General features: G+C 44.3%; 1 protein-coding gene and 4 pseudogenes across 8 annotated transcripts; 4 read left to right on the forward strand and 1 right to left on the reverse strand.

The window, feature by feature from the left end:
• Positions 1-10,955: 10,955 nt before the first annotated feature.
• LOC132388981 (zinc finger protein 850-like) lies at positions 10,956-80,872 on the forward strand (annotated as a pseudogene).
• LOC132388980 (gastrula zinc finger protein XlCGF26.1-like) lies at positions 15,612-17,160 on the forward strand (annotated as a pseudogene).
• Positions 34,844-73,760, reverse strand: LOC132388978 (zinc finger protein 229-like). Of its 8 annotated transcripts, XR_009510380.1 has the most exons (5): positions 70,075-73,760; positions 68,531-68,681; positions 54,801-54,916; positions 40,235-44,670; positions 34,844-36,039 (listed from the first exon to the last, which is right to left on the reverse strand). XR_009510380.1 is itself a non-coding variant. In XM_059961399.1 (3 exons), the coding sequence occupies exon 3, from the start codon at positions 52,857-52,859 to the stop codon at positions 51,408-51,410; it is 1,452 nt and encodes a 483-aa protein (XP_059817382.1). In that variant the 5' UTR covers positions 52,860-53,259; positions 54,801-54,916; positions 68,531-68,671; the 3' UTR covers positions 49,930-51,407. The 8 variants fall into 8 exon arrangements, 1 of the variants encoding a protein (XP_059817382.1); XR_009510384.1 differs by lacking the exon at positions 40,235-44,670; XR_009510382.1 differs by lacking the exon at positions 34,844-36,039 and having other exon boundaries at positions 39,420-40,370.
• A 21,948-nt stretch (positions 80,873-102,820) lies between the features above and the next one.
• Positions 102,821-113,432, forward strand: LOC132388982 (zinc finger protein 229-like; annotated as a pseudogene).
• A 12,433-nt stretch (positions 113,433-125,865) lies between these two features.
• On the forward strand, positions 125,866-137,023 carry LOC132388983 (gastrula zinc finger protein XlCGF26.1-like; annotated as a pseudogene).
• The last annotated feature ends 7,156 nt before the right edge of the window (positions 137,024-144,179 follow it).

The raw sequence follows: 144,179 nt of genomic DNA on the forward strand, positions 1-144,179 counted from the left end.
GAGTGGAGGCATTTCCTCTCATCTCAGTCCATCCCCTTTTTCAGAGACTGGGCCAGATGGACTGCATCCCAGCTCACTAGGTTTTTTAATCCTCCGTGGAATTAATTTCCATCTTCTGCAGCCCCGTGTTGTCCCAACCACTCACCTTCCACTCATGTCATTATTTCCACCTTCCCACCTCCCCCTCACCTGGATCCACCTCTCACTCCCCAGCTCTTGCCCCATCCCCACCCCTCACCTCTTTTCTCTGACTATTTCCTGTCCACTCTCAGTCCAGAGGGAGGGTCTCGGCCCGAAATGTTGACGGTCCATTTCCCTCCACAGATGCTGCCCGACCCACTGAGTTCCTCCGGCAGTTTGTTCTTTGGTCTGTATAACCCGTGTTAGTATGGGGAGCGGGATTTTACACCATATTCCAGGTACAATCTCAACAAAGTCCAAATAATCGTTAAAGTCATTTTCACTCTTATACCTAATAACTCTTACAATAAATACAATGTCAAGACAAGTCACTTTTATTGTCATTGCGACCATAACTGCTGGTACAGTACATAGTAAAAATGAGACAACGTTTTTCAGGACCATGGTGTTAATTACAAAAACTAGACTGAAGTACGTAAAAAAACAACACATAGCAGAAAAAAAAAACAAACACAACAACGACACCAGACTACAGACCTACACAGGACTGCATAAAGTGCACAAAAACAGTGCAGGCATTACAATAAATAATAAACAGGACAATAGGGCAAGGTGTCAGTCCAGGTGCTGGCTATTGAGGAGTCTGATAGCTTGGGGGAAGAAACTGTTACATAGTCTGGTCATGAGAGCCTGAATGCTTCGGAGCCTTTTCCCACACCTTCTACCCAATGTACCTTCTACCTCCCTCCCTACCCACTGCACCTCAGTCCCTCACCATTAAACACACAGTTTTTGTTTCTCCTACAGAACTGGGTGATCTCACACTGGGCTCCAGCTGACCTGTTGCTCCCACTCACTCCTTTTGCCTCCGTCTGCCTGAAACCTCTCGACAAAAGACACAGAACATTGAACAGTACAGTACCTGAACATGCCCTTCGGCCCAAAATGTTTTGCTCAGCTAATTAAATTAGGAATCAAATGGCCAAATAATCCCTTCTGCTGACATAATGTCCACAGCTTCCTCACATCCAGGTGCTGATTTAAATATCTCTTAATATTGTGTCTGCCAGAACCATCACCCCGGCAGCACATCATAGCAACCCTCCACTCTGTCTGGTAAAAACACTTGTACCTCACATCTCCTTTCAAACTAGCCGCTCTCACATCAAATACATGGCCTTTTGTATTAGACATTTACAACCAGGATAAAAAAATATTGTCTGTCTTCTCTATCTATGCCTCTCATAATTTTATACACCTCCATCATCTCACCCTAGCCTATATCACTCCAGAGAAAACAACCCAAGTTGTTATAGCTCATGCCCTCGAATCCAGGCAATATCCTGGTAAGCCTTTTCTGCACGCTCTCCAGGGACATTGACATCCTCCCTGGAATGAGGCATCCAGAAATGTATGAAATACTCCAGATGTGGCCAAACTCACGTTTCATGAAGCTGCAACATAACTTCCTGAATTTTGAATGCTATATCATGACTAATAAAGGCAAGCATGTCATTTGCCTTCTTAACCAGCCTGTCAATCTGTGTAGCCACTTTCAGGGGGCGATGAACTTGGGACTCCAAGATCCCTCTGTTCATCGACACTGTTAAGGTCTTGTACTTGACACTGTAGTATCTCTATCATTGGCCTAGCGAGCTGCCAAGATGATCATCACTAATCAAATCTCACAGAGATTTCTCAGGTCCTGTTGAATTTATTGCCAAGTGCACAAGTACGGGAAGGTACAGGTACAAAGAGACACCGATTTGTGGCAGCATCACAGGCAAGTACATTCAGATAACACACGGAACACAAATTATACGATTCTCTGTCAGTAACAATCTGTAAATATAAGTTTTATATCATTAACAATATGGAAACAAAAATGTATCAATAATCATAAATATACATTCTCTGTCATTAACATTATACAAATATACATTTTTTCCAAGAGCTGACTTGGAAATGTTTAATTTGGTCCCTCAGCCAAATTGTTGACACAGTTTGGGAACAACTGAGCTCCAAGCACTGGTCGCTAAAACACCAACTGGGACATCCTGTAGGGCCAAGAAGGGTCTGGTTATTCTTTCTCTTTAAACACAGGACCAGGAACAGGCCACTTGGCCCATCATGTCCATCCTGTAATTTAATAATACCCAACACCAGTCCATCCTTGCTCCCATCACCAATCCAATCTACTTTGCCCAGACCATTAGCCCCACTTGCAGGTCAACAGTCTGCCAGCAATTGTCCCCCAAAGTGGTGAATATCTCTGCTCGCCACCACCATGGCCTCAGACATTTCCACAGACGAGCCCCCTTGTCCCTTGTGTCATTGCTTCACACCAATGGGAAGAGAGTAATTCCTCTGTTGACTGTGGGGTGGGGTGGGTGGGTCAGACCATTGTTACCTCAGCCAGTAAAGTTCAACTGTTTCTGCGCCAGTGTGATGTAAGGAATTGCACACGCGATGTCAGATCCCAATGTGGGGAACCCACACATGACATCAGGTATGTGGGGGCGCAGAGTGACAGCACATGTGGGTGAGAACTTGTTTTCAAAAGTTGTTTACTGGACATTTTTAATGATTTCATGGGGATAATGAAGAAAGCATAACAGATGTCATCGCTGAACCCAGTGTTGTGTGAGGAAAAGTCCCCTGCCACATGCCCGGATTTGCCATGTTGTTGACGGAGTGGGCAGCATGGCCATTTTCTTGAATTGGGTCACAAAACCCCAAATGTTTCTGGGGAGGACTTTCCAGGGTGATCTGGTTTGGGTGGTTCAGCCAGTGCAGTAATCTACTGTTTACTATTTTCATAAACAATGGCTTGACTGATGTAAACCGGATTCGGCTGCAGTGTAAACACAGGAGTCTTTGTCTCCTGGTAAACCAAACACCCTGACAATGAGAACCACAGATACCCCTTCCTGTAAGTCAGTGTATCATTCAAACAGCTGTTTGCTGAGAGGAATGGTCATTGAAGTTCTCCCAGATATAGTTGAATAGAGTTGAAGTGGAGTTCAGGGGTGTCACATTAAAAGGACAGGTCAGCCAGACCCTCTGTTTGGTCCATCTGACTAACCTTCCTGAACATTGTGTTTGTGACAGAGCCCCAGAGTCTGGGAACAGCTGAATGGCAGGAAGCAGGGGGTGATGCTGAGGGCAAACACGAGGAAATCTACAGATGCTGGAAATTCAAACACACACAAAAGGCTGGTAGAACACAGCAGGCCAGGCAACATCTATAAGGAGAAGCACTGTGGACGTTTCAGCCCGAGACCCTTCATCTCCTGTCCTGACGAATGGTCTCGGCCTGAAACGTTGACAGTGCTTCTCCTTTTTGATGCTGACTGGCCTGCTGTCTTCCACCAGCATTTTGTGTGTGTTGTTGAGAAAAGCTCAAGCAAGTTTGCAGCAAGTAATTTCAAAGTATTTTTTATTTGGAAAGATATTAAGTATAAACTCTCCCCTTCGTTTCCATCTCCCCACTCAGAAGTGACCAAAAGCTGCTTCACAGGATGGAAGACCTTGAAATGAACAAACACTGAGGGAATGTGAGTGAATTTAAAGAGCTGGGATACTGACAGCACATCACCAGAGCTGGAGTGATTGCAACTGTTCTGACAGAGGCATAACTGGTACTTTTGGGCACATTCGGTCTCACTCCAACTATATCCTACCTTCCTTTGTACAGGTATGTAATGTCTAAAGGACCAGTGTTTGAGTAAAGGAGACTCACCAAACTTTCTCCTGACTGAATTACTGGAGTCTCCGAGTCAGATGGGTTCTCTCCAGTTGATGATCTCCGTCCTCGGGCTGGTTCACTTGTTGCTGTTCCCTCGTCTTCAGTCGTGGTTTGCTTCCAGTTGTGGGCTTTTCTTCCAATAAATCTCTCACCACAGGTCTAACTTTAACATGAAAGATAATGAAGTATGTTAACAATACAAAGGAGGTCAAAACATTTCTGCTCACTGAAATCTAAAGATTGAAGACAAATATAATGATCTGAATGTTCCTAAATAAAAACTCACTGAAAGACATAAGTCACAGGAACCGAATGAGGTGATTTTATCCATCGAGTCTGCTCCACCATTCAACCATGGCTGATTTTATTCCAAAACAATATTCCTGCCTTCCTCCTGTAACCCTGAAGCTCAACTCAAGTCAAGTCATTTTTATTGTCATTTCGACCACAACTGCTGGCACTGTACATAGCAAAAATGAGACAACGTTTTTCCAGAACATGGTGTTACAGGACACAGTACAAAATCTAGATGGAACTACGTAAAAAAACAACACAAAGAGAAAAAAAACACACACAAACAACAACTACACTAGACTACAGACCTACACTGGACTGCGTAAAGTGCAGGCATTATAATAAATAATAAACAGGGCAATAGGGCAGTAAGGTGTCAGTCCAGGCTCTGGGTATTGAGGAGTCTGATAGCTTGGGGGAAGAAACTGTTACATAGTCTGGTCATGAGAGCCCAAATGCTTCGGTGCCCTTTCCCAGATGGCAGGAGGGAGAAGAGTTTGTATGAGGGGTGCGTCGGGTCCGTCATAATGCTGCTTGCTTTGTGGATGCAGCGTATAGTGTAAATGTCCGTTACGGTGGGAAGAGAGACCCCAATGATCTTCTCAGCTGACCTCATTATCCGCTGGAGGGTCTTGCGATCCGAGATGGTGCAATTTCGAACCAGGCAATGATGCAGCTGCTCCAATACTCTCAATACAACCCCTGTAGAATGTGATGAGGATGGGGGGTGGGAGATGGACATTCCTCAGTCTTCACAGAAAGTAGAGACGCTGATGTGTTTTCTTTGCTATGGAGCTGGTGTTGAGGGACCAGGTGAGATTCTCCGCCAGGTGAACACCAAGAAATTTGGTGCTCTTTATGATCTCTACTGAGGAGCTGTTGATGTTCAGTGGAGAGTGGTTGCTCCATGTCCTCCTGAAGTCAACAACCATCTTTTTTGTTTTGTTCGTATTCAGAGACAGGTTGCTGGCTCTGCACCAGTCCGTTAACCGCTGCACCTCCTCTCTGTAAGCTGACTCATCGTTCTTGCTAATGAGACCCACCATGGTCCTGTCACTGGCGAACTTGGTGATGTGGTTCGAGCTGTGTGTTGCAGCACAGTCGTGGGTCAGCAGAGTGAACAGCAGTGGACTGAGAAGGCAACCCTGGGGAGCCCCTGTGCTCAGTGTGCTGGTGTTGTAGATGCTGCTCCCGATCCGGACTGACTGAGGTCTCCCAGTCAGGAAGTCTAGGATCCAGTTGCAGAGGGAGGTGTTCAGACCCAGTAGTCACAGCTTTCCAATCAGTTTCTGGGGGATGATTGTGTTGAATGTTGAACTGAAGTCTATGAACAGCGTCCGAACGCATGTGTCTTTTTTGTCCAGATGGGTTAGGGCCAGGTGGAGGCTGGTTGCAATGGCGTCATCTGTTCAGCAGTTGGTACGGTATGCAAGCTGCAGGGGGTCCAGTGAGGGGGGCAGCAGGGTCTTGATATGCCTCGTGACGAGCCTCTCAAAACACTTCATGATGATGGATGTAAGTGCAACAGGGCGGTAGTAATTTAGTCAGGACGCTGAAGACATCTTCGGCATGGGAACGATGGTGGCGGCCTTGAAGCACGTTGGAACGGTGGCGCCGCTCAGGGAGATGTTGAAGATGTCAGTGAGAACATCTGCTAGCTGGTCTGCACATCCTCTGAGCATTCTCATTCTCTCCTCAGATTATCACTCATTGCCTCCAAAGGAACCCCAAAAACAAACAACTGAGACCAGACCAGAAACACTCTGTCAACACCTGATGAGCCCGAGCAGCCCGATCTCCAGATCCATTTCACCAAGGCCACAATCTGTGATCGGGTCACACAGCTGAACGTGTCACTTACCGACCCCAGAATCCTCACACATCCTCCCCACATCAGGGATTCCCCCACAACCAATGTCCAGCAACCCGAGACTTCTGATTCATTATGGAAGGAGGAACATTCAGCCCCAGCTACAGAAGTACTGACCTGGTCAAATCCCAAATACTGACTATTCCATCTTCCCGGAGTCTACACCCCAGGTATACAGTCCAAACACCAATTTTCAGAGGACTCCCTTACTGCCGGTAACATGTGTCCGCCATTCAGAGTTCAAAGGCTGACACTCCTGCATCAACCGATGGCAGAATGGGAACCTGATAAACCTCTGACTGGGCCAGATATCGGGCTGGAAAACCTGGGCGTGGGTCACCAGCGGGCGCGGGTCACCAGCAGGCAGGGATACGTTTCACATTGTCTCCACCAGCTAAACTGAAAGCATTTTATCATTATCCGATTGTTAAATGAGAATTTGCCCAGTACAATTTGCCGTCGCATTTCCTGTAGGCTAACAGGAACAACAGGCTTTTCATTTCAAATTGAAATTAAATGCTGGAAACTCGGTACATCAGATTGGATGTATGGAAAGAGAAACTGTGGAAGACTCAGTATCAGAATTGACGCTGCCCGATCTGCTGAACGGTTTCAGCATTTTCTCTTTTGACATTAAATGATGCACAACTATTGACTGATTACAAGATGTTTGTGACGGCCTGAACGAAGTTGCACAAATTTAAGTCCCACATTCATTACTTTTCTCTTCATTCCAACACAGGGTTAATACAGTCGACACAGTGAATGTTCACAACATCCTCCGCACCCACTATCAGTCTGTTACATCTGCTCCAGAGGCCACTAACTCTCAATGAGAGGAAGTGACCAGAGAGCGATAAAACTGTGCTCCACTCCCTGCAGATCCTGTGGCTGTTCCTGGCAACAGGGAATTTGCCTCTCCAAACATGACCAAAACAGGAAATATCGGACTCAACTGTAAATACTGGGAGTTTCCGTCTGGCAAAGATTAACACAGCGGCCATTTGATAACTTTGAAACTAAAATTGTAGTGACTGCCTTTATCCTCCCTCATTCTGCATTAAATAAATCCTCTGGCAGTTCCAGGTAACAAACACTGATTTCAGAAATAACTCCGTGAGGCAAAAGACTTCACAATGAAGGCAACGGTAGAAGAGAGATTGTCGATATTTATCATCGAGGTGGTGGGATACAGGCTGGACAGAGGTTGAACAAGATGGGCAGGGATTAAGCAGATGGATCGGGTGGGAGCAGGGATCAAGGACGATCACTGATGGCCCTCCGGCAATACACAGATACAGCATTAACAGTACACACTACTATGTACTAAAATGACAAAGATAGAGCAACAGGAACTTTGGCATTTACCCTTCTCCCTGAACCAACTTTTATCAACACATCGTAGAAAATATCCCCAGGTTCGAGGTGAAGGTCTCACAACCCGGACAGACCCCGGTAGGTTTTGTTCAGGAAGCGGGGTGAGACCGCGAGTTCGGGGAAGTTACTGGGACTCACTGCCCAGCATCGGTCGGGACCGAACTCAATACTCACCGCATGGATCTTGTCGGTCCCGCTCCGCAGAGAATGATCCGACCGGCCCCCCCGGCTCGCCGCCCGAGGGGGCGAGGACCCTCTCCCGATCCGGATCCCGTGGACAACCCGCCGCTCCAGACCCGCTTCAACACAAAGAAAAAAAATCACTGCCCAGCCCGGGAATGTGAGCATGCGCAGTGTGCTTATTGCGTCATCAGAGCGTGGGCGGGGCCTCGGAGACAAATCCACAGATGCTGCCGATTCAAGTCAAGTCACTCTTATTGTCATTTCGACCATAACTGCTGGTACAGTGCACAGTAAAAATGAGACAACGTGTTTTTTTTTTCCAGGACCATGGTGTTACATGACAGAGTACAAAAACTGGACTGAACCACATAAAAAATAACACAGAAAAGAAAAAAAAAACTACACCAGACCACAGACCTACCCAGGACTGCATAAAGTGCACAAAACACTGCAGGCATTTCAATAAATAATAAACAAGACAATAGGGCAGTAAGGTGACTGTCCAGGCTCTGGATATTGAGGAGTCCGATAGCTTGCGGGAAGAAACAGTTACATAGTCTGGTTGTGAGAGCCCGAATGCTTCAGTGCCTTTTCCCAGAGGGAAGGAGGGAGAAGTGATTGTATGCGGGGTGCGTGGGGTCCTTCATAATGTTGCTTGCTTTGCGGATGCCGCGTGTTGGGTAAATGTCCGTGATGGCTGGAAGAGAGGCCCCGATGATCATCTCAGCTGACCTCACTATCTGTTGCAGGGTCTTGCTATCCGAGATGTTGCAATTTCCGAACCAGGCAGTGATGCAGCTGCTCAGGATGCTCTCAATACAACCCCTGTAGAATGTGATGAGGATGGGGGGGGGGGGGTGGGAGATGGACTTTCCACGGCCTTTGCAGAAAGTAAAGACGCTGCTGGGCTTTCTTTGCTGTGGAGCTGGTGTTGAGGGACCAGGTGAGATTCTCCGCCAGGTGAACACCAAGAAATCTGGTGCTCTTAAAGATCTCCAGCGAGGAGCCGTCGATGTTCAGCGGGGAGTGGTCGCTCCGTGTCTTCCTGAAGTCAACAACCATCTCTTTTGTTTTGTTCACATTCAGAGACAGGTTGTTGGCTCTGCACCAGTTCGTTAGCCACTGCACCTCCTCTCTGTAAGCTGACTCGTCGTTCTTGCTGATGAGACACACCACGGTTGTGTCATTGGCGAACTTGATGATGTGGTTCGAGCTGTGAGTTGCAGCACAGTCGTGGGTCAGCAGAGTGAGCAGCAGTGGACTGAGCACGCAACCCTGGGGAGCCCCCGTGCTCAATGTGATGGTGTTGGAGATGCTGATCCCGATCCGGATTGACTTAGGTCTCCCAGTCAGGAAGTCTAGTGGACTGAACCATAAGAGAGAGAGAGAGAGACTGGAAAAGCTGGTCGCTTCAGTTAGTCGCAGCTGAGACTTGGAACTCTCCTATGCCCACAAGATTGTGTTGATCATCGGTACACGGAACCACAACGAATGTGTGTGGCTGTCACTTCGTATAATCCATAGGAGTGGGTTTTGGAATGTCTTGTGTTAACCCTTGCCTGGGTATGTTGTGTGGTAACCCCTGGAAGACGGTATTCCTCTGACAGGTCACTTTCGCTGTAAGCTGGTATGTGGACGGATTCAACGGATAAGAACATCGTCGACGGTTATTTTGATGTAACGGTTTTTTCTATACGTTTCATTCTGGATTACAAATATCTCTCTATTTGTTGTGTGCTAATCCGTCCACATACAAGTTTTTATATATTTTTCAAAATATACCTATCTTTTTAACTAAAAAAATTTCGATCAAATTGACTCACTTATTTCTTCCTTTATTTGGAACAATAAGAGACCAAGAATTAATAAGTATCATTTACAAAAATCTGAAAAAGATGGTGGACTTGCATTTCCTAATTTAAGAGTATTATTGGGCTGTGAATATTAGACAATTATGTACTTGGTTATATTGGCTTGATAAGAACCAAAATCCATTATGGGTTGATTTGGAATTAAAAGCAGTTAAATAATTTCATTTAACTTCAATATTAGGAGCTCCATTACTTTTACATCTCTCTAAAATTCCAAATTTAAATCTTTACCCGGTTATTAAACAATCCCTACGGATTTGGGTTCAGTTTCGTTTCTTTAAAAAATTTAAACAATTTAAGATGACTAGTTTTTTACATCGAAACTTCTTATTTATACCTTCAACAACTGACCCCATTTTTCTCCTATGGAAAAATAAAGGGATCCATTCTTTTACAGATTTATTTTGTGATGGTCCATTATGATCTTTGAAGAGTTCATTAACAAATTTTCTCTCGCTCATACACATTTTTTTGCAATATGTTCAGTTTAGACTTTTTTACAACAATATTTACCTAAGATTCCATGTTTACAAGAATCTGATTTGTTGGATACAATTTTGAAAGTGAATCCCTTCGTGAAAGGTTCCATTGGCAGAATTTATAATTTATTTTTGTTACAAAACGAGAACCTATCACTAAAGATTAAACAAGATTGGGAGAGAGAACTTATTATGACCTTTGTTAATGAAGATTGGCTTCGAGTTTTGAAAAACATAAATTCTTCTTCTATATGTGCCAACCATTGTTTAAGTCAATGTAAAACTAGTCATCGTTATTATTTAACAAAGGAGAGACTATCTAAAATATTTCCTAGTATAGACAATTGCTGAGATAGATGTAGAACTGAAGTAGCTACTTTGTCACATATGTTCTGGTCATGTTCTTCATTAAAATAGTTCTGGAAATCTTTATTTTCTACAAGTTCTACAGCTCAGAAAATAAATTTACAACCTAATAGATTGACTGTTCTATTTGGAATAGTTCCACATCATATTCAGGGTATTTGATCTTCAGATCAACATGTAATTGCATTTGTTACACTACTGACAAGAAGGGCTACTTTATTAAAATGGAAAGATATTTCTTCCCCTACATTAATTGAATCGTTTTCTCAAGGAATGTTATGTCTAAAGCGCCGATGAAATGCGCAGGCGTCAGGCTGAGGCCGTCCCTGAGTTTCACGCATGCGCGCAGTACACAGAAGCCTTTGAAAATGTCGGTTGTAGGTAAGAGTGATTCTCCGTGTTTTTACCTTAAACACCGATTTCGGGATAATTCATCTGAATTTCGGACACCGTGACCAGCAAACCCGGGACAGTCCTGCCCTCTTCCCTCTCTATCAGCCCCACGATCCGTACACGGACCCCGGGGAGCTTCCGGCTGCTGAGTGAATGGGAACCGATGGATCTCTCAGACAGAGCTGAGCTCCAGCTATCTAAATGCAAGGATTAGGAACTCGGAGAAAGGGAACAAAATCTTTTACATGAGCAATTGAGAAAATCGGCATTAGGACTCTTTTCCGTAGATGCTGCCTGGCCTGCTGAGCTCCTCCAGTATTTTGTGTGTGTTGCTTCCTCTACCTCCTCTTGCTCTGGACTTTTCTACCGGTGAGAACATGTTTTGTCCCATTCTCTCTGGGTACGTAATGACATCAAACACCTTTGCCCTGGGCAACAAGTAGCTTTCACATCACAAATGTGCCAGACTCCAGTAAGACAGACTACTGTCCTTCCCTTCATATTCATTAGGATTTCATTCACTGAGTTCACCACCGTCAGTCATTGGGGGAGGGTTCAGGGGGAATATTTATGTAGAATACAGAAACTAGTGATGCCTGTTTGCATTTTGGTGATGCAAAAGTTGCTGGAGAATTTGCAAGTGGGAAGAGGTGGAGTGATATTTGGAAATCTGACTTTTTAAAGTGTAATTTAGCAAGGAAACATATGGACAATGTGCAAAAGCTTTGGTGAGAAAATCCTCCATTTCCTGTTCCAGGCCTGCTACATAGGTTGTGTGAGAGTGCAGATGAACTCGATCAAACCCAGAGGAGATCAAAGTTCCTATTGACAGTGATTTGCTAGATGTTAAAATGAAATCCTCTTTATGTAAAATTCACTGTGCACATCTTGTCACTGGGTAAAAAATGCACAGTGCAAGATATATCTGCACACTGGTTATTACAAATCAGAGGGGAGATTATTACAAATTAGAGGGGTATTGGAGGGAAGGAGGGGAGACGTCCAGTGTCCCTGATGCCCTCACCTACAAGATGTGCATCCAGCTACAGCTTGTAACCCTGCATTTCAATGAGCTGCAACTTGAAATGGGTGAATTCCAGATCATCCAGCAGTTGGAGGGGGTGATAGATATGACATGAAGAGAGCTGAGTTACTCCCAAGGTGCAGGACACAGGAAACTGGGTGAGAATCAGGAAGGGGAATGAGGTTAAATAGGCATCGCAGAGTACTCTAGTGGCCATCCCCCACAACAACAGGGGGAATTACCTGGCAGAGGAAAGTCAAAAGGCTGATGGGGCATTCATTAGTTAGAGGAACAGAACAAGAGGGGACGAATATCCTAGTGGTAAGACTTGCTAGTGGCAGTGAGCAGGGGAGGGGGTGATGTGGTTAAAATAAGTTGTAGGGGGAATGGGAGCCAGAATGACAGATCAGATAGTGGAGAGGGTGAATTGAATTGACTTTATTAAATACCTATTTCATAAACATGAGGAGTAGAAATATTTACCTTACATCATCTAAATGTGCAATGTGTAATTTATAGTCATTTATAATAGATAGTTTGTACATAGGACGGTCAATATAACATCAAAATGCAATTGTATCAGCATGAATTAATCAGTCTGATGGCCTGGTGGAAGATGATGTCCCGGGGCCTGTTGGTCCTTTTGCTGTGGTACCGTTTCCTCGATGGTAGCAGCAGGAACAGCTTGAGGTTGTGATGAATTGGGCCTGTTTGTCCCTGATATTCGTTGGGCCCTTTTTACACACCTGTCTGTGTAGATGTACTGAATCATGGAAAGTAGATTGTGCAATGTATAGTTTCCTTGTTTATATTTAGTGACATTTTTTTGTGTATAAAATGATGAGGGGTATTGAGCGTGTGAGTGGCCAGAGGAGTGTTTTTTTCCCCCAGGGTTGAAATCGTTAATGCCGCTTTTCCACACTCCCATAGACCCTTTGTTCGTCTCCTGAGTAAATAGAGTTTGAAAAATATTTAAGATCTCCCCCATCTGCTTTGGTTCCACACGTGGATTGCCATTCCGGTCTTCCAGAGGACCAACTTTGTGCCTTGCAATCCTTTTGCTCTTAATCTATCACTAGAATCCCTGAGGATTATCCTTCTCCTTTTCTGTGACAGCAAACTCATGCCATCTTTTAGCCATCCTGATTTATTTCTTATGTGTTCTCTTGCATTTCTTATACTCCATAAGAAACTGACTGCCTATCCCTGTTATGCAATTCCATTTTGTGCTTTACCAGGGTCTCAATATCTCTTGCAATCCGAGTTTCCCTACAGTTTCTATCTTTACCTTTTATTCTGACATACCCGCTTACTACTTTCATATCTAACCAGTCTTATAGAGTCTCTCGAGGAAGTTAACAGGGAAGTGGATGAAGGCAAGGCAGTGGATGTTGTCTGCATGGACGTCAGCAAGGCACTTGACAAAGTCTCATATGGGAGGTTGGTCAAGAAGGTTCAGTCACTCAGCATTCAAGATTACACAGTAAATTGGATGAGACACTGTCTTTGGGAGAAGCCAGAGTGTGGTAGCAGATGGTTGCCTCTCTGACTGGAGGCTTGTGTCTCGTGGTTGCCACAGGGATCGGTGTTGGATCTGTTGTTGTTTGTCATCTATATCAGTAATCTGGATGATAGTGTGGTTAACTGGATCAGCAAATTTGTGGATGACAACAAGACTGGGGGTTTAGCGGACTGCGAGAAGACTATCATGGATTGCAGTGTCATCTGGACCAGGTGGGAAAATGGTTTGAGAAAAGGAAAATGGAATTTAATGCAGACCAGTGTGAGTTGTTACACTTTGGTATGACCTACCAAGGGAGGTCTTTCACAGTGACTGGTCGGGCACGGAAGAGTTTTGTAGAAGAAAGGGACCTGGGAATACAAGTCCTTAATTCACTGAAAGTGGTATCACAGGTAGATAGGGATGGAAAGAATGATTTCAGCCCATTGCCCTTCATGAACCAAAGTACTGATAACAATAGATGGATGTTATGTTGACTTCTAGAAGACATTGGTGAGGCCTAATTTGAAGTATTGTGTGCAGTTTTGGTCACCTACCTACAGGAAAGATGTAAAAGAAGTTCAGAGATTTCAGAGAAATTTCACAAGGATGTTGCCATGTCTGGAGGACTTGGGTTATAAGGAAAGATTGAACAAATCAGTACTTCATTCTTTGGAATGCAGAAGATTGAGGGGAGAATTGATTGTGATAGAGGGGCACAGATAGTGATAATGCAAGCTGGCTTTTTCCACGAAGATTGGGTGGGACAACAACCAGAGGCAATGGGTTGAGGGTGAAAGGTGAAATGTTAAGGGGAACATGAGGGGAAACTTCTTCACACAGATGGTCATCCGGCTGTGGAATGAGCAGCCAGCACAAGTGGTGCATGCGAGCTCGATTTCAACATTTAAGAGGTTTGTGTTGGTACCTGGATGGTAGAGGTGTGGGAGTGGGCTGTTTAAATAGTTCAGCACAGACCAGATGGCCCAAAGGGCCTGTTTCTGTGTTGAAATTTTTCATGATTGTGACAAGAACTTGAAATAATACAAAAATTCACTCTAACCCCTTTTGACAGCTGTGTGAACCAACCAGTCATTTCAGCAGGAATTTTTTATATGGCGTTAAAACTTTGGCACTTTAAGTTAATACTACATAAAAGAAGATCCCAGCTGCACGTCAAGAAAAACTATTTGTGTGAGAGTGTTTCAGTTACTGTGGGGCCAGGAACCAATGCAGCTCAGTGGGAACAGGGAATAATACCAATGGAGTGAGTCAAACTGAGCCAAGGCACAGATTGGAGACGGCAGAAATGCCCCATTCTTATACAGACCGGAAGAGCATCAGGGAATTGATGGTCATTCCAGATACCAGCACTCTGCCCAGTCAGGAGATGATTTCTCTGTCCAACTTGGGTTGAACCTCACTGTAACAGTGTGATACCAGATCAAGCTTTGGCAACTCAAGTAATCTCATCTGAAATGTTGTCCTACACCCATTGATGGATTTTGTAAATCTTTTTACAGGTTAAAAATGAGAAGGAATTCGTCTCCAGGAAGCTCAAACACGGCACAACAGTTTTGTTGTCTCTGTCTAGATATTTAATAAGTGGAGCAAGGTATTCAATCGACCATCCTTCCGACTCACACTGTGGGGAGGGATTCACTTGGTCATCTGACCAACTCACAAGCCCGTCACTTTACACAGGAGAAAGGCCTTTCACCTGCACAGACAGTGGGAATGGATTCACTCGGTTATCACAATTGAAGGTACATCAGCAAGTTCACACTGGGCAAGGCCATTCATCTGTTCTGTGTGTGAGAAGGGGTTCAGTCGGTCATCCCACCTGTGGCACACTAGTCAGTTCACACTGGGCAGAGGCTGGACATCTGCTGAATTTCTGGGAAAGGATTCACTCAGTCATCTGACCCAATGGCTCACCAGCGAGTTCACACTGGGGAGAAGCCGTTCACCTGCTCAGACTGTGGGAAAGGATTTACACAGTCATCTACCCTACTGGTACACCAGCGAGTTCACACTGGGGAGAAGCCATTCACCTGCTCAGACTGTGGGAAGAGATTCACTAATTTATCCAACCTACAGAGACATCAGCAAGTTCACACTGGGGAGAAGCCGTTCACCTGCTCAGAATGTGGGAAGAGATACGCTGACTCTTCCACCCTACAGAGTCATCAGCGAGTTCACAGTGGAGAGAGGCCATTCACTTGCTCAGAATGTGGGAAGAGATTCACTAATTTATCCATCCTGCAGAGACACCAGCGAGTTCACACTGGGGAGAAGCCGTTCACCTGCTCAAAATGTGGGAAGAGATTCAATCAGTTATCCCACCTACAGAGTCATCAGCGAGTTCACAGTGGAGAGAGGCCGTTCACCTGCTCAGTCTGTGGGAAGAGATTCACTCATTTATCCAGCCTACAGAGACATCAGCAAGTTCACACTGGGGAGAGGCCGTTCACCTGCTCAGTCTGTAGGAAGAGATTCACTCATTTATCCAGCCTACAGAGACATCAGCGAGTTCACAGTGGAGAGAGGCCATTCACCTGCTCAGTCTGTGGGAAGAGATTCACTAATTTAACCAGCCTACAGAGACATCAGCGAGTTCACAGTGGAGAGAGGCCATTCACCTGCTCAGAATGTGGGAAGGGATTCACTCAGTCATCCACCCTACAGAGTCATCACCGAGTTCACACTGGGGTGAAGCCGTTCACCTGCTCAGTCTGTGGGAAGGGATTCACTCGGTCATCCCACCTACGGAGTCACCAGCGAGTTCACACTGGGGAGAAGCCTTTCACCTGCTCAGTCTGTGAGAAGGGATTCAACCAGTTAGCTAACCTGCAGAATCACCTGCGAGTTCACACTGGGGAGAAGCCGTTCACCTGCTCAGTCTGTGGGAAGGGATTCACTCGGTTAGCTAACCTACAGAATCACCTGCGAGTTCACACTGGGGAGAGGCCATTCACTTGCTCAGTCTGTGGGAAGGAATTCACTCATTTATCCAACCTACAGAGACATCAGCGAGTTCACACTGGGGAGAGGCCGTTCACCTGCTCAGTCTGTGGGAAGGGATTCACTCGGTTAGCTAACCTACAGAATCACCTGCGAGTTCACACTGGGGAGAAGCCGTTCACCTGCTCAGACTGTGGGAAGGAATTCACTCATTTATCCAACCTACAGAGACATCAGCGAGTTCACACTGGGGAGAGGCCGTTCACCTGCTCAGAATGTGGGAGGAGATTCACTGACTCTTCCACCCTGCAGAGTCATCAGCGAGTTCACACTGGAGAGAGGCCGTTCACCTGCTCAGAATGTGGGAAAAGTTTCACTCGGTCATCTACCCTACTGGTACATCAGCGAGTTCACACTGGGGAGAGGCCGTTCTCCTGCTCAGTCTGTGGGAAAGGATTCACTAATTTATCCAGCCGACAGAGACATCAGCGAGTTCACACTGGGGAGAGGCCGTTCACCTGCTGAGAATGTGGGAAATGATTCACTCAGTCATTCACCCTGCAGAGACATCAGCGAGTTCACACTGGGGAGAAGCCGTTCATCTGCTCATCTGGGAAGGGATTCACTCAGTCATTCACCTTACAGAGACATCAGCGAGTTCACACCAGAGAGAGGCCGTTCACCTGCTGAGAATGTGGGAAAGGATTCACACAGTCATCCCACCTACTGGCACACCTGTCAGCTCACAATGAGGAGTGGCCATTGTTATGAATCCCTAGGTTTTGTTTGCTGTGGACTTTCATTTTAAGAGAGAGAGAGGGAGAGATTAAAAAGACAAATCAGTCTGATTTGCAGCTTGTTTACATTGTGTGCAGCTTGTTTAGTTTTAACCGAGGACACAAACACACAGAGACAGACAGAGACAAAGGAGGAAAAATGGAAGCATCGAAACCAGGGCACTAGTAGTCAAGGGTCACTGTTTGTAACTTTACTTTGCCCACAAGGGTGGACAAATTATCGATTCACCGTACATCGAATGTGTGGTTGTCACCTCATTTGATCCATAGGAGTGGATCTGATTTGGGATATCCTGTGGAGACCACTTATGTGTTAACTCTTGCCTGGCTGTGGTGTGGTAGTTCACTTGAAGATGATACCCCTTATGACAAGTCACATCGGGTGATAATTAGTATGTGGATTTGGAAGGATGACATAAAATCTACAGAGACTGTTGGTCTCGTTTTACCACCATGAAACCTGTGGAATATGACATAATCGCCTTCTCTCAACATTTATCCTGGATTACAAATATCTCTCTCTCATCACCTATTCTGTAGTTGAACTGAACTTTCATACTTTACCATCTCAAGACTCCAAGCCTTGATCCCCCGAGCTCAATAGTTTGGGAGTTTATTTCTACAGATTTATACACATAATACTCATGAGGAAATCTGCAGATGCTGGAAATTCAAACAACACACACAAAATGCTGGTGGAACCCAGCAGGCCAGGCAATATCTATAAGGAGAAGAAATGTTGACGTTGCAGGCTGAGACCCTTCGTCAGGACTAACTGAAAGGAAAGATACAAAGAGATTTGAAAGTAGTGGGGGGAGGGTGAAATGCAAAATGATAGGAGAAGACTGGAGGTGATGGGATGAAGCTAAGAGCTGGAAAGGTGATTGGCGAAAGTGATACAGAGCTGGAGATGGGAAAGGATCATTGGACAGGAGGCCTCAGGAGAAAGAAAGGTGCGGGGGAAGCACCAGAGAGACATGGAAAACATGCAAACAATGAAATATGTCAGTGATGGGGTAAGAAGTGGAAGAGGGGCATTAACGGAAGTTAGAGAAGTCAATGTTCATCCCATCAGGTTGGAGGCTACCCAGCCGGTATATAAGGTGTTGTTCCTCCAACCTGAGTTTGGATTAATTTTGACAGTAGAGGAGGCCATGGATAGACATATCAGAATGGGAATGGGACGTGGAATTAAAATGTGTGGCTACTGGGAGTAGTCTGTTGCCTCTGGTTCGTTTCTAAAGTGTTATGGTTTATAACAAAATGGGGCCTGCATCTGGGATATGAACAAATTTAAGGATTGATTTAATATCGATTTCATTGGATAAATCCCTTTTGATTTATTTCTGTGTGGAAAATCAGCAGCAATGGATGTTGATAGATATCTGGAAGTGTGAACCTCTCAAGCATTAGAGGACACCAGAAGGATTGAGTTATTGAGTATTGCTAAAATGTTAATACTTGCTAAGGTGAAATTGACAATCAGGAGGGCGCAGATGCAGAGGATAATAGCTGAACATTATGTATCTGAGGGTGTGTTTAAAGTGGAGGAGTTTCCTGAAAGTAAACCTCGTGAGCTTGAGCTCCAGTACAAGTTAGAAAAATTGAAGATGGAGGCTCCGGAAAGGCAGAGGCAATTTCAGGCTGGAGAGGCAGAAAAGCAGAAAGAAGATTCTCTTACAAAGTCTAATTAAGGGAAAGGCTTAGCAAGCCTATTCTGCTTTGACAGTTGCTGAAGCAGCTTATTATTTACTTATTTATGCTGACCCAATCATCGCCACTGGGCTATAAATGTGCAGGAGCAGTGTGTGGTTCAGTGCTTTGCTCAAGGACACACAAGCTGCCTCGGCTGAGGCTCAAACTCATGACCTTCAGATCGCTAGTTCACCACCTTAACCACATGGTCACGCACCACACATTATGACCCAGTGAAACAGGCTGTGCTCAGAGCTTACGAGTTAGTCCCAGAAGCAGACAGGCAAAAGTTTAGAAATTTGAGGAAATCTGTGAACCAGACATGTGGAATTTGCTTATGAGAAATTTGTGTGCATTGACCGCTGGTGCACATCTGAACATGTAAATGATGATTTTAACAGCTTGAAAGAGTTGGTTTTAATTGAAGAATTCAGAAGGTGTGTCCCTGATGACATAAAGACGTATTTAGATGGAAATGATGCTGCCACTATGCAGGAATCTGCTGGATTAGCAGATCGGTTTGCTTTAACTCATAAAGTTATGTTTACACTGAATAAGAGTTTCCAAAAGGCACTTGTCAAGTTGTGGGTAAACCTAATGAGCTCGCCCCAGTGGCCTATACCTGCATTCGGTGAACCCTTTTCCAAAGTTGTAGTGGATTGTGTTGGCCCATTGCCAAAGACTAAAGCTGGCCATCAGTATCTGCTAACTATTATGTGTACTGCATCCAGATTCCCAGAGGCAATGCCTCTCAGAAATATTAAAGCTAAAACTGTGGCGAAGGCTCTTACCAAGATTTTCAGTTTATTCGATTTGCCTAAAGAAATCCAGTCTGATCAAGGATGTAATTTTACATCTGGACTATTCCAGCAGGTAGTTTCTGAACTGGGAGCAAAACTAATTGCATCATCTGCGTACCATACAAGGGGCTTTAGATAGATTTCATTCTACCCTCAAAACAATGATTAAGACATATTGTGTTGAAAATGGAATAGACTGGGATGAAGGAATACTTTTGCTTTTGTCCAGATGAAGGAATACATTTGATTTTGTCCACAGAAAGAGAGTCAGTACAGGAATCACTGGGCTTTACTCCATTTGAACTTGTATTTGGTCGCAGAGTGACCTTTGACCTTGTTAAAAGGAACCGTGGATTGCTGGGATGTACATGTTAACTCGTTAGACTATGTTTTGAAGTTCAAAAATAAACTACACCAAGCCTGTAGTCTAGCGAGACGAAAAATAAAGATTTCTCAAAACAAAATGAAGTGTTGGCTTGATAACAGGGCTCGCGAAAGAAAATACCAGGTGGGAGGTAAGGTGCTTGCCTTATCTTGACGATTCCACTTCAGGTGAAATTCAATAGACCGTATGAAATAGTCTCTCAAATTAATAATGTGAATTATGTTATTAAAACACCCAACTAACACAGGTGGTACACATAAATATGATAAAGCCTCTTTTGACAAGCAGGTACCATCTGTGTGTGTCATTGTCAAAACAAATGAAACTGGCAACCCTGAGAATGAACCAATTGACTCATCTGAGACCTTTCACGAGCCAAACATGGTCCCAGTTAGGCTAATGAACTCGGTTGTTCCAGAAAACATTGATAACAAGTTGTCTCATCTGCAGCCAAAGCAACAACAACAGCTGAAGGAATTAATTCTGAAGTTTAAAGATTTATTTCCCTATGTTCCCAAGCAAACCACGGTCGCAGTACATGATGTAGATGTTGGTCAAGCCAATCTGATTAAACAACACCCACTTCGCATGGACGTAGAAAAGTGTAAATTGGCTGACCAGGGAATTGAGTATATGCTGGAGAATGGTATTATTAGGCCTTCAAAATGAGATTGGCGTCACCCTGCATTTTTGTGCCCAAACATAATGGTAGTGTTAGATTTTGCACTGATTGTAGAAAGGTAAATGCAGTAACAAAAACTGATGTCTATCCTGTCGCTAGAGTGGATGATTGCATCGATAAGGTTGGAAAAGCTAATTTCTTACAAAAATTGATCTGTTGAAAGGGTATTGGTGTGTTCCATTGACGGACAGAGGTAGAGAAATTTCTGCCTTTGTGACACCATCTGGGTTGTATGAATACAATGTTTTGCCTTTTGAAAGGAAAAATGCTCCAGGAACATCCCAGAGAATGATGGATTTTGTAATTCGAGGGTTAGAACACACAGATGCCTATATTGATGACTTAGTTACAGGGAGTGGCACTTGGGAAGAGCATATCTCTGCAGTAGAAAAGCTGTTTGACAGGCTTTCCTAGGACAACCTTACAGTTAACTTGGCTAAGAGTGAATTTGGCCATGACATTGTGACCTGTCTTGGCTATGTTGTAGGTCAAAGGAAGTTGGCTCCTGTTCGGGCAAAAGTCCAGGCACTTTCTCAAGTTCCTATTCTGACTGCTAAGAAGGCTCTTAGAAGGTTTCTGGGATTGGATGAATATTATCGCAAGTTCTCTAAGAACTTTGCTGCTATCGCATTTCCTCTGACCAATCTCCTGAAGAAGGGTGAAAAGTTTGTTTGGACCGAGCCTTGTCAGAAGGCATTTGATTGATTGTTATCAGTATTTCAGATTAGGCCAATCAATGTAGTGCTGTCAGCAAATTTAAATAGCAGATTGGAGCTGTGGGTGGCAACACAAGTCATGGGTGCACAGAGAGTAAAGGAGTGGGCCAAAATGACAACCTTGTGGGTTATTTGTGCTGAGGGTCAGAGAGACAAAGGAGATGGAGCCGACTCTTACTACCTGCTGGGGATCTGACAGGAAGTCCAGGATCCAGCGACACAAGGCAAGGTGAAGGCCGAGGTCTCTGAGCTCCATGTCGATACTTCACGCCTTGGTATGGCTACTGCTCTGCCCATGACTGCAAGGAACTGCAGAGAACTTTGGAGAGCAGAGAACATCAGAGAAACAAGCCTCCACTCCATGGACTCTCCCTACACTTCCCCTCCCTTGGAAAAGCAGGCCATGTACTCAAAGATCCTCACAACCTGGGCATTCTTGCTGCAAAACCCGCTCTCCCATCGGGGGAGAGATACAAAAGCCTTAAAGTGCGTAACACCAGGCTGAAGGATGGCTTCCTGTCTGCAGCTGTAAGCCAAATGAATGATAAAATGGACTCAACCTCAAAATGTAACTCGACGTGACCCTGCACCATATGTCTATCTGCACTGCATTTTCTCTGCAGCCACAATGCTTTGCTACAGTGATTATTTTGTTGTATGTCAGCTCAATGTACTGTTGGAATGTATCCATCTGTGTGGATGGTACATCAGGCAAGATTTTCACTGTAGCTCAGTACATGATGATAATAAACAAATTTCCCATTTTAATTGGGTGGAAATATTAGACAGACTGAGCTTCTGCTCTAGAACCTCAGAAGGAAACTGAACTGTTGTCATTTCTGTGGAAAGCAAATATATGGAAAATGCTTCAATCTCACATTACGATCTGCAGTAACTGGGAACAGGTGACTGGTGATGGGTCTCCCATATCAATATCAGAATCAGGTTTAATAGCACCGGCATATGACATGAAATTTGTTGTCGCTGTGGTAGTAGTAGAAACTAATTCATAACAATAGTTTTTAACAATTGTGATTTAAAATAAGAATATACATATATATAGTACAAAAATAGAAAAAAAATGTAATAAGCTATCTTAATTGTGTGGAGCAATTTGACTGACTGGGTGTTGCTTTGGAAATTCTGAAGTGAAGCTGAACTAAACTTTACACATTTATGAGAAGCGCAGATAAATACAAAAGGCTAAATTTTCACATAAACGGGTCAGACACCCAGAAACATCGGCAGCCCTTCAGCACCTCAAAACAGCGGAATGAAACAACAGAAAATATTGCAGAGAAAAAAATATTGTCCACCCACAAAGAGAGGACGTGACAGATCCGGATCTCACTGCCTTGTCTGAACGGGTGTAAGATGAAGCTACGCGTACATGTAGAGCAGTGACCCGCAGATGCTGCCGATCTGCAGAAAAACATGAACGGGAAACGGGATCAGGTGTCGGGTGGAGGGTCTCCCTCCTGAACCGGTGAATCCCCTCCTCACCCCTCACACGCTGCCAAACCCATCCACCGCATTCCCCACATTATTTCATATTTACCCCAGATACATGATTATTTTTCCACACCATATCTTCCCCGATCCCTTTTCCTCCACCTCCAGTTCACAGAGTCACCGGCTCAATTCCCATCCAGGTCCAAAACATAATTCAGACCCAAACAGGAAATGTTCACGTTTCATTTAAATCAGATCTGTGTTTATAAACACTAATTTTTATTCACATTCCTCCGGAGCCTTGCTGGACAGGAACACTGCAACATCAAGTGAGAAACAGCAGGAGGCCATTCAGCCCCTCTAACCATCAGCAAGATGGCGGCTGCTGTCCCATCTCAGCCACATGTTTCTGCCCGATCCTCATTTCCTCGATCCCTTCGGTCTCCACACATCTGAGCGGTCTCCTCCTACCTCTCAGCGACATATAAGACTCCGGCCGCAGGAGACGCTTCACAAACGCCCCAACTTCATTCGGAGGGAAATCGAAATAAATCAGAAAGTGGACATTTACTTTGAGGTTTTCTCCGCTCTGAGGAGGCGGTCGGCGCTTGAGCGGGGTAACGCCCACTCGGCTTGTCCACCTCCGCGACTGATTGTAAGCAGTGATTGACATCGCTTCGCACCAATGGGATAGCGCAGCGCCTGAATCCCCTGTTGACAGCGGTGGGGGAGTGGCTGGTCACGTGATTATTAGCCCAGCCGTTCAACCGATAAAGCTCGAGCACAGCAGTGCGTGGGTGACGTAAGACACCGCGCACGTGAGGGCAGATCCCGGTGTGGGGAGTCCATGTGTGACGTCAGACGAGTGGGGGGGAAGCTGTGTGACGTCACCTGTAGGGGAGCGCTCGTATTTAAACGCACCAAAATGGGTGTTTCTTATTATTTCGGTGGGACAACAACATTAATCACGGGTTTCATCACTGAATCCAGTGTTGTGGGATGTAAAGTCCCCTGTTATGTGTCTGGCTGTGCCGTGTTGTTGGTGGAGTGGGCAGCGTGGTGTTTGTCTCGATTCGGGTCACAACACCAGAATTGCCAGTGGGGTCCACACACAGTGTATTAGTCAACAGAAAACCTCTCGTCCCTGCAGTCTTTGTCTCCTGGTAAACTCAACACCCTGACAGTGTGGACCCTAAAGCATTCCCAGAATCAGGGAATCATTCAGACAGCTGATCGCTGAGAGGAATTATATTTATTGGTCATTAAAGTTCGCCCAGATTCGTTTGGACGGATTTGATGTGGAGTTCGGGGTGTCACAGTGAAAGGGCCGGACGGCCGAACTCTCTCCGTTGTACAAACATCCTTCCAGGTGAGGCGACACTTCACCTGTGAATCTTCCGGGATCCCCTGTTGTGTCTGCTGCTCCCGGTGCGGCCGCCTCGACACTGGTGACACCGGCTCCTCCGCAGTTGTGCGGGGTACGAGTGTTTTTTTTTATCGGGGGTCGATATTATTGTTCACTTTTGTGCGGAGGGTTGGGTTTTGGGGTTTGATTATTGGGATCCCGCACTTCTTGATCCGGGGGGGGGGGGATGGGGTGGAAGTTTGATTTTTCTCTGTGAACGACTTTCTTGCTCTTTTTTTGTTTCGTGGTTCTCTGGAGAAGAAAAAAATTCAAGAGTTGTTTATGGACGCCTGCTCTGATAATAAATTAAGCTTTGAACTATCCGCTCCGAGCGGGAGTTCCCCGTGTCCAAACATTTTCATTCCGATTTCCATTCCCGTTGCTACCCGGCCTACTGTGTTCGGCCAGCATTTTGTTTGTGTTGCTTTGGATTTCCAGGATCTGCAGACTTTGTCGCGTTTGTGATTTACCTCTCCGTTGTCCGTCCGTCCTCCGGCCACTGGTGGCGCTGTATAGATCTCCAGCCGCTGGTTGCGCTGTGCCGATCTCCGGCCTTCGGCGACGATCGCCACCCGTGGCGCTGCGGAGAAACGCCTGCTGAACGCATGCGCGGTGCCGACTGCCGCTGTTGTTGGCGGTTCTCCGATTCGAGCAGGAGTGAGTAGGGAATGATCCCGGTGTTGTGTAACTCGGGGGCCGGTTGCATTGGGAAAGGGCCTGGCCCGAGCTCTGCCGGACGGCTGGTGCAGGGGTGCAGTGGTAATGTTTTAGCTGCTGGAGCTGTGGGGGTGGGGGGTGCGGGAGTTTGCTTGATTGATAAGTTCGTGGCCTAAGTTGGAAGGCCTGAAGTTATACAGCTCTCGGTACCTGCATCTGTAGTTCAACTCTTTGAGTGATTATGCAGAAAGTTTGAAGTTAATAACTTTTGTGGTATTTCTGTTTCAGATAATTGAAAATTGCTAAGTTTTGTAAAATTGAATCCTTCCACCTTAGGCCACGAACTTATTAATCACCCCTAGTTTGTGATATCCAATTTGTGTACCTGCTCATTTCATTTACTGGGCAACTTCCTTGCCCCATTCGTGTAATGAGTAGGTACACAAATTGGGTGTGACATATACAGGGCTTCTTGTAATGTCAAGCAATAAACCAGATGAAAGGAATATATGAATTTCAGAGCTCCACAGAAATATAGTGATAGCTAAGACATTAACAAAATTACAGCTTCTCACTACATTTCAGTGTATAACTGGTACAATTAAACATATAATACTTAATTTAATAATATGACAAAATATTACACAGTTGCACAACTGATTATCATAGAATACAATTATCAAGCAAGTAAAATAACTTTGATTGCTTAGAAGTCAAAGGGTTGTAAGTGAGAAAAATGTCCTTTAGGATTGGCGAGTAATCCATGGACCACCACAGATGTAGCCTTATTAATACGACTGAGTCAGAGCAGACGGCCGCAGCACTTAGCAGTGTTCCTCAGAGGTATAAAAATAACAAAAATAAAGCAATTCATTTTTTACACTTTTAGCCCCTAAATTGGAACCAAGTAATCAAGTATGAAAAAAGAACATCTGATAAACTATTGCTAAAGCCATGAATATTTCTGAATATTAGTCTCAAAAGCAACTCTGCCTCCTACCGTTCGCAACTCTGCCTCGTACTGTTTCTCTCAGAGAAATGGTTGGACAGGAAGTGTACCTGTGAGTGTCGATACTCACAATATCCTCACATGACGGGTGTTACATGGTTTGACCTTTACAGGCACTGTTTAGTCTTTAAGTATATAAAAAGTTAAACAAGCTTAAATCTTTATTATTATCACATCTATACGAATAGAAAAGATTGTCATACGAATAGAAAGTCATAAATGTTAACAGGGGAGGAGAGCAACCATTTGGGAGGTTTGGAAATGTGTTTTGTCTCATTCATTACCTCACTAAATTATTCTTCTTCCTTTCATCACAATGAGAAAAAGAGCCTCTTTCCAATCAGCTGCAAGGCCAAGGGGTTGATCTGCTATTAATGATATAATAGTTGAAATGATGTAAAACTAGCTTAAAGCCTAGAAATGTCTTTTTTTTCCCATTTGGCTTGGAAAACAAAACTAAATTTATCCAGGTGTAGAAGAGGATTTTGGATGATTAGCTTGTGTATTTGATCAAAGTCAGACCGAAGATAAGCAAGCAGTGAATTTTTCTTTCATTGTTTTCAACTTTTAAACTTAGGTTTCCATGTTCATTCCTTGCTGAATATAGCTCCTTCCTGGTATCCAATGGTACCCATTGGAAAGAGCGGAAGAATGCTCACATTTGTGTACTGGGATTTCCCAGCTTCCTAGGCCAATGGGTCGAGGGAGAAGGAATTTCACAAATACCTAAATAAAAAGCAGTCACAGCTCCAGGATTTCACAAAAAACGATCAAATATCTTAATGTTATTAGTGGTATTTTTCCCCACCAGCCAACATTTTCCAACCCCCGCTTCCGTAAAATTCCCTCTATTTAATATCCGGGGTTGTTAAATTCCGTACTTGCTTATTTTGACTTTTTTCCAGAGGTGTCGGAGCTCCGGTGAGCTCTGGTAGCACTGCACCCCTGAATGAATGAGACAGTTCACTGTATAATGCAAAACCCCGAACAATGTCGATGATCAGAGGGATCTTAGACTCCAAGTTCATCGCTCCCTGAAAGAGACTGCATAGATTGATCGGGCGGTTAAGAAGGCAAATGGCATGGTTGTCTTTATTAGATGAAGCATTGAGTTCAAAAGTCGGGAAGTTGTGTTGCAGCTTTGTAAAACTTGTTAGACCACAACTGGAGTGTTTCATACAGTTCTGGTCACCCCCATTCTCGGAAGGATGTCGGGGCTTTGGAGAGGGCACAGAAGAGGGTTACCAGGACCCTGCCTGGATTAGAGGGCATGAGCTATAACGAGAGGCTGGACAAACTTGTGTTGTTTTCTCCAGAGCGGTGCAGACTGCGGTGAGACTGGATGGACGTTTATAAGATTACGAGAGGAATAGATAGAGTGGACAGAGGGTATGTTTTTTCCTGGGGGTTAGAAATGTCTGATACATTTAAGGTGAGAGGAGATGTGAGGGGTGTCTGTTTATTTTCACAGAATGCTGGGAAGCTGGAGTCTATGCCTGGGGTGCTAGACCCCACTGGTCACGTGATCCCATTTGCCCCTCCCATTTAACCATAGATGTAACGATCTCTTTGTGCATGTTCACAATCTCCAGGTGGGTGGTCACGCATCCTCCATGTTGTGTTGGGGAAATCTGATGTTGGCCACTGAGTCCCGTTAACTTGCCCGAACTGGCCTCGCTTCCTGAGGCTCCTCACATTTGTCCTGGAGCTTTATGGCTGTTGGGTCTTCTCCCAGACTGGGGTGGGTGATAAAGGAGAACGTCCCAGGTTGTGGCGATCTTTGATTTCACTGCCTGCTTTACCGAGGGACTGGGAAGTCTAGTGTGAGAATGGTTTCTGTGAAGTGCTGATCTGGGTCCAAAGGTCTCTGCCGTTCCTCGCAGTCACGGGCGGAGCAGTTACCATGGAAAGCGTGAGGTGTCCGGATGGGAAACTTTCTATGCTGTGTTGATAAAAATTTGGTGAGGGTCAAAGTATATCTGGCAAAGTTCTTGTTATTTTTGCTAATTCTGTCATTTTAGAATCATTTGTACAATAGTATGTACTATTCATTCAGTACCTATGTGTTGCTGGAGGACAATCAGTGATTGTCCTTGATCCCATCTCCCACCTGGTTCCATCTGTTCATCTTGTTCAACCTCTGCCCAGTCTCCTCACAACACCCAACTCCGCTTAAGTGATATACATCAACCATCTGGGTCATCCTCAGTCCGCCTTGTATCCCACCTCCTCAATGTTATATATCAGCAAACTTTTTCTAACCCTTGTCTTCATCAGAGGGTCATCAGGTCCCAGTTCTGTTGTGCATTGGTGTGGAGGTGCTAGTTTATGAACAGTGATGGGTTGACACACTGCAGCATTTTACTGGCAGCAAAGCGTACTGGGAGAGTTGGTGCTTGGGCTCTAATCCTGTGATCGGCTCTCCAGGCAAATGGAACTGCTGGTGTTTTGGCTTTGACTTTGTTTTGAGCTTCTGCAGATGGGGCTGGATGATCGTCCTGCAATGAAGCAGAAATTTTGAGCAGCTGGACATTGGTTGTGGGGAAATCCCGGATTGCACTACCCAGTGTGAGATGTAGGGATAATGTGTGAGACTCTCAGGGTCGGTGAGTGGCAGATTCAGCTGTGTGACTCTGTGAGTTTGGTCCTGGAATATCATAGTTTTCGATCCAGGTAAAATGGACCCGGGGAACGAGCTGTTTGGGCTTGGGAAGTGTTGAGTGAGTATTTCTGGTCTGGGATCAGATGTTTGTTTCTGGAGTTCCTTTGGAAGCAATGACTGACAATCTGAGGAGAGGATGAGTTCCCATTCCATCCTCACAGGGAGAGGCTGTGAGTAAATGGGCTGTTCTGTGTTTACAACAGTAGAAATAGACCCTGAGTTTGGAAATCCCCCCTCACTGTTACTCAGTGGAACTCAGGCAGCTGTGCTGGAGATCTGCACTAAAAACTGAAAATTTTTGAAGTCATTCTGATGAAATGTTATTAATTGAATTGTATTGTAAGCTGTTCCTTACCTGCAGAGTGTTTCTGGTAATTCCAGTTTCTTTTTATTTCTTGTTTATATTTCATGAAATGGACCTGTTTTAACCTGGAAATGAAAATGGCTGTGATACTTTATAGGCCTCCGTTAGAGTCTCTGCAGGTCTCCCCTCCGCCAGTGATATTGTCCAAGGGAAGGGCATTAGGACCCATACAGCTTGGCACCGGTGTCGTCGCTCAAGAACACACACGCAGCCTCTGCCAAGGCTGGAACTAGCAACCTTCAGATCACTAGACCAACGCATTAACCACTTGGCCACGCGCCAGCACATGTGATAGTAGAACTGTAAAGAAAGCACAACGTTTCCCTTTAAATTATCCTAGTACCAATTTGTCTGTTATTCCTGGAAATGTGTTCAGTACAGTTGTTGCTAACAAGGTTTACATAAGTAATCTCAGGAATGATCGGTGGAGCATTTGATAGGTCTGAACCTGTGCTCAATGGAGTTCAGAGGGACGGTGGGGGTGGTGGAGGGATGTATGGTTAATAAACCTACCGAATGCTGAAAAGCCTGGATACTGTGGACATGGAGAGGATGTTTCCATTAGACACAGAGTCTGTGATCTGACAGCACTGTCTCAGAATAAAGATGCTTCCTGTTAAAATTCAGTTGTGAATTTTTTTTTGCCAAAAGATGTCTGATCTATGGAATTTGTTGCCACAGAGTCTGATTGAGGCTGCCATTTGGGAATATTTATGACAGAGATTAATATACTCATGATTGCTAAGTAGATTCAGGGTTACAGGAGGAAGACAGGAATATGGTGTTGGAATGAAAATCAGCCATGGTTGAGTGGTGGGCAGATCAGATGGATTGAATCACCTGTTTCTGTTCCTGTGTTGTATGTCTTACCATGACTGAATGATGGCTCCTTCTTATCCCATATCGTTCTGTGACATGTGAGGGACAACTGAGATAAGTATATTTGCCTTCAACGTTTAAATTTCAGTGAGTGTTGCTCCTAGTACATTAAGTAGAAACGTTTGGTCCTTCTTTGTATTGTTAATGTGCTTCATTATCTTTCATGTTAAAGTTAGTCCTGCGGTGAGAGATTTATTGGAAGAAAAACCACGACTGAAGACGAGGGAACAGCAACAAGTGAACCAGCCCAAGGATTGAGAGCACTGATTGGAGAGAAACCAATCTGACTCGGAGATTCCAGTGATTCAATCAGGAGAAAGTTTGGTGAGTCTCGCTTACTCAAACACTGGTCCTTTAGACATTACGCACCTGCACAAAGGAAGGTAGGAAATAGTTGGGAGTGAGACAGAATGAGCCCAGAAGAACCAGTTATGCCTCTGTCAGAACAAGTTGTGAAGAAGCCTTCCCAATGTTCCCTTTAAACTTTTTGCCCTTCACTCTTAACCCGTGTCCTCTGGTTTTTTTTCTCCCCTGCCTCAGTGGATAAAGCCTGCTTGCATTCACTGTATTTATACCCATCATAATTTTATATACCTCTATGAAGTCTCCGCTCATTCTTCTATGCTCCAATCAATGAAGTCCTAAACTATTCAACCTTTCTCTGTAACTCAGTTTCTCAAGTCCTGGCAACATCCTTGTAAACCTTTTCTGTACTCTTTCAGCCTTATTAGTATCCTTACTGTAATTCAGTGACCAGAGCTGCACACGATACTCCAAATTTGGCATCATGAATGCCTTATACATCCTCACCATAACATTCCAATTCTTATACTCAATACTTTGATTCATAAAGGCCAATGTACCAAAAGCTCTCTTTACTACCCTATCTACCCGTGATGCCACTTTTAGGGAATTTTGTATCATTATTCCTAGATCCCTCTGTTCTACTGCACTCCTCAGTGCCCACCATTTACCTTATCTGTTCTACATTGTTTTTTCCTTCCGAAGTGCAATACCTCACACTTGTCTGTATTAAATTCCATTTGCCATTTTTCAGCCCATTTTTCTAGCTGGTCCAGATCCCTTTGCAAGCTTTGAAAACCTTCCTCACTGTCCACTACACCTCCAATCTTTGTATCATTAGCAAATTTGCTGATCCAATTTACCAAATTATTATCCAGATCATTGATATGGATGACAAATAACAATGGACCCAACGCTGATCCCTGTGGCACACCATTAGTCACAGGCTGCCACTCAGAGAAGCAATCCTCCACTACCACTCTCTGACTTCTCCCATTGAGCCAATGTCTAATCCAATTTATTACCTAACCTCCCATGCGGGACCTTGTTAAAGGCCTTACTGAAGTCCATGTAGACAACATCCACTGCCTTCCCTTCATCCACTTTCCTTGTGACCTCCTCAAAAGACTCTAATAGATTTCTTACACATGACCTACCACACACAAAGCCATATTGACTCTCCCTAATAAGACCCTGTTTATCTAAATAATTGTCGATCCTATATCTTAGTACTCCTCCAATAATTTACCCACTGCCGAAATCAAACTTACAGGCCTATAATTTCGAGAATTACTTTTAGAGCCTTTTTTAAGCAACGGAACAACATGAGCTATTCTCCAAATCTCTGGCACCTCACCCATAGATAACGACATTTAAATATATCTGCCAGAGCCCCTGCAATTTCAACACTAGTCTCCTTCAAGATCTGAGGGAATACCCTGTCAGGTCCTGGATATTTATCTACTCACCTCAAGATAGCAAGCACCTCCTCCTCTTCTATCAGTATAGGTTCCATGACCTCAATACTTGTTTGCCTTATTTCTATTGACTCCATGCCAGTTTCCTTAGTAAATGCAGACGCAAAAAAAAAGTTAAGATCTCCCCCATTTCTTTTGGTTCCATACATAGCCGACCACTCTGATCTTCAAGAGGACCAATTTTATCCCTTACTATCCTTTTGCTCTTAACATACCTGATGTAGCTCTTTGGATTATCCTTCACCCTGACTGCCAAAGCAACCTCATGTCTTCTTTTAGCCCTCCTGATTTCTTTCTTAAGTATTTTCTTACTCTTTTTATACTTATCCAGTACCTTATTTGCTCCCTGTTTCTTATACATGTCATACATCTCTCTTTTTCTTTATCAGAGTTCCCTCGAGAACCAAGGTTCCTTATTCTTATTCATTTAGCCTTTAATCCTGAGACTTTGTTCCCAGGGTGTCCTCGTGGGCCGTCCGTAAATGATTTCAGCTGGTGACAACCCTGTTTTCCCCTGTGGGGTAACCCTCATGTGGAATCGGGCGACTGGTCGGACCTTCAACTAAGTGAGTCCAATCTCCGCTGTTAGTCTGGCCACTTTACTCTTCAGAGTGCCATTGGCTCTTTCCACTCTGCCAGTGGCCCGTGGGTGGTATACACAGTGGAATTGTTGCTTGATAGCTAATTTGTTACATACTCCTTCGTTGGCTTTCACCACAAATTGTGGGCCATTGTCAGAGCTCAGCATCTCTGGCAGGCCATACCTGGGAATTATTTCCCGTAATAAAACCTTCACATCACAGCAGTATTAATGGTAGTTGCAATAGCTTCAGCCCATCTACTAAACACATCTATAATAACTAAGCAGTATCTATAGCAATGTACTCGAGGCAATTCAATGAAATCAACTTGTAGACACGAAAAAGTTTCACCTGTCAAGGGAGTCGTACCCGATGTGCAGGGTACAGGTTACCAACCATTCCCTCCTTTTCCAAGTGTGTACAGTTATTTACATAATTGACCAATGTTGGTAAAAACTGTGTAGGAACACAAACCTGTCCCACTGGGGTGATACAAAAACCTAGATCGGGGTCTTTCTGGAACCCCATCTGGGACCACAGTTTGCGCTCCTCCTCAGAGGCGTCCCCCTGAAAAGTACGCACCTCCCTCATGTCTGGCAAACCCGTTCTGCTTGAGTCACGGAGGATTGCTTGACGGGAACCCGAGCGGACTACAACTACCGAGGATTGTGCCGCACTTTTCACTGTCTAACCTGCTAAAGCATTGCCTGTAGTGACCAGGTTACACATGCGGGCGTGGGCTGCGCATTTAATAATAGCCAAAACTCGAGGTAGCTGTAGAATGGTGAGTAAGTTGTTTACAAAGGTGACATTACTAATGGGGTGGCCAGAGGAAGTCAGGAATCCCCATGTTCCCAGTGAGCCCCGTAGTGATGTGCAATTCCAAATGCCTAACGGGAGTCTGTGTAAACGTTCCCACTGTTGTCTGTCCCTGGGATACAGGCACGAGTCAAAGCAAACAGCTCAGCCTTCTGGGTAGAGGCAGCTGCTTCAAAAGAGGCTTGTTCAGTTACTTCACTGTCCGTCACTATCGCATCGTTTCCCTGCTGGATCCACAGAAGAGATTCCATCCTCGTAAAAAGTTGCCTCAGGCTTGAGGGGGTATTGCAGAATGGATGGGAGAGTCTGTCCTTCTTTCACTGTGATCCAGACAGGGGGCAGTTGGTGCAGCCGACTTCATGGCCTGAAATTGCCCAGAGATGTGGTACAACATCTTGGGTTTTGTCAATATTAAAAGAGAGTTTTACTAGATGTCCCGTCTTCACTTCCGACTCCTTCAAGTATCGGAGATGGCCCACAGCAAATCTTGCCAGTCTCCTTTCGTGCTGGAGGCTTGTTTTGTCAGGGTGTAGTCAGGGAACCCAGGGCAAACCCTGATGCTGGTATGGGCAGCCACCAGTCCTGTCTGTCGCAAAAGGAAATCCAGAACTTCAGACAGTAATGAGCTGCCCTCTCTTCCTTTAACCTGTCCAAGCACCGTGAAAGGGAACTTCTGTCCCTCGAGGGGTGCATAAATATGTCTTTCCTCAGATGAGCACCCCCTAGTGTCAAAGCATAGAATCACATGAGGGTCGGCCGCTGGCAGGTGGGGTTCAAACTCAGTGGAGTCCAGATTAAGTGCCCACTACTGGGGGGTGGGTTCAGAAATTGGGGAAGCTGTCGGTTGTTTGCTAGTTGCAGGGTGATACCATTGTCTGTGCATAGGCTCTCGACTTCCAACAGACAGAGCGTCTTTCCCTACGAGATGACACCCCCGACTGGTGGTGACTGTGAATGAAACCTCACACTGGTTCCCCTGGAATTCCACCTGCAGAGGCTGGTTATGTGAACACGTACATGCTATGCCTTCAAAGCCAGACAGAGTGATTGTAGCGTCTGATAGCTGGAATCCCTTTTCTGTTACTGTTTCCTGATCGAGAGTGGTTGTGGTTGCCCCCATATCAATCATAAATGGAACTGGAATTCCAGCAACTTGCAATATTACATTGGGCTCTTCCTGAGGGGTGGAAATCACAGTAGGAAGCATCTTTGCTTGTCCATTTCTAAGCGGGTTGTTTGCCCCACCTGTCCCGTGGTAGCTTTCATTTCTTCTGATCCCCAGATATAGCCCACTCGCATCCTTCTTTCCACTGAACACCTTTAATATTAGTTCTCTTCAAGGTTGATCGGGATTCGAAAGTCGGGTCGCAATGATATGTCAAAGCTCGTCGCATTCGATTTCGGTCATTGCCAGGCCAATCCATATTATTTTTAATCGTGTTGGCTATCTATATTGGTAAGCGATAGAACAGTAGGGCATTAAACTGGGGGGACAGATTCCCATTATTAAAGGCTTGGTCTCCTGTGAAAGTGCCATAGCAGGCCACAAATCATTCCCAATAGTCTGGTCCCGATTCCGCAGGGGTAGGTTTGCATTCAAGTACTTTACTAATGTTTACAGGTTGCTGGAGAGCCCTTTCCAAGGCTTGAATGATCTGGTCTGTCTGTTCATTCTCATTATGGTTTCCCGCCTGTAACTCCTGATAGGTTTGGTATCTCAATTCTGCCTTACATTTCCTCCCCTCAGCAGCTGAGAGAATCATGCAGCAGAGACTGAATAAATCTTGTGGAGTCGCATTAAACATTTTTGTATTGCGGACACACTGCGCTGGAATCTGGGGCCTGATTCATGATCATTATCATTTCTTGAGGCTTCCAGGGTGCATACACAGGTATCACTGAGGGCTGTACCTCCTCCTGCTCGTGGATTGGGCAGCATTCGGGTGGGAATTGTCTTTGTGGAGCCATTAACTCTGGGGTTTTATTGGATTCTTCCCTCCCTGTCTCGGAATAAACCTCTGTATTCCCTTTCAGGATCTCATGGTAAAGTGGCACCCCCACCCCCCCCCCACTTCCCTGTCCTGCTGTTTTACCCGAGCGGCCATCGTTGGGGTTTGGGGGCAGTGGGTGCACTTGGCCCCTGGTAAGGTAGGAGAGGTACGGGGGGGTTCCCACTCCTCATCACGGTCACTGTCCTCAAGCAGGGTCGGTATGACAGACATGGGTTTGGGATCCCTTGTTTCCCTATCAGAATGTAACGAAACCTAATTTCCCTCGGGGTCAATAAAGTACGTTTGTCTGTCTGTCTGTCTGACGTTCCTGCCCTTCTCTCCTATCTGGGCCGGCATTGGTTTGCTTACGTTGTTTTTCCTGCTCTCGTTTTCGGTGCACATCCACCCATTCACACTTCACTTTTAGTGTCTCCCAATCTTTGCAGTACATACCTCTATCTCATTGTCACATGCATTCTTACTCCAACTTGCTAATAATATACTGTTCCACTTCATATCTGCTTTTCCTTTCACTCCCTTTCAACAATTTCCACTTCTTTCCACAGTTCTTTTTCCATATCAAATTGACTGTTTGTTCTCATGATGTAATATCCCAGTTTCCCTTCCCCCCCGTGGCCACATTTTGTTCCCCAATTTCTTATTCAGCGCTGCACTCAACATTTGAAAATCTTTTTCCTTGCCTGGAAAACTCTCAGACATATTGTGTAGGGCTGCTCCTGGCCCACTCGCATCAATCGACTGCAATTGACCCATGTCCTCTAAGTAATCTACCCGGCACAAAGCCTCCTGCTCAATTATCGATCAGGTAACTTTACCCGGCTGGCACCTCCTGCTCAATTAATGAAATTATCTGGCATGTCTGCCTCCTGCCCACTTAGTAAAATTTACCTGGTACTGCCACATGCCCACTTAGCAAAATTTTGCCTTCCTTATACGAGCCTCTCGACAGATTCTTTCCCAATCCCGTCAAGCTAAGCAATCAGCCTTGGGTGAGGGACCGTACCTCCAAATGAAGTAACGGAGAGTGACAAAAGGTAAAATACCTATTGGGCACCCGGTCAGTCTCCGCAGTCCCCAGAGTGGTCCAGCCGCTTACTCAGCCCGTCTGCTTGGCACTCCCTGTATTGGGATCCTGTTCGTGATGACAAATGTTAAAAGTTGAGTCCAATTAAAACTCGGGAGTCCAGTTTCTTATCATCACCACAGTTTGTTGTGCATTCTTCTGCAGGAGATTGAGACCCAGTTGTCAAAGGGTAGGCACGTAAGCACTGCCACTGTCTACAAGTGGACTGACTTAGTCAGGTTACAGCCTGTACATAGTACATAGTAAGCCCATACATTACTATTGCAATATGTTGTTCGAACTGGTACACCCAAGTCTGTTGGTGCAAAACTTAATTACTTAGAATTGAGAGTTTACTAAATCAAGGTTTTAATTACAGATGGATGTACAGTCTCGTCCTTGTCAGTTATTCCCTTTGCAAGGCCCTGATTTAATAACAAACAAGTTCATTCCTGTCCTTATCAGGGAGTCCTCCTCCACTTACTCAAACATGAGTACAATGTATAATGCTATCAGCTCTCAGTGTGTCTCTCTGCAAGCCTCAGAGAACTGGTAATGAGCCTGTCTTAGCTAAATGCTGAAAACTGAGTTCACATCAGTTCAAAATTCCTATTCAGTCCCAATTATTCTTCTGGCCAGAGGTTTCATAGGTTCAAAATGATTTTGTTTATATATCCTCAATTCCTCAGGAGGGTTCAGGGGAAATATTTATGTCCAATATAGAAACTGGTGTTACCTGTGTGTATTGTGGCGATGCAAAAGTTGCTGGAGAATTTGCAAGTGGGAAGAAGTGGAGTGATGTTTGCAAATCTGACTTTTTGAAGCATAGTTTAGCAAGCAAACCACATATGGACAATGTACAAAAGCTCTGGTGAGAAAATCCTTCATTACCCATTACAGGCCTGCTACACAGATTGTGTGAGAGTGCAGATTAACTCGATTACGTATAATGTGTAAAATGTCCTTTTTTGTTGGTTAAGAGCTTTTTTAGGTGTATAAGATGATGAGGGGCATTGATCGTGTGCATAGCCAGAGGTTATTTTCCCAGGGCTGAAATGGCTAACACAAGAGAGCAGAGTTTTAAACTGCTTGAAAATTGATACCGAGGGGATGTCAGGAGTAACTTTTTTTTTACACAGAGAGTGGTGGGTGCATGGAATGCACTGCTGGCTTTTTGTGTGAGAGTGTTTCAGTTACTGTGGGAACAGGAAACCATGCAGCTCAGTGGGAACAGTGAATAATACCATTGGAGAGAGTCAAACTGAGCCAGGTCACAGATTGGAGATGGCAGAAATGCCCCATTCTTATAGACACAGGAAGAGCATCAGAGAGTTTGATGGTCATTCCAGGTACCAGCACTCTGCCCAGTCAGAAGATGATTTCTCTCTGCAACTTGGGTTGAACTTCATTGTAAGAGTGTGTTGCCAGATCACACCATGACAACTCAAGTGATCTCATCTGAAATGTTGTCCTACACCCATTGATTGATTCTGTAAATCTTTTTACAGGTTAAAAATGACAAGGAATTTGTCTACGGGAATCTCGAACACTACACGCCAGTTTTGCTGTCTCTGTCCAGATATTTAAGAAGTGGAGCAAGGGATTCACTCGACCATCCTTCCTGCTCAGACTGTGGGGAGGGATCCACTCGATCATCCTTCCTGCTCAGACTGTGGGGAGGGATTCACTCGATCATCCTTCCTGCTCAGACAGTGGGGAGGGATTCACTCGATCATCCTTCCTGCTCAGACTGTGGGGAGGGATTCACTCGATCATCCTTCCTGCTCAGACTGTGGGGAGGGATTCACTCTATCATCCTTCCTGCTCAGACTGTGGGGAGGGATTCACTCGGTCATCCTTCCTGCTCAGACTGTGGGGAGGGATTCACTCGATCATCCTTCCCGCTCAGACTGTGGGGAGGGATTCACTCGATCATCCTTCCTGCTCACACTGTGGGGAGGGATTCACTCTATTATCAGACTGACTGCCATGCCTGCCATTTTAAACGGGGGTGGTGGGGGGGGAACCTGTTCATCTGCTCAGACAGTGGGAATGGATTCAGTTGGACATTTCAACTGAAGGGACATCAGCAAGTTTATACTGGGGCAAGGCCATTCACCTGTTCTGTGTGTGAGAAGGGGTTCAGTCGGTCTTCCCACCAGTGGACACACCAATTAGTTCACACCACACCGGGCAGAGGCTGGTCAACTGCTGAATTTCTGGGAAAGGATTCACTCAGTCATCTGACCTAATGGCTCACCAGCGAGTTCACGCTCGGGAGCAGCCGTTCACCTGCTCAGACGGTGGGAAAGGATTCACTTGGTCATCTAACCTGAAGAAACATCAGCGAGTTCACACTGGAGAGAGGCCATACACCTGCTCAGAATGTGGGAAAGGATTCACTTCCTCAGATAAACTGAAGATTCATCAGCGGGTTCACACTGGGGAGAGGCCGTTCACCTGCTCAAACTGTGGGAAGGGATTCACTCAGTCATCTAAACTGAAGGAACATCAGCGAGTTCACACTGGTGAGAGGCCATTCACATGCTCAGACTGTGGGAAGGGATTCACTCGGTCATCCAACCTGCTGGCACACAAGTCAGTTCACACTGGGGAGAGGCCTTTCACCTGTTCAGACTGTGGGAAGGGATTCTCTTTGTCATCCCAACTGAAGGGACATCACCGAGCTCACACTGGGGTTTGGCCATTCATCTGCTCAGACTGTGGGAAAGGATTCACTCAGTTATCAAAACTGGAGGTACATCAGCGAGTTCACACTGGAGAGAGGCCATTCACCTGCTCAGACTGTGGGAAGGGATTCACTCAGTCATCTATTCTGAAGTTACATCAGCGAGTTCACACTGGGGAGCAGCCGTTCACCTGCTCAGACTGTGGGAGGGGATTCACTTGCTTATCTAATCTGAAAGGACATCAGAGAGTTCACACTGGTGAGAGGCCATTCACATGCTCAGACTGTGGGAAGGGATTCATTCTGTCACACGAACTACTGGTACACAAGTCAGTTCACACTGGGGAGTGGCCGTTCACTTGCTCAGACTGTGGTAAGGGATTCTCTCAGTCATCCCAACTGAAGGTACATCAGCGAGTTCACACTGGAGAGAGGCCGTTCACCTGCTCAGACTGTGGGAAAGGATTCACTCAGTCATCCAAGCTGAAGGTACACCAGCGAGTTCACACCGGAGAGAGGCCGTTCACCTGCTCAGACTGTGGTAAGGGATTCACTTGCTCATCTGAACTGAAGGTACATCAGCGAGTTCACACTGGGGAGAGGCCGTTCACCTGCTTAGACTGTGGGAAGGGATTCACTTGTTCATCCCAACTGAAGGTACATCAGCGAATTCACACTGGGGAGAGGCCGTTCACCTGCTTGGAAGGGATTCACTCGGTCACCTCAACGACAGAGACACCAGCGAGTTCACACTGAGTAGAGGCCGATCAACTGGTCAGTCTTTGGGAAAAGTTTCTCTCAGCCAAATCAACCAAAATGTGCATCAGCAAGTTCACACTGCGGAGTGGCCGTTCACCTGCGGTGAATGTGGGAAGTGATTCACTAAGTAATCTAAGCTTATGTAACTCTCACTTTAGCTAGCAGCTTAATTTGCCCCCGGCCCCAGCCCGGCCAAACTAAAAAAAATCTCATTTGGGTGGATGCTGCATGATGCATCCCCTGTTACAAATCAGTACTGTACCCCGAAATAACAAACGGTACACAATATGTGATTAAACAATTGAGATTTATAATTCTTACTTTGACTATAGTGTTAGTAAAGAAAACAAAAAAAAAGAAACAGAGCCCACTCTCTCCATTCGCATCGTCTCATCTCTCCCCAGCAAAAGACCATGAAAATCTCTCTTCCAGACTCACAAGAAGGAACATTTCTCTCATTGGACAGACCCGCACTCCAAATCCCTGTTTTCTATAGTCGTAACCTAAACATTGTTATACTTGTGACAGACTAACGGGTTCACACCAGGGAGAAAGTTTCAATAAGCTGCATGCTGGATATTTTTCCATCACCGTTGCTGAATGCGATTTCGAGACTGACTGTCGGTGCTGAACTCTGCAATTATTGCTGCTGCTCACCACACCCAGTTCTGCACCCTGGTCACTGGGCATGGGAGGAGTTTCTTCTGCTGCACATTCACCTTTAATGGGACTGGAGTTTAATATTCTGGTTCTGAGACAAATAAGTCAGTTCTATTTTAAACTCTGTCTCCGGTACGTAATGAATTTATAACACACCTTGTGCACAGTGGAGGGTCAACTCAGGCCGGCTGGACACTGCCTGTGATTCTGTTCCAGGACAGTCCTTTTAAGTCCTCCCCTGTTGTTCACCTCTTGCTCTCCCTGTGGTGATGGGTTCCAAACAGTCACCATCCTGTGGGTGAAGAGGTTTCCCTGAATTTTCTGCAGACTGAAGAAATTGAGCTGACTGCAGTTCTGTCTGAGATGTTCTTTACCCCTGAAATCTCTGAGCTGAGGAAGAATGAATTTGGGAGTTAACCTCCTTATTCATGGCTCATTTCCACATTATGGGTCATTTCCCCTGCTACTAAAGTGTTGTTGAAAACACACTGTCCTCTAAAGACTGAAAGCAGAATGCGAAACCATTGTTTGGATGTTCAACGGAGCAGGGTCAGAAACCAGAGGCGGGTCTGCACAAGGCAGAGTTTGGGGCTCTGGACGACGGTCGGGGTAAGAACATATGATAAGGAGAAGGGAATCAGCAGCGGAGCGTGTCAACGAATGACAGAGTAGCAACATTTGGAAGCTGATTGATAGAGAAAATCTTTCGGTTGTCTGACTGATGACACAAACAATGCCTGTGGTGAGGTGCTCCACTGGTTGAGGAATGTATGTGTTTGGAATGGTTTTATCTATTGGAGGAGTTGTTCCTGCTTATTAATCCTGTAATATTATATTCGAATGGTTCGTACGGATTGTCCTATCTGAAATAATGTATTGATTATAAAACATAGAATAGTACATCACATTACAGGCCCTTCGGCCCACAATGTTGTGGTGACCCTCAAACCCTGCCTCCCATATAGCCTCCCACAAATTCCTCCATATACCTGTCTAGTAGTCTCTTAAATTTCACTAGTGTATCTGCCTCCACCACTGACTCGGGCAGTGCATTCCACGCACCAACCACTCTCTGAGTGAAAAACCTTCCTCTAATATCCCCCTTGAACTTCCCTCCCCTTGCCATGTCCTCTTGTACTGAGCAGTGGTGCCCTGGGGTAGAGGCGCTGGCTGCCCACTCTGTCTATTCCTCTTAATATCTTGTACTTCTCTATCATGTCTCCTCTCATCCTCCTTCTTTCAAAGAGTAAAGCCCAAGCTCCCTTAATCTCTGATCATAATCCATACTCCTTAAACCAGGCAGCAACCTGGTAAATCTCCTCTGTACCCATTCCAATGCTTCCACATCCTTCCTATAGTGAGGCGACCAGAACTGGACACAGTACTCGAAGTGTGGCCGAACTGGAGTTTTATAGAGCTGCATCATTACCTCGCGACACTTCAACTCTATTCCTCCACTTATGAAGGCTAATACCCCATAAGTATCATGTATTACCTACATATCTCTATGCACTTTGGGCTTAAGCGCAATTGAAACATACTAAAAAAAACAAGACTACATTGAATAAAGTAAACTACGTTTTCCGTCATTGTCAGGCAGCAAAGATGGAATACATAGATGAGCTACCCGCAATATTAAAGAGGATACCAAATTTTTCTTCAGGTACATATATTGTAAGAGAGAGGCTGAAGTGGATATCGGACCACTGAAAAATGATGCTGGAGAGGTAGAAACGGGGTGGGGCTGCAAGGTGATGGCAGATGAACTGAATAAATCTTGTACATCACTCTTATCTCTCGAAGACACTGGCAGGAATATGGAAGTCCCAGATGTCAGTGGTCAGAATGTGTAAAGTTACGTTACACGGGAGAATGTTCTTTGGGAAACAGAGATGGTCTGAAGGTAAATAGGTCACCTGGACCAGATGGTGTACACCTCTGAGATCCGAAAGAGGTGGCTGAAGTGATGTGGAGGCATTAGCATTGATCTTTCGAGAATCGTTAAGGAAATAAAATCCAAAGAAGATTTTTCCTTCACTGCTCCCCGTCTCCCAGTGTCACCCATCACCTACCACGTCTTCCACCCCTTCACCCCCACACTGCTTCCTCTGATGTCTCATCTTCTTTGTTCCCAGTCCTGATGAAGGGTCTCGGCCCGAAACGTCGACTGTTTGCTATTTCCCATATATGCTGCCTGGCATCCCAGGTTCCTCCAGCATTTTGTGTCTGTGTTGCTTGGATTCCCAGCATCCACAGATTTTCTCCTGTTTTTGATAAAAGCAAAAGCGGGATCACGTAATATGGCAAGAAAACAGTGGGAAGTGAGAGGATTGGAAATCTTTTACATACCCAACAGGAGACAACAAAAACACACACACACACACACACACAGGAGAGACATGATGAAAAATTACGGTAATTGAGCCAATAATATCAGGTATCAAAAGTTGTTTAGATATATAAAGGGTAAAAGAGAGGGAAGAGTTGATATTGTACCACTGGAAGATGATGATGGCGTGTTAGTAATAGGGCAAAGAAATCGCGGCCGAATGTAATAAGTATTTTGTGTCAATCTTCACTGTGTAAGACACTCGCATTATAAGACTATCAGACATAGGAGCAGAATTAGGCCAGTCAGACCCATTGAGTCTGCTCCGCCGTTCTATCATGGCTGATCCCGGTTCTCACTCAACCCCATGCACCTGTCTCCTCGGCATATCCTGTAATGCCTCGACTGATCCATAAACTATTAGCTTTTGCCTGAAATGTACACACAGAGTTGGCCCCCACCGCCATCTGTGTCAGAGAATTCCACAGATTCACTGCTGTCTGACTAAATAAAATCCTCCTTAACTGCTCTAAAAGGTTGCTCCTCCGCTTTCAGGCTGTGCCCTCTGTTATGGCTACCCCCACCATAGGAAAAGGCCTCTCCTCATCCACCCTATCTGGACTTTTCCACATTCGGTGGGTTTCAGTGAGATTCAGGATTCAGGATGAGGTTTATTACAACAGGCATTTGGCTTGAAATTTGTTGACAGCAGCAGCAGTTCAATGCAATTCATATTCTGGCATAGATAATAATAAATGAATTAAAACAATAATCAAACAGCAGTTCAATGCAATTCATATTCTGGCATAGATAATAATAAACTAATTAAAACAGTAATCAACAAGTAAATCAATTATGTGTGATGAATAGTTTATTAAAATGTGTAAAAACAGAAATACTGTATATTGAAGAGTGTCCAAAGCTTTCAAAGTCCATTCAGGAATCGGATGGCAGAGGGGAAGCTTTTCCTGAATCACTGAGTGTGCGCCTTCAGGCTTCTGTATCTCCTACCTGATGGTAACAGTGAGGAAAGGGCATGTCCTGGGTGCTGAAGGTCCTTTATAATGGACGCTGCCTTTCTGTGATACCGCTTCCTAAAGATGTCCTGGATGCTTTGTAGTCTCGTACCCAAGATGGAGGTGACGAGATTTACAGCCTTCTGCAGCTTCTGAACACCCTCCACCCACATTTACTAAACATAAGTCAGTGCAGGAGTACAGGCCCAAAGCTGGCAAACGCTTCTCATACTTAACCCCTTCATTCCCGGAATCATCTTCTTGAAGATCCTCTGGACTCTCTCCAATGACAACGCACATTTTCTAAGATAGAAGTCCCACATACTCTAACTCTAACAGAATATTACCCTTCATTGGTAGAGGGATTGAATTCAAGAGCAGGGAGGTAATGCTGCCACTATACAGAGTACCGGTGAGGCCGCACCTCGAGTACTGTGTGCAGTTCTGGTCTCCGTACACGAGGAAGGATAGACAGTACTGGCTTTGGAGGCAATGCAGAGAAGGTGAACCAGTTTGATTCCAGGGATGAGGGGGTTAACCTATGAGGAGAGATTGAGTCGCCTGGGACTTTTCTCTCTGGGGTTCAGAAGAATGAGAGGGAATCTTATAGAAATACCCAGAATTTTGAAAGGGATAGATAAGATAGAAGTAGGAAAGTTGTTTCCATTGGTAGATGAGACTAGAACTTGGGGACATTGCCTCAAGATTCAGGAGAGAAGAGTTAGGGCGGAGATGAGGAGAAACTGTTTTTCCCAGAGAGTGCTGAATCTGTGGAATTCTCTGTCCAGGGAAGCAGTTGAGGTTTCCTCACGAAGTATATTTAAGATACAGTTAGATAGGTTTTTGCAGAATAAGGTAATTAATGGTTATAGGGAAAAGGCTGGTAGATGGAGCTGAGTTCAGCCATGATTTTATTGAATGGCGGGGCAGGCTCAATGGGCCAATGGCCGACTCCTGCTCCCATTTCTTATGTTCTGACGTGTGGCCTGAGTAGTCTCTTATAAAGTAACAGCATTATCTCCTTGCTAGTATATTCTACTTCACTTTAAATAAAGCCAGCATTGCAGTTGCCTTCGTTACCATAGACTCAACCCGTAAACTAATCTTCTGGGAGTCTTGCCCAAGGTCCTGGTGGCGTAGTGACGTCAGCGCCGGACTTCGTAACGGAGGTCCATGGGTTCGAATACAGTCGCTCCCTTGTACGCTTTCCATCCGTGCCGGATTGAGTGTTGAGCTCGCAATTCGACCTCATCAAATAAAGAAAGATACTGTGAAATGTCTGTGTGAGGAGTAGCGCCCCACACAACCTTCCGATCCGCGCCTTGTAAGGCACGAAAATGCCCGACGCTGCCCTGAGTCAGTCCTGAGTCGACGACGTCATCATCATCATCATCATCATCACATTTCCTTCTGTACATCTGTGGTTTGAACCTTCTCCCCAATCAGATGATAGTTCACCATTGTTCCTTTTGCCAAAATGCTTTGTTGTACATTTCCCAGTTTTGTATTCCATTTGCCCGTTCTTCAAACTTGTGTCCTGCTGCAATCGTATTGCACCCTCAGCACCACCATCGCCTCCACCTATCTTTGTATCATCCGCAAACCTTGTCACAAAGCCATCAGTTCCATTATCCAAGTCATTGACAAACAATGTGAAAAGTAGCGGTCCGAATACTGACCCCTGAAGACCACTAATCACTGCTGGCCAACCAGAAAAGGCCGCTTTTATTCCCACTCGCTGCCTCTTGGCTGACAGCCATTCCTCTATCCATGCCAGTATTACTTCTGACATTTATCCTGTTAAGCAGTCTCATGTGTGACACCTTATCGGAAGCTTTCTGAAAATCCAAGTAAATGACATCCACTGCCTCTCGTTTGTCCATCCTGCTTATGACTTCCTCGAAGATCTGTAACAGACTTGTCAGGCAAGATTTCCCTGTAAAGAACCAAGCTGGCTTTGACATTATATCATTAGTCTCCTAGTACACCAAAACCTCAACTGTTATCATGACTCCACACTTTCCCAGCCACTGAGATTAGGCTAACTGGACTATAATTTGCTTTACTTTGCCTTCCTCCCTTCTCAAAGAGTGGATTGGCATTTGCAATCTTCCTGTCCTCCGGGACCATGCCAGAATCAAGGGATTCTTGACGTGTCATGACCAATGCATCTGTTATCTCTCCAGCAACCTCTCTCAGGACTCTGGGATGAAGTCCATCTGGTCCAGGTGACTTATCCACTTCAAGAACCTGTGTTTGCCTCAAACGTTTTCCTTTGTAATAGCATTGGCACTCACTCCTGTTCCCTGACACTCATGGATCTCTGGCACACTGGTGGTGTCTTCCACAGACAAGACGGATGCAAAGTACCTATCAAGTTCATCTACCATCTCTTCCCCATTTGTACCCCATGAGCATCATTTTCCAGTGGTCCAATATCAACTCTCGCCTCCCTTTCGTATATTTTATAACTGGTTTATATTATTGTATAGTTTGCTGTCATATTTCACCTTTCCCCTTACAGCTTTTATTTTTAACTTGCCTGTTGTTGGATGTTAAAAGCTACCCAATTATCCAACCTACTACTCATTTTTGCTACCTTATATGCTTTTATACAGTCCTTAACTTCCTTTGTCAGCCACGATAGCCCAGCCCCGCTGTTTGAGAACTACGTCTGTGGAATATATCTATCCTGCACATTATGAACTATTCCCAGAAACGTCAGCCATTTCTGCTCTGGCATCATCCTTTTCCAATCCACCTGGGGAATCACCTTTCTCATGCCTCTGTAATTCACTTTCATTCCATTGAGATATTACACATGTGACCTGTGCTTCTCCCTCACAAATTGCAGTAGGACTTCAATCATATTATGATCACTGCCTTCTAATGGTTCCTTTACATTAACCTGCCTAATAAGATCTGGGTTAATACACAATACCCAATGTAAGATAGCAGTTCCCCGAGTAGGCTCAACCATCAGCTGCTCTAAAAAGCCATTTCGTTTGCATTCAATACACCCCCTCTTTTGCGATCTCACGCCAATCTGACTTTCCCGATCCTCCTGCAGATTGAAGTCACCCACTACAGTTGTGTCATTAAATTTATTACGTAAATGCCAAACATTCAGCAGTACCTGGGGCAGAAGTGAGGATACATGCTTTTACCAAGGAGAGGAGGTGTTTTTGAAGCTGAAAGGCCTGAAGGTAGATAAGACACCGCAGAGTTCAGAAAGAGGTAGCTGAAGAGATTGTGAAGGCATTAGAGTCATAAAACACTACAACACAGGAAAATGCCATTCGGCCAGTCTAGTCCGTGCTAAAGCATTAATCTTCCGAGTTCCAACAACTTCCACCTGGACCATCGCCCTCCATATGCTTCTCATCCAGTGACCTAAGCAAACTTCTCTTAAAGATTACAATCGTCCCTGCCACTTGCTCAGCAGCTCGGTGCACACTCTCCCCGCCTCTGAATGAAGAAGTTCCCCCTTAGTTTTCTCTTCAAGTGATGAGTAATGATCTATCACAAATCACTAGATTTTGGAACGGTTCTGGTGGACCAGAAATTTGCAAATGTCACTCCACAATTTAAGAGGAAAATTATTGGACAGTTATTATTGTTGGACAGTTATTATTATTGGGCAGTTAGTCTGACCTTAGTGGTCAGGAAGATGTTAGAGTGTACTAAGAGTGTGTTTTTTGGGTACTGTAATTGGGGAAACATGATGAAGTAGGCCAAAGTCAGCCGGATTCCTTCAAGGAAATCTTGACTGACAAATCTCTTGAAATACTTTGCGGAAATAACAGGCAAGGTAGATAAAGCAGAGGCAGTGTATGTTGTTTGCTTGGATTTTCAGATGATCTTCAACAAGGTACCCCATGCAAGGCTTATTGAGAAAGTAAGGAGGCATGGGATCCAAGGGCACATTGCTTTGTGCATCCAGAACTGGCTTGCTCACAGAAGACAAAGAGTGGTTGTATACTGGTCATATTCTGCATGGAGGTCGGTGACCAGTGGTCTGCCTCAGGGATCGGTTCTGGGACCCCTACCCTTCGTGACTTTAATAAATGACCTGGATGAGGAAGTGGAGGTACGGGTTAGTAAATTTGCTGATGACACAAAGGTTGGGTTAGGTTGCAGGGGGATATTGATAGTCTGCAAACCTGGGCTGAGAAGCGGCAAATGGACTTCAACCCAAAGAAGTGTGATGTGGTTCATTTGCTTCGGTCAAATATGATAGAATATAGTAATAATTGTAAGCCTCTTGGCAGTGTGGAGGAACAGAGGGATCTTGGGGACGGAGTCCACAGGACACTCAAAGCTGCTATGTAGGTTGACTCTGTGGTTAAGAAGCCATACTGTGCGTTGGTCTTAATCATCCGCAGGCTTGAGTTTAAAAGCCGAGATGTAATGTTGCAGCTATATAGGACTTTGGTCAGACCCCACTTGGAGTACTGTGCTCAGTCCTGGTCGCCAAACTACAGGAAGGATGTGGAAGCCATAGAAAGGGTGCTGAGGAGATTTACGAGGATGTTGTTTGGATAGGGATAAGTTGAGTGAACTCAGTCTTTTCTCCTTGGAGTGATGGAGGATAAGAGGTGTCCTGATAAAGGTGTCCATGAAAATGAGAGACATTGATCGTGTGGATAGTTAGAGGCTTTTTCCCAGGGCTGAAAGTGCTAGCACGAGAGGGCATAGTTTGAAGATGCTTGGAAGTAGGTACGGAGGAGATGTCAGGGGTATGTTTTTTTTACATAGAGAGTGGTGAGTGGTTGGAATGGGCTGCCGGCAATGGTGGTGGAGGCGGCCATGATAGGGTCTTTTAAGAGACTCCTGGATAGGTACACGGAGCTTAGAAAAATAGAGAACTGCAGGTAACCCTTGGCATTTCTAGAGCAAGGACATGTTCGGCATCGCTTTGTGAGCCAAAGGGCCTGTAACGTGCGGCAGGTTTTCTATGTTTCTAAGGTGCTGCACGTGAGGCTGCTTAACAGGATCACAGCTCATGGAATTACAGGGAAGAAACTTGTACTGACAAGGGAGAAAGAGTCAGAATAATGTGGGCAATTCTGTTTTGCTGTCGGTAACTAATGCTGCTCTGTAGGGGTCAGTATTGAGACCGCATCGTTTCATGTTAAATCTGAATGATATGGATGACGGAATTGATACCTTGGTGACGAACATTGCAGTTGATACAAAGATAGGTACGGGACAGGTAGTTTAGAGCAAAGCGGGAGTCTGCAGAAGGACTTCGATAGGTCTGGAGAATACCAGCAAAGTAGCAGTTGAAATACAGTGTATGCAAGTCATGTACATTTGGTAGAAGTAATTGGGCGTAGAAAAAAAAAATAAATGGGAGAAACTTGAAAAAATTAGAGGTGCATAAGTGCTTGTGAGTCCTTGAGTAAGAGGCCCTAAAGATTTGCTTGCAAATTGAGTTGATTAAAGATGACAACTGCAATGTTAGCATTAGAAGAGCAGGGATGCGATACTATTGCTTTATAACTCATTGGGCAGATCACTGTTGGTGTATTGTGAGCAGATTCCGACCTGTATTTACGACTTATTATCTGAGCAAAAGATGTGTTCGTATTGGAGTGGGTCCGGAGAAGTTTCAAAGAATGATTCCAGGACGACCAAGAGTGGATGACCTGGATGAGGAAGTACGTGGGAAGGGATTCACTCAGTCATCCAACCTACAGAAATTTATCAATATCCACTGCTGCTGATTTCCACACACAAATAAATCAAAAGGGATATGCCCAATCAAATAGATAATTAATCAATCAATAGCCCCCAAAACAACACGGCCCAGCCAGACACATAACAAGTGACTTTACATCTCACAACAGTGGATTCTGTAATGAAACCCATGATTAATGTTGTTGTCCCTCTGAAATCATAAGAAACGCACATTAAGGTGCATTTAAATGCGAGCGCATCCCCACAGGTGACGTCGCACAGACCCCCCTCGCGCCTGACGTCACGCATGGGCTTCCCACACCGGGATCTGCCCTTACGTGCACAGCGTCTTACGTCATCCATGCGCTGGTGAGCTCGGGCTTTATCAGTTTAATAGCTGGGCTAATAATCACGTGACCAGCCCTCCCCCACCGCTATCAACAGAGGATTCAGGGGCTGCACTATTCCCATTGGTGCAAAGCGATGTCAATCACTTGTTACCGCCAGTCGCAGAGTTGGACAAGTCCAGAGGGCGTTACCGCTGCTGAGTTCGCCTCCCGCTCCGGCCTCAAACTCCACATCACAGTGGAGTAAATGTCCGTTTTTTGATTTATTTCCATTTCCCTCCAAGGGAAGTTGGGGCGTTTGTGAAGCGTCTCCTGCGGCCGGAGTCTGATGTGTCACCGAGAGGTAGGAGGAGACCGCTCGGCCCGTCGGTTTGATGCCAGCTCCCTGGGGAAGGAGAGGAGGGATTTTATTGAAAGGAAATAGATGGTGTGAGAGGGGGCGGACAAGATGTTTGTCCCGGTGGAAATCTGTGAAAATGTCTGAGCCCACGGTGGTGGCGAGCAGAGGGATTCATTTTGGGGGGGAAACACTGGCAGACTGTTGACCTGCAAGTGGGGCCAATGACAGGGTTGGGAGCTGAATGGTTGGGGCAACACGGGGCTGCAGAAGATGGACAGTTTTTGCACAGAGGATTAACAAAGTGGTTAGAGAGTATTTGTTATAGAGAGTGCAATGAAGTTTCAACAGACTGATCCCTGAAATGGTTAGGTCATCATATGAAGAAAGATCAAATGTGATAACAATTTCATTTGGAGAATCGAGGACTGGGAGGTGAGCACATTGAAATGCACGTCATTACCGGTTGAACCAGGGATCCCAGTCTCTGAAAAATGGGGTGGATGCCTATATTTTATAATAAATCCCCTATTGTTTTACCTTTACCTCCTCTCCCAATTTTATGCTTGCCCTGGTCCTTCACACCCCCTTACCTGCTTAAGATTCAGCCCATTAGCATCAGTCAGCAATTCATTCTTTTTGGCTTTTCCTAATGCCTCAGGGGTTGGCGCTTCCAGAAATTTATAAATGTCCATTGCTGCTGATTTCCACAACAAATAAATCAAAAGGGATTTCCCCAATCAAATGATAATTCTTCGATCAATAGCTCGCAAATTTGTTCATATCCCAGACGCAGGCCCCAAATTTGTTACGAACCATAATGCTTTAGAAACAAGCCAGCAGCAATAGATTACATCTGGAGTCTGGTTTTGATGTTAAATCTGTCTTTATTGGAATCTACTTGTAATATTGCAACTTAAACAAGATAAACAGAAGTTAACAGTGTTAAGTTTATAAATGTGTAAAAGTATAACTCCCAAACTATTGAGCTCAGGGGAAACAAGGCTTGCAGTCTTGAGATGCTAAAGTATGAAAGTTCAGTTCAACCACAGAATAGGCGATGAGGGAGAGAGATTTGTAATCCAGGGTAAATGGTGAGAGAAGGCAAATATGTCAAATTCCTCAGGTTCCACGGTGGTAAAACAAGAGAACAGTCGCTGTAGATTTTATCCGTCATCGCTCCAAATCCACATACAAATTATCACCGAAAGTGACTTGTCACAAGGTGTATCATCTTCAAGTGAACTACCACATCACAGCCAGGCAAGGGTTAACACATAAGTGGTTTCCACAGGACATCCCAAATCAGATCCACTCCTATGGATCAAACAAGGTGACAAACACACATTCAATGTACATGGATCAATAATTAACCCGTCCTTGTGGGCATAGGAAACTTTTAAACAGTGACTCTTGGCCACTAGTTCCCTGGTTTCGATCCTTCCATTTTCCCTCCTTCGTCTCCGTCTGACTCTGAGTGTCTGTGTTCTCGGTTAAAACTAAACAAGCTGCGAGCGATGTAAACAAGCTGCAAGTCAGACTGATTCACCTTCTTAATCGCTCTCTCTCTTTAAATGACAGTCCACAGCAAAGGAAACCCAGGGATTCATAACAATGGCTACTTCCCATTGTGAACTGACTGGTGTGCCAGTAGGTTTGATGACCGAGTGAATCCGACTGAGCAGGTGAATGGCTTTTCCCCAGTGTGAACTCTCTGATGACACTGTAGGTTGGATGACTGAGCGAATCCCTTCCCACAGACTGAGAAGGTGAATGGCTTCTCCCCGGTGTGAACTCTCTGATGTATCTTCAGTTTAGCTGAGCTAGTGAATCCCTTCCCGCACGGTGAGCAGGTGAATGGCTTCTCCCCAGTGTGAACTCGCTGGTGGACCAGTAGGTTGGATGACTGAGTGAATCCCTTCCCACAGTCCGAGCAGGTGAATGGCTTCTCCCCAGTGTGAACTCGCTGGTGGACCAGTAGGTTGGATGACTGAGTGAATCCCTTCCCACAGACTGAACAGGTATATGGCTTCTCCCCAGTGTGAAATTGCTGGTGTGCCAGTAGTTGGGATGACCGAGTGAAACTCTTCCCACAGTCTGAGCAGGTGAACGGCTTCTCCCCAGTGTGAACTCTCTGATGACTCTGTAGGTTGGATGGATCAGTGAATCTCTTCCCACAGACTGGGCAGGTGAACGGCTTCTCTCCAGTGTGAACTCGCTGATGACTCTGTAGGTTGGATGACTGAGCGAATCCCTTCCCACAGACTGGGCAGGTGAATGGCTTCTCCCCAGTGTGAACTCTCTGATGACTCTGTAGGTTGGATGACTGAGAGAATCCCTTTCCACAGTCTGAGCAGGTGAACGGCTTTTCCTCAGTGTGAGCTGACTGGTGTACCAGTAATTGGGATGACCGAGTGAATCCTTTCCCACATTCTGAGCAGGTGAACGGCCTCTCTCCAGTGTGAACTCGCTGATGACTCTGTAGATTGGATAACAGAGTGAATCCCTTCCCACAGACTGAGAAGGTGAATGGCTTCTCCCCAGTGTGAACTTTCTGATGACTCTGTAGGTTGGATGACCGAGTGAATCCCTTCCCACAGACTGAGCAGGTGAATGGCTTTTGCCCAGTGTGAACTCTCTGATGACACTGTAGGTTGGATGACTGAGTGAATCCCTTCCCACAGACTGAGCAGGTGAACGGCTTCTCCCCAGTGTGAACTCGCTGATGTACCAGTAGGTTGGATGACTGAGTAAATCCTTTCCCACAGTCTGAGCAGGTGAACGGCTTCTCCCCAGTGTGAACTGACTGGTGTACCAGTAGGGTAGATGACCGAGTGAAACTCTTCCCACAGTCAGAGCAGGTGAATGGCTTCTCCCCAGTGTGAACTCTCTGATGACTCTGTAGGTTGGATGACCGAGTGAATCCCTTTCCACAGACTGAGCAGGTGAACAGCTTCTCCCCAGTGTGAACTCGCTGATGTCTCTGTAGTTTGGATGACTGAGTGAATCCCTTCCTGCAGACTGTGCAGGTGAATGACCGCCCCCTGGTGTGAACACGCTGGTGTGCCATTAGGACAGATGACCGAGAGAATCCCTTCCCTTAAATTCAGCAGATGACCAGCCTCTGCCCAGTGTGATCTGACTGGTGTGTCCACAGGTGGGATGCCCGACAGAATCCTTTCTCACACACACAACAGATGAATGGCCTTGCCCTGTGTGAACTTGCTGATATACCTTCAGTTGAAATGACTGAGTGAATCCATTCCTAAGCAGGTGAATGGCCTTTCTCCTGTGTAAAATGACGGGCTTGCTGGTTGGTCAGATGACCGAGTGAATCCCTTCGCACAGTCTGAGCAGGAAGGATGGTCGATTGAATCCCTTGCTCCACTTCTTAAATATCTAGAAAGAGACAACAAAACTGGCGTGTCGTGTGTGAGATTCCTGGAGACAAATTCCTTCCCGTTTTTAACCTGTAAAAGATTTACAAAATCCATCAATGGGTGTAGGACAACATTTCAGATGAGATTACTTGAGTTGCCAAGATTTGATTTGGTATCACACTGTTACAGTAACGTTCAACCCAAGTTGAACAGAGTAATCATGTCCTGACTGGGCAGAGTGCTGGTATCTGGAATGTCCATCAATTTCCATATGTAGTTCAAGTTCCAACTCCTTGAAGTGCAGGGTTACAAGCTGCAGCTGGATGCACATCTTGTAAGTGAGGGCATCAGGGACACTACAGGTCTCCCCATCTTCAATACCCCCTTTAATTTGTAATAACCAGCGTGTACATAAATCTTGCACTGTGCATTTTTTATAGAGAGGTATTCATTTTCACAGCTAGCAAATCACGGTCAATAGGAACTTTGATCTCCTCTGGGTTCAATCCAGTTCATCTGCACTCTCACACAACCTGTGTAGCAGGCCTGTAATGGGAATTGAAGGATTTTCTCACCAAAGTTTTGGCATATTGTCCATATGTGGTTTGCTTGCTAAGTTACGCTTTAAAAAGGCAGATTTCCAAATATCACTCCACTTCTTCCCACTTGCAAATTTTCCAGCAACTTTTGCAACACCAGAATACACACAAGTATCACCAGTTTCTGTATTCGACATAAATATTTCCCCTGAACCCTCCCCCCCAGTGACTGACACGGGTGAACTCAGTTTCTATATGCCCCTGAAGCCTCCCCCAATTTTCCCGCAACATTTGCATCGCCACAATTCTCCAGCAACATTTGCATCGCCACAATTCTCCAGCAACGTTTGCATCGCCACAATTCTCCAGCAACGTTTGCATCGCCACAATTCTCCAGCAACGTTTGCATCGCCACAATTCTCCAGCAACGTTTGCATTGCCACAATACACACATCAGACAGAGACTGACAGTGGTGAACTCATTGGCAATGAAGGGAAGGGCAGTAGTCTTTCTGTCTCACTGGAGTCTGGCACATTTGTGATGTGAAAGCTACTTGTTGCCCAAGCCAAAGGTGTTTGATATCATTACGTACCCAGAGAGAATGGGACAAAACATGTTCTCACAGGTAGAAAACTCCAGAGCAAGAGGAGGTAAAGGAAGCAGCACACAGAAAATACTGGAGGAGCTCAGCAGGCCAGGCAGCATCTACGGAAAAGAGTCCTAATGCTGAGTTCCTCCAGCACTTTGTGTGTGTTGCTTGGATTTCCAGCATCTGCAGGTTTTCTCTTGTTAGTGATTGGAGGTAGAACAAAGGTGATTTTCTCAACTGGTGATGTATAAGATTTTGTTCCCTTTCTCTGAGTTCCTAATCCTTGCATTTAGATAGCTGGAGCTCAGCTCTGTCTGAGAGATCCATCAGTTCCCATTCACTTAGCAGCCGGAAGCGCCCCGGGGCCCGTGTACGGATTGTGGTGCTGAGAGAGAGGGACAAGAGCAGGACAGCCCTGGGATTGTTGGCCACGGTCTCTGGATTTCACAGGAATTGTCCCGAAGTCGGTGTTTAAGTTAAAAACACAGAGAATCGCTCTTACCTGCACCCGACATTTTCAAGGCCTTCTGTGTACTGCGCGCATCGGGGACGTCCTCAGCCTGACGCCTGCGCATTTCATTGGCGCTTCAGCGCTGGCAAAATTCTTAACGCATGGCCCTATGGGTAATCACGGTGCAATTAACCATTTCTGCAAGCACCGGTTCAATGTCCATACCTCATTTTTTTTATTATCATGTGTATAGAAAAATTCTGCAGCTGTTTTAACGCAGAAAGCGGCTCCCATAAACAATATACTCAATATCAACGTGTATCTAATGCCAAAGTAAAATGCAGTTATAAAACACAGGAGATTCTGCAGTTGCTGGAAATACAGAGATGCACACACACAAAACACTCGAGGAACTCTGCAATTCAGAGAGGAACTAAGCAGCGGAGTACACAGGCTTGGCATGTGGAAGGGGCTCTCCCTAAACGATGTCTTTTTATTCCTCTCCACATTTGCTGCCTGAAATTAACCACCTTTTTTTCGGCCAACCAGTTTCCAAATGTTTCTGATTTTTCTTTTGTAGCCACATTTTGCTGGTCTGATTCCTGCTCCTCCTGGTAAACTCTAGACCCCATCTCTCTCTGGAGCCCCAAAGCCCTGATTCAGGCTGGCAACTCTTCGGTTGCTGTCTCTGCACCATCAAAGATTCACTCGCTAGTCTGCTATCAGACTTTAGAGGTGCATTGTGTTACGAGACCGCAGGTTCGCTTACTGTGAGTGTCGCTTTAAGAGCCTGAGTGAGTTGGGACTGTGATGTCAGAGGAGAGGGAGGGGGAGGGGGAGAGGGAGAGAGAGACACAAAACCACAGTGAGCTCATCATCTTATTCACCCTGGAGAAAATCATGCAGGTGTAAAAGATGATGAGAGGCATTGGTCGTGTGGATAGCTAGAGGCTTTTCCCCCAGGGCTGAAACAGCTAACATGAGGGGGAATAGGTTTAAGCTGCTTGATGTCAGAGCTAAGTTTTTTTAAGCAAAGAGTGGCGTGTGTGTGGAATGCACCGCCAGCGACAGCGGTAGAGGCGGATGCAATAGGGTCTTTTAAGAGACTCTCAGATAGTTACATGGAGCTTAGGAAAATAGGTGGCTGTGTGGCAGGGTAATTCTAAGCAGTTTCTAGAGTAAGGTACATGGTTGGCACAACAATGTGGGACAAAGCATCTGTAATGAGTTGTGCATTTATATGTTTCCATGAAATTCACGGGAAATCTCCTATCCCACGGGGTGGCGACTAGTTGCAACCTGTCATCTCAGGGAGAGTGAGAGGGGAACAACAGGGAGAGATTTTGTTATACAGATACCGAACAGAAACATGGGCAGGAACCAGATGGGCTGAGTGGCCTTTCTAGTGTACATTGTGAGTGTCTCTGGACAGTAAATACCTGAGACACGGGATTTGATACAGAACTGATTTATCTTTCACAGATCCACAATATTAAACATCAGTCTAGATTAAGCCTAACATCAGCAGAACAGACTCCTCCAATGCTCACTGACCAGAGTTCAGTCCTGGGTGCGATGAGCAGCCGCAAGAACTGCAGAATCTGATGGTAACAGTCCCTCATGAACCTGCAGTCACTATGATGGCTAAACTTTTAACACGGAGCTGATTTGAACTTCCTCCCTGATGTAGGAGCGCTCAGACCGAAGATGTAGGGGAGAAGGAAAAAAAAGAGATAATAAAGTTGTTTGCACCATTAGTGATAAACAGAGAGGACGAGGTGGAAAGTTTCTTGAATGCATCTGTTTTAATGCTTGGAGCATTGTAAGAAAGGTGGATGAGCTTAGAGTATGGATTGATAACTGGAAATATGATGTTGTATCTATTAGTGAAACATGGTTGCAGGAGGGGTGTGACTGGCAACTAAGTATTCCTGGATTTCGTTGCTTCTGGTGTGATAGAATCAGAAGGGCAAGAGGGGGAGGTATTGCAATGCTTGTCTGAGAAAATATTACAGCAGTGCTTTGACAGGATAGATTACAGGGCTCATTTAGGGAGCCTATTTGGCTGGAATTGAGGAATGGGAAAGGTATTATAAACCACCTAATTGGGAGCGAGAATTGGAAGAGCAAATTTGTAAGGAGATAGCAGATATTTGTAGTGAGCATAAGGTTGCGATTGTGGGAGATTTTAATTTTCCACACATAGAAACAAAGAACATAGGTGCAGGAGTAGGCCATTAGGCCCTTCGATCCTGCACTGTCATTCAGAATGATCATGCATCATCCAACTCAGAACCCTGTACCTGCTTTCTCTCTATACCCCTGATCCCTTTAGCCACAAGGGCCATATCTAACTCCCTCTTAAATATAGCCAATGAACTGGCCTCAACTGTTTCCTGTGGCAGAGAATTCCACAGATTCTCCACAGTCTGTGTGAAGAAGTTTTTCCTCATCTCGGTCCTAAAAGTCTTCCCCTTTATCCTTAAACTGTGACCCCTCGTTCTGGACTCGCCCAACATCAGAAACAATCTTCCTGCATCTAGCCTGTCCAATCCCTTTAGAATTTTACACGTTTCAAAAAGATCCCCCCTCAATCTTCTAAATTCCAGTGAGTATAAGCCTAGTCGACCCAGTCTTTCTTCATATGAAAGTCCTGCCACCCCAGGAATCAATCTGGTGATTGTACTCCCTCTGTGGCAAGAATGTCTTCCCTCAGATTAGGGAACCAAAACTGCATACAGTACTCCAGCTGTGGCCTCACCAGGGCCTTGTACAACAGCAGTAGAACCTCCCTGCTCCTGTACTCGAATCCTCTTGCTACGAATGCCAACAGACCATTTGCCTTTTTCACCGCCTGATGTACCTGCATGCCCACCTTCAATGACTGGTGTACAATGACACCCAGGTCTTGTTGCACCTCCGCTTTTCTTAATCAGTCATTCAGATAATAATCTGTTTTCCTGTTCTTGCAACCAAAGTAAATAACCACACATTTATCCACATGAAATTGCATCTGACATGAATTTGCCTACTCACCTAACCTATCCAAGTCACCCTGCATTCTCTTTGCATCCTCACAGCTAACACTGCCGCCCAGCTTCGTGTCATCCGCAAACTTGCTGCATTTAATTCCCTCGTCTAAATCATTAATATATATTGTAAACAACTGGGGTCCCAGCACTGAGCCTTGCAGTACCCCACTAGTGACTGCCTGCCATTATGAAAAGGTCCCGTATATTCCCACTCTTTGCTTCCTGTTTGCCAACCAATTCTCTATCCACATCAATAACATACCACCAATACTGTGTGCTTTAAGTTTGCACACTAATCTCCTGTGTGGGACCTTGTCAAAAGCCTTTTGAAAATCCAAATATACCAAATCCACTTTTTCTCCCCTATTCATTCTACTAGTTACATCCTCAAAAAATTCTATAAGATTCGCCAGACATGATTTTCCTTTCACAAATCCATGCTGACATTGTCCGATTATTTCACCTCTTTCCAAATGTGCTGTTATCACATCTTTCACAACCAACTCTAGCATTTTCCCCATCACTGATGTCAGGCTAACTGATCTATAATTCCCCGGATTCTCTCTCCCTCATTTTCAAAAAAAAGTGAGGTCACATTAGCCACCCTCCAATCCTCAGGAACTAATCCAGAATATAAGGAGTTTTGAAAAATTATCACTAATGCATCCACTATTTCTTGGGCTACTCTGGGATGCAGACCATCTGGCCCTGGGGATTTATCTGCCTTTAATCCCTTCAATTTACCTAACACCATTTCCCTACTAACATGTATTTCCCTCAGTTCCTCCATCTCACTAGACCCTCGGTCCTCTACTATTTCCGGAAGATTATTTATGTCCTCCTTAGTGAAGACAGAACGAAAGTAGTGATTGAATTGGTCTGCCATGTCCTTGTTCCATATGACCAATTCACCTGTTTCTAACTGTAAGGGACCTACATTTGTCTTAACCAATTTTTTTTCTTTTCACTTATCTATAAAAGCTTTTACAGTCAGTTTTTATGTTCCCTGCCAGCTTTCTCTCATAATCTTTCTTCCCTTTCCTAATTAATCCAATTGTCTTCCTCTGCTGGATTCTGAATTTCTCCCAGTCCTCAGGTGTGCCACTTTTTCTGGCTAATTTGTATGTTTCTTCTTTGGACTTGATACTATCCCTAATTTCCCCTGTCAGCCACGGGTGCACTACCTTCCCTGGTTTATTCTTTTGCAAAACTGGGATGAACACTTGTTGTAGTTCATCCATGCAATCTTTAAATGCTTGCCATTGCATATGAATGTTGAGGAACCAACTAGAGAGCAGGCCATTCTACATTGGGTATTGAGCAATGAGGAAGGGTTAGTTAGCAATCTTGTTGTGCGAGGCCCCTTGGGTAAGAGTGACCATAATATGGTGGAATTCTTCATTAAGATGGAGAGTGACATAGTTAATTCAGAAGCAAAGGCTCTAAACTTAAAGAAGGGTAACTTTGAAGGTATGAGACGTGAATTAGCTAAGATAGACTGGCAAATGATACAAAGGGTTGACAGTGGATATGCAATGGCAAGCATTTAAAGATTGCATGGATGAACTACAACAATTGATCATCACAGTTTGGCAAAAGAATAAACCAGGGAAGGTAGTGCACCCGTGGCTGACAAGGGAAATTAGGGATAGTATCAAGTCCAAAGAAGAAACATATAAATTAGCCAGAAAAAGCGGCATACCTGAGGACTGGGAGAAATTCAGAGACCAGCAGAGGAGGACAAAGGGCTTAATTAGGAAAGGGAAAAAAGATTATGAGAGAAAGCTGGCAGGGAACATAAAAACTGATTGTAAAAGCTTTTACAGATATGTGAAAAGAAAAAAGATTGGTCAAGACAAATGTAAGGACCTTTACAGTCAGAAACAGGTGAATTGATCATAGGGAACAAAGACATGGCACACCATTTGAATAACTACCTTGGTTCTGTCTTCACTAAGGAGGACATAAATAACCCTCCGGAAATAGTAAGGGACCAAGGGTCTAGTGAGATGGAGGAACTGAGGGAAATACATGTTAGAAGGGAAGTAGTGTTAAGTAAATTGAAGTGATTAAAGGCAGATAAATCCCCAGGGCCAGATGGTCTGCATCCCAGAGTAGCCCAAGAAATAGTGGATGCATTAGTGATAATATTTCAAAACTCCTTAGATTCTGGATTAGTTCCTGAGGATTGGAGGGTGGCTAATGTGACCCCACTTTTTAAAAAAGGAGGGAGAGAAAAACCAGGGAATTACAGACTGGTTAGTCTGATGTCGGTGGTGGGGAGAATGCTAGAGTCAGTTATCAAAGATGTGATAACAACACATTTGGAAAGAGGTGAAATCATCGGACAAAGTCAGCATGGAGTTGTGATAGGAAAGTAATGTGTGACGAATCTTATAGAATTTTTTGAGGATGTAACTAGTAGAGAGGATAGGGGAGAGCCAGTAGCTGTGGTATATTTCGATTTTCAAAAGGCTTTTGACAAGGTCCCACACAGGAGATTAGTGTGTAAACTTAAAGCACACGTTATTGGGGGTATGGTATTGATGTGGATAGAGAATTGGTTGGCAGACAGGAAGCAAAGAGTGGGAGTAAACGGGACCTTTTCAGAATGACAGGCAGTGACTTGTGGGGTACCGCAAGGCTCAGTGCTGGGACCCCAGTTCTTTACAATATATTCGAATGATTTAGATGAGTGAATTAAATGCAGCCTCTCCAAGTTTGTGGATTACACGAGGCTGGGCATTGGTGTCAGCTGTGAGGATGCTAAGAGGATGCAGGGTGACTTGGATAGGTTAGGTCAGTGGGCAAATTCATGGCAGATGCAATTTAATGTGGATAAATATGAGGTTATCCATTTTGGTTGCAAGAACGGGAAAACAGATTATTATCTGAACGGTGGCTGATTAGTAAAAGGGGAGGTGCAATGAGACCTGGGTGTCTTTGTACACCAGTCATTGAAGGGAGGCATGCAGGTACAGCAGGCGGTGAAAAAGTTGAAAGGTATGCTGGCATTCATAGCAAAAGGATTTGAGTACAGGAGCAGGGAGGTGCTACTACAGTTGTACAAGGCCTTGGTGAGACCTCACCTAGAGTATTGTGTGCAGGTTTGGTCCCCTAATCTGAGGAAAGACATTCTTGCCATAGAGGGAGTACAAAGAAGGTTCACCAGATTGATTCCTGGGATGGCAAGACTTTCATATGAAGAAAGACAGGATCGACTAGGCTTATACTCACTGGAATTTAGAAGATTGATGGAGGATCTTATTGAAACATATAAAATACTAAAGGGATTGGACAGGCTAGATGCAGGAAGATTGTTTCCGATGTTGGAGAAGTCCAGAACGAGGGGTCACAGTTTAAGGATAAAGGGGAAGACTTTTAGGACCGAGATGAGGAAAAACTTCTTCACACAGACTGTGGAGAATCTGTGGAATTCTCTGCCACAGGAAACAGTTGAGGCCAGTTCATTGGCTATATTTAAGAGGGAGTTAGATATGGCCCTTGTGGCTAAAGCGATTGGGGGTATGGACAGAAAGCAGTTACAGGGTTTTGAGTTGGATGATCAGCCATGATCATACTGAATGGCGGTGCAGGCTCGAACAGCCGAATGGCCTACTCCTGCACCTATTTTCTATGTTTCTATCCACTGTCAACCCTTTAAATATCATTTAAATATCAATCTTAGCCAATTCACGTCTACTTTCTTCAAAATTGCCCTTCTATAAGTTCAGAACATTTGGTTCTGAATTAACTATGTCACTCTCCATCTTACTGAAGAATTCCACCATATTATGGTCACTCTTAACCAAGGGGCCTCGTATGACAAGATTGCTAATTAACACTTCCTCATTGCTCAATACCCAGTCTAGAATGGCCTGCTCTCTAGTTGGTTCCTCGACATGTTGGTTCAGAAAACCATCCCGCACACATTCTAAGAAATCCTCTTCCTCAGCACCCTTACCAATTTGGTTCACCCAATCTATATGTAGAGTGAAGTCACCCATTATAACTGCTGTTCCTTTTTTGCACGCATTTCTAATTTCCTGTTTAATGCCATCCCCAACTTCACTACTACTGTTAGGTGGCCTGTACACAAATCCCACCAGCATTTTATGCCCCTTAGTGTTATGCAGCTCTACACATATCAATTCCACATCCTCCAGGCTAATGTCCTTCCTTTCTATTGTGTTAATCTGTTCACTAACCAGCAACGCTATCCCACCTCCTTTTCTTTCCTGTCTATCCCTCCTAAATACTGAATATCCCTGGATGTTGAGCTCCTATCCTTGGTCACCCTGGAGCCATGTCTCTGTGATTCCAACCATATCATATTCGTTAATAACTATCTGCACATTCAATTCATCCACCTTGTTACGAATGCTCCTCACATTGACACACAAAGCCTTCAGGCTTGTTTTTACAACACTCTTAGCCCTTATACAATTATGTTGAAAAGTGGCCCTTTTTGATTTTTGCCCTGGATTTGACTGCCTGCCACTTTTACTTTTCACCTTACTACTTTTTGCTTCTACTCTCATTTTGCACGCCTCTGTCTCTCTGCACTTGTTCCTATCCCCCTGCCACATTAGTTTAAATCCCCCGAACAGCAGTAGCAAACGCTCCCCCTAGGGTTAGGAGGAGGGACAGCCCTCAGTGAATCCTGTGTATGCTCCCTGGAAGCCTCAAGAAATGATAATGATCATGAATCTGGCCCCAGATAGAAAAGAAAAACAAGCACAGTTTGCTCAGTGTGTCCACAGTACTACACAAATGTTTAATGCAACTCCGCAAGATTTATTTGGTCTCTGCTGCATGATACTCTCAGCTGATGAAGGGCAGAAATGGAAGGCAGAATTGAAATACCAAACCTATCAGGAGTTACAGGTGGGAAACCATAACGAGAATGAACAGACAGACCAGATCATTCAAGCCTTGGAAAGGGCTCTCCAGCAATCTGTCAACATCACCAAAGTACCTAAATGCAAACATAAGGCTGGGGAATCTGGACCAGACTATTGAGAGCGATTTGTGGCCTGCTACGGCAGCTTCGCAGGAGACCAAGCAAATCTGTCCACCCAGTTCAATGCCCTACTGCTCCAATGCTTACCAACTAAGTTAGCCAACATGATTAAAACAAATAATATGGATTGGCCTGACAATGACCGAAATCGAATGCGATGAGCTTTGACATATCATTAGGACCCAACTTTCGAATCCCGATCAACCCCGAAGGGAACTAATATTAAAGGTGAATATGCTCAGCGGGAAGAAGGATGCGAGCGGGCTATATCTGAGGAACAGAAATGGGAACAAAAACTGGCCAAGTGACAGGTGGGGACAACAACCCGTTTAGAAATTGACAAGAAAATGCTTCCAACCATGAGTGCCAACCCTCAGGAAGAGCCCACTGTAATATTGCAAGTTGCTGGAACTCCAGTTCCGTTTATAATTGATATGAGGGCAACCACAACCACTCTCGATCAGGAAATAGTATCGGAAAAGGGATTCCAGCTATCAGACGCTACAATCACTCTGTCTGGGTTCAGAGGCACGGAACGTACGTATTCACGTACCCAGCCACTGCAGCTGGAATTCCAGGGGAACCAGTGTGAGGTTTCATTTACAGTCACCACCAGACAGGGGTGTAATCTCGTAGGGAGAGACTTGCTCTGTCTGTTGAAAGTCGAGATTCCATGCACGGACAAGGATATCATGCCAGAACTGCGAACAACTGACAGCTTCCTCAGTTTCTGACCACCCAATTGTGGGCACATTATCTGGACTCCAGTACATTTGAACCCCTTCTGCCAGCGGCCAGCTCTCATGTGACTCTGTGTTATGACCCTACGGGGTGCACACTGAGGACAGCTAATATTATGCACCCCTCGAGGAACAGAAATTCCCAGTCACGGTGATTGGAGAGGTTGAAGGAAGAGACGGCACTGCATTTCTGGCCGAAGTTCCAAATTTCATTTGGCGACAGACAGGACTGGTGGTTCCCAATACGACTGTCAGGGTTTGCCCTGGGTTCAAGCCAAAGAGCCTAGGGCTCCTTGCCCACACCTTGATGAAACAGGCATCCAGCACCGAGGGAGACTGGCAAGACTTGGGCAAGGGGCAGCTCCGATACTGGAAGAAATCTGAGGTGAAGACGGGACATCTGGTAAGACATTCTTTCAATAGTGAACGAACCCAAGATGTTGTACCCCATCTCTGGGCAATTTCAGTCCATGAAGTCAGACCTCCTGTCCGGATCACAGTGAAAGAAGGACAGACTCCCATCCATTCTGCAATGCCCCCTCTAGCTCATCCGGATCACTGTGAAAGAAGGACAGACTCTCCCATCCATTCTGCAATACCCCCTCTAGCCTGTCCGGATCACTGTGAAAGAAGGACAGACTCTCACATCCATTCTGCAATACACCCTCTAGCCCATCCGGATCACAGTGAAAGAAGGACAGACTCTCCCATCCATTCTGCAATACCCCCTCTAGCCCGTCCGGATCACTGTGAAAGAAGGACAGACTCTCCCATCCATTCTGCAATTCCCCCTCTGGCCCGTCCGGATCACTGTGAAAGAAGGACAGACTCTCCCATCCATTCTGCAATACCCCCTCTAGCCCGTCCGGATCACTATGAAAGAAGGACAGACTCTCCCATCCATTCTGCAATACCCCTCTAGCCTGTCTGGATCACAGTGAAAGAAGGGCAGACTCTCCCATCCATTCTGCAATACCCCCTCTAGCCTGAGGAAACTTTTTATGAGGATGGAAGCTCTTTTGTGGATCCAGCAGGGAAACGATGCGATAGTGACGGACAGTGAATTAATTGAACAGGCCTCTTTTGAAGCAGCTGTCTCCGCCCAGAAGGCTGAGCTGTTTGCTCTGACTCGTGCCTGTATCCCAGCAACAGACTAAAGTTGGAACGTTTAGACAAACTCCCGTTATGCATTTGGAATTGTACATGACTACGGGGCTCTCTGGGAACGTGGGGATTCCTGACCTCCTCTGGCCACCCCATAAGTAATGCCACCTTTGTAAACAACTTACTCACCGTTCTACAGCTACCTCGAGTTTTGTTCTTCTGAGGGGGCTGCCTCTGAGGAGGAGTGAAAACTGTGGTCCCAGATGGGGTGCCAGAAAGTCCCCGACCTGGGTTTTTGGATCACCCAGTGGGACAGGTCTGAGTTCCTACACAGTTTTTACCAATATTGGTCGATTATATACATAATTGTACACACCTGGGAAAGGAGGGAATGGTTGGTAACCTGTACCCGGCACACCGGGTACGACTTCCTTGACAGGTGGATCTTTCTCGTGTCTACAAGTTGATTTTATTGAATTGCCTAGAGGACATTGCTATAGATAGTGCTTAGTTATTATAGATGTTACTGACTGTTGCGAAGGTATTATTAAGGGAAATAATTCCCTGAGTTCAACAATGGCCCACACTTTATGGTGAAAGTAAATGAAGGAGTATGTAACAAACTAGCTATCAAGCAACAATTCCACTGTGTACACCACCCACGGGCCGCTGGCCAAGTGGAAAGAGCCAATGACACTCTGAAGAGTAAACTGGCCAGACTAACAGCGGAGACTGGACTCACTTGGTTGAAGGTCCGACCATTAGCCCGATTCCACATGACGGTTACCCCACAGAGGAAAACAGGGTTGTCACCAGCTTAAATCATTTCCGGATGGCCCATGAGGACACCCTGGGAACAAAGTCTCAGGATTAAAGGCAAGGTGAATAAGAATAAGGAACCTTGGTTCTTCAGGGATATTGGAACTCTGATAAAGAAGAGAGAGATGTATGGCATATATGAGAAACAGGGAGCAAAGAAGGTACTTGAGGAGTATAAAAAGTACAAAAAAATACTTAAGGAAGAAATCAGGAGGGCTGAAAGAAGACATGAGGTAGAGTTGGCATTCAAGGTGAAGGATAGTAAGAGCTTCTGCAGGTATATTAATAGCAAAAGGATAGTTAAGGGATAAAATTGGTCATCTTGAAGGTCAGAGTGGTCGACTATGCATGGAACCAAAAGAAATTGGGGAGATGTTAAATGGTTTTTTGTGTCTGAATTTACTAAGAAAACTGGCATGGAGTCAATGGAAATAAGGCAAACAAGTATTGAGGTCATGGAACCTATACAGATAGAAGAGGAGGAGGTGCTTGCTACCTTGAGGCAAGAGGATAAATCTCCAGGACCTGACAGGGTATTCCCTCGGACCCTGAAGGAGACTAGTGTTGAAATTGCTGGTACCCTGGCAGATATATTTAAATGTCGTTATCTACGGGTGAGGTGCCAGAGATTTGGAGGATAGCTCATGTTCTTCCGTTGTTTAAAGCAGGCTCTAAAAGTAATCCAGGAAATCATAGGCTGGTAAGTTTGATGTCGGTCATGGGTAAATTATTGAAAGGAGTACTAAGAAATCAGATCGACAATTATTTAGATTGACAGGGACATATTAGGGAGAGTCAACACGGCTTTGTGCATGGTAGGTCATGTTTATCAAATATATTAGAGATTTTCGAGGCGGTTACAAGGACAGTGGATGAAGGCAAGGCAGTGGATGTTGTCTACATGGACTTCAGTATGGCCTTTGACAAGGTCCCGCATGGGAGGTTAGTTAGGAAGATTCAGTCACTAGGTATACATGGTGAGGTAGTAAATTTGATTGGGAATTGAGAATGGGAGAAGTCAAAGAATGGTAGAGGAGGATTGCTACTTGAGTGGAGGCCTGTGACTAGTGGTGTGCCACAGGGATCAGTGCTGGGTCCATTGTTATTTGTCATCTATATCAATGATCTGGATAACAATTTGGTAAATAGGGTCAGCAAATATGTTGATGATACAAAGATTGGAGGTGTATGCACAGTGAAGAAGGTTTTCAAAGCTTGCAGAGAGATCTGGACCAGCTGGAAAAATGGCAGATGGAGTTTAATACAGACAAGTGTGAGGTATCACACTTTGGAAGGTCAAACCGAGGTAGAACATACAAGGTAAATGGCAGGGCACTGAGGAGTGCACTAGAACAGAGGGATCTAGGAATACTGATACAAAATTCCCAGAAGTGGCATCACATGTCGATAGGGCAGTCAAGAGAGCTTTTAGTACCATATAACCATATAACAATCACTGCACGGAAACAGGCCATCTCGGCCCTCCTAGTCCATGCCGAACTCTTAATCTCACCTAGTCCCACCTACCCGCACTTAGCCCATAACCCTCCACTCCATTCCTGTCCATATACCTACCCAATTTTACCATAAATGACACAACTGAACTGGCCTCTACTACATCTGCAGGAAGCTCATTCCACACAGCTATCACTCTCTGAGTAAAGAAATACCCCCTCGTGTTTCCCTTAAACTTCTGCCCCCTAACTCTCAAATCATGTCCTCTCGTTTGAATCTCCCCTACTCTCAATGGAAACAGCCTATTCACATCAACTCTATCTATCCCTCTCAAATTTTTAAATACCTCGATCAAATCCCCCTCAACCTTCTATGCTCCAATGAATAGAGACCTAACTTGTTCAACCTTTCTCTGTAACTTAACTGCTGAAACCCAGGTAACATCCTAGTAAATTGTCTCTGCACTCTCTCTAATTTATTGATATCTTTCCTATAATTCGGTGACCAGAACTACACACAATATTCTAAATTTGGCCTTACCAATGCCTTGTACAATTTTAACATTACATCCCGACTTCTGTACTCAATGCTTTGATTTATAAAGGCCAGCGTTCCAAAAGCCTTCTTCACCACCCTATCTACATGAGACTCCACCTTCAGGGAACTATGCACTGTTATTCCTAGATGTCTCTGTTCCTCTGCATTCCTCAATGCCCTACCATTTACCCTGTATGTTCTATTTGAATTATTCCTGCCAAAATGTAGAACCTCACACTTCTCAGCATTAAACTCCATCTGCCAACGTTCAGCCCATTCTTCTAACTGGCATAAGTCTCCCTGCAAGCTTTGAAAACCCACCTCATTATCCACAACACCTCCTACCTTAGTATCATCGGCATACGTACTAATCCAATTTACCACCCCATCATCCAGATCATTTATGTATATCACAAACAACATTGGGCCCAAAACATATCCCTGAGGCACCCCGCTAGTCACTGGCATCCATCCCGATAAACAATTATCCACCACTACTCTCTGGCATCTCCCATCTCGCCACTGTTGAATCCATTGGTCTTTATAAATCCAAGTATTGAGTATAAGAGTTGGAATGTTATGGTGAGGTCGTATAAGGTATTAGTGAGGCTGAATTTGCAGTATTGTATGCAGTTTTGGTCACCGAATTACAGGAAGCATATTAATAAGGTTGGAAGTGTGCAGAGAAGGTTTACAAGGATGTTGCCAGGACTTGAGAAACTGTGTTACAGAGAAAGGTTGAATAGGTAAGGATTTCATTCTTAGGAGTGTAGAAGAATGAGGGGAGACTTGATAGAGGTGTATAAAATTAGGATGGGTATAGAGAGAGTGAATGCAAGCAGGGTTTATCCACTGAGGCTAGGGGAGAAAAAAAAAACAGAGGACATGGGTTAAGGATGAAGGGCAAAAAGTTTAAAGGGAATATAAGGGGGGGCTTCTTCACAACTGGGTCTGACAGAGGCATAACTGGTCCTTCTGGGCATATTCAGTCTCACTCCCAACTATTTCCTACCTTCCTTTGTGCAGGTATGTAATGTCTAAAGGACCAGTGTTTGAGTAAATGAGACTCACCAAACTTTCTCCGGACTGAATCAATGGAATCTCCGAGTCATATGGGTCCTCTCCAGTCGGTGCTCTCAGTCCTCGGGCTGGTTCACTTGTTGCTGTTCCCTCGTCTTCAGTCGTGGTTTTTCTTCCACTAAATCTCTCACTGCAGGTCTACCTTAAACATGAAAGATAATGAAGCACGTTAACAATACAAAGGAGGACCAAACATTTCTGCTTAATGTTACTAGGAATAAAACTCACTGAAATTTAACCATTGAAGGCAAATATAATGATCTCAGTGAACAATCTTTTATTGTCCCTCACATGACACAGACGATATGGGATAAGAAGGAGCCATCATTCAGTCATGGTAAGACATATGACACAGGAACAGAATTAGGTGATTCAATCCATCTGGTCTGTCCACCATTCAACCAGGGCTGATTTTTATTCCAACACCATATTCCTGCCTTCCTCCTGTAACCCTGAAGCTACTCAGCAATCATCAATATATTAATCTGTCACAAATATACCCAAATGGCATCCTCAAACAAATTCACAAATTCCAAATATCAGACATCTTTTGGCCAAAATAATTTTCTCATCTCAGTTTTAAAGGGAAGCAAGTTTATTCTGAGACTGTGCTGTCAGATCACAGACTTTCTGTCTAATGGAAACATCCTCTCCATGTCCACTGTATCCAGGCTTTTCAGCATTCGGTAGGTTTATTAACCATACATCCCTCCACCACCCCCCGTTCCTCTGAACTCCATCGAGCACAGGTCCAGAACCATCAAATGCTCCTCACACATAAATCCGATCATTCCAGAGATTATTCTTGTAAGCCTTGTTAGCAACAACTGCACCGGACACATTTCCGGGAATAACAGTCAAATCGGTTCCAGGATAATTTACAAGGTCAAGTTGTGTTTCCTTTACTGTTATACTATCACTCCACTTCCAGGTTAAAACAGGTCCATTTCAGGAAATTTGTATTACAGATCCTGTCTTGTCTGTACTTGACCGACCGCCGTCGCTGGGCTATAAAGGTGCAGGAGTAATGTGTGGCTCAGCTCTACTGCGTGGAGCTGAGGCTGAAACCATTCTCCCCCTTGGCTTCCCAGTCCCTGGGTAAAGCAGGCAGTGAAATCAAAGATCCCCACAACCTGGGACGTTCTCCTTTCTCACCCACCCCAGCCCGGGAGAAGACACAACAGCCAAAAACCTCCAGGACAAATGCAAGGAGCCTCAGGAAGCGAGACGAGTTCGGGGAAGTTAATGAAACACATTGGCCAAAATCACACCACGTGATCTTGCGTCACAAAGCGGAGGGCGGGGCGAATCTGTGGCACACAGCCTCACGTGACCTTTCCGGCGGGACTTCCATTTCAATTCTGCGGAAACAGACAGCCTGGGCTCCTGGTTTGGATCGTTCAATGCAGATTAAGTGAAGTCGACACATTTCTGCCGAGCCCAGATAGTTGGGAAACAAATGAGTTCCTGGCCCTCAGTTCGGGGCTCACGGCCAACATCGGATCTCCCCGCTCGGGATCGGTCTCAATACTCACCGATGGGAAAGTGATATCTTCGGCCCGCAGACAGTGATCCCGACGCAAGAGACGAAAGTCTTTCGCGAACACACAGCCGACCCACTTCAGCTCTGAGCGGAGAGGATAACACCGTCCACCTGGAGACTGTGAACATGCGCGAACAGATTGTTACATCATCGGGAGGCGGGGCCTCGGAAACAGACGCGCAGGTGCTACCCATCTGCGGTTACATGGGAGGGGCAAACGGGATCACGTGCAGGATTGGTGACAACTCCCCCCCCCCCTCCCCCAGGCAGAGACTCCAGCTACTCATTAGTCTGTGAAAAGAAGCAAATTTGCCGCTCACATCTCCTCTCACCTTAAATGTATTAGACATTTCAACCCCCAGGAAAAATATATCGTCTGTCCACTCTATCTATTCCTCTTGTCATCTTATAAACGTCCATCCAGTCTCACCCCTGCCTGCGCCGCTCTGGAGAAAACAACACAAGTTTGTCCAGCCTCTCGTTATAGCTCATGCCCTCTAATCCAGGCAGTGTCCTGGTAAACCTCTTCTGCGCCCTCTCCAAAGCCCCGACATCCTTCCGAGAATGGGGGCGACCAGAACTGTATGAAACACTCCAGATGTGGTATAACCTGTTTTGTAAAGCCTTGTTACGAACTGTAAAGTTTTAGAAACGAACCAGCAGCAATAGAGTTCACACTGGAGTCTGATTTTGATGTTAAAACCATTACCTTTATTAGTATATAGTAACAGGCTCGTAACAGCCGAAAAACAACTTCCCGACTTTTGAACTCAATGCTTCAACTAATAAAGACAACCATGTCATTTGCCTTCTTAACCACCCGATCAATCTGTGCAGTCTCTTTCAGGGAGCGATGAACTGGGAGTCCATGTTCCCTCTGATCATCGACACTGTTCAGTGTTTTGCATTTAACAGTGTACTGTCTCATACATTCGACCTACCGAGCTGACAAGATGATCATCACTAATCAAATCTCACTGAGATTTCTCAGGTCCTGTTGAATTTATTGCCAACTGCACAAGTGTGGGAAGGTACAGGTACAGAGAAAGACTGACTTGTGGCAACATCACAGGTAAGTACATTCATATAACACACAGAACACAAATTATACGGTTCTCTGTCAGTAACGATTTGTAAATATGTTTCATATCATTAACGTTATATAAAATACACTGTGTCATGATCAATATTAAAATGTGCATTTTGTCTCAAGAACAGACAGGGAAATGTTGAAGTTGGTCCCTGTCTCCATTCATCCTGTAATCCACAACCAGCTCCTTTGTTTTTGTCACAATGAGGGAGAGGTTGTTTTCTTGACACCACTGTGTCGGGGTGATGACTTCTTCTCTGTCGGCTGCCTCGTTATTATTTGAGATTAGGCCAGTCAGAGTAGTGTCGTCAGTAAATTTAATTAGCAGATTGGAGCTGTGGGTGGCGACACGTCATGGGAATACAGACAGTAAAGGAGGGTGCAAGGAGACACCCCTGTGGGATATGTCTGCTGAGGGTCAGCGAGACCCTGGTGAGGGAGCCCACTCTTACCACCTGCCGGCGATCTGACAGGAAGTCCAGGATCCAGCTACACAAGGCAGGGTGAAGACCGAGGTCTCTGAGCTTCTTGTCGATACTTCACGCCTTCGTATGGCTACTGCTCTGCCCATGACTGCAAGGAACTGCAGAGAACTTTGGAGAGCAGAGAACATCGGGGAAACAAGCCTCCCCTCCATGGACTCTTCCTTCACTTCCCCTGCCTCGGAAAAGCAGGCCATGTACTCAAAGACCCTCACAACCTGGACATTCTCGCTGCAAACCCGCTCCCCCATCGGGGCGAGATACAAAAGCCTTAAAGCGCGAACCACCCGGCTCAAGGACGGCTTCCTGTCTGTGGTCATAATCCAAAAGAATGATGAAATGGACTCGGCCTCACAATGTAACTCGCCGTGACCTCTGCAGCTATAATGCTTTGTTACATTGTTGTTTTGTCATTTTCATTTTTCATTTTTATAATCTTTTTTACCAGTACATAATCTTCTACAGCTATAGAATGAAACAAGACCAATGGATTAATATGTATAAAATTAATAAAGCTGAAGAAAAAAAGTAATCGCTAAATATAAAAATGGAAAATATATATAGGAAAAAGAAGGTAATAAAGAACCCCATCTAACTAGGGGGGAACCCACTAACTACAAAAAAGGGAAAAAACCCATTAGAAATCAACCCCCCCGGAGCAATACGTTTAGCCATCATCTAAATATAAAAATAGTATCATTGTAACGTTCTCGTTCGGGTGTAACAAATAACGCCGAATTAAACGTCGAGATAAACCACAGTCAATGAAAACCAGATCGCAGTAAGATTAACCATTTACTGTTCACTCTTCACATTAACATATGGTGAAAACTGTTGATAAAACAATACAAGATTGATACAGTATTTGTTCCTTTCTTAATATCACATTTCAATTGTAAGTACTTGTAAAAGTGACTATAACTACATTACATTAAGGTGCAGTATACAGGCAGAGTTTACCTACGCCATTGAGTACTTTAAATACACTTCAATGCAAACTATCCGCAACTCTTTAACTAACGAAAACATAAACATTATCGACCGTCGTTACTTTTAACAGGATCGGCGTTAACATCTTAGTTCAATATATCGATTATCTATTAACTTACAGCGTTGCTCCCAGTGTGATTTCTAATGCTTGCAAAACAACTTCTGCTCAGGTGTGCCTCGTGGTGAGCCCCCCACCCTCGCGTTAATCTCAAACCGGTATTTTCACACAAGACGCGGTGAAACCGGATGTGACGTCATCGCATGCCGATATTTTTTACAGGCAATGAATATACTTTAAACACTTCTAATTCTAACTAGAAAATACTAACAAATGAATTACTAAGCGAAAATATTATAAACTAAATAACTGTCAGAAAGAAAACACAATCATCAACCGCCATTTCATATTTATAAAAAAATAAAATTGGAAGGAAACCACATAGCATAATTCAAATTAAATGATAATATTTGGCAAAGAACCCCATCTTCTCTCAAAATCGAATCGAGGATCAAAAGTTCTCCTATTTTTTTTCAAACTAAGACATAAGATTCCTTGAGAAAACCAATCAATTAATGCAAGGGAAGAAGTATCTTTGTATTTTAATAAAATGGCCCTTCTTGTCAATAGTGTAACAAATGCAATTACAACTAGATCTGAAGATGAAATACCCTGAATATGATGTGGAACTATACCAAATAGAACAGTCAATCTATTAGGTTGTAAATTCATTTTCAGAGCTTCAGAACTTGTTGGAAATAAAGATTTCCAAAACGATTTCAATGATGAACATGCCGGAAATTATGTGACAAAGTAGCTACTTCAGTTTTACATCTATCACAGCATTTGTCTATACTACGAAATATTTTAGATAGTCTCTCCTTTGTTAAATAACAACAGTGAACAGTTTTAAATTGAATTAAACAATGGTTGGCACATATAGAAGAAGAATTTCCGTTTTTCAAAACTCGAAGCCAATCTTCATTAACAAAGGTCATAGTAAGTTCTCTCTCCCAATCTTGTTTAATCTTTAGTGATATGTTCTCTTTTTGTAACAAAAATAAGTTATACATTCTGCCAATGGAAACTTTCTCTAAGGGATTCAATTTCAAAATGGTATCTACCAAATCAGATTATTGTAAATATGGTAACTTAAGTAAGCATTGTTGTCAAAAATGTCGAAACTGAACATATTCCAAAAAATATGTATGAGCGAGAGAAAATTTGTTAATTAAATCTTCAAAGGTCATCAATCGACCATCACAAAATGAATCTGTAAAAGAATGGATCCCTTTATTGTTCCATAGGAGAAAAATAGGGTCAGTTGTTGAAGGTTTAAATGAAAAGTTTCGATATAAAAATCTAGACAACTGAATTGTTTCAAATTTAAAAAATTATGTAACTGAACCCAAATCCGTTGGAATAGTTTAAGAACCGGGTAAAGATTTAAATTTGGAATTTTAGAGAGCTATAAAGCTAATGGAGCTCCTAACATTGAAGTTAAATGAAATTGTTTATCAGCTTTTAATTCCAAATCAACCCATAATGGTTTTTGTTTCTTATTAAGCCAATATAACCAAAAACATAATTGTCTAATATTCACAGCCCAATAATATAGTCTTAAATTAGGAAGAGCAAGTCCACCATCTATTTTAGATTTTTGTAAATTATACTTATTAATTCTTGGTCTCTTATTATTCCAAATAAAGGAAGAAATAAGAGAGTCAATTTGATCGAAATTTTTTTTAGTTAAAAAGATAGCTATACCAACCAAGTCAGTAAGGGGATTTGGGTCAAATTGGACCCTAAAAAGTTGTGAAAAGGTATGGAATACTTCCCGCCAAATCTTTTCAATTGTAGGGCAAAACCAAAACATATGCATTAAAGAGGCATCAGCAGAGTTGCATTTATTACAAAGTGGAGAAACATTCGGGTAAAAACTGGAGAGCTTCTGTTCAGAATCGTAAGCTCTATGAACCACTCTAACTTGTAGAAGAGAATGACGAGCACAGAAAGATGATTTATTAACCCGTTTAAGAATTCTATTCCATCTATCATCAGAAATCTGACAGTTTAGGTCATCCTCCCAAGCTCTTTTTATTTTATCAAAGAAGTCTTGTCTGGAATCAATCAACAAGTTATAGATACCGGTAAAAGAACCATTTACAAAAGCGTCCTGGTAAACCTCTTCTGCGCCCTCTCCAAAGCCCCGACATCCTTCCGAGAATGGGGGCGGCCAGAACTGTATGAAACACTCCAGACTAACTAGTTTTATAAAACTGTGTTACGAACTGAAACGTTTTAGAAACGAACCAGCAGCAATAGAGTTCACACTGGAGTCTGGTTTTGATGTTAAAACCATTCTCTCTATTAGCATCTAATTACAATATAGTAACTTAATGAAATAAAGGACAGTTAACAGTTTTATCTGTATATATGTGTAAATATAATTCCCAGACTATCGAGCCTGAGGGAACAAAGCTCAGAGTCTTGAGATGGTAAAGTAGGAAAGTTCAGTAATCCCGGAATAAATGACGGGAGAGAAATATTTGTAATCCAGGGTGAAACGTAGAGAAAAGGCCGTTACATCAAAATAACCGTCGACGAAGTTCTTATCCGTTGAATCCGTCCACATACGAGTTATCAGCGAAAGTGACCTGTCACAGGAATACCGTCCTCCAGGGGTTGCTATACATCATCCCCAGGCAAGGGTTAACACAAGATATTCCACAATCCACTCCTATGGATTATACGAAGTGACAGCCACAAACATTCGTTGTGGTTCCGTGTACCGATGATCAAACCACTCTTGTGGGCCGAGGAGACTTTCAACCCTCAGCTGCGACTAACTGAAGCGATCAGCGTGTTTCTCTCTCTCTCTCTCTCTCTCTCTCTCTCTCTCTCTCTCTCATCGTTCAGTCCACAGTCAGCGCTGTCAGCCTGTGACTGACGTCATAGTCCCGCCTCCTCACGCCGGCGCTCTTAAAAAAACAGTCACAGTACGACCGCAGGCTCGTAACAGCCGCAACACAACTTCCCGACTTTTGAACTCAGTGCTTCAACTAATTGGAGAGTTAGAACACACAGATGCCTATATTGATGACTTAGTCACAGGGAGTGACACTTGGGAAGAGCATATCTGTGCAGTGGAGAAGCTGTTTGACAGGCTTTCCCAGGCCAGTCTTATGGTTAACTTAGCTAAGAGTGAATATGGCCATGCCACTGTAACCTGTCTTGGCTATGTTGTAGGTCAAGGCAAGTTGGCTCCTGTTCAGGCAAAACTCCAGGCAATTTCACAAGTTCCTATTCTGACTGCTAAGAAGGCTGTTAGAAGGTTTCTGGGAATGGATGGATATTACCGTAAGTTCTGTAAAAACTGCTGCTATCGCTCTTCCTCTGACTAATCTCCTGAAGAAGGGTGAACAGTTTGTTTGAACCGAGCCTCGTCAGGAGGCATTTGGTCGATTTTAAATTATTATGTGAGATTAGGCCAATGAATGTAGTGCTGTCGGTAAATTTAAATAGCAGATTGGAGCTGTGGGTGGCAGCACAAGTCATGGGTGCACAGAGAGTAAAGGAGAGGGACAACCCTCTGGGGTATTTGTGTAGGTACCTGGATGGTAGGGGTATGGGAGTGGGCAATTTAAATAGTTTAGCACAAACTAGATGGCCCAAATGGCCTGTTTCTGTGTTGTACCTTTCTACAAGAACCTGAAATATTACAAAAAATCACTCTAAGATCTTTTAACAGCTGTGTAGACCAACCATTCATTTCTGCAGGATTTTTTTATATGGCTTTAAAATTGTGGTTAATAATACATAAAAGAAGATCCCAGCTGCATGTCAAGAAAGACTGTTTGTGTGAGACTGTTTCAGTTACTGTGGGGTCAGGGACCCATGCTGCTCAGCAGGAACAGGGAATAATACCAATGGAGAGAGTCAGACTGAACCAGGTCACAGATTGGAGATGGCAGAAATGCTCCATTCTTATAGAGACAGGAAGAGCATCAGGGAATTGATGGTCATTCCAGACACCAGCACTCTGTGCGCAGTCAGGAGACGATTTCTCCGTCCAACTTGGGTAGAACCTCACTGTAACAGTGTGATACAAATTAAACAAATAATCTCATCTGTAATGTTGTCCTAAACCCATTGATGGATTTTGTAAATCGTTTTACAGGTTAAAAATGAGAAGGAATTTGTCTGCAGGCAGCTCAAACACGACACGCCCGTTTTGTTGTCTCTGTCCCGATATTTAAGAAGTGGAGCAAGGGATTGAATCGACCATTCCTCATTTGACCAACCGTCATTTTGCACAGGAGAAAGGCCGTTCACCTGCTCAGACAGTGGGAGTGGATTCACTCAGTTATCACAATTGAAGGTACATCAACAAGTTCACATTGGCCAAGGCCATTCATCTGTTCTGCGTGTGTGAGAAAGGATTCATTTGGTCTTTCCACCTGTGGACACGCCAGTCAGTTCACACCACACTGGGCAGAGGCTGGTCATCTGTTGAACTTCTGGGAAAGGATTCACTCAGTCATCTGACCTAATGGCTCACCAGCGAGTTCACACTGGGGAGAAGCCATTCACCTGCTCAGAATGTGGGAAGGGATTCACTGAGTCGTCCACCCTACTGGTACATCAGCGAGTTCACACTGGGGAGAAACCGTTCTCCTGCTCAGAATGTGGGAAGAGTTTCACTCAGTTATCCACCCTACAGAGTCACCAGCGAGTTCACACTGGGGAGAAACCGTTCCCGTGCTCAGAGTGTGGGAAGAGATTCACTCAGTCATCCACCCTACAGAGACACCAGCGAGTTCACACTGGGGAGAAGCCATTCACCTGCTCAGTCTGTGGGAAAAGATTCACTGATTCATCCACCCTACAGAGACACCAGCAAATTCACACTGGGGAGAAGCCGTTCACCTGCTCAGTGTGTGGGGAGAGATTCACTCAGTCATCCACCCTACAGAATCACCAGCGAGTTCACACTGGGGAGAGGCCGTTCATCTGCTTAGACTGTAGGAAGAGATTCACTCATTTATCCAGCCTACAGAGACATCTGCAAATTCACACTGGGGAGAAGCCGTTCAGCTGCTCAGTCTGTGGGAAGGGATTCACTCAGTCGTCCACCCTACTGAGTCACCAGCGAGTTCACACTAGGGAGAAGCCGTTCACCTGCTTAGACTGTGGGAAGGGATTCATTTATTTATCCAGCCTACAGAGACATCAGCAAGTTCTCACTGGGGAGAAGCCATTCACCTGCTCAGTATGTGGGAAGAGATTCACTCAGTTATCCACCCTACAGAGTCACCAGCGAGTTCACACTGGGGAGAAACCGTTCCCGTGCTCAGAGTGTGGGAAGAGATTCACTCAATCATCCACCCTACAGAGACACCAGCGAGTTCACACTGGGGAGAAGCCGTTCACCTGCTTAGACTGTGGGAAGGGATTCATTTATTTATCCAGCCTACAGAGACATCAGCGCGTTCACACTGAGGAGAAGCTGTTCACCTGCTCAGAATGTGGGATAGCATTCACTCAGTCATCCCAACTACTGGCACACCAGTCAGTTCACAATGGGGAGTGGCCGTTGTTATGAATCCCTAGGTTTCGTTTGCTGTAGGCTATTTTAAGAGAGGCTATTCAGTCTGACTTGCAGCTTGTTTAGTTTTAACCAAGGACACAGACACCCAGAGTCAGACGGAGATGAAGGAGGTAAAATGGAAGAATCGAAACCAGGGAACTAATGGCCAAGGGTCACAGTTTGGAACTTTCCTATGCCCACAAGGGTGGGCTAATCATCGATTCACCGTACATCGAAAGTGTGGTGGTCACCTTGTTGAATCCATAGGAGTGGATCTGATTTGGGGATCCTGTGAAGACTGCTGATGTGTTAACCCTTGCCTGGGTGTGGTGTGGTAATTCACTTGAAGATGATACCCCTTGTGACAAGTCACTTTGGGTGATAATTAGTATGTGAGATTTTGGAATGACGACAGATAAAATCTTCAGCAACTGTTCTCTCATTTTACCACCGTGGAACCTGAGAAATTTGACATAATTGCATTCTCTCAATATTTACCCTGGATTACAAATATCTCTCTCATCACCTATTCTGTGAATGAACTGAAGTTTCCTACTTTACCATCTCAAGATTCTAAGCCTTGATTCCCCCGAGCTCAATAGTTTGGGCAACACACAAAATGCCGGTGGAACACAGCAGGCCAGGCAGCATCTATAGAGAGAAGCACTCTCGACGTTTCGGGCCGAGTCCCTTCGTCAGGACTAACTGAAAGGAAAGATAGTAAGAGATTTGAAAGTTGGAGGGTGAGGGGGAAATGTGAAAGATAGAACACCGGAGGGGGTGGGGTGAAGCTGAGAGCTGGAAATGTGATTGGCAAAAGGGATACAAAACTGGAGAAGGGACAGCATCATGGGACGGGAGGCTTCGGGAGAAAGAAAGGGGGAGGGGAACGCCAGAGGGAGTTGGAGAACAGGCAGAGTGATGGTTAGAGAAAGAGGGAACAAAAAATCTAAATATATCACGGATGGGGTGAGAAGGTGAGGAGTGGTGTTAACGGAAGTTAGAAAAGTCAATGTTCATGCCATCAGGTTGGAGGCTACCCAGCCGGTAGATAGGGTGTTGTTCCTCCAAACTGAGTGTGGCTTCATCTTGACAGTAGAGGAGGCCATGGCCTATTCTGCTTTGATAGTTGATGAAGCAGCTGATTACGACATAGTGAAACAGGCTGTGCTCAAAGCTTACGATTTGGTCCCAGAATCATACAGGACAAAATTTGGAAATTGGAGGAAATTTGTGAATCAGACTTATCTGGCATTTGCTTCTCAGAAGTCTGTGTGTTTTGACCACTGGTGCACGTATAAAAATATAAGTGATGATTTTATAGAGAGAAGGAGTTGGTTTTAATTGAAGAATTCGACAGGTGCGTCCCTGATGACATAAAGAGATATTTAGATGAAAAGGATGCTGCCACATTGCAGGAGTCTGCTAGATTAGCAGATGAGTTTGCTTTAACTCATAAGGTTAAGTTTACCCCGAATAAGAGCTTCCAAAAGAATAGCAAGAATCACCAGGGCAAAGCAGAAATTAAAGTTTGGACTAGTGATAAGAGTAAGGATGAAGGGAAGCAGTTGAAGGAGAAATATTCTGGTCTTACTTGTTACTGTTGTAAGAAAGCTGGTTATGTGATGGATAATTGTTCTGTCCTGAAGAATAAAAAGGTAAAGGAGGCAGTCCCAAATGCCTGTGTTGAAGCTTCTATAAACCCAGAGGGTTCTGAACATTCTGTTGAGGCTCAGTTAAGGTCTGAGAGGTCTGACAGAGTTAAGAAGGGTTCGAACATTTTATGTCAGATGGGATTGTATTAGTAAATGAATCGGTACCAGTGAAAATTCTGAAAAGAGGATGCTATCCAAGTTACTGGGGCTTCTCAGTCACTCATTCTAGGAGGCTGTGGTGGCCAGTGCTATAATATTTGCTGTTGTGTACTGGGGCAGCAGGCTAGGGTAGCAGACACCAACAGAATCAACAAACTCATTCGTAAGGCCAGTGATGTTATGGGGGTGGAACTGGACTCTCTGACGGTGGTGTCTGAAAAGAGGATGCTGTCCAAGTTGCATGCCATCTTGGACAATGACTCCCATCCACATCCATAATGTACTGGTTAGGCACAGGAGTACATTCAGCCAGAGACTCATTCCACCAAGATGTAACACAGTGTCATAGGAAGTCATTCTTACCTGTGGCCATCAAACTTTACAACTCCTCCCTCGGAGTGTCAGACACCCAGAGCCAATAGGCTGGTCCTGGACTTATTTCCACTTGCATGATTAACTTATTATTATTTAATTATTTATGGTTTTATATTGCTATATTTCTTCACTATTCTTGTTGGTGTGGCTGTAACCAAACCCAATTTCCCTTGGGATCAATAAAGTATGTCTGTCTGTCTGTACGTTAGACAGCGTTCTAAAGTTTGGTGATGAGACTGACTCTGCTGAGGTAAATCTTATTAAAGACATTCGCGGCAGCATAATTTCTGTGCCATTGCACAAGGTAACTTTACTGTCAGGGTTGGTTTCGGGACCTGTTGAGATCGGATTATGCTCCAGTTTACCGGTGGAAGATGTTACTTTGCTGTTAGGGAATGACCTGGCAGATAGTAAAGTTGTTCCTGCAGTGCTGTTGACAACTAAGCCAACCACTGACGACCCACAGATGGATTTTAACATTTATCCTTCCTGCGCAGTAACTCGAAGTATGGCTAAAATGTCTGCCGACGCAGACAGTTCTGTGCAGCATGATTCTGATATCCATGATAGCCAAAATCTGGATTCCGGTTATGATGACTTGTCAGGGACTTCTCTGCCTTCATTGTTTCAACAGGGTTCAGGTAGTAAGTCTGATGAGAAAGATTTATCCCTGTCTAGGAAGGAGATTATAGCAGAACAGAACCGAGACCCTGAGATTGAAGCTTTAAAAGAAACAGCTCTCTCAGATGATGAGATTAAAAAAGTGCCAGTTGGATTTTATCTCAAGGATGGAGAGTTAATGAGGAAGTGGAGGCCACCTGCTATACCAGCGAGTGAGGAATGGGCAATTGTTCACCAAATTGTAGTTCCTGAGGTTTATAGGACTGAAAATTTAACTTTGGTCCACACTATACCCTTACGTCGGCATTTTGGAGTGAATAAAACTAAACAGGATTATCAAAAAATGTTACCGGCCTAATTTGAGGACAGATGTTGTGACCTTTCGCAGAAGCTGTCACTCTTGTCAACTTGTGGGTAAACCTAATCAGGTCACCCCAGTGGCCCCACTGCAGCCTAAACCTGCATTCAGTGACTCCTCTTCAAAATTTATAGTGGATTGTGCTGGCCCTTTGCCAAAGACTAAAGCTGGCCATCAGTATCTGCTAACTATTATGTGTACTGCATTCAGATTCCCAGAGGCAATACCTCTCAGGAATATTAAAGCTAAAACTGTGGCAAAGGCTGTTACCAAATTTTTTACTTTTTCTGGTTTGCCTAAAGAAATCCAGTCTGAACAAGGAAGTAATTTTACATCTGGATTATTCCAGCAGGGAGTTTATGAACAGGGAACTAAACAAATTACATCATCTGCATACCATCCAGAATCACAAGGGGCTTTTGAAAGATTTCATTCTGCCCTCAAAACCATGATTAAGACATATTGTGTTGAAAATGGAAAAGACTGGAATGAAGGAATACATTTGCTTTTGTTTGCAGTAAGAGAGTCAGTACAGGAATCACTGGGATTTACTCCATTTGAGCTTGTATTTGGTTGTAGAGTGAGGGAACCTTTGACCTTGTTAAAGAACATAGGATTAATGGGGATGTACATATTAAGTTGTTAGACTATGTTTTGAAGATCAAAGATAAACTACTCCACACCTGAGGTCTAGCGAGACAAAACTTAAAGATTTCTCAGAACAAAATGAAGTGTTGGTTTGATAGGAGGGCTTGGGAAAGAAAATACCAGGTGGGGGATAAGGTGCTTACCTTATGTTGAAGAATGTTGACAAATCCACCTCAGGCGAATCTCAATGGACCGTATGAAATGGTCTCTCAAATTAATGATCTGAGTTGTGTTATTAAAACACCCGACCAATGTAAACTAACACAAGTGGTACATATAAATATGATACAGACTTATTTTGAAAAGCAGGCACCATCTGTGAGTGTTGTTGTCAAATCATATGAATCTGGCAACCCTGAGAATGAAACAGTTGACTCGTCTGAGACTTTTCACAAGCCAAACGTGGTCCTAGTTAGGCTAATGAACTCGGTTGTTCTGGAAAACATTGATAACAAGTTGGCTCATCTGCAGCCAAAGCAACAACAATAGCTGAAGGAATTAATTCTGGGGTTTAAAAATGTATTTCCCGTTGTTCCCAAGCAACCCACGGTCGCAGTACATAACGTAGATAATGGTCAAGCCAAACCGCTTAAACAACACCCATATTGCATGAATGCAGAAAAGTGTAAATTGCCTGAGCAGGGAATTGAATATATACTGGAAAATGGTATTATTAGTCCTTTAGCAGCAGATTGCTCACCCTGTGTTATTGTGCTCAAACCTGATCATAGTGTTAGATTTTGCACTGATTATAGGAAGGTAAATGCAGTAACAAAAGCAGATGCCCATCCTATCCCTAGGGTGGATGATTGCATCGATAAGGTTGGAAAAGCTAAATTTCTTACAACGATTGATCTGTTGAAAAGGTATTGGTGTGTTCCATTGATGGACAGAGGTACAGAAATTTCTGCATTTGTGACACCATCTGGTTTGTGTGAATACAATGTTTTACCTTTTGGAAGGAAAAATGCTCCAGGAACATTCCAGAGAATGAATGATCCTGTAATTCGAGGATTAGAACACACAGATGCCTATATTGATGACTTAGTTACAGGGAGTGGCACTTGGGAAGAGCATATCTCTGCAGTAGAAAAGCTGTTTGACAGGCTTTCCTAGGACAACCTTACAGTTAACTTGGCTAAGAGTGAATTTGGCAATGCCACTGTGACCTGTCTTGGCTATGTTGTAGGTCTAAGCAAGTTGGCTCCTGTTCGGTCAAAAGTCCAGGCAATTTCATAAGTTCCTATTCTGTCTGCTGAGAAGGTTCTTACAAGGTTTCTGGGAATGGATGGATATTATCGTAAGTTCTGTAAGAACTTTGCTGCTATCGCTCTTCCTCTGACTAATCTCCTGAAGAAGGTTGAAAAGTTTGTTTGGACCGAGCCTTGTCAGGAGGCATTTGATTGATTGAAAGTTATTATTTGAATTTAGGCCAATCAATGTAGTGTTGTCATCACATTTAATTAGCAGATTGGAGCTGTAGGTGACAGCACAAGTCATGGGTGCACAGAAAGTAAAGGACAGGGCCAAAGAGACAACCCTGTGGGTTATGCGTCCTGAGGGTCAGAGAGACAGGAGATGGAGCCCACTCTTACTACCTGCCGGCGATCTGACAGGAAGTCCAGGATCCAGCTACACAAGGCAGGGTGAAGGCCGATGTCTCTGAGCTTCTTGTCGATACTTCACGCCTTCGTATGGCTACTGCTCTGCCCATGACTGCAAGGAACTGCAGAGAACTTTGGAGAGCAGAGACCATCAGAGAAACAAGCCACCACTCCATGGACTCTTCCTACATTCCCCTGCCTCACACACACACACACACACACACACACACACACACACACACACACACACACACACACACACACACACACACACACACACACACAATCATTGCTAACCTGTTTGATATATCTGCATTTATATTGCTGTATAGCGTAGTTACTAATAAAGGGAATGTAGAGAGAAGGCAATTACGAAGAATTCCACACACATTCCACGCTGGGTGAACGAAATAACAGTCGCCAAAGATCTTATCCGTCGATTAGTTCCGAAATCCACTTAGAAATATCACCAGGTGACAGTCACAGGAATATCGTCTTCAAGTGATTACCACAGAACACCCCGATTCCAGGTAAGGGCCAACAGAAGTGATACCACTGGATACTCCAGCAAATCCACACATATGGATGATACGAACTGACAGTCACACATCCGTTGTGCACTGCGTGCCGATGATGAGATCAACCGTACCTTTTGGGCATGGAAGAGTTGCAGCCTATAGCAGTCACACGCTGAAGTTCCAACAGCTTGTCTCCCTCTCCCTCTCCCGCTCCCGCTCCCTCAGGCTGCCGCAGCTTGAGTCTGACGTCACAGACCCGCCTCACTCAGGCACTTAAAGCGACACTCACAGTAAACGAACCTGCGGTCTCGTTACACAACGCACCTCTAAAGTCTGACAGCAGACTAGCGAGTGAATCTTCGATGGTGCAGGGTCACAAACAAAAGAGTTGCCAGCTTGAATCAGGGGCTCCAGAGAGAAATGGGGTCCAGAGGAGGAGGACGAATAAGACCAGCAGGATGTGGTTAAAAGTGAAAGATGTGACAGCAACCTCATGCCATCTTTTAGCCATCCTGATTGATTTCTTATGTGTTCTCTTGCATTTCTTATACTCCATAAGAAACTGACTGCCTATCCCTGATATGCAATTCCATTTTGTGCTTTACCAGGGTCTTGCAGGGATTGCAATCTCTTGCAATCCAAGTTTCCCTACAGTTTCTATCTTTACCTTTTATTCTGACATACCCGCTTACTACTTTCAAAATTTCACTTTGAAGGCCTCCCATTTACCAAGCACACCTTTGCCATAAAGCAGCCTGTCCCAGTCCACAGATGCCAGATCCTAGTGTTGATTCTAGGTGTTGATCCATGCCCTGAACACATCCACCTTTCCTACGCTGCTCCTTGTATTGAAATATACAGGGCTCAGCATATTCACTGCACCATGCTCAACGTTTTCATTCCAGACTTTGTCTGAGGCCTGAACAACATCTGTCTCCACAACCTCTCCAATACCCGTTCTGTTATTCAGGCTCCCATTCCCCCTGCAACTTTAGTTTAACCCCTCCCCCCACCCCCAACCACTCCAACCTCCCAGCATTGAGCTCTATCACACCTTTGGCTTTCCTCTCCCAGACCAATAAAAAGGAGGTGCATACCAGGTACAGGCAGATAGGAACAAATGAGGTACTTATGAAATACAGGAAATTCAAGTGAACACTTATGGAAGAAATAAAGGCATGAGGTTTCCCCAGCAGACAAGGTCAAGGAGAATCCTCAGGGATTCTGCAGATATGTTAAGAGCAAAAAGATTGCAAGGGAAAAAATTAATTCTCTGGAAGATCAGAATGGTAATCCATATGAAGGGATAACATAGACTTGGGGAGATTTTTTTTTTTTTGCATCCGTATTTACTCAAGAGATGAACACCGAGTCTATAGAAGTGAGGCAAAGCCGCATCAACTTCATGGACCCTGTACAGATTACAGAGGTGGAGGGGTTTGAGGCAAATTAGTGTGGATCAATCCCCAGGGCCTGACAATTTGTTCACTAGGACCCTGCGGAAGACAAGTGTAGAAGTTATTGGTGCCTTAGCACAGATATTTAAATCATCCCTAGTGACAGGTGAGGTACTGGAGGATTAGAGGACAGACAATATTGTTCTGCTGTTCAAGAAAGGCTGTAAAAATGAACTAGGAAATTATACGTGGGTGGGCTTGACATCAGAACTGGGAAAGTTATTGGAATGTGGGTCCAGGAACCAGGTATATACTGTAAGTATTTGGATAGGTGTGGACTGATAAAGTATAGACAGCATGGCTGTCGCCAATCTTATAAGGCCTCTCGAGGAAGTTATCAGGGAAGTGGATGAAGGCAAGGCAGTGGATGTTGTCTACATGGACTTCAGCAAGGCACTTGACAAAGTCTCATATGGGAGGTTGGTCAAGAAGGTTCAGTCACTCAGCATTCACGATGAGACAGTAAATTGGATGAGACACTGTCTTTGGGAGAAGTCAGAGTGTGGTAGCAGATGGTTGCCCCTCTGACCGGAGGCCTGTGGCTAGTGGTTACCACAGGGATCAGTACTGGAACTGTTGTTGTTTGTCATCTATATCAGTAATCTGGATGATAGTGTGGTTAACTGAATCAGCAAATTTGTGGATGACAACAAGACTGGGGGTTCAGCGGAGTGCAAGAAGACTATCATGGCTTGCAGTGCGATCTGGACCAGGTGGGAAAATGGTTTTAGAAATGGAAAATGGAATTTAATGCAGTCCAGTGTGAGTTGTTGTACTACCAAGGGAGATCTTTCAGAGTGAATGGTCGGGCACGGAGGAGTGTTGTAGAAGAAAGGGACCTGGGAATACAAGTCGTTAATTCACTGGAAGTGGTATCACAGGTAGATAGGGATGGAAAGAATGATTTCAGCCCATTGCCCTTCATGAACCAAAGTACTGATAACAATAGATGGATGTTCGGTTGACTTCTAGAAGACATTGGTGAGGCCTAATTTGGAGTATTGTGTACAGTTTTGGTCACCTACCTACAGGAAAGTTGTAAAAGAAGTTCAGAGATTTCAGAGAAAATTCACAAGGATGTTGCCATGTCTGGAGGATTTGGGTTAAAGAAAATATTGAACAAATCCGGACTTTATTCCTTGGAATGCAGATGATTGAGGGGAGATTTGATTGTGATAGAGAGGCACAGATAGTGTTAATGCAAGCTGGCTTGTTCCATGAAGATTGGGTGGGACAACAACCAGAGGCCATGGGTTCAGGGTGAAAGGTGAAATGTTAAGGGGAACATGAGGGGAATCTTCTTCACATAGACGGTCATCCGGGTGTGGAATGAGCAGCCAGCACAAGTGGTGCATGCGAGCTCGACTTCAACATTTAAGAGGTTTGTGTTGGTACCTGGATGGCAGAGGTGTGGGAGTGGGCTGTTTAAATAGTTCAGCACAAACTAGATGGCCCAAAGGGCCTGTTTCTATGTTGAAATTTTCTATGATTGTGACAAGAACCTGAAATAATACAAAAATTCACTCTAACCCCTTTTGACAGCTGTGTGAACCAACCAGTCATTTCAACAGGAATTTTTATGTGGCGTTAAAACTTGCACTTTAAGTTAATAATACATAAAAGAAGATCCCAGCTGCAAGTCAAGAAAAACTATTTGTGTGAGAGTGTTTCAGTTACTGTGGGGCCAGGAACCCATGCAGCTCAGTGGGAACAGGGAATAATACCAATGGAGAGAGTCAAACTGAGCCAGGACACAGATTGGAGACGGCAGAAATGCCCCATTCTTATAGAGACAGGAAGAGTATCAGGGAATTAATGGTCATTCCAGATACCAAGACTCTGCCCAGTCAGGAGTTGATTTCTCTGTCCAGCTTGGGTAGAACCTCACTGTATCAGTGTGATACCAGATCAAACCTTGGCAACTCAAGTAATCTCATCTGAAATGTTGTCCTACACCCATTGATGGAGTTTGTAAATCTTTTTACAGGTTAAAAATGAGAAGGAATTCGTCTTCAGGAAGCTCAAACACGGCACAACAGTTTTGTTGTCTCTGCCTAGATATTTAAGAAGTGGAGCAAGGGATCCAATTGACCACCCTTCCTGCTCAGACTGTGGGGAGGGATTCACTCGGTCATTTGACCAACTTGCACGCCTGAAATTTACACAGGAGAAAGGCCTTTCACCTGCTCAGACAGTGGGAATGGATTCACCCGGTCATCACAACTGAAGGTACATCAGCAAGTTCACACTGGGACAAGGCCATTCACCTGTTCTGTGTGTGAGAAATGGTTCAGTCGGTCTTCCCACCTGTGAACACACCAATCAGTTCACACCACACCGGGCAGAGGCTGGTCAACTGCTGAATTTCTGGGAAAAGGATTCACTCAGTCATCTGACCTGATGGCTCACCAGCGAGTTCACACTGGGGAGAAGCCGTTCACCTGCTCAGAGTGTGGGAAAGGATTTACACAGTCATCTACCCTACTGGTACATCAGCGAGTTCAAACTGGAGAGAAGCCGTTCACCTGCTCAGTCTGTGAGAAGGGATTCACTCAGTTAGTTACCCTACAGAGACACCAGCGAGTTCACACTGGGGAGAAGCTGTTCACCTGCTCAGAGTGTGGGAAAGGATTTACACAGTCATCTACCCTACTGGTACATCAGCGAGTTCACACTGGGGAGAAGCTGTTCACCTGTTCAGTCTGTGAGAAGGGATTCACTCAGTTAGCTACCCTACTGAAACACCAGCGAGTTCACACTGGGGAGAGGCCGTTCAGCTGCTCCGAATGTGGGAAGGGATTCACTCAGTCATCCCACCTACGGAGTCACCAGCGAGTTCACTCCGAGGCGAAGCCATTCACCTGCTCAATTTGTGGAAAGGGATTCACTCAGTCATCTACCCTGCTGGTACATCAGCAAGTTCACACTGGGGAGAAGCCGTTCACCTGCTCAGTCTGAGGGAAGGGATTCACTCAGACATTCACCCTACAGAGACATCAACGAGTTCACACTAGAGAAAGGCCATTCACCTGCTGAGAATGTGGGAAAGGATTCACTCAATCATCCCACCTACTGGCACACCTGTCAACTCACAATGGGGAGTGGCCATTGTTATGAATCTCTAGGTTTTGTTTGCTGTGGAGAGAGAGAGAGAGAGAGAGAGAGAGATGAAGAAGGCAAATGTGTCTGACTTGCAGCTTGTTTACATCGCGAGCAGCTTGTTTAGTTTTAACCGAGGACACAGACAATCAGAGACAGACGGAGACGAAGGAGGAAAAATGGAAGAATTGAAACCAGGGTCACTGTTTGTAACTTTCCTTTGCCCACAAGGGTGGACAAATTATCGATTCACCGTACATCGAATGTGTGGTTATCACCTCATTTGATCCATAGCAGAGGATTCTGATTTGGGGTATCCTGTGGAGACCACTTATGTGTTAACCCTTGCCTGGCTGTGGTGTGGTAGTTCACTTGAAGATGATACCCCTTATGACAAGTCACTTCGGGTGATAATTAGTATGTGGATTTGGAAGGATGACAGATAAAATCTACAGCGACTATTGGTCTCGTTTTACCACCATGGAACCTGCGGAATACGACATAATGGCCTTCTCTCAACATTTACCCTGGATTACAAATATCTGTCTCTCATCACTTATTCTGTTGTTGAACTGAACTTTCATACTTTACCATCTCAAGACTCCAAGCCTTGTTTCCCCCGAGCTCAATAGTTTGGGAGTTTTATTTCTACAGATTTATACACATAACTCTCATGAGGAAATCTGTAGATGCTGGAAATTCAAACAACACACACAAAATGCTGGTGGAACCCAGCAGGCCAGGCAGTATCTATAAGGAGAAGAAATGTCGATGTTTCAGGCTGAGACCCTTCGTCAGGATTAACTGAAAGGAAAGATACAAAGAGATTTGAAAGTAGTGGGGGGAGGGTGAAATGCGAAATGATAGGAGAAGACTGGAGGTGATGGGATGAAGCTAAGAGCTGGAAAGGTGATTGGTGAAAGTGATACAGAGCTGGAGATGGGAAAGAATCATTGGACAGGAGGCCTCAGGAGAAAGTAAGGTGCGGGGGAAGCACCAGAAAGACATGGAAAACAGGCAAACAATTAAATATGTCAGTGATGAGCTAAGAAGTGGAAGAGGGGCGTTAACGAAAGTTAGAGAAGTCAATATTCATCCCATCAGGTTGGAGGCTACCCAGCCGGTATATAAGGTGTTGTTCCTCCAACCTGAGTTTGGATTAATTTTGACAGTAGAGGAGGCCATGGATAGACATATCAGAATGGGAATGGGATGTGGAAATAAAATGTGTGGCCATTGGGAGTAGTCTGTTGCTGCTGGTTCTTTTTTAAAGCGTTGTGGTTTGTAACAAAGTGGGGCCTGCGTCTGGGATATGAACAAATTTAAGGATTGATATAATATCGATTTCATTGGATAAATCCCTTTTGATTTATTTGTGCGTGGAAAATCAGCAGCAATGGATGTTGATAGATATCTGGAAATGTGAACCTCTCAGGCATTAGAAGACACCAGAAGGATTGAGTTATTGAGTATTGCTGAAGTGTTAATGCTTGCTAAGGTGAAATTCACAATGAGGAGGGCACAGATGCAGAGGATAATAGCTGAACATTATGTATCTGAGGGGGTGTTTAAAGTGGAGGAGTTGGAGGTGTTTCCTGAACGTAAACCTAGTGAGCTTGAACTCCAGTACAAGTGAGAAAAATTAAAGATGGAGGCAGAGGCAATTTCAGGCTGGAGAGACAGAAAAGCAGTAAGAAAATACTCTTACTAAGTGTAATTAAGGGGAAGGCTGAGCAAGCCTATTCTGCTTTGACAGCGCTGAAGCAGCTTATTATTTATTTATTTATGCTTCCCCAATCATCGCCACTGGGCTATAAATGTGCAGGAGCTGTGTGTGGTTCAGTGCTTTGCTCAAGGACACACAAGCTGCCTTGGCTGACGCTCAAACTCATGACTTTCAGATCGCTAGTTCACCACCTTAACCACATGGTCACGCACCACACATTATGACCTAGTGAAACAGGCTGTGCTCAAAGCTTATGAGTTGGTCCCAGAAGCAGACAGGCAAAAGTTTAGAAATTTGAAGAAATCTGTGAACCAGACATACAGAATTTGCTTATGAGAAATTTGTGTGTTTTGACCGCTGGTGCACATCTGAACATGTAAATGATGATTTTAACAGCTTGAAAGAGTTGGTTTTAATTGAAGAATTCAGAAGGTGTGTCCCTGATGACAGAAAGATGTATTTAGATGGAAATGATGCTGCCACTATGGAGGAATCTGCTGGATTAGCAGATCAGTTTGCCTTAACTCATAAAGTTATGTTTACCCTGAATAAGAGTTTCCAAAAGGTACTTGTCAAGTTGTGGGTAAACCTAATGAGCTCACCCCAGTGGCCTGTACCTGCATTCGCTGAACCCTTTTCCAAAGTTATAGTGGATTGTGTTGGCCCATTGCCAAAGACCAAAGCTGGCCATCAGTATCTGCTAACTATTCTGTGTACCACATCCAGATTCCCAGAGGCAATACCTCTCAGAAATATTAAAGCTAAAACTGTGGCGAAGGCTCTCACCAAGATTTTCACATTATTCGATTTGCCTAAAGAAATCCAGTCTGATCAAGGATGTAATTTTACATTTGGATTATTCCAGCAGGTAGAACTGGGAGCAAAACAAATTGCATCACCTGCATACCATACAGAATCACAAGGGGCTTTAGAAAGATTTCATTCTACCCTCAAAACAATGATTAAGACATACTGTGTTGAAAATGGAAAAGACTGGGATGAAAGAATACATTTGCTTTTGTCCACAGAAAGAGAGTCAGTACAGGAATCACTGGGCTTTACTCCATTTGAACTTGTATTTGGTCGCAGAGTGACCTTTGACCTTGTTAAAAGAAACAGTGGATTGATGTTAACTCGTTAGACTATATTTTGAAGTTCAAAAATAAACTACACTAAACCTGTAATCCAGTGAGACAAAACTTAAAGATTTCTCAAAACAAAATGAAGTGTTGGTTTGATAACAGGGCTCGCGAAAGAAAATACCAGGTGGGAGATAAGGTACTTGCCTTATGTTGACGAATCCACTTCAGGCGAAATTCAATAGACCATATGAAATAGTCTCCCAAATTAATGATGTGAATTATGTAGTTAAAACACCCAACTGACTTGAACTAACGCAGGTGGTACACATAAAAATGATAAAGCCTTTTTTGACAAGCAGGTACCATCTGTGAGTGTTGTTGTCAAAACAAATGAAACTGCCAACCCTGAGAATGAAACAATTGACTTGTCTGAGACTTTTTACAAGCCAAACATGGTCCCAGTTAGGCTAATGAACTCGGTTGTTCCAGAAAACATTGCTAACAGGTTGTCTCATCTGCAGCCAAAGAAACAACAACTTGCTTGTCCGAGAAAATCTTATGGCGGTGCTTTGGAAGGATAGATTAGAGAGCTCTTCTAGGGAGGCCATTTGGGTGGAATTGAAGAATGGGAAAGGTGCAGTAACACTGATAGGAGTGTATTATAGGCCACCTAATGGGGCGCGTGAGTTGGAAGAGCAAATGTGTAAGGAGATAGCAGATATTTGTAGTAAACACAAGGTGGTGATTGTGGAAGATTTTAATTTTCCACACGTAGACTGGGAAGCTCATTCTGTAAAAGGGCTGGATGGTTTAGAGTTTGTGAAATGTGTGCAGGATAGTTTTTTGCAACAATACATAGAAGTACCGACTAGAGATGGGGCAGTGTTGGATCTCCTGTTAGGGAATGCGATAGGTCAGCTGACAGATGTATGTGTTGGGGAGCACTTCGGGTCCATTGATCAGAATAGCATTAGCTTCAATATAATTATGGAGAAGGACAGGACTGGACCTAGAGTTGAGATTTTTGATTGGAGAAAGGCTAACTTTGAGGGATGCGAAGGGATTTAGAGAGAGTGGATTGGGTCAAGTTGTTTTATGGGAAGGATGTAATAGAGAAATGGAGGTCATTTAAGGGTGAAATTATGAGGGTACAGAATCTTTATGTTCCTGTTAGGGTGAAAGGAAAGGTTAAAGGTTTGAGAGCACCATGGTTTTCAAGGGATATTAGAAATTTGGTTCAGAAAAAGAGGGATGTCTACAATAGATATAGGCAGCATGGAGTAAAGGAATTGCTCGAGGAATATAAAGAATGTAAAAGGAATCTTAAGAAAGAGATTAGAAAAGCTAAAAGAAGATACGAGGTTGGTTTGGCAAATAAGGTGAAAGTAAATCCGAAAGGTTTCTACAGTTATATTAAAAGCAAGAGGATAGTGAGGGATAAAATTGGCCCCTTAGAGAATCAGAGTGGTCAGCTATGTGTGGAACCGAAGGAGATGGGAGAGATTTTGAATGATTTATTCTCTTCGGTATTCACTAAGGAGAAGGATATTGAATTGTCTAAGGTGTGGGAAACAAGTAAGGAAGATATGGAACCTATGACAATTAAAGAGGTGGAGGTACCGGCGCTTTTAAGAAATTTAAAAGTGGATAAATCTCCGGGTCCTGACAGGATATTCCCCAGGACCTAGAGGGAATTTTGTGTAGAAATAGCAGGAGCTCTGACGGAGATCTTTAATATGTCATTAGAAACGGGGATTGTGCCGGAGGATTGGCGTATTGCTCATGTGGTTCCATTGTTTAAAAAGGGTTCTAGAAGGAAGCCTAGCAATTATAGACCTGTCAGTTTGACATCAGTGGTGGGTAAATTAATGGAAAGTATTCTTAGAGATAGTATTTATAATTATCTGGATAGACGGGATCTGATTAGAAGTAGCCAGCATGGATTTGTGCGTGGAAGGTCATGTTTGACAAACCTTATTGAATTTTTTGAAGAAGTTACGAGGGTAAGGCAGTGGATGTAGTCTATATGGACTTCAGCAAAGCCTTTGACAAAGTTCCACATGGAAGGTTAGTTAAGAAGGTTCAGTCGTTAGGTATTAATGCTGGAGTAATAAAATGGATTCAACAGTGGCTAGATGGGAGATGCCAGAGAGTAGTGGTGGATAATTGTTTATCAGGATGGAGGCCGGTGACTAGCGGGGTGCCTCAGGGATCTGTTTTGGGCCCAATGTTGTTTGTAATATACATAAATGATCTGGATGATGGTGTGGTAAATTGGATTAGTAAGTATGCCGATGATACTAAGGCAGGAGGTGTTGTGGATAATGAGGTGGATTTTCAAAGCTTGCAGGGAGATTTATGCCGGTTAGAAGAATGGGCTGAACGTTGGCAGATGGAGTTTAATGCTGAGAAGTGTGAGATTCTACATTTTGGCAGGAATAATCCAAATAGAACATACAGAGTAAATGGTAGGGCATTGAGGAATGCAGAGGAACAGGGAGATCTAGGAATAACTGTGCATAGTTCCCTGAAGGTGGAGTCTCATGTAGATAGGGTGGTGAAGAGGGCTTTTGGAACGCGGGCCTTTATAAATCAAAGCGTTGAGTACAGAAGTTGGGATGTAATGTTAAAATTGTACAAGGCATTGGTAAGGCCAAATTTGGAATATTGTGTACAGTTCTGGTCACCGAATTATAGGAAAGATATCAATAAATTAGACAGAGTGCAGAGACGATTTACTAGGATGTTACCTGGGTTTCAGCAATTAAGTTACAGAGAAAGGTTGAACAAGTTAGGTCTCTATTCATTGGAGCGTAGAAGGTTGAGGGGGGATTTGATCGAGGTATTTAAAATTTTGAGAGGGATAGATAGAGTTGACGTGAACAGGCTGTTTCCATTGAGAGTAGGGGAGATTCAAACTTGAGTACATGATTTGAGAGTTAGGGGGCAGAAGTTTAAGGGAAACACAAGGGGGTATTTCTTTACTCAAAGAGTGATAGCTGTGTGGAATGAGCTTCCTGTAGAAGTAGTAGAGGCCAGTTCAGTTGTGTCATTTAAGGTAAAATTGGATAGGTATATGGACAGGAAATGAGTGGAGGGTTATGGGCTGAGTGCGGGTAGGTGGGACTAGGTGAGTTTAAGGGTTCGGCACGGACTAGGAGGGCCAAGATGGCCTGTTTCCGTGCTGTGATTGTTATATGGTTATATGGTTTATATGGTTAACAGCTGAAGGAATTATTTCTGAAATTTAAGGATTTATTTCCCTTTGTTCCCAAGCAAACCACGGTCGTAGTACATGATGTAGATGTTGGTCAAGCTAAACTGATTAAACAACACCCAAATTGCATGAACGTAGAAAAGTGTAAATTGGCTGACCAGGGAATTGGGTATATGCTGGAGAATGGTATTATTAGGCCTTCAAAATGAGATTGGAGTCACCCTGCATTATTGTGCCCATACCTGATGGTAGTGTTAGATTTTGCACTGATTATAGAAAGGTAAATACAGTAACAAAAACAGATGCCTATCCTATCCCTAGAGTGGATGATTGCATCGATAAGGCTGGAAAAGCTAATTTCCTACAACGATTGATCTGTTGAAAGGGTATTGGTGTGTTCCATTGATGGACAGAGGTAGAGAAATTTCTGCATTTGTGACACCATCTGGATTGTATGAATACAATGTTTTGCCTTTTGGAAGGAAAAATGCTCCAGGAACATCCCAGAGAAAGACTGATTTTGTAATTCGAGGGTTAGAACACACAGATACCTATATTGATGACTTAGTTACAGGGAGTGGCACTTGGGAAGAGCATATCTCTGCAGTAGAAAAGCTATTTGATAGGCTTTCCTAGGGCAACCTTACAGTTAACTTGGCTAAGAGTGAATTTGGCCATGCCAGTATGACCTATCTTGGCTATGTTGTCGGTCAAAGCAAGTTGGCTCCTGTTCGGGCAAAAGTCCAGACAATTTCTCAAGTTCCTATTCTGACTGCTAAGAAGGCTCTTAGAAGGTTTCTGGGAATGGATGGATATTATCGTAAGAACTCTGCTGCGATTGCTCTTCCTCTGACCAATCTCCTGAAGAAGCGTGAAAAGTTTGTTTGGACCGACCCTTGTCAGAATGCATTTGATTGATTGATATCAGTATTTGAGATTAGGCCAATCAATGTAGTGCTGTCAGCAAAATTTAATTAGCAGATTGGAGCTGTGAGTGGCAACACAAGTCATGGGTGCACAGAGAGTAAAGGAGGGGTCCAAAGTGCCAACCCTGTGGGGTATGTGTGCTGAGGGTCAGAGAGACAAAGGAGATGGAGCCCACTCTTACTACCTGCCGGCGATCTGACAGGAAGTCCAGGATCCAGCTACACAAGGCAGGGTGAAGGCCGAGGTCTCTGAGCTCCTTGTCGATACTTCACACCTTTTTATGGCTACTGCTCCGCCCAAGACTGCAAGGAACGGCAGAGAACTTTGGAGAGCAGAGAACATCAGAGAAACAAGCCTCCACTCCATGGACTCTTCCTACACTTCCACTCCCTCGGAAAAGCAGGCCATGTAGTCAAAGTACCTCATAACCTGGACATTCTTGCTGCAAGCCCTCTCCCCCATCGGGGAAGAGATACAAAACCCTTAAAGTGCGTAACACCAAGCTGAAGGATGGCTTCCTGTCTGCAGCTATAAGCCAAATGAATGATAAAATGGACTCGACCTCACAATTTAACTGGACGTGACCCTGCACCATTTGCCTATCTGCACTACACTTTCTCTGCAGCCACAATGCTTTGTTACAGTGATTATTTTGTTGTATATCAGCTCAATGTACTGTTGGAATGTATCCATCTGTGTGGATGGTACATCAGGCAAGATTTTCACTGTAGCTCAGTACATGATGATAATAAACAAATTTCCCATTTCAATTGTGTGGAAATATTAAACAGACTGAGCTTCTGCTCTGGAAGCTCAGAAGGAAACTGAACTGTTGTCATTTCTGAGGAATGCAAATATATGGAAAATGCTTCAATCTCACATTACGATCTGTGGTACCTGGGATCAGGGTGGTGGGTCTCCCATCAGAATCCGGTTTAATAGCACCGGCATGTGTCATGAAATTCGTTGTCCCTGCGGCAGCAGAAGAACCTAATTCAGAACAATAGATTTTAACAATTGTGATTTAAAATATGAATCTACATATATATAGTACAAAAATGGAAAAAATGCAATAAGCTATTTTAATTGTGTGGAGCAATTTGACTGACCGGGTGTTGCTTTGGAATTTCTGAAGTGAAGCTGAACTAAATTTTACACATTTATGAGAAGCGCAGATAAATACAAATGGCTAAATTCTCACATAAACGGGTCAGACACCCAGAAACATTGGCTGCACTTCAGCACCACAAAACAGTGGAATGAAACAACAGAAAGTGTTGCAGAGAAATAAACATTGTCCACCCACGACGAGAGGATGTGACAGATCCAGATCTCACTGACTTGTCTGAACGGGGAAAGGTGAAGCTACACGGACACATAGAGCAGTGACCCGCAGATGCTGCAGATCTGCGGAACAACATGAACAGGAAACGGGATCAGGTGACGGGTGGAGGGACTCCCTCCTGAACTGTTGACTCTGCTCCTCGCCCCTCACACACTGCCCGACCCATCCACCGCATTCCCCACATTATTCCATATTTACCCCAGATACATGATTATTTTTCCACACCATATCTTCCCCGATCCTTTTCCCTCCACCTCCAGGTCACAGAGTCACCGGCTCAATTCCCAACCAGGTCCAAAACATAATTCAGACCCAAACAGGAAATGTTCACGTTTCATTTAAATCAGTTCTGTGTTCATAAACTCTAATTTCTATTTACATTCCTCCAGAGCCTTGCTGGACAGGAACTCTGAAACATCAAGTGAGAAACAGCAGGAAGAGGCCATTCAGCCCCTCTAACCATCAGCATGGAGGCGGCTGCTCTCCCATCTCAGCCACACGTTCCTGCCCGATCCTCATTTCCTCCATCCCTACGGTCTCCACACAACTGCCGGCCTCTGTTTTACATGGGGACGATCACTGAGTCTTCACCGCCCTCTGTGGTGGGGATTTACAGACATTCACCACCCTCGGAGTGGAGACATTTCCCCTCATCTCAGTCCCAGACAGACCACTCCTCTTTTCAGACACTGGGATCCCTGGTTCAACTGGTAATGATGTTGTGCATTTCAATGTTCACCTCTCAGTCCTCGATTCTCTAAATGAAAGGGTTATCACATTTCATTTTTCTTCATATGATGACCCACCACTCCAGGGATCAGTCTGGTGAATCTTCATTGCACTCTCTATAACAAATACTCTCTAACCACTTTGTTAATCCTCTATGGAATTAATTTCCATCTTCTGCAGCCTCGTGTTGCCCCAACCACTCACCTCCCACCCCTGTCACTATTTCCACCTTCCCACCTCCCCCTCACCTGGATCCACCTCTCACTCCCCAGCTCTTGCCCCATCCCCACCCCTCACCTCTTTTCTCTGACTATTTCCCGTCCACTCTCAGTCCAGAGGGAGGGTCTCGGCCCGAAATGTTGACGGTCCATTTCCCTCCACAGATGGTATCCGACCCACTGAGTTCCTCCGGCAGTTTGTTCTTTGGTCTGTTCAACCCGTGTTAGTTTGGGGAGCGGGATTTTACACCATATTCCAGGCACAATCTCAACAAAACACAAATAATTGTCACTTTGCCCGGACCATTGGCCCCGCTTGCAGGGCAACAGTCTGCCGGTGTTTGCCCCCAATGTGGTGAATCCCTCTGCTCGACACCACCGTGGGCTCAGACATTTCCACAGATGAGCCCCTCCTGCCCCCACCGGGACAAACATCCTGTCCGCCCCCTCCCTCACCATCTTCATCCTTTCAATAAAATCCTCCCCGGGAAACCGGCATCGAACCGACGGGCCGAGCGGTCTCCTCCGACCTCTCAGCGATACATCAGACTCCCGTCGCGGGAGACGCTTCACAAACGCCCCAACTTCCCTCGGAGGGAAATGGAAATAAATCAGAAAGCGGACATTTACTTTGAGGTTTTCTCCGCTCTGAGGAGGCGGTCGGCGCCTGAGCGGGGTAACGCCCACTCGGCTTGTCCGCCTCCGCGACTGGTTGTAACCAGTGATTGACATCGCTTAGCACCAATAGGAATAGCGTAGCTCCTGAATCCTCTGTTGACAGCGGTGGGGGAGGGGCTGGTCACGTGATTATTAGCCCAGCCGTTAAACCGATAAAGCTCGAGCACAGCAGCGCGTGGGTGACGTAAGACACCGTGCACGTGAGGGCAGATCCCGGTGTGGGGAGCCCATGTGTGACGTCAGGCGCGTGGGAACTGTGTCTGACGTCACCTGTGGGCGAGCGCTGGCATTTAAAAGCACCTTAAAGGACTTTTCAGTGGGACAACAACATTAATCACGGGTTTCATCACTGAATCCAGTGTTGTGGGATGTAAAGTCCCCTGTTATGTGTCCGGCTGTGCCGTGTTGTTGGTGGAGTGGGCAGCGTGGTGTTTGTCTCGATTCGGGTCACAACACCAGCATTGCCAGCGGGGTCCACACACGGTGTATTAGTCAACAGAAAACACTGTGTGTATTCTCAAGTGAGGAGTCTGTGTGGAGATGCAGCTTCCCTGGAGGTGGACGAAAGAGGACACACCAACAGGAGGAACCAGCTGCGGGAAGACATGATTTTTCAGGTCTGATGACGTGCTGAATGTACCATAACCTTCAGACTGAATCAGAAAACCATTCTGAGGGTATTTGAAATGTCAGAAGCAGAGGAGATGTGATCCCATGTCTCCATCAGACCCTCAGTGAGATGGTTCCAGTTATAACGTGCAGGGATGAAAGCACAGTGTTTGGGGTCTGATTTAATCACTGATTCTGACACAGTGAGAGGGTTAGTTTTGCTGTAAGGAAGCAACATTAATGCAAGAAGACACAGGAACTTCATCAGTTGCCAGTTGTTTAGCAGAAGTGACCAATCTCTATGCTACTTTGACAGAAACAGATATTCCCAGAGGTGAGAAAGGGGTGCAGTCTGGTTTATTTCAGGTTGGAGAGGGGTGTGGAGTTTTGAAATCAATTCCTTGTGGTGCCACCATCGTTAATTTACCATGTCCGGAGTGGTGGATCACACAGCACGGAAACAGGCCTTTGGTCGGCCATAACTGTTCTGACCATCCACTCACTGTCTACATTGGTCTCATTTATCAGCACTTGGTTCACAGCCGACTGTATCTCGGCAGTTTCAATGCTCATCCTCTTCGTAAATGCTGTGAATGGACCTGCCTCCACCACCACCTCGGGCAGTGAGTTCTAGATTTCAGCTACCCTGGTGACACCGGCTCCTCCGCTGTTGTGCGGGGTAGGGTTGTTTCCTTTGGGGGGGGGGCTCGATGTTATTGTTCCCTTTTGTCCAGAGGGGTGGGGTTTGTAGATTGGTGATCGGGATGCCGTTCTTTTTTTAAGCTGGGGTTGGGGTGGGAGTTTGATTTTTCTCTCTGAACGACTTTCATGCTGGGACTCACAAACACAACAGCTCGTTAGTTCCGCTGTATCTGTCAGTTCACCAGCGCTTGAATGTCGCCGATCCTTGAATGTGGAGACGGAGATGTTGGAGAAGACAGCGCCCCACTCGCGACAAGTAGAGCCTGAACACGTGTCCATCTCCGTGATCTGATTGGATACATCGCCATGACGTTCAGAGCACTGTGACGTCATTTCCTGGATCTCATTTTGGAAGGGATTCAGTCGGCCATCGCAGATTCACCAACAGCTTCGCTCTGGGAAGCGGCCGTTCACCTGCTCCATGTGTGCGAAGAGACTTATTCAGTGAACCCACCTTGTGATGTTCCGGTGAGTTCACAATAAATAGAGGCCACATTTCTGTCCGGAGTGAGCAAAGAGTTTTACTCAATCATCCCAGCTGCTGCAACACCAGCAACTTCACATCAGGGAGGAAGTTCAAATCAGCTCCGTGTTAAATGTTTAACCATCACGGTGACTGAAGGGAGCTGCAGGTTCATGAGGGACTGATACTGTCAGATTCTGCAGTTCTTGCGGCTGCTCATCGCAGCCAGGACTGAACCCTGGTCACTGAGCATTGGAGGAGTCTGTTCTGCTGATGTTAGACTTAAACTAGTCTGGTGTTTAATATTGTGGAGCTGTGAAAGATAAATCAGTTTGTATCAAATCCCGTGTCTCAGGTTCTTATCGTCTCTAACACACTCACAATGTACACTAGAGTGGCCACTCTGTCCATCTGGTCCCTGCCCATGTTTCTGTTCCATATCAGTATATTAAAATCTACCCCTGCCGTTCCCCCTCTCACTCTCCCTGTGATGACAGGTTACAACTAGTCACCGCTCCGTGGGATAGGAGATTTCTCTTGAATTTCAGAGAATCATAGAAATCTAAAACACATTACAGACGCTTTGGCCCACAATGTTGCGCCGACCATGTAACTTACACTAGAAACTGCTTTAAAATTACCCTACCGCATAGCCACCTATTTTCCTAAGCTCCGTGTACCTATCTAAGAGACTCTTAAAATACTCTATTGTATTCGCTTCTGCCACCATCGCTGGCAATGCATTCCACACAAACACCACTCTTTGCTTCAAAACCTTAGCTCTGACATCTCCTCTGTACCTACGTCCAAGCAGCTTAAACCTATTCCCCCTCGTGTTAGCCGTTTCTGCCCTGGGAAAAAGCCTCTGACTATCCACACGACCAATGCCTCTCATCATCTTATACACCTGCATGAATTTCCTGCATGATTTTCTCCGGGCTGAACAAGACGATGAGCTCACTGTGGTTGTGACGTTGTTCAGGGCTCCGGACGAAGTTGGTTAAACTCCTTCTTCTCCGCTCTTTTCAATGTTTTGTGTCATTTTCACCTATTTTAAAGGACTGTGCCTCAGACAGCTGGGTTGTTGCAATTTTTACGTACCAGCAGCAATAGATCACTAACGGAGTCTGGTTTCGATGTTAAAACCATTCTCTTCATTAGTATCTACTCCAAATCTAAAAGATTGAACGAAATAAACAGCAATTAACGGTGTTGTACGTATTCCAAACTATCAAACTTGGGAAACAATGCTTAAAGTCTTAAGATGGTAAAGTGGAAAAGTTCAGTAATCTACGGAACAAGCGAGTGAGAGGAGAGATTTGTAAATCCTCACGAACACGTAGAGAGAAGGCAATTACGAAGAATTCCACACACATTCCACGCTGGGTAAACGAAATAACAGTCGCCGAAGATCTTATCCGTCGATTAGTTCCGAATTCCACTTAGAAATATCACCAGGTGACAGTCACAGGAATATCGTCTTCAAGTGGTTACCACAGAACACCACGATTCCGGGTAAGGGAAATCCACACATATGGATTATACGAAGTGACAGTCACACATCCGTTGTGCACTGCGTGCCGATGATCAACCCAATCTTTTGGGCATAGCAATGACAAGCTGAAGTCTCTCTCACTCTTCCTCTCTTCCTCTCCCTCTATCTCTCTCTCTCCCCTCCCTCTCCTCCCCCCTCTGTCTCTCTGTCTCTGCTGCAGCGCCTGTGTGACGTCACAGACCCGCCTCACTCTGGCACTCAAAGCGACACTCACAGTAAACGTATCTGCGGTCTCGTAACACAATGCACCTCTAAAGTCTGACAGCAGACTGGCGAGTGAAACTTCGATGGTGCAGAGTCAGAAACCGAAGAGTTGCCAGCCTGAATCAGAGCTTTGCGGCTCCAGAGAGAGAATGGGTCTGGAGTTTACGAGGAAGAGGAGAGGGAAGAAACAGACCAACAGGATATGGCTACAAAAGGAAAATCAGAAAAATTTGGAAAAAAGATTGTTAGTTTCTGCAAAATACTGGTGGAAATCAAAAGATTAGGCAGCAATTGTGGAGAGAAATAAATAAACAACTTTTAGAACGAGCCTCTTCAGCATGCCTAGACTGTGGACTCCGCTGCTTAGTTACTACCTGAACTGCAGAGCTCCTCCAGCATTTTGTGTGTGTGCGTCTCTGTATGTCCAGCCACTGCAGAATCTCCTGTGTTTTATACTTGCATTTTACATTGGCATTAGATACACGTGGATATTGAATACATTGTTTATGTGAGCCGCTTCCTGCGGTAAAAAAGCTTCAGATTTTTTCTATATACCCGAAAAAAAATGAGATATGGACATTGAATCGGTGCTTCAAGAACTGTTTAATGGCACCGGTATTACCCAAAAGGCCTTGAAAATGTCGGTTGCAGGTAAGAGCGATTCTCCGTGTTTTTATCATAAACACCGACTTCGGGATAATTCCTCTGAATTTCGGACACCGTGACCAGCAACCCCGGGACAGTCCTGCCCTCTTCCCTCTCTCTCAGCCCCACGATCCGTACACGGGCCCCGGGGAGCTCCCGGCTGATGAGGGAATGGGAACCGATGGATCTCTCAGACAGAGCTGAGCTCCATCTATCTAAATGCAAGGATTAGGAACTCGGAGAAAGGGAACAAAACCCGTCTGTGGACACTCTCTGGAGGTCCAAGATTCGTATGTTACACGACCGCTGGACTAAGTGTGTAAATGTAGGAGCGGACTATGCTGAAAAATAGATGTGCTAGATTTTCTAAAATTGACTCGTTCTACCTTAGGCCACAACCTTATCTGTCATTCCTTATTTATTTATCTATCTATCTATCTATCTTATATATGGAAAAGCAGTATAACATTAGATGATCATCAGCATAAGATGAAAGTTTAAACCTTAGCCTTTGTTTTAAATTAGTACTTAGTCTTTTCTGTGATTAGAAAATCGGAATCTTGGTTAAATTACTGGACATAAAGTATGGTGAGGTGCAGTGCTAGCATTGTAGATTAGCAAAGATTCTACTTTGGATTGGACTTCCAGAGCACAGTTACTGGATATCCACAGGACAGTACTGTCGAAGAATAAGACAGTACTTTCAAATAGAATTGGAAAGGAAACGAGAGTGAATTTTTGCAGTGATGCAGGGCAAGAGAAAAGGATTGGAGTTGAAAGGATAGTTCTGGTTGATGATCTCCTTTTATGCCAACAATAATTTTATAATAATTATTCTGTGATTCTGTGTGAAGCTTTCCCTGGTCATTTGCCACCTCTTCTTGTGATTCTGCTCCTAAATGTGAAAACTTGGGGAAGTGAGTTTAAAATTATGCCATTGAACTGGTTGTAAGAATGGACCACACCTATTGGTCCTCATTTGCTTTATTCAGAGCCTTGTCAATAGCATAAATAACTGAATAAACATTTCATTAGAATGGGGTGGATTAAACTGAATATATAGGATCTTTAAATTATACCCCTTCCCACTTATTATTTTCACTGGAAAAGAGATGTTGAAATTCTAAGTAATCCTGACTAAAGTGTAATATGGTTTTAAAAAAAAGCTCAAGGTCAAATAAGTGTGAAACATCTGTCGAGCATTTTATAGGAAGGGACATTAAAGACATTCATCATTCATGCTGATTTTTCCTCCCAGCACTGCCGCAAATACACAAACCACCCCACCTCCCTTCAGACCTTCCCCATGCTGTGCCTGATGAACCAGCCAAGATTAGCAGTTCACCATCTGTGGGAAAAATTGAGTACAAATACCTAATAAGGTTGGGATGTGTACATTTGTCTCCCAATTTATGATGTAGGAGCATTGATATTATGCTGCTTTGTGCGTAAAATATACAATCCTCTTTGTTCAATTCTTTATTAGCTAGTGAACTTACAAGTTTGCTTCAGGGAGTTAAGCAATTTAATTTTAAACAAAAGCATGAATTGATAAATGTTACCAATTTTAAATAGCAAAAAGTTTATAGTATTTTTTTCCTGGGAAAAAATAAAAGGGGGAAAAATAAGACTTTTGGTCAGAAGTTTGAATAGTATTATGATGTGACTGCATTTTTCGAAAGAAAAGAACAAAAATTGTAGATATCCAAATGCAGAATGGTTAATTCTATGTTAAACTTGTGAATTAGGATTAAGAGATGCAAGATAATGTTAATTTAATAAAATAATTTAAATCCAATTAATGCTTTAAATCTGCAGTATACGTTCAAGAATGCATTTTAGGTAGCTCAACACCTCATGTAGGTCAGTCAGGTATCTCTGCTCCCTTTAAACTTGCACGTTTCTGTTTCCCAGATGACTTTGAAACTTACTTTGACCTTATTTTCACATCATTCTAGAATGTGATGTCTAAAAACAGTGATTTGGAAGTGAGGTATGATGTATTAATAAGAGAACATCTAATAATACAGAAAATCTGCTAGTCCGACACCCAAGACCCAACCATGGCAGGTTCACTAAGTTTTACTGTGGTTCGTCACATGTTTGGAGGGCTGTCGCCTGAAAGTAATGATCATTAATCACCATCAATGTTACATAGTTCACACTGAAAATAAAAGCACAAGGGAGAAATCGGCCTCTGCCGCACCTTTTTTTGTAGAGTGCTCAGTGGTTCATTTGAAATCAGGTACAGAATTTTCCTGCACTTCTGATGGGAAATCTGTTGGATGTGTTTCTGACAAACATAAACCCAAAAAATGTAATGAGTCAATGCACCAAGTGGATTGAACGCCAGCACTTTTGAACATTGTGTTTCAGCCTATTCTGTTTCAATCTTTATGAAATGTGAAATAATATGAAAGGTCTAGAACTTGATAGAGGGCTAAAAGATTACGAGAGGCATAGACAGGGTGGATAGTCAGTACCCGTTTCCCAGGGCACCAACAGCAAACACCAGAGGGCATATGTATAAAATTAAGTGAGGGATGTTTAGGGGAGACTTCAGGGGTAAGTTTTTTTTTTACACAGAGGGTTGTGAGTGCCTGGAATGACTTGCCAGGGGTGGTGGTGGAGGCTAAAACATTAGGGGTATTTAACAACCTCTTGGACAGGCACATGGATGAAAGAAAAATGGAGGGTTACGAGGTAGTGTGGGTTTAGTTCTTTTTTTAAGGTTTATATGGGTTGGCACAACATGGAGGGCTGAAGGGCCTGTACTGTGCTGTAGTGTTCTATTCTATGGCTCTAAAATCTTTTACATCACCAGTTGAGAAAATCATCTTTGTTCTACCTCCAATCACAAAGAGGAAATCTGCAGATGCTGGAAATCCAAGCTACACACACAAATTGCTGGAGGAATTCAGCATTAGTACTCTTTTCCATAGATGTTGCCTGGCCTGCTGAGTTCCTCCAGTATTTTGTGTGTGTTGCTTCCTCTACGTCCTCTTGCTCTGGACTTTTCTACTGGTGAGAACATGTTTTGTCCAATTCTCTCAGGGTTCGTAATGATATCAAACACATTTGCCCTGGGCAACAAGTAGCTTTCGCATCACAAATGTGCCAGACTCCAGTGAGACAGACTACTGCCCTTCCCTTCATATTCATTGGGATTTCATTCACTGAGTTCACCACCGTCAGTCATTGGGGACGGGTTCAGGGGGAATATATATGTAGAACACAGAAACTAGTGATGCCTGTTTGCATTTTGGTGATGCAAAAGTTGCTGGAGAATTTGCAAGTGGGAAGAAGTGGAGTGATATTTGGAAATCTGACTTCTTAAAGCGTAATTTAGCAAGCAAACCACATATGGACAATGTGCAAAAGCATTGGTGAGAAACTCCTGCATTTCCTGTTACAGGCCTGCTACACAGGTTGTGTGAGAGTGCAGATGAACTCGATCAAACCCAGAGGAGATCAAAGTTCCTATTGACAGTGCTTTGCTAGCCGTGAAAATGAATACCTCTCTATATAAAATTCATTGTGCACATCTTGTCACTGGGTAAAAAATACACAGTACAAGATTTATCTGCACACTGGTTATTACAAATTAGAGGGTTAATCGAGGGAAGGAGGGGAGACCTGCAGTGTCCCTGATGCCCTCCCCTACAAGATGTGCATCCAGCTGCAACTTGTAACCCTGCACTTCAATGAGCTGCTTGAAATGGGTGAATTCCATATCATCCAGCACTTGGAGGGGGTGATAGATATGACATGAAGAGAGGTGAGTTACACCCAAGGTGCAGGACACAGGAAACTGGGTGAGGGTCAGGAAGGGGAATGAGGTTAAATAGGCATCGCAGAGTACTCTTGTGGCCATTTCACACAACAACAAGTGGACCACTTCAGAAGCTGTGGGGGGAATTACCTGGCAGAGGAAAGTCAAAAGACTGATAGGGGATTTGTTAGTTAGAGGAACAGAACAAGAGGGGATGAATATCCTAGTGGTAAGAGTTGCTAGTGGTAGTGAGCAGGGGAGGGGGTGATGTGGTTAAAATATGTTGTAGGGGGAATGGGAGCCAGAATGACAGAACAGATAGTGGAGAGGGTGAATTGAATTGACTTTATTAGTTACATATTTCATAAACATGAGGAGTAGAAATATTTACCTTACATCATCTAAATGGGCAATGTGTAATTTATAGTAATTTATAATAGATAGTTTGCACATAGGACAGTCAATATAACATCGAAATGCAATTGTATCAGCATGAATTAATCAGTCTGATGGCCTGGTGGAAGATGCTGTCCCAGAGCCTGTTGGTCCTTTTGCTGTGGTACCGTTTCCTGGATGGTAGCAGCAGGAACAGTTTGTGGTTCTGGTGAATTAGGCCTATTTGTCCCTGGTATTCGTTGGGACCTTTTTACACACCTGTCTGTGTAAATGTACTGAATTGTGGAAAGTAGATTGTGCAATGTATAATTTCCTTGTTTATATTTAGAGACATTTTTTGGTGTATAAAATGATGAGGGGTATTGAGCGTGTGAGTGGCCAGAGGAGTGTTTTTTTCCCCAGGGTTGAAATGGTTAATGCCGCTTTTCCACACACCCATGGACCCTTTGTCCATCTCTTGAGTAAATAGAGATGGAAAAATATTTAAGATCTCCCCCATCTGCTTTGGTTCCACACATGGATTGCCATTCCAGTCTTCCAGAGGACCAACTTTGTGCCTTGCAATCCTTTTGCTCTTAATCTATCACTAGAATCCCTGAGGATTATCCTTCACCTTTTCTGTGACAGCAACCTCATGCCATCTTTTAGCCATCCTGATTGATTTCTTATGTGTTCTCTTGCATTTCTTATACTCCATAAGAAACTGACTGCCTATCCCTGATATGCAATTCCATTTTGTGCTTTACCAGGGTCTTGCAGGGATTGCAATCTCTTGCAATCCAAGTTTTCCTACAGTTTCTATCTTTACCTTTTATTCTGACATACCCGCTTACTACTTTCAAAATTTCACTTTGAAGGCCTCCCATTTACCAAGCACACCTTTGCCATAAAGCAGCCTGTCCCAGTCCACAGTTGCCAGATCCTAGTGTTGATTCTAGGTGTTGATCCATGCCCTGAACACATCCACCTTTCCTACTCTGCTCCTTGTATTGAAATATACAGGGCTCAGCATATTCACTGCACCATGCTCAACTTTTTCATTCCAGACTTTGTCTGAGGCCTGAACAACATCTGTCTCCACAACCTCTCCAATACCCATTCTGTTATTCAGGCTCCCATTCCCCCTGCAACTTTAGTTTAACCCCTCCCCCCACCCCCAACCACTCCAACCTCCCAGCATTGAGCTCTATCACACCTTTGGCTTTCCTCTCCCAGACCAATAAAAAGGAGGTGCATACCAGGTACAGGCAGATAGGAACAAATGAGGTACTTATGAAATACAGGAAATTCAAGTGAACACTTATGGAAGAAATAAAGGCATGAGGTTTCCCCAGCAGACAAGGTCAAGGAGAATCCTCAGGGATTCTGCAGATATGTTAAGAGCAAAAAGATTGCAAGGGAAAAAAATAATTCTCTGGAAGATCAGAATGGTAATCCATATGAAAGGATAACATAGACTTGGGGAGATTTTTTTTTGCATCCGTATTTACTCAAGAGATGTACACCGAGTCTATAGAAGTGAGGCAAAGCCGCATCAACTTCATGGACCCTGTACAGATTACAGAGGCCGAGGTGTTTGAGGCAAATTAGTGTGGATCAATCCCCAGGGCCTGACAAGTTGTTTACTAGGACCCTGCGGAAGACAAGTGCAGAAGTTATTGGTGCCTTAGCACAGATATTTAAATCATCCCTAGTGACAGGTGAGGTACTGGAGGATTAGAGGACAGACAATGTTGTTCTGCTGTTCAAGACAGGCTGTAAAAATGAACTAGGAAATTATACGTGGGTGGGCTTGACATCAGAACTGGGAAAGTTATTGGAATGTGGGTCCAGGAACCAGGTATATACTGTAAGTATTTGGATAGGTGTGGACTGATAAAGTATAGACAGCATGGCTGTCGCCAATCTTATAAGGCCTCTCGAGGAAGTTATCAGGGAAGTGGATGAAGGCAAGGCAGTGGATGTTGTCTACATGGACTTCAGCAAGGCACTTGACAAAGTCTCATATGGGAGGTTGGTCAAGAAGGTTCAGTCACTCAGCATTCAAGATGAGACAGTAAATTGGATGAGACACTGTCTTTGGGAGAAGTCAGAGTGTGGTAGCAGATGGTTGCCTCTCTGACTGGAGGCCTGTGACTAGTGGTGTGCCACAGGGATCAGTGCTGGAACTGTTGTTGTTTGTCATCTATATCAGTAATCTGGATGATAGTGTGGTTAACTGAATCAGCAAATTTGTGGATGACAACAAGACTGGGGGTTCAGCGGAGTGCAAGAAGACTATCATGGCTTGCAGTGCGATCTGGACCAGGTGGGAAAATGGTTTTAGAAATGGAAAATGGAATTTAATGCAGTCCAGTGTGAGTTGTTGCACTACCAAGGGAGATCTTTCAGAGTGAATGGTCGGGCACGGAGGAGTGTTGTAGAAGAAAGGAACCTGGGAATACAAGTCCTTAATTCACTGAAAGTGGTATCACAGGTAGGTAGGGATGGAAAGAATGATTTCAGCCCATTGCCCTTCATGAACCAAAGTACTGATAACAATAGATGGATGTTCGGTTGACTTCTAGAAGACATTGGTGAGGCCTAATTTGGAGTATTGTGTACAATTTTGGTCACCTACCTACAGGAAAGTTGTAAAAGAAGTTCAGAGATTTCAGAGAAAATTCACAAGGATGTTGCCATGTCTGGAGGATTTGGGTTAAAGAAAATATTGAACAAATCCGGACTTTATTCCTTGGAATGCAGATGATTGAGGGGAGATTTGATTGTGATAGAGAGGCACAGATAGTGTTAATGCAAGCTGGCTTGTTCCATGAAGATTGGGTGGGACAACAACCAGAGGCCATGGGTTCAGGGTGAAAGGTGAAATGTTAAGGGGAACATGAGGGGAAACTTCTTCACATAGACGGTTATCCGGCTGTGGAATGAGCAGCCAGCACAAGTGGTGCATGCGAGCTCGATTTCAACATTTAAGAGGTTTGTGTTGGTACCTGGATGGTAGAGGTGTGGGAGTGGGCTGTTTAAATAGTTCAGCACAAACTAGATGGCCCAAAGGGCCTGTTTCCATGTTGAAATTTTCTATGATTGTGACAAGAACCTGAAATAATACAAAAATTCACTCTAACCCCTTTTGACAGCTGTGTGAACCAACCAGTCATTTCAGCAGGAATTTTTATGTGGCGTTAAAACTGTGACACTTTAAGTTAATAATACATAAAAGCAGATCCCAGCTGCAAGTCAAGAAAAACTATTTGCGTGCGAGTGTTTCAGTTACTGAGGGGCCAGGAACCCATGCAGCTCAGTGGGAACAGGGAATAATACCAACGGAGATAGTCAAACTGAGCCAGGGCACAGATTGGAGACGGCAGAAATGCCCCATTCTTATAGAGACAGGAAGAGCATCAGAGAATTGATGGTCATTCCAGATACCAGCACTCTGCCCAGTCAGGAGATGATTTCTCTGTCCAGCTTGGGTAGAACCTCACTGTAACAGTGTGATACCAGATCAAGCCTTGGCAACTCAAGTAATCTCATCAGAAATGTTGTCCTACACCCATTGATGGAGTTTGTAAATCTTTTTACAGGTTAAAAATGAGAAGGAATTCGTCTTCAGGAAGCTCAAACACGGCACAACAGTTTTGTTGTCTCTGCCTAGATATTTAAGAAGTGGAGCAAGGGATCCAATTGACCACCTTCCTGCTCAGACTGTGGGGAGGGATCCTCTCGGTCATTTGACCAACTGGCACGCCTGTAATTTACACAGGAGAAAGGCCTTTCATCTGCTCAGACAGTGGGAATGGATTCACCCGGCCATCGCAACTGAAGGTACATCAGCAAGTTCACACTGGACAAGGCCATTCACCTGTTCTGTGTGTGAGAAGGGATTCAGTCGGTCTTCCCACCTGTGGACACACCAATCAGTTCACACCACACCGGGCAGAGGCTGGTCAACTGCTGAATTTCTGGGAAAAGGATTCACTCAGTCATCTGACCTGATGGCTCACCAGCGAGTTCACACTGGGGAGAAGCCGTTCACCTGCTCAGAGTGTGGGAAAGGATTTACACAGTCATCTACCCTACTGGTACATCAGCGAGTTCACACTGGAGAGAAGCCGTTCACCTGCTCAGTCTGTGAGAAGGGATTCACTCATTTAGCTACCCTACAGAGACACCAGCGAGTTCGCCCGGCGGAGAAGCCATTCACCTGTTCAGAATGTGGGAAGAGATTTACTCAGTCATCCCACCTACAGAGTCATCAGCGAGTTCACACTGGGGAGAAGCCGTTCACCTGCTCAGTCTGTGAGAAGGGATTCACTCAGTTAGCTACCCTACAGAGACACCAGCGAGTTCACACTGGGGAGAAGCTGTTCACCTGCTCAGTCTGTGAGAAGGGATTCACTCAGTTAGCTACCCTACAGAGTCACCAGCGAGTTCACACTGGGGAGAAGCCGTTCACCTGTTCAGAATGTGGGAAGAGATTTAATCAGTCATCTAACCTACTGGTACACCAGCGAGTTCACACTGGGGAGAAGCCGTTCACCTGCTCAGAGTGTGGGAAAGGATTTACACAGTCATCTGCCCTACTGGTACATCAGCGAGTTCACACTGGGGAGAAGCCGTTCACCTGTTCAGACTGTGAGAAGGGATTCACTCAGTTAGCTACCCTACTGAAACACCAGCGAGTTCACACTGGGGAGAAGCCGTTCACCTGCTCAGTCTGTGGGAAGGGATTCTCTGACTCTTCCACCCTTCTGATTCATCAGCGAGTTCACACTGGGGAGAGGCCGTTCAGCTGCTCCGAATGTGGGAAGGGATTCACTCAGTCATCCCACCTACGGAGTCACCAGCGAGTTCACTCCGAGGCGAAGCCATTCACCTGCTCAATTTGTGGAAAGGGATTCACTCAGTCATCTACCCTGCTGGTACATCAGCAAGTTCACACTGGGGAGAAGCCGTTCACCTGCTCAGTCTGAGGGAAGGGATTCACTCAGACATTCACCCTACAGAGACATCAACGAGTTCACACTAGAGAAAGGCCATTCACCTGCTGAGAATGTGGGAACGGATTCACTCAGTCATCCCACCTACTGGCACACCATCAGTTCACAATGGGGAGTGGCCATTGTTATGAATCTCTAGGTTTTGTTTGCTGTGGAGAGAGAGAGAGAGAGAGAGAGATTAAGAAGGCAAATGTGTCTGACTTGCAGCTTGTTTACATCGCGTGCAGCTTGTTTAGTTTTAACTGAGGACACAGACACTCAGAGACAGATAGAGACAAAGGAGGAAAAATGGAAGAATTGAAACCAGGGAACTAGTGGCCAAGGGTCACTGTTTGGAACCTTCCTTCGCCCACAAGGGTGGACAAATTATCGATTCACCATACATCGAATGTGTGGTTGTCACCTCATTTGATCCATAGCAGAGGATCTGATTTGGGGTATCCTGTGGAGACCACTTATGTGTTAACCCTTGCCTGGCTGTGGTGTGGTAGTTCACTTGAAGATGATACCCCTTATGACAAGTCACTTCGGGTGATAATTAGTATGTGGATTTGGAAGGATGACAGATAAAATCTACAGCGACTGTCGGTCTCGTTTTACCACCATGGAACCTGTGGAATATGACATAATGGCCTTCTCTCAACATTTACCCTGGATTACAAATATCTCTCTCTCATCACTTATTCTGTAGTTGAACTGAACTTTCATACTTTACCATCTCAAGAGTCCAAGCCTTGTTTCCCCCGAGCTCAATAGTTTGGGAGTTTTATTTCTACAGATTTATACACATAACACTCATGAGGAAATCTGTAGATGCTGGAAATTCAAACAACACACACAAAATGCTGGTGGAACCCAGCAAGCGAGGCAGTATCTATAAGGAGAAGAAATGTCGATGTTTCAGGCTGAGACCCTTCGTCAGGATTAACTGAAAGGAAAGATACAAAGAGATTTGAAAGTAGTGGGGGGAGGGTGAAATGCGAAATGATAGGAGACAGGAGTTGGTGGGATGAAGCTAAGAACTGGAAAGGTGATTGGCGAACGTGATACAGAGCTGGAGATGGGAAAGAATCATTGGACAGGAGGCCTCAGGAGAAAGTAAGGGGCGGGGGAAGCACCAGAGAGACATGGAAAACAGGCAAACAATTAAATATGTCAGTGATGGGGTAAGAAGTGGAAGAGGGGCATTAACGGAAGTTAGAGAAGTCAATGTTCATCCCATCAGGTTGGAGGCTACCCAGCCGGTATATAAGGTGTTGTTCCTCCAACCTGTGTTTGGATTAATTTTGACAGTAGAGGAGGCCATGGATAGACATATCAGAATGGGAATGGGATGTGGAAATAAAATGTATGGCCACTGGGAGTAGTCTGTTGCTGCTGGTTCTTTTTTAAAGCGTTATGGTTTGTAACAAAATGGGGCCTGCGTCTGGGATATGAACAAATTTAAGGATTGATTTAATATCGATTTCGTTGGATAAATCCCTTTTGATTTATTTGTGTGTGGAAAATCTGCAGCAATGGATGTTGATAGATATCTGGAAGTGTCAGGCATTAGAAGACACCAGAAGGATTGAGTTATTGAGTATTGCTAAAGTGTTAATATTTGCTAAGGTGAAATTGACAATGAGGAGGGCACAGATGCAGAGGATAATAGCTGAACATTATGTATCTGAGGGTGTGTTTAAAGTGGAGGAGTTGGAGGTGTTTCCTGAACGTAAACCTAGTGAGCTTGAGCTCCAGTACAAGTGAGAAAAATTAAAGATGGAGGCAGAGGCAATTTCAGGCTGGAGAGACAGAAAAGCAGTAAGAAAATACTCTTACTAAGTGTAATTAAGGGGAAGGCTGAGCAAGCCTATTCTGCTTTGACAGCGCTGAAGCAGCTTATTATTTATTTATTTATGCTTCCCCAATCATCGCCACTGGGCTATAAATGTGCAGGAGCTGTGTGTGGTTCAGTGCTTTGCTCAAGGACACACACGCTGCCTTGGCTGAGGCTCAAACTCATGACTTTCAGATTGCTAGTTCAACACCTTAACCACATGGTCACGCACCACATATTATGACATAGTGAAACAGGCTGTGCTCAAAGCTTATGAGCTGGTCCCAGAAGCAGACAGGCAAAAGTTTAGAAATTTGAAGAAAACTGTGAACCAGACATACAGAATTTGCTTACGAGAAATTTGTGTGTTTTGACCGCTGGTGCACATCTGAACATGTAAATGATGATTTTAGCAGCTTGAAAGAGTTGGTTTTAATTGAAGAATTCAGAAGGTGTGTCCCTGATGACAGAAAGATGTATTTAGATGGAAATGATGCTGCCACTATGGAGGAATCTGCTGGATTATCAGATCAGTTTGCTTTAACTCATAAAGTTATGTTTACCCTGAATAAGAGTTTCCAAAAGGTACTTGTCAAGTTGTGGGTAAACCTAATGAGCTCACCCCAGTGGCCTGTACCTGCATTCAGTGAACCCTTTTTCCAAAGTTATAGTGGATTGTGTTGGCCCATTGCCAAAGACCAAAGCTGGCCATCAGTATCTGCTAACTATTTTGTGTACCACATCCAGATTCCCAGAGGCAATACCTCTCATACATATTAAAGCTAAAACTGTGGCGAAGGCTCTCACCAAGATTTTCACATTATTCGATTTGCCTAAAGAAATCCAGTCTGATCAAGGATGTAATTTTACATTTGGATTATTCCAGCAGGTAGAACTGGGAGCAAAACAAATTGCATCACCTGCATACCATACAGAATCACAAGGGGCTTTAGAAAGATTTCATTCTACCCTCAAAACAATGATTAAGACATATTGTGTTGAAAATGGAAAAGACTGGGATGAAAGAATACATTTGCTTTTGTCCACAGAAAGAGAGTCAGTACAGGAATCACTGGGCTTTACTCCATTTGAACTTGTATTTGGTCGCAGAGTGACCTTTGACCTTGTTAAAAGAAACAGTGGATTGATGTTAACTCGTTAGACTATATTTTGAAGTTCAAAAATAAACTACAGCAAACCTGTAATCCAGTGAGACAAAACTTAAAGATTTCTCAAAACAAAATGAAGTGTTGGTTTGATAACAGGGCTCGCGAAAGAAAATACCAGGTGGGAGATAAGGTACTTGCCTTATGTTGACGAATCCACTTCAGGCGAAATTCAATAGACCATATGAAATAGTCTCCCAAATTAATGATGTGAATTATGTTATTAAAACACCCAACTGACGGTGAACTAACACAGGTGGTACACATAAATATGATAAAACCTTTTTTGAACAAGTAGGTACCATCTGTGTGTGTTGTTGTCAAAACAAATGAAACTGGCAACCCTGAGAATGAAACAATTGACTTGTCTGAGACTTTTTACAAGCCAAACATGGTCCCAGTTAGGCTAATGAACTCGGTTGTTCCAGAAAACATTGCTAACAGGTTGTCTCATCTGCAGCCAAAGCAACAACAACTTGCTTGTCCGAGAAAATCTTATGGCGGTGCTTTGGAAGGATAGATTAGAGAGCTCTTCTAGGGAGGCCATTCGGGTGGAATTGAAGAATGGGAAGGGTGTAGTAACACTGATAGGAGTGTATTATAGGCCACCTAATGGGGCGCGTGAATTGGAAGAGCAAATGTGTAAGGAGATAGCAGATATTTGTAGTAAACACAAGGTGGTGATTGTGGAAGATTGTAATTTTCCACACGTAGACTGGGAAGCTCATTCTGTAAAAGGGCTGGATGGTTTAGAGTTTGTGAAATGTGTGCAGGATAGTTTTTTGCAACAATACATAGAAGTACCGACTAGAGATGGGGCAGTGTTGGATCTCCTGTTAGGGAATGCGATAGGTCAGCTGACAGATGTATGTGTTGGGGAGCACTTCGGGTCCATTGATCACAATAGCATTAGCTTCAATATAATTATGGAGAAGGACAGAACTGGACCTAGAGTTGAGATTTTTGATTGGAGAAAGCCTAACTTTGAGGGGATGCGAAGGGATTTAGAGAGAGTGGATTGGGTCAAGTTGTTTTATGGGAAGGATGTAATAGAGAAATGGAGGTCATTTAAGGGTGAAATTATGAGGGTACAGAATCTTTATGTTCCTGTTAGGGTGAAAGGAAAGGTTAAAGGTTTGAGAGCACCATGGTTTTCAAGGGATATTAGAAATTTGGTTCAGAAAAAGAAGGATGTCTACAATAGATATAGGCAGCATGGAGTAAAGGAATTGCTCGAGGAATATAAAGAATGTAAAAGGAATCTTAAGAAAGAGATTAGAAAAGCTAAAAGAAGATACGAGGTTGGTTTGGCAAATAAGGTGAAAGTAAATCTGAAAGGTTTCTACAGTTATATTAAAAGCAAGAGGATAGTGAGGGATAAAATTGACCCCTTAGAGAATCAGAGTGGTCAGCTATGTGTGGAACAGAAGGAGATGGGAGAGATTTTGAATGATTTCTTCTCTTCGGTATTCACTAAGGAGAAGGATATTGAATTGTCTAAGGTGTGGGAAACAAGTAAGGAAGTTATGGAACCTATTACAATTAAAGAGGTGGAGGTACCGGCGCTTTTAAGAAATTTAAAAGTGGATAGATCTCCGGGTCCTGACAGGATATTCCCCAGGACCTAGAGGGAAGTTTGTGTAGAAATAGCAGGAGCTCTGACGGAGATCTTTAATATGTCATTAGAAACGGGGATTGTGCCGGAGGATTGGCGTATTGCTCATGTGGTTCCATTGTTTAAAAAGGGTTCTAGAAGGAAGCCTAGCAATTATAGACCTGTCAGTTTGACATCAGTGGTGGGTAAATTAATGGAAAGTATTCTTAGAGATAGTATTTATAATTATCTGGATAGACGGGATCTGATTAGAAGTAGCCAGCATGGATTTGTGCGTGGAAGGTCATGTTTGACAAACCTTATTGAATTTTTTGAAGAAGTTACGAGGGTAAGGCAGTGGATGTAGTCTATATGGACTTCAGCAAAGCCTTTGACAAAGTTCCACATGGAAGGTTAGTTAAGAATGTTCAGTCGTTAGGTATTAATGCTGGAGTAATAAAATGGATTCAACAGTGGCTAGATGGGAGATGCCAGAGAGTAGTGGTGGATAATTGTTTATCGGGATGGAGGCCGGTGACTAGCGGGGTGCCTCAGGGATCTGTTTTGGGCCCAATGTTGTTTGTGATATACATAAATGATCTGGATGATGGGGTGGTAAATTGGATTAGTAAGTATGCCGATGATACTAAGGTAGGAGGTGTTGTGGATAATGAGGTGGATTTTCAAAGCTTGCAGGGAGATTTATGCCGGTTAGAAGAATGGGCTGAACGTTGGCAGATGGAGTTTAATGCTGAGAAGTGAGAGATTCTACATTTTGGCAGGAATAATCCAAATAGAACATACAGAGTAAATGGTAGGACATTGAGGAATGCAGAGGAACAGGGAGATCTAGGAATAACTGTGCATAGTTCCCTGAAAGTGGAGTCTCATGTAGATAGGGTGGTGAAGAGGGCTTTTGGAACGCGGGCCTTTATAAATCAAAGCATTGAGTACAGAAGTTGGGATGTAATGTTAAAATTGTACAAGGCATTGGTAAGGCCAAATTTGGAATATTGTGTACAGTTCTGGTCACCGAATTATAGGAAAGATATCAATAAATTAGAGAGAGTGCAGAGACGATTTACTAGGATGTTACCTGGGTTTCAGCAATTAAGTTACAGAGAAAGGTTGAACAAGTTAGGTCTCCATTCATTGGAGCGTAGAAGGTTGAGGGGGGATTTGATCGAGGTATTTAAAATTTTGAGAGGGATAGATAGAGTTGACGTGAACAGGCTGTTTCCATTGAGAGTAGGGGAGATTCAAACTAGAGGACATGATTTGAGAGTTAGGGGGCAGAAGTTTAAGGGAAACACCAGGGGGTATTTCTTTACTCAAAGAGTGATAGCTGTGTGGAATGAGCTTCCTGTAGGAGTAGTAGAGGCCAGTTCAGTTGTGTCATTTAAGGTAAAATTGGATAGGTATATGGACAGGAAAGGAGTGGAGCGTTATGGGCTGAGTGCGGGTAGGTGGGACTAGGTGAGATTAAGGGTTCGGCACGGACTAGGAGGGCCAAGGTGGCCTGTTTCCGTGCTGTGATTGTTATATGGTTTATATGGTTAACAGCTGAAGGAATTATTTCTGAAGTTTAAAGATTTATTTCCCTTTGTTCCCAAGTAAACCATGGTCGTAGTACATGACGTAGATGTTGGTCAAGCTAAACTGATTAAACAACACCCAAATTGCATGAACGTAGAAAAGTGTAAATTGGCTGACCAGGGAATTGAGTATATGCTGGAGAATGGTATTATTAGGCCTTCAAAATGAGATTGGAGTCACCCTGCATTATTGTGCCCATACCTGATGGTAGTGTTAGATTTTGCACTGATTATAGAAAGGTAAATACAGTAACAAAAACAGATGCCTATCCTATCCCTAGAGTGGATGATTGCATCGATAAGGCTGGAAAAGCTAATTTCTTACAACGATTGATCTGTTGAAAGGGTATTGGTGTGTTCCATTGATGGACAGAGGTAGAGAAATTTCTGCATTTGTGACACCATCTGGGTTGTATGAATACAATGTTTTGCCTTTTGGAAGGAAAAATGCTCCAGGAACATCCCAGAGAATGACTGATTTTGTAATTCGAGGGTTAGAACACACAGATACCTATATTGATGACTTAGTTACAGGGAGTGGCACTTGGGAAGAGCATATCTCTGCAGTAGAAAAGCTATTTGACAGGCTTTCCTAGGACAACCTTACAGTTAACTTGGCTAAGAGTGAATTTGGCAATGCCAGTGTGACCTGTCTTGGCTTTGTTGTCGGTCAAAGCAAGTTGGCTCCTGTTCGGGCAAAAGTCCAGACAATTTCTCCAGTTCCTATTCTGACTGCTGAGAAGGCTCTTAGAAGGTTTCTGGGAATGGATAGATATTATCGTAAGAACTCTGCTGCGATTGCTCTTCCTCTGACCAATCTCCTGAAGAAGCGTGAAAAGTTTGTTTGGACCGACCCTTGTCAGAAGGCATTTGATTGATTGTTATCAGTATTTGAGATGAGGCCAATCAATGTACTGTTGTCAGCAAAATTGAATTAGCAGATTGGAGCTGTGGGTGGCAACACAAGTCATGGGTGCACAAAGAGTAAAGGAGGGGTCCAAAGTGACAACCCTGTGGGGTATGTGTCCTGAGGGTCAGAGAGACAGAGGAGATGGAGCCCACTCTTACTACCTGCCGGCGATCTGACAGGAAGTCCAGGATCCAGCTACACAAGGCAGGGTGAAGGTCTCTGAGCTCCTTGTCGATACTTCGCGCCTTCGTATGGCTACTGCTCTGCCCATGACTGCAAGGAACGGCAGAGAACTTTGGAGAGCAGAGAACATCAGAGAAACAAGCCTCCACTCCATGGACTCTTCCTACATTTCCACTCCCTCGGAAAAGCAGGCCATGTACTCAAAGAACCTCATAACCTGGACTTTCTTGCTGCAAGCCCGCTCCCCCATCGGGGAAGAGATACAAAACCCTTAAAGTGCGTAACACCAGGCTGAAGTATGGCTTCCTGTCTACAGCTATAAGCCAAATGAATGATAAAATGGACTCAACCTCACAATGTAACTGGACGTGACCCTGCACCATTTGTCTATCTGCACTGCACTTTCTCTGCAGCCATAATGCTTTGTTACAGTGATTATTTTGTTGTATATCAGCTCAATGTACTGTTGGAATGTATCCATCTGTGTGGATGGTACGTCAGGCAAGATTTTCACTGTAGCTCAGTACATGATGATAATAAACAAATTTCCCATTTTAATTGTGTGGAAATATTAAACAGACTGAGCTTCTGCTCTGAAAGCTCAGAAGGAAACTGAACTGTTGTCATTTCTGAGGAATGCAAATATATGGAAAATGCTTCAATCTCACATCACGATCTGTGGTACCTGGGATCAGGGTGGTGGGTCTCCCATCAGAATCCGGTTTAATAGCACCGGCATGTGTCATGAAATTCGTTGTCCCTGCGGCAGCAGTAGAAAATAATTCAGAACAATAGATTTTAACAATTGTGATTTAAAATATGAATGTACATATATATAGTACAAAAATAGAGAAAAAAGTAATAAGCTATTTTAATTGTGTGGAGCAATTTGACTGACTGGGTGTTGCTTTGGAAATTCTGAAGTGAAGCTGAACTAAACTTTACACATTTATGAGAAGCTCAGATAAATACAAATGGCTAAATTCTCACATAAACGGGTCAGACACCCAGAAACATTGGCTGCACTTCAGCACCACAAAACAGTGGAATGAAACAACAGAAAGTGTTGCAGAGAAATAAACATTGTCCACCCACAACGAGAGGACGTGACAGATCCGGATCTCACTGACTTGTCTGAACGGGGAAAGGTGAAGCTACACGGACACGTAGAGCAGTGACCCGCAGATGCTGCAGATCTGCGGAACAACATGAACAGGAAACGGGATTAGTTGACGGGTGGAGGGACTCCCTCCTGAACCGGTGACTCTGCTCCTCGCCCCTCACACGCTGCCAAACCCATCCACCGCATTCCCCACATTATTCCATATTTACCCCAGATACATGATTATTTTTCCACACCATATCTTCCCCGATCCTTTTCCCTCCACCTCCAGGTCACAGAGTCACCGGCTCAATTCCCAACCAGGTCCAAAACATAATTCAGACCCAAACAGGAAATGTTCACGTTTCATTTAAATCAGTTCTATGTTTATAAACTCTAATTTCTATTTACATTCCTCCAGAGCCTTGCTGGACAGGAACTCTGAAACATCAAGTGAGAAACAGCAGGAAGAGGCCATTCAGCCCCTCTAACCATCAGCAAGGTGGCGGCTGCTCTCCCATCTCAGCCACACGTTCCTGCCCAGTCCTCATTTCCTCCACCCCTTCGGTCTCCACACATGAGTCAGCCTCTGTTTTACGTGGGGACGATCACTGAGTCTTCACTGCCCTCTGTGGTGGGGATTTACAGACATTCACCACCCTCGGAGTGGAGACATTTCCCCTCATCTCAGTCCCAGACAGACCACTCCACTTTTCAGAGACTGAGATCCCTGGTTCAACCGGTCATGATGTTGTGCATTTCAGTGTTCACCTCTCAGTCCTCGATTCTCCAAATGAAAGGGGTATTACATTTCATTTTTCTTCATATGATGACCCACCACTCCAGGGATCAGTCTGGTGAATCTTCATTGCACTCTCTATAATAAATGCTCTCTAACCTCTTTGATGATCCTCTGTAGAATTAATTTCCATCTTCTGCAGCCCCATGTTGCCCCAACCACTCACCTCCCACCCCTGTCACTATTTCCACCTTCCCACCTCCCCCTCACCTGGATCCACCTCTCACTCCCCAGCTCTTGCCCCATCCCCACCCCTCACCTCTTTTCTCTGACTATTTCCCGTCCACTCTCAGTCCAGAGGGAGGGTCTCGGCCCGAAATGTTGACGGTCTATTTCCCTCCACAGATGGTGTCCGACCCACTGAGTTCCTCCGGCAGTTTGTTCTTTGGTCTGTATAACCCGTGTTAGTTTGGGGAGCGGGATTTTACACCATATTCCAGGTACAATCTCAACAAAACACAAATAATTGTCACTCTGCCCGGACCATTGGCCCCGCTTGCAGGGCAACAGTCTGCCGGTGTTTGCCCCCAATGTGGTGAATCCCTCTGCTCGACACCACCGTGGGCTCAGACATTTCCACGGATGAGCCCCTCCTGTCCCCACCGGGACAAACATCCTGTCCGCCCCCTCTCTCACAATCTTCATCCTTTCAATAAAATCCCTCCCTCCCCGGGGAACCGGCATCGAACCGACGGGCCGAGCGCTCTCCTCCGACCTCTGAGCGATACATCAGACTCCGGCCGCGGGAGACGATTCACAAACGCCCCAACTTCCCTCGGAGGGAAATGGAAATAAATCAGAAAGCGGACATTTACTTTGAGGTTTTCTCCGCTCTGGGGAGGCGGTCGGCGCTCGAGCGGGAGACGAACTCAGCGGGGTAACGCCCACTCGGCTTGTCCGCCTCCGGGATTGGTTGTAACCTGTGATTGACATCGCTTCGCACCAATAGGAATAGCGCAGCTCCTGAATCCTCTGTTGACAGCGGTGGGGGAGGGGCTGGTCACGTGATTATTAGCCTAGCCGTTAAACCGATAAAGCTCGAGCACAGCAGCGCGTGGGTGACGTAAGACACCGCGCACGTGAGGGCAGATCCCGGTGTGGGGAGCCCATGTGTGACGTCAGGCGCGTGGGAACTGTGTCTGACGTCACCTGTGGGCGAGCGCTGGCATTTAAAAGCACCTTAATGGACTTTTCAGTGGGACAACAACATCAATGAGGGGTTTCATCACTGAATCCAGTGTTGTGGGATGTAAAGTCCCCTGTTATGTGTCCGGCTGTGCCGTGTTGTTGGTGGAGTGGGCAGCGTGGTGTTTGTCTCGATTCGGGTCACAACACCAGAATTGCCAGCGGGGTCCACACACGGTGTATTAGTCAACAGAATACACTGTGTGTATTCTCAAGTGAGGAGTCTGTGTGGAGATGCAGCTTCCCTGGAGGTGGACGAAAGAGGACACACCAACAGGTGGAACCAGCTGCGGGAAGACATGATTTTTCAGGTCTGATGACGAACTGAATGTACCATAACCTTCAGACTGAATCTGAAAACCATCCTTGCGGTGATTGTTAATAAATCGTTAATTTACCATGTCCGGAGCGGTGGATCACACAGCACGGAAACAGGCCTTTGGTCGGCCATACCTGTTCTGACCATCCACTCACTGTCTACACTGGTCCCATTTATCAGCACTTGGTTCACAGCCGACTGTATCTCGGCAGTTTCAATGTTCATCCTCTTCGTAAATGTTGTGAAGGGACCTGCCTCCACCACCACCTCGGGCAGTGAGTTCCAGGTTTCAGCTACCCTGGTGACACCGGCTCCTCCGCTGTTGTGCGGGGTAGGGTTGTTTCCTTTGGGGGGGGGGCTCGATGTTATTGTTCCCTTTTGTCCAGAGGGGTGGGGTTTGTAGATTGATGATCGGGATGCCGTTCTTTTTTTAAGCTGGGGTTGGGGTGGGAGTTTGATTTTTCTCTCTGAACGACTTTCATGCTGGGACTCACAAACACAACAGCTCGTTAGTGCCGCTGTATCTGTCAGTTCACCAGCGGTTGATTGCCGCCGATCCTTGAATGTGGAGACGGAGATGCTGGAGAAGACAGCGCCCCACTCGCGACAAGGAGAGCCCGAGCACGTGTCCATGTACGTGATGTGATTGGATACATCGCCATGACGTTCCGAGCAGTGAGATATCATTCCCTGGATCTCATTTTGGAAGGGATTCAGTCGGCCATCGCAGATTCACCGACAGCTTCGCTCTGGGAAGCGGCCGTTCACCTGCTCCGTGTGTGCGAAGAGACTCATTCAGTGAACCCACCTTGTGATGCTCCGGTGAGTTCACAATAAATAGAGGCCACATTTCTGTCCGGAGTGAGCAAAGAGTTTTACTCAATCATCCCAGCTGCTGCAACACCAGCAACTTCACATCAGGGAGGAAGTTCAAATCAGCTCCGTGTTAAATGTTTAACCATCACGGTGACTGAAGGCAGCTGCAGGTTCATGAGGGACTGATACTGTCAGATTCTGCAGTTCTTGCGGCTGCTCATCGCACCCAGGACTGAACCCTGGTCACTGAGCATTGGAGGAGTCGGTTCTGCTGATGTTAGACTTAAACTAGTCTGGTGTTTAATATTGTGGATCTGTGAAAGATAAATCAGCTCTGTATCAAATCCCGTGTCTCAGGTTCTTATCGTCTCTAACACACTCACAATGTACACTAGAGTGGCCACTCTGTCCATCTGGTCCCTGCCCATGTTTCTGTTCCATATCAGTATATTAAAATCTACCCCTGCCGTTCCCCCTCTCACTCTCCCTGTGATGACAGATTACAACTAGTCACCGCTCCGTGGGATAGCAGATTTCTCTTGAATTTCAGAGAATCATAGAAATCTACAACACATTACAGACGCTTTGGCCCACAATGTTGCGCCGACCATGTAACTTACACTAGAAACTGCTTTAAAATTACCCTACCGCATAGCCACCTATTTTCCTAAGCTCCGTGTACCTATCTAAGAGACTCTTAAAATACTCTATTGTATTCGCTTCTGCCACCATCGCTGGCAATGCATTCCACACAAACACCACTCTTTGCTTTAAAACCTTAGCTCTGACATCTCCTCTGTACCTACTTCCAAGCAGCTTAAACCTATTCCCCCTCGTGTTAGCCGTTTCTGCCTTGGGAAAAAAGCCCCTGGCTATCCAAACGACCAATGCCTCTCATCATCTTATACACCTGCATGAATTTCCTGCATGATTTTCTCCGGGCTGAACAAGACGATGAGCTCACTGTGGTTGTGACGTTGTTCAGGGCTCCGGACGAAGTTGGTTAAACTCCTTCTTCTCCGCTCTTTTCAATGTTTTGTGTCATTTTCACCTATTTTAAAGGACTGTGCCTCAGACAGCTGGGTTGTTGCAATTTTTACGTACCAGCAGCAATAGATCACTAACGGAGTCTGGTTTCGATGTTAAAACCACTCTCTTCATTAGTATCTACTCCAAATCTAAAAGATTGAACGAAATAAACAGCAATTAACGGTGTTGTACGTATTGCAAACTATTGGGAAACAATACTTAAAGTCTTCAGATGGTAAAGTGGAAAAGTTCAGTAATCTACGGAACAAGCGAGTGAGAGGAGAGATTTGTAAATCCACACGAAGATGTAGAGAGAAGGCAATTACGACGAATTCCACACACATTCCACGCTGGGTGAACGAAATAACAGTCGCCGAAGATCTTATCCGTCGATTAGTTCCGAAATCCACTTAGAAATATCACCAGGTGACAGTGACAGGAATATCGTCTTCAAGTGGTTACCACAGAACACCCCGATTCCAGGTAAGGGAAATCCACACATATGGATTATACGAAGTGACAGTCACACATCCGTTGTGCACTGCGTGCCGATGATCAACCCAATCTTTTGGGCATAGCAGTGACAAGCTGAAGTCTCTCTCACTCTTCCTCTCTTCCTCTCCCTCTATCTCTCTCTCTCCCCTCCCTCTCCTCCCCCCTCTGTCTCTCTGTCTCTGCTGTAGCGCCTGTGTGACGTCACAGACCCGCCTCACTCAGGCACTTAAAGCGACACTCACAGTAAACGAATCTGCGGTCTCGTAACACAATGCACCTCTAAAGTCTGACAGCAGACTGGCGAGTGAAACTTCGATGGAGCAGAGTCAGAAACCAAAGAGTTGCCAGCCTGAGTCAGGCTTTGGGGCTCCAGACAGAGATGGGGTCTGGAGTTTACGAGGAGGAGGAGAGGGAAGAAACAGACCAACAGGATATGGCTACAAAAGGAAAATCAGAAAAATTTGGAAAAAAGATTGCTAGTTTCTGCAAAATACTGGTGGAAATCAAAAGATTAGGCAGCAACTGTGGAGAGGAATAAATAAACAACTTTTAGACCGAGCCTCTTCAGCATGCCTAGACTGTGGACTCCACTGCTTAGTTACTACCTGAACTGCAGAGCTCCCCCAGCATTTTGTGTGTGTGCGTCTCTGTATGTCCAGCCACTGCAGAATCTCCTGTGTTTTATACTTGCATTTTACATTGGCATTAGATACACGTGGATATTGAATACATTGTTTATGTGAGCCGCTTCCTGCGGTAAAAAAGCTTCAGATTTTTTCTATATACCCGAAAAAAAATGAGATATGGACATTGAATCGGTGCTTCAAGAACTGTTTAATGGCACCGGTATTACCCAAAAGGCCTTGAAAATGTCGGTTGCAGGTAAGAGCGATTCTCCGTGTTTTTATCTTAAACACCGACTTCGGGATAATTCCTCTGAATTTCGGACACTGTGACCAGCAACCCCGGGACAGTCCTGCCCTCTTCCCTCTCTCTCAGCCCCACGATCCGTACACGGGCCCCGGGGAGCTCCCGGCTGATGAGGGAATGGGAACCGATGGATCTCTCAGACAGAGCTGAGCTCCAGCTATCTAAATGCAAGGATTAGGAACTCGGAGAAAGGGAACAAAACCCATCTGTGGACACTCTCTGGAGGTCCAAGATTCGTATGTTACACGACCGCTGGACTAAGTGTGTAAATGTAGGAGCGGACTATGCTGAAAAATAGATGTGCTAGATTTTCTAAAATTGACTCGTTCTACCTTAGGCCACAACCTTATCTGTCATTCCTTATTTATTTATCTATCTATCTATCTATCTTATATATGGAAAAGCAGTATAACATTAGATGATCATCAGCATAAGATGAAAGTTTAAACCTTAGCCTTTGTTTTAAATTAGTACTTAGTCTTTTCTGTGATTAGAAAATCGGAATCTTGGTTAAATTACTGGACATAAAGTATGGTGAGGTGCATTGCTAGCATTGTAGATTAGCAAAGATTCTACTGTGGATTGGACTTCCAGAGCACAGTTACTGGATATCCACAGGACAGTACTGTCGAAGACTAAGACAGTACTTTCAAATAGAATTGGAAAGGAAATGAGAGTGAATTTTTGCAGTGATGCAGGGCAAGAGAAAAGGATTGGAGTTGAAAGGATAGTTCTGGTTGATGATCTCCTTTCATGCCAACAATAATTTTATAATAATTATTCTGTGATTCTGTGTGAAGCTTTCCCTGGTCATTTGCCACCTCTTCTTGTGATTCTGCTCCTAAATGTGAAAACTTGGGGAAGTGAGTTTAAAATTATGCCATTGAACTGGTTGTAAGAATGGATAACACCAATTGGTCCTCATTTGCTTTATTCAGAGCCTTGTCAATAGCATAAATAACTGAATAAACATTTCATTAGAACGGGGTGGATTAAACTGAATATATAGGATCTTTAAATTATACCCCTTCCCACTTATTATTTTCACTGGAAAAGAGATGTTGAAATTCTAAGTAATCCTGACTAAAGTGTAATATGGTTTTAAAAAAAAAGCTCAAGGTCAAATAAGTGTGAAACAACTGTCGAGCATTTTATAGGAAGGGACATTAAAGACATTCATCATTCATGCTGATTTTTCCTCCCAGCACTGCCGCAAATACACAAACCACTCCACCTCCCTTCAGACCTTCTCCATGCTGTGCCTGATGAACCAGCCAAGATTAGCAGTTCACCATCTGTGGGGAAAAATTGAGTACAAATACCTAATAAGGTTGGGATGTGTACATTTGTCTCCCAATTTATGATGTAGGAGCATTGATATTATGCTGCTTTGTGCGTAAAATATACAATCCTCTTTGTTCAATTCTTTATTAGCTAGTGAACTTACAAGTTTGCTTCAGGGAGTTAAGCAATTTAATTTTAAACAAAAGCATGAATTGATAAATGTTACCAATTTTAAATAGCAAAAAGTTTATAGTATTTTTTTCCTGGGAAAAAATAAAAGGGGGAAAAATAAGACTTTTGGTCAGAAGTTTGAATAGTGTTATGATGTGACTGCATTTTTCAAAAGAGAAGAACAAAGATTGTAGTTATCCAAATGCAGAAAGGTTAATTCTATGTTAAACTTGTGAATTAGGATTAAGAGATGCAAGATAATGTTAATTTAATAAAATAATTTAAATCCAATTAATGCTTTAAATCTGCAGTATACGTTCAAGAATGCATTTTAGGTAGCTCAACACCTCATGCAGGTCAGTCAGGTATCTCTGCTCCCTTTAAACTTGCACGTTTCTGTTTCCCAGATGACTTTGAAACTTACTTTGACCTTATTTTCACATCATTCTAGAATGTGATGTCTAAAAACAGTGATTTGGAAGTGAGGTATGATGTTTAATATGAGAACATCTAATAATACAGAAAATCTGCTGGTCCGACACCCAAGACCCAACCATGGCAGGTTCACTAAGTTTTACTGTGGTTCGTCACATGTTTGGAGGGCTGTCGCCTGAAAGTAATGATCATTAATCACCATCAATGTCACATAGTTCACACTAAAAATAAAAGCACAAGGGAGAAGTCGGCCTCTGCCGTACCTTTTTTTCAGAGTGCTCAGTGGCTCATTTGAAATCAGGTACAGAATTTTCCTGCACTTCTGATGGGAAATCTGTTGAATGTGTTTCTGACAAACATACACCCAAAAAATGTAATGAGTCAATGCACCAAGTGGATTGAACGCCAGCACTTTTGAACATTGTGTTTCAGCCTATTCTGTTTCAATCTTTACGAAATGTGAAACAATATGAAAGGTCTAGAACTTGATAGAGGGCTAAAAGATTACGAGAGGCATAGACAGGGTGGATAGTCAGTACCCGTTTCCCAGGGCACCAACAGCAAACACCAGAGGGCATATGTATAAAATTAAGGGAGGGAAGTTTAGGGGAGACATCAGGGGTAAGTTTTTTTTTCACAGAGGGTTGTGAGTGACTGGAATGACTTGCCAGGGGTGGTGGTGGAGGCTAAAACATTAGGGGTATTTAATATCCTCTTGGACAGGCACATGGATGAAAGAAAAATGGAGGGTTACGGGGTAGTGTGGGTTTAGTTCTTTTTTTAAGGTTTATATGGGTTGGCACAACATGGAGGGCTGAAGGGCCTGTACTGTGCTGTAGTGTTCTATTTTATGGCTCTAAAATCTTTTACATCACCAGTTGAGAAAATCATCTTTGTTCTACCTCCAATCACAAAGAGGAAATCTGCAGATGCTGGAAATCCAAGCTACACACACAAATTGCTGGAGGAATTCAGCATTAGTACTCTTTTCCATAGATGTTGCCTGGCCTGCTGAGTTCCTCCAGCATTTTGTGTCTGTTGCTTGTTCTACCTCCTCTCGGTCTGCATTTTTCTACCAGTGAGAACATGCTTCCACCAATTCTGTCTGGCTACATAATGATATCAAACACCTTTGACCTGACCAACAAGTAGCTTTCACATCACAAATGTGCCAGACTCCAGGGAGACAGACTACTGCCCTTAAAGGCAGTATTCCTTGGCATTACCATCACTGAGTTCACCACTGTCAGTCACCTGGGTGAGACTTCAGGGGAAATATTTATGTACAATACTGTGTGTGTTGTGGTGATGCAAGAGTTGCTGGGGAATTTTCAAGTGGGAAGAAGTGGAGTGATATTTGGAAATCTGAAATTGAAAGCATCATTTAGCACGAAAATCACAAATAGGTGGTTTGCAAAAGCTGTGGTGAGTAAATCCTTCATTAACCTGTTACATAGGTTGTGTGAGAGTGCAGATGAACTCAATCAAGACTCAACCAGAGGAGATTAAAGTTCTTACTGACAGTGACTTGCTCGCTGTCGAAATGAATACCTCTCTATATAAAATTCAGTTTGCACATGTTGTTGTCACTGGGTAAAAATTGTACAGTACAAGGTTTTTGCACACACTGGTCACTACAAATTAGAGGGGATATTGGTGGGAAGGTGGGGAGACCTCCAGTGTCCCTGACGTCCTCACGTATATCCAGCTGCACTTTAAGGAGTTGGAGTAGGTAATGGATGAATTCCGCATCATCCAAGCGTCAGAGGGTGTGATAGGTATGATGTTCAGAGAGGTGAGTTACACCCAAGGTGCAGGACACAGGAAACTGGATGAGAGTCAGGAAGGGGAATGAGGTTAAATAGCCATCGCCGAGTACTCTTGTTGCCATCCCCCACAACAACAGGTGGACACTTTAGAAACTGTTGGGGGGAATTACCTGGCAGAGGAAAGTCAAAGGGGTGATAGGGGATTTGTTAGTTAGTGGAACAGAACTAGAAAGGGATGAGTATCCTAGTGGCAAGGCTTGCTGGTGCTCCCCTGTGGGGTGGGTGGTTAAACTAAAGTTGCAGGGAGGATTGGAGCCAGAATGACAGAACAGATAGTGGAGAGGGTGAATTGAATCGAATTGACTTTATTCCTTACATTCTTCATACACGAGTTGTAGAAATCTTTATGTTACGTCTCTGTCTAAATGTGCAATGTGAAATTTATAATAGTTTATAATAAATAGTATGTACAACAGGACAGTCAAGATAAATAAATGTACAATTGTATCAGCATGAATTAATCAATCAGAGGGCCTGGTGGAAGAAGCTGTCCCTGGGCCTGTTGGTCCGGGCTTTCTGGCTGTGGTACCGTTTCCCATATGGTAGCAGCTGGAACAGTTTGTGGTTGGGGTGACTCTGGTCCCCAATGATCCTTTTTAAACAGTGGCCCTTTTTACACACCTGTTTTTGTCAATGTCCTAAATAGTGAGAAGTTCACATCTACATATGTGCTGGGCTCTCCGCACCACTCTCTGCAGAGTCCTGCAACTGAGTGAAGTACAGCACCCATACCAGGCAGTGATGCAGCCCGTCAGGATGCTCTCAATTGTGCCCCTGTGGAAAGTTGTTAGTATTTGGGGCCCCGTCCCACACTTCCTGAACCGCCTGCGGTGAAAGTGGTGCTGTTGTGCCTTTTTCACCACACAGCCGGTATGTACAGACCAGGTGAGATCCTCGGTGTTGTGTGTGCCAGGGAACTTAAAGCTGTTCACCCTCTCAACCCCAGATCCTGGGTCAGCCTGTCTCCATTTCTCCTGTAGTCTGCAGCCAGCTCCTTTGTTTCAGTGACATTGAGGGCAAGGTTGTTTTTTTGACACCAAACAGATGTCATTCAGACCTCAGGACATGAAATTATGATATTGTAGCCATTACTTGGACTTGCTTGCGCCCAACAGTCTGAGGGATTTCAAGGAACAAATCTGTAGAGAGATTGCGGACTATGCCAAGAAACAAAGGTTGACAAAGTGAGTGATTTTAACTTTCCGTTTATTGACTGGAATCCTAGGCTGTAAAAGGACTAGATGGGGTAGAGCTTATCAAATCTACCTTAATCAGTATGTAAAATTCCCGATGTAGAAGTGTGCAATAAGCTATTGGGAAGTGATCTAGGGCGAGTGACAGAAATTAGTGTATGGGAACACTTTGTATCTACTGATCATGAGATTCCAAGTAAATACAGAAAAGCAGAGGCCTGGACCTCTCTTGAGATTCTAAATTGGAGAAAGGCCAATTTTTATGATATTTGCAAGGATTTAACAAGTGTGGATTGGGACAGGATGTTTTTTTAGCAAAGGAGAACTTGGTAAGTGGGAGTTCTTCAGAAAGAAATTTTAAGGGTGTAGAGTTTGTATGTGTCTGACAAAATAAAAGTTGAATGGTAACTAGTGCAGGGAATCTTGGTTTTCAAGAGATATTGAGGCCCTGGATATCTCGTTCCTCTAAATGCCGCGGACTGTTGGGTGCAACCAAAACTCATTAATGACAACCATTTCATAATTCCACTCCTGAACTCATCTGACTTTCCTTTAGTTGTCTTCTGTTGGATTCTAAAAGCTTCCTAATGGTCCTTTGCTCTTTTGTTTGCCCTCTCCTCTGCTTTTATGTTGGTTTTGGTTTCTCATTTAACCCACGGTTGTGCCCTGCTGCCATTCCAATGCTTCCACGTCTTTGGGATGTATCGATTACTCAGCTCTCGAATTGCTCCCAGAAACTCCAGCCATTGCTGCTCCATTGTCACTCCTACCTTTTCCCTTCCAAACAAGTTTGGCCAGCTTCTCTGTCGCAAAAACATGGAGAAGTTCAGTGGAGAAACAGGCTATTTGGCCCATTTAGTCAATGCCACAAAAACATTTAAGCTACCTGCAACTACCTGCACTGGGATCATCACCCTCCGTACCCCTACCATCCAGGTACCTGTCAAACTTCTCTTAATGGTGAAATCGAGCTCAGATTCTCCACTAGTGCTGACATCTCATTCTGCACTCTCACGACCATTTCAGCAAAGAACTTTTCCAAATGTTCCCATTAAATTTTCACTTTCCCCACTTACCCATGACCTCTGGTTGTCGTCCCACCCAACCTCAGTGGAAAAAGCTGTTTGTATTTACCCTATCTATACCCTCATAATTTTGTTTACTTCCAACAAATCCTCAGAGCAATGTATAATTTCCTTGTTTATGTTTAGAGCTTTTTTTAGGTGTATAAGATGATGAGGGGCATTGAGTGTGTGGATAGCCAGAGGATTTTTTCCCAGCGTTAACATGGCTAACAGGATGGGGCATAGTTTTAAGGTGCTTGGAAATATATGCGGAGGGGATGTCAGGGGTAGGTTTTTTACACAGAGAGTGTTGGATGTGTCGAATGCACTGCCAGCAGCGGTTGTCGAGGCGGATACAACAGGGACTTTTAACACTCTCTTAGATAGTTACATGGAGCTCAGAAACATAGAGTACTATGTGCTAGGGAAACTCCAGGCAGCTTCTAGAGTAAGTTACATAGTCGGCACAGCACTGTGGGCCAAAGGGTCTGTAATGTGCTACAGATTTCTATCATTCTATGAAATTCAAGGGAAATCTCCAAACCCACGGAGTGGTGACTAGTAGTGAATAGTGGGAAAGTTACTGGAACGTATGTGCAAGAACCGGAAATATAAGTATTTGGATAGATGTGGACTGATTAAGTATAGGCAGCACGGCTTTGTGCATGGTAGGTCATGTCTAACCAATCTCATGGAGCTACTCGAGGAAGTTATCAGGAAAGTGGATGAAGACAAGGCAGTGGATGTCGTCTACATGGACTTTAGCAAGGCGCTTGTCTCATATGGGAGGTTGGTCAAGAAGTTTCAGTCACTCAGCATTCAAGATGAGATAGTAAATTGGATGAGACACTGTCTTTGGCAGAAGCCAGAGTGTGGTAGCAGATGGTTGCCTCTCTGACTGGAGGCCTGTGACTAGTGGTTGCCACAGGGATCAGTGCTGAATCTGTTGTGGTTTGTCATCTAGATCAGTAATCTGGATGATAGTGTGGTTAACTGGATTAGCAGATTTATGACCACCAAGACTGGTGGTGTAGTGGACAGCGAGGAAGACTATCATGGCTTGCAGTGCAATCTGGACCCCCTGGGAAAATGGTTTGAGAAATGGAAAATGGAATTTAATGCAGACAAGTGTGAGTTGTTGCACTTTGGACTGACCTACCAACAGAGGTCTTTCACAGTGACTGGTCGGGCACGGAGGAGTGTTGTAGAAGAAAGGGACCTGGGAATATAAGTCCTTAATTCACTGAAAGTGGTATCACAGTTAGATAGTGATGGAAAGAAAGATTTTAGCCCATTGGCTTTCATGAACCAAATACTGACAATAGATGGATATTATGTTGACTTGTAAAAGAGGCCTAATTTGGAGTGTTGTGTGATGTTTTGGTCACCTACCTACAGGAAAGATTTAAAAGAGTTTCAGAGATTTCAGAGGAAATTCACAAGGATGTTGCCAAGTTTGGAGTACTTGGTTATAAGGAAAGATTGAACAGGTCAGGACTTCATTCCTTGGAATGTGGAAGATCGAGGTGAGATTTGATTGTGGTAGAGGGGCACAGATAGTGTAAATGCAAGCTGGCTTTCTCCACTGAGATTGGGTGGGACTTCAACCAGTGGCCAGGGGTCAAGGGTGAAAGGTGAAATGTTGAGGGGAACATGAGGGGAATCTTCTTCACACAGATGGTCATCTAGGTTTGGAATGAGCAGCCATCCCGAGTGGTGCATGCGAGCTCCATTTCAACATTTAAGAGGTTCGTGTAGGTACCTGGATGGTAGGGGTCTGGGAGTGGCAGTTTAAATAGTTCAGCACAGACTAGATGGCCCAAAGGACCTGTTTCTGTGTTGTAATTTTCTACAAGAACCTGAAATATTACAAAAATTCACTCTAACCCCTTTTAACCGCTGTGCGGACCAACCATTCATCTCAGCACGAGTTTTTTTTATATGGTGTTAAAACTGTGGCAGTTTAAGTTAATAATACATAAAAGAAAATCCCAGGTGCACATCCACAAAGACAATTTGCGTGAGACTGTTTCAGTTACTGTGGGGCCAGGCACCCATACTGCTCAACAGGAACAGGGAATAATACCAACGGAGAGAGTCAAAATGAGCCAGGTCACAGATTGGAGGCGGCAGAAATGCCCCATTGTTATAGAGACAGGAAGAGCATCAGGGAATTGATGGTCATTCCAGGTTCCAGCACTCTGCCCAGTCAGGAGATGATTTCTCTGTCCAACTTGGGTTGAACATCACTGTAACAGTGTGATACCAGATCAAACCTTGGCAACTCAAGAATTCTCATCTGAAATGTGGTCCTAAATCCATTGATGGATTTTGTAAATCTTTTCACAGGATAAAAATGAGAAGGAATTTGTCACCGGGAATCTCAAACACAGTCCGCCAGTTTTGCTGTCTCTGTCTGGATATTTAAGAAGTGGAGCAAGGATATTCAATCAACCATCCTTCCTGCTCAGACTGTGGGGAGGGATTTATTCGGTCATCTCAACTGAAGGTACATCAGCAAGTTCACACTGGGCAGGGCCATTCACCTGTTCTGTGTGTGAAAAAGGATTCAGTTGGTCTTCCCGCCTGTGGACACACCAGTCAGTTCACACCACACCGGGCGGAGGCTGGTGATCTGTTGAATTTCTGGGAAAGGATTCACTCAGTCATTTGACCTAATGGCTCACCAGCAAGTTCACACTGGGGAGAAGCCATTCACCTGTTCAGTCTGTGGGAAGGGATTCACTCAGGCATCCAACCTACGGAGACATCAGCGAGTTCACACCGGGGAGAAGCCATTCACCTGTTCAGTCTGTGGGAAGGGATTCACTCAGACATCCAACCTACAGAGACATCAGCGAGTTCATACTGGGGAGAAGCCACTCACCTGCTCAGAATGTGGGAAAGGATTCAGTGAGTTATCCAACCTACTGGTACATCAGCGAGTTCACACTGGAGAGAAGCCATTCACCTGCTCAGAATGTGGGAAAGGATTCAGTGAGTTATCCAGCCTACTGAGACATCGGCGAGTTCACACTGGGGAAAAGCCGTTCACCTGCTCAGAATGTGGGAAAGGATTCCGTGAGTTATCCAGCCTACTGAGACATCATCGAGTTCACACTGGGGAAAAGCCATTCACCTGCTCAGAATGTGGGAAAGGATTTACTGATTCATCCACCCTCCAGAGTCATCAGCGACTTCACACTGGGGAGAAGCCGTACACCTGTTCAGAATGTGGGAAGAGTTTTACTCAGTTATCCCAAGTACAGAGTCATCTGCGAGTTCACACTGGGGAGAGGCCATTCACCTGCTCAGACTGTGGGAGCAGATTCACTCATTTATCCAGCCTACAGAGACATCAGCGAGTTCACACTGGGGAGAAGCCGTTCATCTGCTCAGAATGTGGAAAGGGATTCATTCAGTTATCCCACCTACAGAGTCATCAGCGAGTTCACACTGGGGAGAAGCCATTCACCTGCTCAGACTGTGGGAAGAGATTCACTGATCCATCCAACCTACAGAGTCATCATCGAGTTCACACTGGGGAGAAGCCGTTCACCTGTTCAGAATGTGGGAAGAGATTTACTCAGTCATCCCAACTACAGAGTCATAAGCGAGTTCACACTGGGGAGAAGCTGTTCACCTGCTCAGTCTGTGGGAAGAGATTCACTCATTCATCCACACTACAGCGACACCAGCGAGCTCACACTGGGGAGAAGCCGTTCATCTGTTCAGTCTGTGGGAAGAGATTCACAGAGTCATCCCACCTATTGAGCCATCAGCGAGTTCACACTGGGGAGAAGCCATTCACCTGCTCAGTCTGTGGGAAGAGATTCACTGATCCATCCAGCCTACAGAGTCATCAGCGAGTTCACACTGGGGAGAAGCCGTTCACCTGTTCAGAATGTGGGAAGGGATTTACCCAGTCATCCCAACTACAGAGTCATCAGCGAGTACACACTGGGGAGAAGCCGTTCATCTGCTCAGAATGTGGGAAGGGATTCACTGAGTCATCCTACCTACAGAGACATGAGAGTGTTCACACTGGTGAGAAGCCGTTCAATTGCGCAGAATGTGGGAAACGGTTCACTCTGTCATCCCACCTTCTGGAACACCAGCGAGTTCACACTGGGGAGATGCCGTTCCCCTGCTCAGAATGTGGGAAGAGATTCACTCAGTCATCCCACCTACAGAGTCATCAGCGAGTTCACACTGGAGAGAGGCCATTCACCTGCTCAGACTGTGGGAGCAGATTCACTCATTTATCCAGCCTACAGAGACATCAGCGAGTTCACACTGGGGAGAAGCCATTTACCTGCTGAGAATGTGGGCAAGGATTCACTCAGTCATCCCAACTACTGGCACTCCAGTCAGTTGTTATGAATCCCTAGGTTTTGTTTGCTGTGGACTGTCATTTTAAGAGAGAGAGATTAAGAAGATGAATCAGTCTGACTTGCAGCTTGTTTACATCACTCCCAGCTTGTTTAGTTTTAGCTGAGGACACAGACACTCAGAGTCAGGAGATGAAATGGAAGGATCTATACAAGGGAAATAGGTGCCAAGGGTCACTGTTTGGAATTTCCCTATGCCCACAAAAGTGGGTTAATTATCGATTCAGCGTACACAAATGTGTGGTTGTCACGTCGTTTGATCCGTATGAGTGGATCTGATTTGGGGTATCCTATGAAGACCACTGATGTGTTAACCCTTGCCTGTGTGTGGTGTGGTAATTCATTTGAAGATGATACCCCTTGTGACAAGTCACTTTGGGTGATAATTAGTATGTGGATTTGGAAGGATGACAGATAAAATCTGCAGTGACTGTTCTCTTGTTTTACCACCATGGAACCTGTGGAATTTGACATAATTGCCTTCCCTTTACATTTACCCTGGATTACAAATATCTCTCTCATCAGTTATTCCGTGGCTGAACTGAACTTTCATAATTTACCATCTCAAGACTCCAGACCTTGGTTCCCCCATGCTCAATAGTTTTGGATTTATACTTACACACATATATAAACATAACACTGTTAACTTTTGTTTATCTTGCTTAAGTTACTATATTATAAGTACATTCTAATAAAGGTAGTTTTAACATCAAAAACAGATTCCTGCTGTAGTCTCCACGAGGAAATCTGCAGATGTTGGAAATTCAAACACACACAAAATGCTGGTGGAACACAGCAGGCCAGGCAGCATCTATAAGGAGAAGCACTGTCAATGTTTCAGGCCGAGACCCTTCGTCAGGCAGTCTCAGGCAGTCCTGACGAAGGGTCTTGGCTTGAAACGTCGACAGTGCTTCTCCTTATAGATGCTGCCTGGCCTGCTGTGTTCCACCAGCATTTTGTGTGAGTGTTGTTTCAGGTGTAGTCTATTGGTGCTGATTTGTTTCAAAAGCTTTACAATTCATAACAAAATTGGGGCCTGCATCCGGGATATGAACATCTATGGGGGCGTCGTCATTAAATATTGATTTCATTGGGGAAGTCCCTTTTGATTTATTTGTGTGTGGAAAATCAGCAGCGGATGCTGATTATTGTTTGGAAGCGGCAACCTCTGAGGCATTAGAGGATGCCAGACGGATTGAGTTGTTGAGTCTTGCTAGAAGGTTAAAACTTGCTATGTTGAAATTGACAATGAGGAGGGCACAGTTGCAGAGGATAATAGCTGAACATTATGTTTCTGAGAGTGTGTTTAAAGTGGAGGAGTTGGAGGTGTTTCCTGAAAGTAAATCTAGTGAGCTTGAGCTCCAGTACGAGTGAGAAAAATTAAAGATGGAGGCTGCGGAAAGGCAGAGGCAGTTTGAGGCTATCGAGGCAGAAAATCAGAGAGGAGGCAGAAAAACAGAGGGAGGAAGCAGAAGGACAGAGGCTATTCGAGCTGGAAAAGATACAGTGGTTGCAGCAAAGGGGTCTAGCGTTAGACTCTGGTGATGAGTTTGAGGCCAGTCAGGAAATTAAATTGGTACCTCCATTTGATGAGACAGAGGTTGATAAATACTTACAGCATTTTGAGAAGGTTGCTTAGAATTTAAAGTGGCCAAAAGAGGGTTGGTTCTCTTACAAAGGGGGAGGCTTAGCAAGCCTATTCTGCTTTGACAGTTGATGAAGCAGCTGATTGTGACATAGTGAAACAGGCTGTGCTCAAAGCTTACGAGTTGGTCCCAGAATCATACAGGCAAAAGTTTTGAAATTTGTGGAAATCTGTGAACCGGACATATGTAATTTGCTTATGAGAAGTCTGTGTGTTTTGATCGCTGGTGCACATATATGATGATGATGATAAGTATATGATGATTTTAATAGCTTGAAAGAGTTAGTTTTAATTGAAGAATTCAAAAGGTGTGCTCCTGACGACATAAAGACATATTTAGATGAAAAGGATACTGCCAATTTGCAGGAGTCTGATAGAATAGCAGATGAGTTTGCTTTTACTCATAAGGTTAAGATTATCCCAAATAAGAGCTTCCAAAAGAGTGCCAGAGATCACCAGGGTAAACCAGAAATTACAGCTGGGACTAGTGACAAGAGTAAGGATGAAGGGAAGCAGCTGAAAGAGAAATATTCTGGTCTTGCTCGTTACTATTGTAAGAAAACTGGTCATGTGATGGCTAATTGTTCTATCCTGAATAAGAAAAATGAAAAGAAGCCAGTCCCAAATGCCGGTGTTCAGTTTGTTGACGCACCTATAAACCCACAGGGTTCTGAACATTCTGTTGAGGCTCAGTTATGGACTGAGAACTCTGACTGAATTAAGAAGGCTTTTGATCATTTTATGTCAAATGGGTTTGTATTAGTAAAGGAAGGGTCAACCCAACTACCAAAAATTCTTCGAGTTACTGGGGATTCTCAGTCACTTATATTAGACAGCGTTCTAAAGTTTGGTGATGAGACGAACACTGATGAAGTAAATCTTATTAAAGGCTTTGGGGGTAGCATGGTTTCTGTGCCATTGTACAAGGTAAATTTACTGTCAGGGTTGCTTTTGGGACCTGTTAAAATCAGATTATACTCCATTTTACCATTGGAAGATGTTAGTTAGCTGTTAGGGAATGACCTAAAATTGTTCCTGCAGCGCTGTTGACAACTAAGACAACCGCTGACGACCCACAGATGGATTTTAACATTTATCCTTCCTGCGCAGGAACTCAAAGTATGGCTAAAATGTCTGCCGACGCAGACGAATCTGTGCAGCATGATTCTGATACCCATGATAGCCAAAATCGGGATTCAGGTTATGATGACTTGTCAGGGAATTTCTGCCTTCATTGTTTCAACAGGATTCAGTCGTAAGTCTGATGAGAAAGATTTATCCCTGTCTAGGAAGGAGTTTATAGCAGAACAGAACCGAGACCCTGAGATTGAAGCTTTAAAAGAAACAGCCCTCTCAGATGATGAGATTAAGAATGTGCCAGTAGGGTATTATCTCATGATGAAGTGTCAATGAGGAAGTGGAGGCCACCTGCTATACCAGCGAGTGAGGAATGGGAAATTGTTCACCAAGTTGTAGTTCCTAAAGTTATATGGCTGAAATTTTAACTTTGGCCCACAGTATGCCATTAGGTCGACATTTTGGAGTGAATAAAACTGTAAACAGTTATGTAATAATTCTACTGGCCTAATTTGAGGAAAGATGTTGTGACCTTTTGCAGAAGCTGTCGCACTTGTCAAGTTGTGGGTAAACCGAATCAGGTCACCCCAGTGGCCCCACTCTGCCCTATAACTGCATTCGGTGAACCCTTTTTAAAATTTATAGTGAGGGGAACCTTGTCCTTGTTAAAGGAACAGTGGATTGATGGGGATGTACATGTTAACTTGTTAGACTCTGTTTAGAAGTTCAAGAGTAAACTACACCAAGTCTGTAGTCTAGTGAGACAAAACTTAAAGATCTCTCAAAACAAAATGAAGTGTTGGTTTGATAAGTGGGCTTCAGAAAGAAAATATCAGGTGGGAGATAAGGTGCTTGAAATAGTCTCTCAAATTAATGATCTGAATAATGCTATTAAAACACCCGACCAACGTAAACTAACACCCGTGGTACACATAAATATAATGAAGCCGTATTTTGACAAGCAGGCACCGTCTGTGAGTGTTGTTGTCAAAACATATTGAGAATGAAACAATCGACTCGTCTGAGAATTTTCACAAGCCAAACATGGTCCCAGTTAGGCTAATGAACTCGGTTGTTCCAGAAAACATTGCTAACGAGTTGGCTCATCTGCAGCCAAAGCAACAACAACAGCTGAAGGAAGTAATCCTGATGTTTAAAGATTTATTTCACGATGTTCCCAAGCAAACCACAGTCGCAGTACATGATGTAGATATTGGTCAAGCCAAACCGATTAAACAACACCCATATTGCATGAACGTCGAAAAGTGTAAATTGGCTGAGCAAGGAATTGAATATATGATGAAAATGGTATTATTAGTCCTTTGGCATCAGATTGGAGCTCACCCTGCGTTATTGTGCCTTAACCTGATGGTGGCGTTAGATTTTGCACTGATTATGGGAAGGTAAATGCAGTAACAAAAACAGAATCCTCTCCTATCCCTAGGGAGGATAATTGCATCAATAAGTCTGGAAAAGCTAAATTTCTTACAAAGATTGATCTGTTGAAAGGGTATTGGTGTGATCCATTGACGGACAGAGGTAGAGAAATTTCTGCATTTGTGACACCTTCTGGGTTGTATGAACACAATGTTTTCTCTTTTGGAAGGAAAAATGGTCCAGGATCATTCCAGAGAATGATTGATTCTGTAATTCGAGGGTTACAACACACACATGCCTATATTGATGACTTAGCCACAGGGAGTGACACTTGGGAAAAGCATATCTCTGCAGTAGAGAAGCCGTTTGACAGGCTTTCTCAGGACGACCTTACAGTTAGCTAAGAGTGAATTTGGCCATGCCACTGTGACCTGTCTTGGCTATGTTGTTGGTCAAAGCAAGTTGGCTCCTGTTCGGGCAAAAGTCCAGGCAATTTCTCAACTTCCTATTCTGACTGATAAGAAGGCTCTTAGAAGGTTTCTGGGAATGGATGGATATTTTCGTAAGAACTTTGCTGCTATCGCTCTTTCTCTGACCAATCTCCTGAAGAAGCGTGAAAAGTATGTTTGGACCGAACCTTGTCGGGAGGCGTTTGATCGATTGAAAGTTATTATTTGAGGTTAGGCCAATCAATGTAGTGTTGTCAGCCAATTTCATTAGCAGGTTGGAGCTGTGGGTGGCAACACAGTGTTATGGGTGCACAGAGAGTAAAGGAGAGGGCCAAAGAGACAACACTGTGGGGTATGTGTCCTGAGGGTCAGAGAGACAGGAGATAGAGCCCACTCTTACCATCTGCCGGCGATCTGACAGGAAGTCCAGGATCCAGCTACACAAGGCAGGGTGAAGGTCTCTGAGCTCCTTGTCGATACTTCACGCCTTCGTATGGCTACTGCTCTGCCCATGACTGCAAGGAACTGCAGAGAACTTTGGAGAGCAGAGAACATCAGAGAAACAAGCCTCCATCCATGGACTCTCCCTACACTTCCCCTCCCTCAGAAAAGCAGGCCTTGTACACAAAGAACCTCATAACCTGGACATTCTTGCTGCAAACCCGCTCCCCCATCGGGGAAGAGATACAAAAGCCTTAAAGAGAACCACCCGGCTCAAGGACGGCTTCCTGTCTGCAGTTATAAGCCAAATGAATGATAAAATGGACTCGACCTCACAATGTAACTCGACGTGACCCTGCACCATATGTCTATCTGCACTGCACTTTCTCTGCAGCCATAATGTTTGTTACAGTTATTGTTTTATCGTATATCAGCTCGATGTACCGTTGTAATGTATCGATCTGTGTGGATGGTACGTCAGGGAAGATTTTCACTGTCGTTCAGTACATGATGATAATAAACAAATTCCCCATTTTAATTGTGTGCAAATATTAGACAGACTGAGCTTTTGCTCGGGAACCACAGAAGGAATCTGAACTGTTGTCTTTCTGAGGAACGCAAATAAATAGAAAAGGCGTTAATCTCTCATTACGATCTGCGGTAAGTGGGATCAGGTGACTGGTGGTGGGTCTCCCATATCAATATCAGAATCAAGTTTAATAGCACCGGCATATGTCATGAAATTCGTTCAGAAGTAGAACCTAATTTTTGACCATAGATTTTAACAATTGTGATTTAATATAAGAATATAACTATCACATTGTTAAATTATATAAATAGTACAAAATGAAAAAAAAGATGTAATAAACTATTTTAATTGTGTGGAACTATTTGACTGACTGGGTTGTTGCTTTGGAAGTAGTGGAGTGAAGCTTAACTGAACTGCACACATTTATGAGAAGCTCAGATAATTATAAAAAGCTAAATTCTCACATGAGTGGGTCAGACACCCAGAAACATCGGCAGCACTTCAGCAGGTAAAAACAGTGGAATGAAACATGCTGAAAATATTGCCGAAAAAAAAACCATATTGTCCACCACAACGAGAGGACGTGACAGATCCGGATCTCACTGCCTTGTCTGAACGGGGAAAGATGAAGCTCCACGTATAGGTAGAGCAGTGACCCGCAGATGCTGCAGATCTGCAGAGAAACGTGAACAGGAACCGGGATCACATGGCCGCTTTGGTCTCTCACCCCCAGACAGATGTCCGTTTACCCACTACTCTGTGGAAAGACGCAAACGCCGCTCACATCTCCACTCACCTTAACTGTATTAGACATTTCAACCCCCAGGAAAAATATATCGTCTGTCCACTCGATCTATTCCTCTCGTAATCTTATAAACGTCCATCCAGTCTCACCCCAGCCTGCGCCGCTCTGGAGAAAACAACACAAGTTTGTCCAGCCTCTCGTTATAGCTCATGCCCTCTAATCCAGGCAGTGTCCTGGTAAACCTCTTCTGCGCCTTCTCCAAAGCCCCGACATCCTCCCGAGAATGGGGGCGACCAGAACTGTATGAAACACTCCAGATGTGGGCTAACTAGTTTTATAAAATTGTGTTACGAACTGTAACTTTTTAGAAACGAACCAGCAGCAATAGAGTTCACAGTGGAGTCTGGTTTTGATGTTAAAACCATTATCTTTAGTAGTATCGACTGATAATATAGTAACTTAACGAAATAAAGGAAAGTTAACAGTGTTATGTGCATATATGTGTAAATATAACTCCCAGACTATCGAGCGTGAGGGAACAATGCTCAGAGTCTTGAGATGGTAAAGTAGGAAAGTTCAGTAATCCACGGAATAAATGATGGGAAAGAGATATTTGTAATCCAAGGTGAAACGTAGAGAAAAGGCCGTTACTTCAAAACAACCACCGTCGAAGTTCTTATCCGCTGAATCCGTCCACAGACGAGTTATCAGCGAAAGTGACCTGTCACAGGAATACCGTCTTCCAGGGGTTACCACACATCATTCCCAGGCAAGGGTTAACACAAGGTATTCCACAATCCACTCCTATGGATTATACGAAGTGACAGCCACACACATTCGTTGTGTTTCCGTGTACCGATGATCAACCCACTCTTGTGGGCATAAGAGAGTTCCAAGCATCTGCTGCGACTAACTGAAGCGATCAGCTTTTCTTCTCTCTCTCTCTCTCTCCCTCCCTCTTCCCCTCTTCCCTCTTCCCTCTCCCTCTCCCTCTCTCTCTCTCTCTCTCTCTCTCTCTCTCTCTCTCTCTCTCTCTCTCTCTCTCTCTCTCTCTCTCTCTCTCTCTCTCTCTCTCTCTCTCTCTCTCTCTCATGGTGCAGTCCACGGTCAGCGCTGTCAGCCTGACTGACGTCATAGTCCCGCCTCCTCACGCCGGCGCTCTTAAAGAAACAGTCACAATACGACCGCAGGCTCGTAACAGCCGCAACACAACTTCCCGACTTTTGAACTCAATGCTTCAACTAATAAGGACAACCATGTCATTTGCCTTCTTAACCACCGGATCAATCTGTGCAGTCTCTTTCAGGGAGCGATGCACTTGGAGTCTAAGATCCCTCTGATCATCGACACTGTTCAGGGTTTTGCATTTAACAGTGTACAGTCTCATACATTCGACCTACCGAGCTGCCAAGATGATCATCACGAATCAAATCTCACTGAGATTTCTCAGGTCCTGTTGAATTTATTGCCAAGTGCTCAAGTACGGGAAGGTACAGGGACAGAGAAACACTGACTTGTGGTAGCATCACAGGCAAGTACATTCAGATAACACACGGAACACAAATTATACGATTCTCTTATACGATTCAATTATACGATTATACGATCATCGA

This window comes from Hypanus sabinus, unplaced genomic scaffold (genome assembly GCF_030144855.1).
Source record: "Hypanus sabinus isolate sHypSab1 unplaced genomic scaffold, sHypSab1.hap1 scaffold_447, whole genome shotgun sequence".
Taxonomy (NCBI): domain Eukaryota; kingdom Metazoa; phylum Chordata; class Chondrichthyes; order Myliobatiformes; family Dasyatidae; genus Hypanus; species Hypanus sabinus.

Excerpts from the sequence above, each read along its gene's own strand:
- LOC132388978 (XM_059961399.1), bottom strand. The coding sequence starts at position 52,859 with ATGGCACACCAGCGTGTTCACACCAGGGGGCGGTCATTCACCTGCACA.